The sequence below is a fragment of the Lactuca sativa genome, chromosome 3 (assembly GCF_002870075.4).
Source record: "Lactuca sativa cultivar Salinas chromosome 3, Lsat_Salinas_v11, whole genome shotgun sequence".
Classification (NCBI taxonomy): Eukaryota; Viridiplantae; Streptophyta; class Magnoliopsida; order Asterales; family Asteraceae; genus Lactuca; species Lactuca sativa.
Genome location: NC_056625.2, coordinates 199,484,762 through 199,628,940, shown reverse-complemented (window position 1 = coordinate 199,628,940; position 144,179 = coordinate 199,484,762). Strand labels below are relative to the sequence as shown.

Here is a 144,179-nt window from a genome sequence, read left to right as displayed (position 1 = left end):
TCTTGTAGTATAGGCCTCTACTACCTTTCACACCTACTCATACTCGTCCCAAGTATTGCCTCTCAGTTCACCAAGTCACAATACAAGAATTTCACATAGTCATTTAATACACCGGATAACATATTTAAGGTTTATATTATTTCTTGAAACGATTACATAGGTATTCAAGTTCACCCTACACTATGCCTCTTATATTAGGTTGCACCACATAATACTATATGTATGGCTACTTTATAGATCCTTACTCCTAATCCTTTGCATCGTCACCTGCTTCATCAAGTATCATCTGGAATGCTCTTGCCTTTGGCTTTGGCATATTCGGTCTTGTTGCTTCGTTTTTCTTTGGGCAATCTTTTGACATATGTCCCTTGTCTCCACATCCATTGCATACCTTATCATTAGACATAAAATCCTTGGAAAAGTGATCGATCCTCCCACACTTATAACAAGTCACTTCTCTGAAGCATCTCCCATAGTGCTTCTTTTTTTCACTTCTCAAACCATTTTTCTTTATTGTTATCCCCATACCTCTTTTTTTTGGGGTCATACTTCGAGAACCTATTTTTCTTATCGGATATTGAAGACCCATCAAACTTCCTCTTCTCCCCTACCTCAGCTCTTTCCAGACCTTTTTCCCTAAGTTGGGTCTCTACATTCTTGGCTACTCTAATGATTGTCTTCAAAGTATTTGTCATTTTTATCGTTACACCGAAGTCTGATGGCAATCCATTATCAAAACTATCTATTTTGGAGAGTTAAGTCGGCACCAAGTAGAGGAATAGCTTCATCTTCTTGGTAAATGCGGTGGCATATTCATCAACACTCATATTCCATTTCTTCAGGTTCTGAAACTTGTTGTTTAGGTCTATCAGATCTATCTCTAAGCAGTATTGCATTTTCAATTGCTCCAGGAATGCTTCCCAAGACATCCTCAGGGCTTCTTCCCGTGAGATTGTATTTGGCAACAACTTCCACGAACTTAAAACTCCGGTCTTTAGTTGTCTAACTACAAAGACGGTTTTTTGCTTGTTGCTGCAATTGCAACTTTCAAATACCATCTCCATCTTGGAGATCCAATCCATGATCTCTATTGGCTTCGGGATTCCAGAAAGACTTGGTGGCTTGGCACCTAGAAAGTTCTTATTCATACGCCCATCCCTATCAATCCCTATGTCTAGGTTGTTCCCCTTACCACTCGGGGTTCATCTTGACTCACCGTATGACTGTAATTTCCCTCATCCGACAATTCTTCATTCAGTTCGGGCTGCACAACATGCACAGTAGGTTCATCCCTATTATTAAGCAACATTTTTATCATTTCCTCCCTTTGTTCGGCTAACATAGCCTGAATCACTGCTTAGACTCATGTCATCGTGATTGGCTCGGGTGCAGCTGCTACCTCTGGTGCATGCTCAATAACTCGTGGTTTAGCTTGTTGGTTTCCATTAGCATTTCCTAATTCGCTGCGAGTTCTTACCATTTCGATCTATACACTCTAGTAGATGTTTAATGTACAACGACGATAATTAAGATAGGGAAAGCTTTATTTACGATAGTCGTATAAATCTCTTCATCACTACGAAAAGTTACATGCTAGTTCTAATACCATAATTAAACGTTTAGAAAATATGAAAACATAATATTTCCAGATTCGGCCAGTAATAGATCATACATCCGATCAAATCATAGCATCATAAAGCATATAAGGCATCTTATAGCATAATTCATTTAGCACATAAAAGCAATTTAGGCATCTCCCCTAAACAAGCTAGTGCTCGTGTCTATTCAGGCATACATCCTAAATATATAAGACACTCATCTCACAATCATTGCTTAGCATTCTAAGTTTAAGTCTAGAAATAAATCCATACACCAAATTATCTTAAACTAATGCTCTGATACCAACTGTGACATCCCCGTTTTTCACGGCCAGAAAAGACCAATTTGTTTATGCTTATTTAAAAATCAAAGTATCTTTTTGAAGAATAGTATTGCGGAATTTGTTCCCAGAAAACATGATAAAAATGTTATCAAATCATTTCCGAAGAAATGTATTTTATTTATATTAAAACATTGGGATATCATCGTCAATACAAAAACATAAGCATAACGAAATATTACAATCCTTACAGTAATTTAAACTGATGGCTTAATACTCCTTTAATCTCTCAACAAAATGTATCTTTAACATTGCTACATGTGATACAGTAAACTGAGTGGGTCAGGTTAAGAAACCTAGTGAGTACATAGGGTTTTCAACCCACAATAATATAATTATTATGTTTAATCATCAAACAATTGAATCAATTTCCCATCCCCATTATCTTCTCTATTCTTAAGGATCTACGATAACGATCATCTATGCTGAGAAGTATTGTTCAGGGATTCCTCCATGATACTTTTTAGTAGGTATTATTCTATATTTAATCCTAAGTATTTGTCCTAAGGAATGGGCATGAAGTCCATCGCTTCCGGGGTTTATCTAATAGGCACTAAGTCCATAGCTGCCAATGTTATCTATTAGACATTAATTCCATAACTGCCAATGTTCAGTTATAAGGCACTAAGTCCATAGCTGCCAAGGTTTTTACAGTACATCTGGTGAACACGTAGTTCAAAAACACCTACAGGTTGCGAGCCTATTAGCATTCCATTGGACTATCTAGAATAGTTTGTGGTCATCAGCTATACTCTGCTAGATGACTGGATCAACTTTAAAGTCAATACTTCTCATTATCTTACACCTCTCGTCATCTACATCATCTTTCATCTCTCATCATTCATCTACCCATCTTTACCCAATATATTTATAAATACATATACAGTTTAAATCACATAAAACCTGTATAAATCGTTCATCTAGCATATATATGATATATCAGGAACACGGATAATAAGCACATATATCATGTATTAATATTAAATACTTCAAATCTATGTGTGACACCCCTGAACCAGACGACGGAAACATCTGAGGGCTCACGTGACTTAAATTGAATATCATCACAATGAATATACATGAATCATAACATAAACATCACCATGCATCAATATCTTACAACTGAAATTGTTCACATCAAGTACATTGTTTTAGCATTACAAATCCATAACATAAAGAGTTTGATACTTTTCAAAAGCACAACACCCTAACATACTTGGTACTACTCCTCAGCTTACCTGTTACCTAAGAATACAAGTTATTTTGAAAAATGGTCAACATATGGAATGTTGGTGAGTTTATAAGCAGGTTTGATATGAAAAATGTTTTGTGTAGTTTAAAAGAAAACAACCTAGAAAACCCGATATTTTCTGAAAAGTCCATTGTTTATATAAAAGTGTAAAGATTCGTAAATATATGCATGATGATTTCCAGACGTGTATAGTTGAAAAGCTTCGTATTAAAAGTACCAATGAAAAATGTTGAACTTCCCCGGGAAACCCGATCTTTTCCGAAAATAATACATATATCATATAACGGTTCGAATTGTAATTCCATCACCTGAATGATTTTTGATTTGCCTTGATTACTTGATTATTATTGGATTTATTTATGTGAGTCATTATAACCATGCATGATAATGACTAACTCGTCTGTATTGGCACTCTGGTGAATGCCGGAATTGATCTTAAGATTTTGTCACCCTAGACTGGCCGAGTCTAACTGTAGCGAACAACTGAGGTGTGGGGGAGTCACCCCCGTATAGATCTATACACAAACTCTAGCTCTCCCTCCAGGAGACTTTGATTATAACTACAGACTACGACCGACACACGTTGGTGCCACCCGTTATTACTCACTAAATCCCAATTGACTTTGATTACTATTGATTATCAACCTGTACTTGTTTACTTGGATTGACGATAGGCTTAATAAACGAGGAGAAGAGGATTACAAAATCCTACTAATCCCACGTATTATTTATGTCTATTGGATATATGAAGGACACACTGGCTCATTTCACATTTGATTCACATGGACCTTACTAGCAATGCTAATGGGCCACTAAGGCCCAATAGCACATAAGAGCCATTGAGGGTCCCTTAAATATGAAATTGGGTCATAGAAGGCCTAATAACATTTATAATTATCCCTTGGGCCCAAAAATCATGTTAATGGGTCACAAAGGCCCAACAAGCATGTTTGGAACTTTCAAGCCCAAATAATTTAATGTTTACGTGTTTTAGGTATAGTTTAATTGTTGGAAAGTTTGATCGGGTAATTGTTAATTTTGCACCGGAACAAGGCCGGTCGGTTATTTTTAATGATGTTGGAATTATACTTATTTTCATCTTTCCATTTTCATGAATTGTAGTTTGGTATTTTTATTTTAACTCAAATATCTTAAAATTAAATAATTGACTTAAAATCTTGGTTTGAACCCCTTTCAGCCCTTCTTTGGTAAAATTGACAATTTTAGTCCTTTTATATATATAAAGATATTTTAAGCCCTTAAACCATTTTCTTGACACCTTTGACCCAAAGGCTTGTTCAAGTGATATTTTTAGCTCAAAACTTATTCTCCGGCAGTTTCAGCCCTTCCAAAAAAGTATTTTTCGGTTAAAGCCCAAACTTTTTGCAACTTTTACAATTTTGACCCAAAATCCAAAAAACTTTACAATTTTGATCCTTGTTTGGAAAATACATCATTTTAACCCCTGAATTAGTATTATTCACCATTTTACCCCCTTTTTTGAGAAGTTTATCGTTTCAACCCCTGGAAAGTTGAAAATTTCGCAAGTTTTGGCTCATTGGGCCGAAAAGCCCAAAATTTGGCCCATTAAGCCATAAATTTCATTTCTAACCTTTAAAACAATATGATATTCATAAAAACACTTATTTGTACTATTTTAACTCTTTTAATCCTTGAGAAAACCTTGAATAGAAATTTTTGAAGCCAACTTTCGTTTGTTTGACAATTTTAGCCCAAAAGTGAGTTTTATGTTGCAATATGTATACTTTAATCTTAGAGGGTAATTTTCTTAACTTGTTTAGTGTAAGATGTTCTAGATCATGTTTATCTTCCTCTTAGATGCATTGATCTCGAGATTTCCATTCTTTTTGTTACATATTTATCACATAAACACATGAAATCACACATAACATACACATACACAGTTTAAATCTCATAAAACTTGTATAAATCGTTCATCTAGCATATATATGATATATCAGGAACACGGATAATAAGCACATATATCATGTATTAATATTAAATACTTCATATCTATGTGTGACACCCCTGAACCAGACGGCGGAAACATCTGAGGGCTCACGTGACTTAAATTGAATATCATCACAATGAATATACATGAATCATAACATAAACATCACCATGCATCAATATCTTACAACTGAAATTGTTCACATCAAGTACATTGTTTTAACATTACAAATCCATAACATAAAGAGTTTGATACTTTTCAAAAGCACAACACCCTAACATACTTGGTACTACTCCTCAGCTTACCTGTTACCTAAGAATACAAGTTATTTTGAAAAATGGTCAACATATGGAATGTTGGGGAGTTTATAAGCAGGTTTGATATGAAAAATGTTTTGTGTAGTTTAAAAGAAAACAACCTAGAAAACCCGATATTTTCTGAAAAGTCCATTGTTTATATAAAAGTGTAAAGATCCGTAAATATATGCATGATGGTTTCCAGACGTGTATAGTTGAAAAGCTTCGTATTAAAAGTACCAATGAAAAATGTTGAACTTCCCCGGGAAACCCGATCTTTTCCGAAAATAATAAATATATCATATAACGGTTCGAATTGTAATTCCATCACCTGAATGATTTTTGATTTGCCTTGATTACTTGATTATTATTGGATTTATTTATGTGAGTCATTATAACCATGCATGATAATGACTAACTCGTCTGTATTGGCACTCTGGTGAATGCCGGAATTGATCTTAAGATTTTGTCACCCTAGACTGGCCGAGTCTAACTGTAGCGAACAACTGAGGTGTGGGGGAGTCACCCCCGTATAGATCTATACACAAACTCTAGCTCTCCCTCCAGGAGACTTTGATTATAACTACAGACTACGACCGACACACGTTGGTGCCACCCGTTATTACTCACTAAATCCCAATTGACTTTGATTACTATTGATTATCAACCTGTACTTGTTTACTTGGATTGACGATAGGCTTAATAAACGAGGAGAAGAGGATTACAAAATCCTACTAATCCCACGTATTATTTATGTCTATTGGGTATACGAAGGACACACTGGCTCATTTCACATTTGATTCACATGGACCTTACTAGCAATGCTAATGGGCCACTAAGGCCCAATAGCACATAAGAGCCATTGAGGGTCCCTTAAATATGAAATTGGGTCATAGAAGGCCTAATAACATTTATAATTATCCCTTGGGCCCAAAAATCATGTTAATGGGTCACAAAGGCCCAACAAGCATGTTTGGAACTTTCAAGCCCAAATAATTTAATGTTTACGTGTTTTAGGTATAGTTTAATTGTTGGAAAGTTTGATCGGGTAATTGTTAATTTTGCACCGGAACAAGGCCGGTCGGTTATTTTTAATGATGTTGGAATTATACGTATTTTCATCTTTCCATTTTCGTGAATTGTAGTTTGGTATTTTTATTTTAACTCAAATATCTTAAAATTAAATAATTGACTTAAAATCTTGGTTTGAACCCCTTTCAGCCCTTCTTTGGTAAAATTGACAATTTTAGTCCTTTTATATATATAAAGATATTTTAAGCCCTTAAACCATTTTCTTGACACCTTTGACCCAAAGGCTTGTTCAAGTGATATTTTTAGCTCAAAACTTATTCTTCGGCAGTTTCAGCCCTTCCAAAAAAGTATTTTTCGGTTAAAGCCCAAACTTTTTGCAACTTTTACAATTTTGACCCAAAATCCAAAAAACTTTACAATTTTGATCCTTGTTTGGAAAATACATCATTTTAACCCCTGAATTAGTATTATTCACCATTTTACCCCCTTTTTTGAGAAGTTTATCGTTTCAACCCCTTGAAAGTTGAAAATTTCGCAAGTTTTGGCTCATTGGGCCGAAAAGCCCAAAATTTGGCCCATTAAGCCATAAATTTCATTTCTAACCTTTAAAACAATATGATATTCATAAAAACACTTATTTGTACTATTTTAACTCTTTTAATCCTTGAGAAAACCTTGAATAGAAATTTTTGAAGCCAACTTTCGTTTGTTTGACAATTTTAGCCCAAAAGTGAGTTTTATGTTGCAATATGTATACTTTAATCTTAGAGGGTAATTTTCTTAACTTGTTTAGTGTAAGATGTTCTAGATCATGTTTATCTTCCTCTTAGATGCATTGATCTCGAGATTTCCATTCTTTTTGTTACATATTTATCACATAAACACATGAAATCACACATAACATACACATACACAGTTTAAATCTCATAAAACTTGTATAAATCGTTCATCTAGCATATATATGATATATCAGGAACACGGATAATAAGCACATATATCATGTATTAATATTAAATACTTCATATCTATGTGTGACACCCCTGAACCAGACGGCGGAAACATCTGAGGGCTCACGTGACTTAAATTGAATATCATCACAATGAATATACATGAATCATAACATAAACATCACCATGCATCAATATCTTACAACTGAAATTGTTCACATCAAGTACATTGTTTTAACATTACAAATCCATAACATAAAGAGTTTGATACTTTTCAAAAGCACAACACCCTAACATACTTGGTACTACTCCTCAGCTTACCTGTTACCTAAGAATACAAGTTATTTTGAAAAATGGTCAACATATGGAATGTTGGGGAGTTTATAAGCAGGTTTGATATGAAAAATGTTTTGTGTAGTTTAAAAGAAAACAACCTAGAAAACCCGATATTTTCTGAAAAGTCCATTGTTTATATAAAAGTGTAAAGATCCGTAAATATATGCATGATGATTTCCAGACGTGTATAGTTGAAAAGCTTCGTATTAAAAGTACCAATGAAAAATGTTGAACTTCCCCGGGAAACCCGATCTTTTCCGAAAATAATAAATATATCATATAACGGTTCGAATTGTAATTCCATCACCTGAATGATTTTTGATTTGCCTTGATTACTTGATTATTATTGGATTTATTTATGTGAGTCATTATAACCATGCATGATAATGACTAACTCGTCTGTATTGGCACTCTGGTGAATGCCGGAATTGATCTTAAGATTTTGTCACCCTAGACTGGCCGAGTCTAACTGTAGCGAACAACTGAGGTGTGGGGGAGTCACCCCCGTATAGATCTATACACAAACTCTAGCTCTCCCTCCAGGAGACTTTGATTATAACTACAGACTACGACCGACACACATTGGTGCCACCCGTTATTACTCACTAAATCCCAATTGACTTTGATTACTATTGATTATCAACCTGTACTTGTTTACTTGGATTGACGATAGGCTTAATAAACGAGGAGAAGAGGATTACAAAATCCTACTAATCCCACGTATTATTTATGTCTATTGGATATACGAAGGACACACTGGCTCATTTCACATTTGATTCACATGGACCTTACTAGCAATGCTAATGGGCCACTAAGGCCCAATAGCACATAAGAGCCATTGAGGGTCCCTTAAATATGAAATTGGGTCATAGAAGGCCTAATAACATTTATAATTATCCCTTGGGCCCAAAAATCATGTTAATGGGTCACAAAGGCCCAACAAGCATGTTTGGAACTTTCAAGCCCAAATAATTTAATGTTTACGTGTTTTAGGTATAGTTTAATTGTTGGAAAGTTTGATCGGGTAATTGTTAATTTTGCACCGGAACAAGGCCGGTCGGTTATTTTTAATGATGTTGGAATTATACGTATTTTCATCTTTCCATTTTCATGAATTGTAGTTTGGTATTTTTATTTTAACTCAAATATCTTAAAATTAAATAATTGACTTAAAATCTTGGTTTGAACCCCTTTCAGCCCTTCTTTGGTAAAATTGACAATTTTAGTCCTTTTATATATATAAAGATATTTTAAGCCCTTAAACCATTTTCTTGACACCTTTGACCCAAAGGCTTGTTCAAGTGATATTTTTAGCTCAAAACTTATTCTTCGGCAGTTTCAGCCCTTCCAAAAAAGTATTTTTCGGTTAAAGCCCAAACTTTTTGCAACTTTTACAATTTTGACCCAAAATCCAAAAAACTTTACAATTTTGATCCTTGTTTGGAAAATACATCATTTTAACCCCTGAATTAGTATTATTCACCATTTTACCCCCTTTTTTGAGAAGTTTATCGTTTCAACCCCTTGAAAGTTGAAAATTTCGCAAGTTTTGGCTCATTGGGCCGAAAAGCCCAAAATTTGGCCCATTAAGCCATAAATTTCATTTCTAACCTTTAAAACAATATGATATTCATAAAAACACTTATTTGTACTATTTTAACTCTTTTAATCCTTGAGAAAACCTTGAATAGAAATTTTTGAAGCCAACTTTCGTTTGTTTGACAATTTTAGCCCAAAAGTGAGTTTTATGTTGCAATATGTATACTTTAATCTTAGAGGGTAATTTTCTTAACTTGTTTAGTGTAAGATGTTCTAGATCATGTTTATCTTCCTCTTAGATGCATTGATCTCGAGATTTCCATTCTTTTTGTTACATATTTATCACATAAACACATGAAATCACACATAACATACACATACACAGTTTAAATCTCATAAAACTTGTATAAATCGTTCATCTAGCATATATATGATATATCAGGAACACGGATAATAAGCACATATATCATGTATTAATATTAAATACTTCATATCTATGTGTGACACCCCTGAACCAGACGGCGGAAACATCTGAGGGCTCACGTGACTTAAATTGAATATCATCACAATGAATATACATGAATCATAACATAAACATCACCATGCATCAATATCTTACAACTGAAATTGTTCACATCAAGTACATTGTTTTAACATTACAAATCCATAACATAAAGAGTTTGATACTTTTCAAAAGCACAACACCCTAACATACTTGGTACTACTCCTCAGCTTACATGTTACCTAAGAATACAAGTTATTTTGAAAAATGGTCAACATATGGAATGTTGGGGAGTTTATAAGCAGGTTTGATATGAAAAATGTTTTGTGTAGTTTAAAAGAAAACAACCTAGAAAACCCGATATTTTCTGAAAAGTCCATTGTTTATATAAAAGTGTAAAGATCCGTAAATATATGCATGATGATTTCCAGACGTGTATAGTTGAAAAGCTTCGTATTAAAAGTACCAATGAAAAATGTTGAACTTCCCCGGGAAACCCGATCTTTTCCGAAAATAATAAATATATCATATAACGGTTCGAATTGTAATTCCATCACCTGAATGATTTTTGATTTGCCTTGTTTACTTGATTATTGTTGGATTTATTTATGTGAGTCATTATAACCATGCATGATAATGACTAACTCGTCTGTATTGGCACTCTGGTGAATGCAGGAATTGATCTTAAGATTTTGTCACCCTAGACTGGCCGAGTCTAACTGTAGCGAACAACTGAGGTGTGGGGGAGTCACCCCCGTATAGATCTATACACAAACTCTAGCTCTCCCTCCAGGAGACTTTGATTATAACTACAGACTACGACCGACACACGTTGGTGCCACCCGTTATTACTCACTAAATCCCAATTGACTTTGATTACTATTGATTATCAACCTGTACTTGTTTACTTGGATTGACGATAGGCTTAATAAACGAGGAGAAGAGGATTACAAAATCCTACTAATCCCACGTATTATTTATGTCTATTGGATATACGAAGGACACACTGGCTCATTTCACATTTGATTCACATGGACCTTACTAGCAATGCTAATGGGCCACTAAGGCCCAATAGCACATAAGAGCCATTGAGGGTCCCTTAAATATGAAATTGGGTCATAGAAGGCCTAATAACATTTATAATTATCCCTTGGGCCCAAAAATCATGTTAATGGGTCACAAAGGCCCAACAAGCATGTTTGGAACTTTCAAGCCCAAATAATTTAATGTTTACGTGTTTTAGGTATAGTTTAATTGTTGGAAAGTTTGATCGGGTAATTGTTAATTTTGCACCGGAACAAGGCCGGTCGGTTATTTTTAATGATGTTGGAATTATACGTATTTTCATCTTTCCATTTTCATGAATTGTAGTTTGGTATTTTTATTTTAACTCAAATATCTTAAAATTAAATAATTGACTTAAAATCTTGGTTTGAACCCCTTTCAGCCCTTCTTTGGTAAAATTGACAATTTTAGTCCTTTTATATATATAAAGATATTTTAAGCCCTTAAACCATTTTCTTGACACCTTTGACCCAAAGGCTTGTTCAAGTGATATTTTTAGCTCAAAACTTATTCTTCGGCAGTTTCAGCCCTTCCAAAAAAGTATTTTTCGGTTAAAGCCCAAACTTTTTGCAACTTTTACAATTTTGACCCAAAATCCAAAAAACTTTACAATTTTGATCCTTGTTTGGAAAATACATCATTTTAACCCCTGAATTAGTATTATTCACCATTTTACCCCCTTTTTTGAGAAGTTTATCGTTTCAACCCCTTGAAAGTTGAAAATTTCGCAAGTTTTGGCTCATTGGGCCGAAAAGCCCAAAATTTGGCCCATTAAGCCATAAATTTCATTTCTAACCTTTAAAACAATATGATATTCATAAAAACACTTATTTGTACTATTTTAACTCTTTTAATCCTTGAGAAAACCTTGAATAGAAATTTTTGAAGCCAACTTTCGTTTGTTTGACAATTTTAGCCCAAAAGTGAGTTTTATGTTGCAATATGTATACTTTAATCTTAGAGGGTAATTTTCTTAACTTGTTTAGTGTAAGATGTTCTAGATCATGTTTATCTTCCTCTTAGATGCATTGATCTCGAGATTTCCATTCTTTTTGTTACATATTTATCACATAAACACATGAAATCACACATAACATACACATACACAGTTTAAATCTCATAAAACTTGTATAAATCGTTCATCTAGCATATATATGATATATCAGGAACACGGATAATAAGCACATATATCATGTATTAATATTAAATACTTCATATCTATGTGTGACACCCCTGAACCAGACGGCGGAAACATCTGAGGGCTCACGTGACTTAAATTGAATATCATCACAATGAATATACATGAATCATAACATAAACATCACCATGCATCAATATCTTACAACTGAAATTGTTCACATCAAGTACATTGTTTTAACATTACAAATCCATAACATAAAGAGTTTGATACTTTTCAAAAGCACAACACCCTAACATACTTGGTACTACTCCTCAGCTTACCTGTTACCTAAGAATACAAGTTATTTTGAAAAATGGTCAACATATGGAATGTTGGGGAGTTTATAAGCAGGTTTGATATGAAAAATGTTTTGTGTAGTTTAAAAGAAAACAACCTAGAAAACCCGATATTTTCTGAAAAGTCCATTGTTTATATAAAAGTGTAAAGATCCGTAAATATATGCATGATGATTTCCAGACGTGTATAGTTGAAAAGCTTCGTATTAAAAGTACCAATGAAAAATGTTGAACTTCCCCGGGAAACCTGATCTTTTCCGAAAATAATAAATATATCATATAACGGTTCGAATTGTAATTCCATCACCTGAATGATTTTTGATTTGCCTTGATTACTTGATTATTGTTGGATTTATTTATGTGAGTCATTATAACCATGCATGATAATGACTAACTCGTCTGTATTGGCACTCTGGTGAATGCCGGAATTGATCTTAAGATTTTGTCACCCTAGACTGGCCGAGTCTAACTGTAGCGAACAACTGAGGTGTGGGGGAGTCACCCCCGTATAGATCTATACACAAACTCTAGCTCTCCCTCCAGGAGACTTTGATTATAACTACAGACTACGACCGACACACGTTGGTGCCACCCGTTATTACTCACTAAATCCCAATTGACTTTGATTACTATTGATTATCAACCTGTACTTGTTTACTTGGATTGACGATAGGCTTAATAAACGAGGAGAAGAGGATTACAAAATCCTACTAATCCCACGTATTATTTATGTCTATTGGATATACGAAGGACACACTGGCTCATTTCACATTTGATTCACATGGACCTTACTAGCAATGCTAATGGGCCACTAAGGCCCAATAGCACATAAGAGCCATTGAGGGTCCCTTAAATATAAAATTGGGTCATAGAAGGCCTAATAACATTTATAATTATCCCTTGGGCCCAAAAATCATGTTAATGGGTCACAAAGGCCCAACAAGCATGTTTGGAACTTTCAAGCCCAAATAATTTAATGTTTACGTGTTTTAGGTATAGTTTAATTGTTGGAAAGTTTGATCGGGTAATTGTTAATTTTGCACCGGAACAAGGCCGGTCGGTTATTTTTAATGATGTTGGAATTATACGTATTTTCATCTTTCCATTTTCATGAATTGTAGTTTGGTATTTTTATTTTAACTCAAATATCTTAAAATTAAATAATTGACTTAAAATCTTGGTTTGAACCCCTTTCAGCCCTTCTTTGGTAAAATTGACAATTTTAGTCCTTTTATATATATAAAGATATTTTAAGCCCTTAAACCATTTTCTTGACACCTTTGACCCAAAGGCTTGTTCAAGTGATATTTTTAGCTCAAAACTTATTCTTCGGCAGTTTCAGCCCTTCCAAAAAAGTATTTTTCGGTTAAAGCCCAAACTTTTTGCAACTTTTACAATTTTGACCCAAAATCCAAAAAACTTTACAATTTTGATCCTTGTTTGGAAAATACATCATTTTAACCCCTGAATTAGTATTATTCACCATTTTACCCCCTTTTTTGAGAAGTTTATCGTTTCAACCCCTTGAAAGTTGAAAATTTCGCAAGTTTTGGCTCATTGGGCCGAAAAGCCCAAAATTTGGCCCATTAAGCCATAAATTTCATTTCTAACCTTTAAAACAATATGATATTCATAAAAACACTTATTTGTACTATTTTAACTCTTTTAATCCTTGAGAAAACCTTGAATAGAAATTTTTGAAGCCAACTTTCGTTTGTTTGACAATTTTAGCCCAAAAGTGAGTTTTATGTTGCAATATGTATACTTTAATCTTAGAGGGTAATTTTCTTAACTTGTTTAGTGTAAGATGTTCTAGATCATGTTTATCTTCCTCTTAGATGCATTGATCTCGAGATTTCCATTCTTTTTGTTACATATTTATCACATAAACACATGAAATCACACATAACATACACATACACAGTTTAAATCTCATAAAACTTGTATAAATCGTTCATCTAGCATATATATGATATATCAGGAACACGGATAATAAGCACATATATCATGTATTAATATTAAATACTTCATATCTATGTGTGACACCCCTGAACCAGACGGCGGAAACATCTGAGGGCTCACGTGACTTAAATTGAATATCATCACAATGAATATACATGAATCATAACATAAACATCACCATGCATCAATATCTTACAACTGAAATTGTTCACATCAAGTACATTGTTTTAACATTACAAATCCATAACATAAAGAGTTTGATACTTTTCAAAAGCACAACACCCTAACATACTTGGTACTACTCCTCAGCTTACCTGTTACCTAAGAATACAAGTTATTTTGAAAAATGGTCAACATATGGAATGTTGGGGAGTTTATAAGCAGGTTTGATATGAAAAATGTTTTGTGTAGTTTAAAAGAAAACAACCTAGAAAACCCGATATTTTCTGAAAAGTCCATTGTTTATATAAAAGTGTAAAGATCCGTAAATATATGCATGATGATTTCCAGACGTGTATAGTTGAAAAGCTTCGTATTAAAAGTACCAATGAAAAATGTTGAACTTCCCCGGGAAACCCGATCTTTTCCGAAAATAATAAATATATCATATAACGGTTCGAATTGTAATTCCATCACCTGAATGATTTTTGATTTGCCTTGATTACTTGATTATTGTTGGATTTATTTATGTGAGTCATTATAACCATGCATGATAATGACTAACTCGTCTGTATTGGCACTCTGGTGAATGCCGGAATTGATCTTAAGATTTTGTCACCCTAGACTGGCCGAGTCTAACTGTAGCGAACAACTGAGGTGTGGGGGAGTCACCCCCGTATAGATCTATACACAAACTCTAGCTCTCCCTCCAGGAGACTTTGATTATAACTACAGACTACGACCGACACACGTTGGTGCCACCCGTTATTACTCACTAAATCCCAATTGACTTTGATTACTATTGATTATCAACCTGTACTTGTTTACTTGGATTGACGATAGGCTTAATAAACGAGGAGAAGAGGATTACAAAATCCTACTAATCCCACGTATTATTTATGTCTATTGGATATACGAAGGACACACTGGCTCATTTCACATTTGATTCACATGGACCTTACTAGCAATGCTAATGGGCCACTAAGGCCCAATAGCACATAAGAGCCATTGAGGGTCCCTTAAATATAAAATTGGGTCATAGAAGGCCTAATAACATTTATAATTATCCCTTGGGCCCAAAAATCATGTTAATGGGTCACAAAGGCCCAACAAGCATGTTTGGAACTTTCAAGCCCAAATAATTTAATGTTTACGTGTTTTAGGTATAGTTTAATTGTTGGAAAGTTTGATCGGGTAATTGTTAATTTTGCACCGGAACAAGGCCGGTCGGTTATTTTTAATGATGTTGGAATTATACGTATTTTCATCTTTCCATTTTCATGAATTGTAGTTTGGTATTTTTATTTTAACTCAAATATCTTAAAATTAAATAATTGACTTAAAATCTTGGTTTGAACCCCTTTCAGCCCTTCTTTGGTAAAATTGACAATTTTAGTCCTTTTATATATATAAAGATATTTTAAGCCCTTAAACCATTTTCTTGACACCTTTGACCCAAAGGCTTGTTCAAGTGATATTTTTAGCTCAAAACTTATTCTTCGGCAGTTTCAGCCCTTCCAAAAAAGTATTTTTCGGTTAAAGCCCAAACTTTTTGCAACTTTTACAATTTTGACCCAAAATCCAAAAAACTTTACAATTTTGATCCTTGTTTGGAAAATACATCATTTTAACCCCTGAATTAGTATTATTCACCATTTTACCCCCTTTTTTGAGAAGTTTATCGTTTCAACCCCTTGAAAGTTGAAAATTTCGCAAGTTTTGGCTCATTGGGCCGAAAAGCCCAAAATTTGGCCCATTAAGCCATAAATTTCATTTCTAACCTTTAAAACAATATGATATTCATAAAAACACTTATTTGTACTATTTTAACTCTTTTAATCCTTGAGAAAACCTTGAATAGAAATTTTTGAAGCCAACTTTCGTTTGTTTGACAATTTTAGCCCAAAAGTGAGTTTTATGTTGCAATATGTATACTTTAATCTTAGAGGGTAATTTTCTTAACTTGTTTAGTGTAAGATGTTCTAGATCATGTTTATCTTCCTCTTAGATGCATTGATCTCGAGATTTCCATTCTTTTTGTTACATATTTATCACATAAACACATGAAATCACACATAACATACACATACACAGTTTAAATCTCATAAAACTTGTATAAATCGTTCATCTAGCATATATATGATATATCAGGAACACGGATAATAAGCACATATATCATGTATTAATATTAAATACTTCATATCTATGTGTGACACCCCTGAACCAGACGGCGGAAACATCTGAGGGCTCACGTGACTTAAATTGAATATCATCACAATGAATATACATGAATCATAACATAAACATCACCATGCATCAATATCTTACAACTGAAATTGTTCACATCAAGTACATTGTTTTAACATTACAAATCCATAACATAAAGAGTTTGATACTTTTCAAAAGCACAACACCCTAACATACTTGGTACTACTCCTCAGCTTACCTGTTACCTAAGAATACAAGTTATTTTGAAAAATGGTCAACATATGGAATGTTGGGGAGTTTATAAGCAGGTTTGATATGAAAAATGTTTTGTGTAGTTTAAAAGAAAACAACCTAGAAAACCCGATATTTTCTGAAAAGTCCATTGTTTATATAAAAGTGTAAAGATCCGTAAATATATGCATGATGATTTCCAGACGTGTATAGTTGAAAAGCTTCGTATTAAAAGTACCAATGAAAAATGTTGAACTTCCCCGGGAAACCCGATCTTTTCCGAAAATAATAAATATATCATATAACGGTTCGAATTGTAATTCCATCACCTGAATGATTTTTGATTTGCCTTGATTACTTGATTATTGTTGGATTTATTTATGTGAGTCATTATAACCATGCATGATAATGACTAACTCGTCTGTATTGGCACTCTGGTGAATGCAGGAATTTATCTTAAGATTTTGTCACCCTAGACTGGCCGAGTCTAACTGTAGCGAACAACTGAGGTGTGGGGGAGTCACCCCCGTATAGATCTATACACAAACTCTAGCTCTCCCTCCAGGAGACTTTGATTATAACTACAGACTACGACCGACACACGTTGGTGCCACCCGTTATTACTCACTAAATCCCAATTGACTTTGATTACTATTGATTATCAACCTGTACTTGTTTACTTGGATTGACGATAGGCTTAATAAACGAGGAGAAGAGGATTACAAAATCCTACTAATCCCACGTATTATTTATGTCTATTGGATATACGAAGGACACACTGGCTCATTTCACATTTGATTCACATGGACCTTACTAGCAATGCTAATGGGCCACTAAGGCCCAATAGCACATAAGAGCCATTGAGGGTCCCTTAAATATGAAATTGGGTCATAGAAGGCCTAATAACATTTATAATTATCCCTTGGGCCCAAAAATCATGTTAATGGGTCACAAAGGCCCAACAAGCATGTTTGGAACTTTCAAGCCCAAATAATTTAATGTTTACGTGTTTTAGGTATAGTTTAATTGTTGGAAAGTTTGATCGGGTAATTGTTAATTTTGCACCGGAACAAGGCCGGTCGGTTATTTTTAATGATGTTGGAATTATACGTATTTTCATCTTTCCATTTTCATGAATTGTAGTTTGGTATTTTTATTTTAACTCAAATATCTTAAAATTAAATAATTGACTTAAAATCTTGGTTTGAACCCCTTTCAGCCCTTCTTTGGTAAAATTGACAATTTTAGTCCTTTTATATATATAAAGATATTTTAAGCCCTTAAACCATTTTCTTGACACCTTTGACCCAAAGGCTTGTTCAAGTGATATTTTTAGCTCAAAACTTATTCTTCGGCAGTTTCAGCCCTTCCAAAAAAGTATTTTTCGGTTAAAGCCCAAACTTTTTGCAACTTTTACAATTTTGACCCAAAATCCAAAAAACTTTACAATTTTGATCCTTGTTTGGAAAATACATCATTTTAACCCCTGAATTAGTATTATTCACCATTTTACCCCCTTTTTTGAGAAGTTTATCGTTTCAACCCCTTGAAAGTTGAAAATTTCGCAAGTTTTGGCTCATTGGGCCGAAAAGCCCAAAATTTGGCCCATTAAGCCATAAATTTCATTTCTAACCTTTAAAACAATATGATATTCATAAAAACACTTATTTGTACTATTTTAACTCTTTTAATCCTTGAGAAAACCTTGAATAGAAATTTTTGAAGCCAACTTTCGTTTGTTTGACAATTTTAGCCCAAAAGTGAGTTTTATGTTGCAATATGTATACTTTAATCTTAGAGGGTAATTTTCTTAACTTGTTTAGTGTAAGATGTTCTAGATCATGTTTATCTTCCTCTTAGATGCATTGATCTCGAGATTTCCATTCTTTTTGTTACATATTTATCACATAAACACATGAAATCACACATAACATACACATACACAGTTTAAATCTCATAAAACTTGTATAAATCGTTCATCTAGCATATATATGATATATCAGGAACACGGATAATAAGCACATATATCATGTATTAATATTAAATACTTCATATCTATGTGTGACACCCCTGAACCAGACGGCGGAAACATCTGAGGGCTCACGTGACTTAAATTGAATATCATCACAATGAATATACATGAATCATAACATAAACATCACCATGCATCAATATCTTACAACTGAAATTGTTCACATCAAGTACATTGTTTTAACATTACAAATCCATAACATAAAGAGTTTGATACTTTTCAAAAGCACAACACCCTAACATACTTGGTACTACTCCTCAGCTTACCTGTTACCTAAGAATACAAGTTATTTTGAAAAATGGTCAACATATGGAATGTTGGGGAGTTTATAAGCAGGTTTGATATGAAAAATGTTTTGTGTAGTTTAAAAGAAAACAACCTAGAAAACCCGATATTTTCTGAAAAGTCCATTGTTTATATAAAAGTGTAAAGATCCGTAAATATATGCATGATGATTTCCAGACGTGTATAGTTGAAAAGCTTCGTATTAAAAGTACCAATGAAAAATGTTGAACTTCCCCGGGAAACCCGATCTTTTCCGAAAATAATAAATATATCATATAACGGTTCGAATTGTAATTCCATCACCTGAATGATTTTTGATTTGCCTTGTTTACTTGATTATTGTTGGATTTATTTATGTGAGTCATTATAACCATGCATGATAATGACTAACTCGTCTGTATTGGCACTCTGGTGAATGCAGGAATTGATCTTAAGATTTTGTCACCCTAGACTGGCCGAGTCTAACTGTAGCGAACAACTGAGGTGTGGGGGAGTCACCCCCGTATAGATCTATACACAAACTCTAGCTCTCCCTCCAGGAGACTTTGATTATAACTACAGACTACGACCGACACACGTTGGTGCCACCCGTTATTACTCACTAAATCCCAATTGACTTTGATTAGTATTGATTATCAACCTGTACTTGTTTACTTGGATTGACGATAGGCTTAATAAACGAGGAGAAGAGGATTACAAAATCCTACTAATCCCACGTATTATTTATGTCTATTGGATATACGAAGGACACACTGGCTCATTTCACATTTGATTCACATGGACCTTACTAGCAATGCTAATGGGCCACTAAGGCCCAATAGCACATAAGAGCCATTGAGGGTCCCTTAAATATGAAATTGGGTCATAGAAGGCCTAATAACATTTATAATTATCCCTTGGGCCCAAAAATCATGTTAATGGGTCACAAAGGCCCAACAAGCATGTTTGGAACTTTCAAGCCCAAATAATTTAATGTTTACGTGTTTTAGGTATAGTTTAATTGTTGGAAAGTTTGATCGGGTAATTGTTAATTTTGCACCGGAACAAGGCCGGTCGGTTATTTTTAATGATGTTGGAATTATACGTATTTTCATCTTTCCATTTTCATGAATTGTAGTTTGGTATTTTTATTTTAACTCAAATATCTTAAAATTAAATAATTGACTTAAAATCTTGGTTTGAACCCCTTTCAGCCCTTCTTTGGTAAAATTGACAATTTTAGTCCTTTTATATATATAAAGATATTTTAAGCCCTTAAACCATTTTCTTGACACCTTTGACCCAAAGGCTTGTTCAAGTGATATTTTTAGCTCAAAACTTATTCTTCGGCAGTTTCAGCCCTTCCAAAAAAGTATTTTTCGGTTAAAGCCCAAACTTTTTGCAACTTTTACAATTTTGACCCAAAATCCAAAAAACTTTACAATTTTGATCCTTGTTTGGAAAATACATCATTTTAACCCCTGAATTAGTATTATTCACCATTTTACCCCCTTTTTGAGAAGTTTATCGTTTCAACCCCTTGAAAGTTGAAAATTTCGCAAGTTTTGGCTCATTGGGCCGAAAAGCCCAAAATTTGGCCCATTAAGCCATAAATTTCATTTCTAACCTTTAAAACAATATGATATTCATAAAAACACTTATTTGTACTATTTTAACTCTTTTAATCCTTGAGAAAACCTTGAATAGAAATTTTTGAAGCCAACTTTCGTTTGTTTGACAATTTTAGCCCAAAAGTGAGTTTTATGTTGCAATATGTATACTTTAATCTTAGAGGGTAATTTTCTTAACTTGTTTAGTGTAAGATGTTCTAGATCATGTTTATCTTCCTCTTAGATGCATTGATCTCGAGATTTCCATTCTTTTTGTTACATATTTATCACATAAACACATGAAATCACACATAACATACACATACACAGTTTAAATCTCATAAAACTTGTATAAATCGTTCATCTAGCATATATATGATATATCAGGAACACGGATAATAAGCACATATATCATGTATTAATATTAAATACTTCATATCTATGTGTGACACCCCTGAACCAGACGGCGGAAACATCTGAGGGCTCACGTGACTTAAATTGAATATCATCACAATGAATATACATGAATCATAACATAAACATCACCATGCATCAATATCTTACAACTGAAATTGTTCACATCAAGTACATTGTTTTAACATTACAAATCCATAACATAAAGAGTTTGATACTTTTCAAAAGCACAACACCCTAACATACTTGGTACTACTCCTCAGCTTACCTGTTACCTAAGAATACAAGTTATTTTGAAAAATGGTCAACATATGGAATGTTGGGGAGTTTATAAGCAGGTTTGATATGAAAAATGTTTTGTGTAGTTTAAAAGAAAACAACCTAGAAAACCCGATATTTTCTGAAAAGTCCATTGTTTATATAAAAGTGTAAAGATCCGTAAATATATGCATGATGATTTCCAGACGTGTATAGTTGAAAAGCTTCGTATTAAAAGTACCAATGAAAAATGTTGAACTTCCCCGGGAAACCCGATCTTTTCCGAAAATAATAAATATATCATATAACGGTTCGAATTGTAATTCCATCACCTGAATGATTTTTGATTTGCCTTGATTACTTGATTATTGTTGGATTTATTTATGTGAGTCATTATAACCATGCATGATAATGACTAACTCGTCTGTATTGGCACTCTGGTGAATGCAGGAATTGATCTTAAGATTTTGTCACCCTAGACTGGCCGAGTCTAACTGTAGCGAACAACTGAGGTGTGGGGGAGTCACCCCCGTATAGATCTATACACAAACTCTAGCTCTCCCTCCAGGAGACTTTGATTATAACTACAGACTACGACCGACACACGTTGGTGCCACCCGTTATTACTCACTAAATCCCAATTGACTTTGATTACTATTGATTATCAACCTGTACTTGTTTACTTGGATTGACGATAGGCTTAATAAACGAGGAGAAGAGGATTACAAAATCCTACTAATCCCACGTATTATTTATGTCTATTGGATATACGAAGGACACACTGGCTCATTTCACATTTGATTCACATGGACCTTACTAGCAATGCTAATGGGCCACTAAGGCCCAATAGCACATAAGAGCCATTAAGGGTCCCTTAAATATGAAATTGTGTCATAGAAGGCCTAATAACATTTATAATTATCCCTTGGGCCCAAAAATCATGTTAATGGGTCACAAAGGCCCAACAAGCATGTTTGGAACTTTCAAGCCCAAATAATTTAATGTTTACGTGTTTTAGGTATAGTTTAATTGTTGGAAAGTTTGATCGGGTAATTGTTAATTTTGCACCGGAACAAGGCCGGTCGGTTATTTTTAATGATGTTGGAATTATACGTATTTTCATCTTTCCATTTTCATGAATTGTAGTTTGGTATTTTTATTTTAACTCAAATATCTTAAAATTAAATAATTGACTTAAAATCTTGGTTTGAACCCCTTTCAGCCCTTCTTTGGTAAAATTGACAATTTTAGTCCTTTTATATATATAAAGATATTTTAAGCCCTTAAACCATTTTCTTGACACCTTTGACCCAAAGGCTTGTTCAAGTGATATTTTTAGCTCAAAACTTATTCTTCGGCAGTTTCAGCCCTTCCAAAAAAGTGTTTTTCGGTTAAAGCCCAAACTTTTTGCAACTTTTACAATTTTGACCCAAAATCCAAAAAACTTTACAATTTTGATCCTTGTTTGGAAAATACATCATTTTAACCCCTGAATTAGTATTATTCACCATTTTACCCCCTTTTTTGAGAAGTTTATCGTTTCAACCCCTTGAAAGTTGAAAATTTCGCAAGTTTTGGCTCATTGGGCCGAAAAGCCCAAAATTTGGCCCATTAAGCCATAAATTTCATTTCTAACCTTTAAAACAATATGATATTCATAAAAACACTTATTTGTACTATTTTAACTCTTTTAATCCTTGAGAAAACCTTGAATAGAAATTTTTGAAGCCAACTTTCGTTTGTTTGACAATTTTAGCCCAAAAGTGAGTTTTATGTTGCAATATGTATACTTTAATCTTAGAGGGTAATTTTCTTAACTTGTTTAGTGTAAGATGTTCTAGATCATGTTTATCTTCCTCTTAGATGCATTGATCTCGAGATTTCCATTCTTTTTGTTACATATTTATCACATAAACACATGAAATCACACATAACATACACATACACAGTTTAAATCTCATAAAACTTGTATAAATCGTTCATCTAGCATATATATGATATATCAGGAACACGGATAATAAGCACATATATCATGTATTAATATTAAATACTTCATATCTATGTGTGACACCCCTGAACCAGACGGCGGAAACATCTGAGGGCTCACGTGACTTAAATTGAATATCATCACAATGAATATACATGAATCATAACATAAACATCACCATGCATCAATATCTTACAACTGAAATTGTTCACATCAAGTACATTGTTTTAACATTACAAATCCATAACATAAAGAGTTTGATACTTTTCAAAAGCACAACACCCTAACATACTTGGTACTACTCCTCAGCTTACCTGTTACCTAAGAATACAAGTTATTTTGAAAAATGGTCAACATATGGAATGTTGGGGAGTTTATAAGCAGGTTTGATATGAAAAATGTTTTGTGTAGTTTAAAAGAAAACAACCTAGAAAACCCGATATTTTCTGAAAAGTCCATTGTTTATATAAAAGTGTAAAGATTCGTAAATATATGCATGATGATTTCCAGACGTGTATAGTTGAAAAGCTTCGTATTAAAAGTACCAATGAAAAATGTTGAACTTCCCCGGGAAACCCGATCTTTTCCGAAAATAATAAATATATCATATAACGGTTCGAATTGTAATTCCATCACCTGAATGATTTTTGATTTGCCTTGTTTACTTGATTATTGTTGGATTTATTTATGTGAGTCATTATAACCATGCATGATAATGACTAACTCGTCTGTATTGGCACTCTGGTGAATGCAGGAATTGATCTTAAGATTTTGTCACCCTAGACTGGCCGAGTCTAACTGTAGCGAACAACTGAGGTGTGGGGGAGTCACCCCCGTATAGATCTATACACAAACTCTAGCTCTCCCTCCAGGAGACTTTGATTATAACTACAGACTACGACCGACACACGTTGGTGCCACCCGTTATTACTCACTAAATCCCAATTGACTTTGATTAGTATTGATTATCAACCTGTACTTGTTTACTTGGATTGACGATAGGCTTAATAAACGAGGAGAAGAGGATTACAAAATCCTACTAATCCCACGTATTATTTATGTCTATTGGATATACGAAGGACACACTGGCTCATTTCACATTTGATTCACATGGACCTTACTAGCAATGCTAATGGGCCACTAAGGCCCAATAGCACATAAGAGCCATTGAGGGTCCCTTAAATATGAAATTGGGTCATAGAAGGCCTAATAACATTTATAATTATCCCTTGGGCCCAAAAATCATGTTAATGGGTCACAAAGGCCCAACAAGCATGTTTGGAACTTTCAAGCCCAAATAATTTAATGTTTACGTGTTTTAGGTATAGTTTAATTGTTGGAAAGTTTGATCGGGTAATTGTTAATTTTGCACCGGAACAAGGCCGGTCGGTTATTTTTAATGATGTTGGAATTATACGTATTTTCATCTTTCCATTTTCATGAATTGTAGTTTGGTATTTTTATTTTAACTCAAATATCTTAAAATTAAATAATTGACTTAAAATCTTGGTTTGAACCCCTTTCAGCCCTTCTTTGGTAAAATTGACAATTTTAGTCCTTTTATATATATAAAGATATTTTAAGCCCTTAAACCATTTTCTTGACACCTTTGACCCAAAGGCTTGTTCAAGTGATATTTTTAGCTCAAAACTTATTCTTCGGCAGTTTCAGCCCTTCCAAAAAAGTATTTTTCGGTTAAAGCCCAAACTTTTTGCAACTTTTACAATTTTGACCCAAAATCCAAAAAACTTTACAATTTTGATCCTTGTTTGGAAAATACATCATTTTAACCCCTGAATTAGTATTATTCACCATTTTACCCCCTTTTTTGAGAAGTTTATCGTTTCAACCCCTTGAAAGTTGAAAATTTCGCAAGTTTTGGCTCATTGGGCCGAAAAGCCCAAAATTTGGCCCATTAAGCCATAAATTTCATTTCTAACCTTTAAAACAATATGATATTCATAAAAACACTTATTTGTACTATTTTAACTCTTTTAATCCTTGAGAAAACCTTGAATAGAAATTTTTGAAGCCAACTTTCGTTTGTTTGACAATTTTAGCCCAAAAGTGAGTTTTATGTTGCAATATGTATACTTTAATCTTAGAGGGTAATTTTCTTAACTTGTTTAGTGTAAGATGTTCTAGATCATGTTTATCTTCCTCTTAGATGCATTGATCTCGAGATTTCCATTCTTTTTGTTACATATTTATCACATAAACACATGAAATCACACATAACATACACATACACAGTTTAAATCTCATAAAACTTGTATAAATCGTTCATCTAGCATATATATGATATATCAGGAACACGGATAATAAGCACATATATCATGTATTAATATTAAATACTTCATATCTATGTGTGACACCCCTGAACCAGACGGCGGAAACATCTGAGGGCTCACGTGACTTAAATTGAATATCATCACAATGAATATACATGAATCATAACATAAACATCACCATGCATCAATATCTTACAGCTGAAATTGTTCACATCAAGTACATTGTTTTAACATTACAAATCCATAACATAAAGAGTTTGATACTTTTCAAAAGCACAACACCCTAACATACTTGGTACTACTCCTCAGCTTACCTGTTACCTAAGAATACAAGTTATTTTGAAAAATGGTCAACATATGGAATGTTGGGGAGTTTATAAGCAGGTTTGATATGAAAAATGTTTTGTGTAGTTTAAAAGAAAACAACCTAGAAAACCCGATATTTTCTGAAAAGTCCATTGTTTATATAAAAGTGTAAAGATCCGTAAATATATGCATGATGATTTCCAGACGTGTATAGTTGAAAAGCTTCGTATTAAAAGTACCAATGAAAAATGTTGAACTTCCCCGGGAAACCCGATCTTTTCCGAAAATAATAAATATATCATATAACGGTTCGAATTGTAATTCCATCACCTGAATGATTTTTGATTTGCCTTGATTACTTGATTATTGTTGGATTTATTTATGTGAGTCATTATAACCATGCATGATAATGACTAACTCGTCTGTATTGGCACTCTGGTGAATGCCGGAATTGATCTTAAGATTTTGTCACCCTAGACTGGCCGAGTCTAACTGTAGCGAACAACTGAGGTGTGGGGGAGTCACCCCCGTATAGATCTATACACAAACTCTAGCTCTCCCTCCAGGAGACTTTGATTATAACTACAGACTACGACCGACACACGTTGGTGCCACCCGTTATTACTCACTAAATCCCAATTGACTTTGATTACTATTGATTATCAACCTGTACTTGTTTACTTGGATTGACGATAGGCTTAATAAACGAGGAGAAGAGGATTACAAAATCCTACTAATCCCACGTATTATTTATGTCTATTGGATATACGAAGGACACACTGGCTCATTTCACATTTGATTCACATGGACCTTACTAGCAATGCTAATGGGCCACTAAGGCCCAATAGCACATAAGAGCCATTGAGGGTCCCTTAAATATAAAATTGGGTCATAGAAGGCCTAATAACATTTATAATTATCCCTTGGGCCCAAAAATCATGTTAATGGGTCACAAAGGCCCAACAAGCATGTTTGGAACTTTCAAGCCCAAATAATTTAATGTTTACGTGTTTTAGGTATAGTTTAATTGTTGGAAAGTTTGATCGGGTAATTGTTAATTTTGCACCGGAACAAGGCCGGTCGGTTATTTTTAATGATGTTGGAATTATACGTATTTTCATCTTTCCATTTTCATGAATTGTAGTTTGGTATTTTTATTTTAACTCAAATATCTTAAAATTAAATAATTGACTTAAAATCTTGGTTTGAACCCCTTTCAGCCCTTCTTTGGTAAAATTGACAATTTTAGTCCTTTTATATATATAAAGATATTTTAAGCCCTTAAACCATTTTCTTGACACCTTTGACCCAAAGGCTTGTTCAAGTGATATTTTTAGCTCAAAACTTATTCTTCGGCAGTTTCAGCCCTTCCAAAAAAGTATTTTTCGGTTAAAGCCCAAACTTTTTGCAACTTTTACAATTTTGACCCAAAATCCAAAAAACTTTACAATTTTGATCCTTGTTTGGAAAATACATCATTTTAACCCCTGAATTAGTATTATTCACCATTTTATCCCCTTTTTTGAGAAGTTTATCGTTTCAACCCCTTGAAAGTTGAAAATTTCGCAAGTTTTGGCTCATTGGACCGAAAAGCCCAAAATTTGGCCCATTAAGCCATAAATTTCATTTCTAACCTTTAAAACAATATGATATTCATAAAAACACTTATTTGTACTATTTTAACTCTTTTAATCCTTGAGAAAACCTTGAATAGAAATTTTTGAAGCCAACTTTCGTTTGTTTGACAATTTTAGCCCAAAAGTGAGTTTTATGTTGCAATATGTATACTTTAATCTTAGAGGGTAATTTTCTTAACTTGTTTAGTGTAAGATGTTCTAGATCATGTTTATCTTCCTCTTAGATGCATTGATCTCGAGATTTCCATTCTTTTTGTTACATATTTATCACATAAACACATGAAATCACACATAACATACACATACACAGTTTAAATCTCATAAAACTTGTATAAATCGTTCATCTAGCATATATATGATATATCAGGAACACGGATAATAAGCACATATATCATGTATTAATATTAAATACTTCATATCTATGTGTGACACCCCTGAACCAGACGGCGGAAACATCTGAGGGCTCACGTGACTTAAATTGAATATCATCACAATGAATATACATGAATCATAACATAAACATCACCATGCATCAATATCTTACAACTGAAATTGTTCACATCAAGTACATTGTTTTAACATTACAAATCCATAACATAAAGAGTTTGATACTTTTCAAAAGCACAACACCCTAACATACTTGGTACTACTCCTCAGCTTACCTGTTACCTAAGAATACAAGTTATTTTGAAAAATGGTCAACATATGGAATGTTGGGGAGTTTATAAGCAGGTTTGATATGAAAAATGTTTTGTGTAGTTTAAAAGAAAACAACCTAGAAAACCCGATATTTTCTGAAAAGTCCATTGTTTATATAAAAGTGTAAAGATCCGTAAATATATGCATGATGATTTCCAGACGTGTATAGTTGAAAAGCTTCGTATTAAAAGTACCAATGAAAAATGTTGAACTTCCCCGGGAAACCCGATCTTTTCCGAAAATAATAAATATATCATATAACGGTTCGAATTGTAATTCCATCACCTGAATGATTTTTGATTTGCCTTGATTACTTGATTATTGTTGGATTTATTTATGTGAGTCATTATAACCATGCATGATAATGACTAACTCGTCTGTATTGGCACTCTGGTGAATGCAGGAATTGATCTTAAGATTTTGTCACCCTAGACTGGCCGAGTCTAACTGTAGCGAACAACTGAGGTGTGGGGGAGTCACCCCCGTATAGATCTATACACAAACTCTAGCTCTCCCTCCAGGAGACTTTGATTATAACTACAGACTACGACCGACACACGTTGGTGCCACCCGTTATTACTCACTAAATCCCAATTGACTTTGATTACTATTGATTATCAACCTGTACTTGTTTACTTGGATTGACGATAGGCTTAATAAACGAGGAGAAGAGGATTACAAAATCCTACTAATCCCACGTATTATTTATGTCTATTGGATATACGAAGGACACACTGGCTCATTTCACATTTGATTCACATGGACCTTACTAGCAATGCTAATGGGCCACTAAGGCCCAATAGCACATAAGAGCCATTGAGGGTCCCTTAAATATGAAATTGGGTCATAGAAGGCCTAATAACATTTATAATTATCCCTTGGGCCCAAAAATCATGTTAATGGGTCACAAAGGCCCAACAAGCATGTTTGGAACTTTCAAGCCCAAATAATTTAATGTTTACGTGTTTTAGGTATAGTTTAATTGTTGGAAAGTTTGATCGGGTAATTGTTAATTTTGCACCGGAACAAGGCCGGTCGGTTATTTTTAATGATGTTGGAATTATACGTATTTTCATCTTTCCATTTTCATGAATTGTAGTTTGGTATTTTTATTTTAACTCAAATATCTTAAAATTAAATAATTGACTTAAAATCTTGGTTTGAACCCCTTTCAGCCCTTCTTTGGTAAAATTGACAATTTTAGTCCTTTTATATATATAAAGATATTTTAAGCCCTTAAACCATTTTCTTGACACCTTTGACCCAAAGGCTTGTTCAAGTGATATTTTTAGCTCAAAACTTATTCTTCGGCAGTTTCAGCCCTTCCAAAAAAGTATTTTTCGGTTAAAGCCCAAACTTTTTGCAACTTTTACAATTTTGACCCAAAATCCAAAAAACTTTACAATTTTGATCCTTGTTTGGAAAATACATCATTTTAACCCCTGAATTAGTATTATTCACCATTTTACCCCCTTTTTTGAGAAGTTTATCGTTTCAACCCCTTGAAAGTTGAAAATTTCGCAAGTTTTGGCTCATTGGACCGAAAAGCCCAAAATTTGGCCCATTAAGCCATAAATTTCATTTCTAACCTTTAAAACAATATGATATTCATAAAAACACTTATTTGTACTATTTTAACTCTTTTAATCCTTGAGAAAACCTTGAATAGAAATTTTTGAAGCCAACTTTCGTTTGTTTGACAATTTTAGCCCAAAAGTGAGTTTTATGTTGCAATATGTATACTTTAATCTTAGAGGGTAATTTTCTTAACTTGTTTAGTGTAAGATGTTCTAGATCATGTTTATCTTCCTCTTAGATGCATTGATCTCGAGATTTCCATTCTTTTTGTTACATATTTATCACATAAACACATGAAATCACACATAACATACACATACACAGTTTAAATCTCATAAAACTTGTATAAATCGTTCATCTAGCATATATATGATATATCAGGAACACGGATAATAAGCACATATATCATGTATTAATATTAAATACTTCATATCTATGTGTGACACCCCTGAACCAGACGGCGGAAACATCTGAGGGCTCACGTGACTTAAATTGAATATCATCACAATGAATATACATGAATCATAACATAAACATCACCATGCATCAATATCTTACAACTGAAATTGTTCACATCAAGTACATTGTTTTAACATTACAAATCCATAACATAAAGAGTTTGATACTTTTCAAAAGCACAACACCCTAACATACTTGGTACTACTCCTCAGCTTACCTGTTACCTAAGAATACAAGTTATTTTGAAAAATGGTCAACATATGGAATGTTGGGGAGTTTATAAGCAGGTTTGATATGAAAAATGTTTTGTGTAGTTTAAAAGAAAACAACCTAGAAAACCCGATATTTTCTGAAAAGTCCATTGTTTATATAAAAGTGTAAAGATCCGTAAATATATGCATGATGATTTCCAGACGTGTATAGTTGAAAAGCTTCGTATTAAAAGTACCAATGAAAAATGTTGAACTTCCCCGGGAAACCCGATCTTTTCCGAAAATAATAAATATATCATATAACGGTTCGAATTGTAATTCCATCACCTGAATGATTTTTGATTTGCCTTGATTACTTGATTATTGTTGGATTTATTTATGTGAGTCATTATAACCATGCATGATAATGACTAACTCGTCTGTATTGGCACTCTGGTGAATGCAGGAATTTATCTTAAGATTTTGTCACCCTAGACTGGCCGAGTCTAACTGTAGCGAACAACTGAGGTGTGGGGGAGTCACCCCCGTATAGATCTATACACAAACTCTAGCTCTCCCTCCAGGAGACTTTGATTATAACTACAGACTACGACCGACACACGTTGGTGCCACCCGTTATTACTCACTAAATCCCAATTGACTTTGATTACTATTGATTATCAACCTGTACTTGTTTACTTGGATTGACGATAGGCTTAATAAACGAGGAGAAGAGGATTACAAAATCCTACTAATCCCACGTATTATTTATGTCTATTGGATATACGAAGGACACACTGGCTCATTTCACATTTGATTCACATGGACCTTACTAGCAATGCTAATGGGCCACTAAGGCCCAATAGCACATAAGAGCCATTGAGGGTCCCTTAAATATGAAATTGGGTCATAGAAGGCCTAATAACATTTATAATTATCCCTTGGGCCCAAAAATCATGTTAATGGGTCACAAAGGCCCAACAAGCATGTTTGGAACTTTCAAGCCCAAATAATTTAATGTTTACGTGTTTTAGGTATAGTTTAATTGTTGGAAAGTTTGATCGGGTAATTGTTAATTTTGCACCGGAACAAGGCCGGTCGGTTATTTTTAATGATGTTGGAATTATACGTATTTTCATCTTTCCATTTTCATGAATTGTAGTTTGGTATTTTTATTTTAACTCAAATATCTTAAAATTAAATAATTGACTTAAAATCTTGGTTTGAACCCCTTTCAGCCCTTCTTTGGTAAAATTGACAATTTTAGTCCTTTTATATATATAAAGATATTTTAAGCCCTTAAACCATTTTCTTGACACCTTTGACCCAAAGGCTTGTTCAAGTGATATTTTTAGCTCAAAACTTATTCTTCGGCAGTTTCAGCCCTTCCAAAAAAGTATTTTTCGGTTAAAGCCCAAACTTTTTGCAACTTTTACAATTTTGACCCAAAATCCAAAAAACTTTACAATTTTGATCCTTGTTTGGAAAATACATCATTTTAACCCCTGAATTAGTATTATTCACCATTTTACCCCCTTTTTTGAGAAGTTTATCGTTTCAACCCCTTGAAAGTTGAAAATTTCGCAAGTTTTGGCTCATTGGGCCGAAAAGCCCAAAATTTGGCCCATTAAGCCATAAATTTCATTTCTAACCTTTAAAACAATATGATATTCATAAAAACACTTATTTGTACTATTTTAACTCTTTTAATCCTTGAGAAAACCTTGAATAGAAATTTTTGAAGCCAACTTTCGTTTGTTTGACAATTTTAGCCCAAAAGTGAGTTTTATGTTGCAATATGTATACTTTAATCTTAGAGGGTAATTTTCTTAACTTGTTTAGTGTAAGATGTTCTAGATCATGTTTATCTTCCTCTTAGATGCATTGATCTCGAGATTTCCATTCTTTTTGTTACATATTTATCACATAAACACATGAAATCACACATAACATACACATACACAGTTTAAATCTCATAAAACTTGTATAAATCGTTCATCTAGCATATATATGATATATCAGGAACACGGATAATAAGCACATATATCATGTATTAATATTAAATACTTCATATCTATGTGTGACACCCCTGAACCAGACGGCGGAAACATCTGAGGGCTCACGTGACTTAAATTGAATATCATCACAATGAATATACATGAATCATAACATAAACATCACCATGCATCAATATCTTACAACTGAAATTGTTCACATCAAGTACATTGTTTTAACATTACAAATCCATAACATAAAGAGTTTGATACTTTTCAAAAGCACAACACCCTAACATACTTGGTACTACTCCTCAGCTTACCTGTTACCTAAGAATACAAGTTATTTTGAAAAATGGTCAACATATGGAATGTTGGGGAGTTTATAAGCAGGTTTGATATGAAAAATGTTTTGTGTAGTTTAAAAGAAAACAACCTAGAAAACCCGATATTTTCTGAAAAGTCCATTGTTTATATAAAAGTGTAAAGATCCGTAAATATATGCATGATGATTTCCAGACGTGTATAGTTGAAAAGCTTCGTATTAAAAGTACCAATGAAAAATGTTGAACTTCCCCGGGAAACCCGATCTTTTCCGAAAATAATAAATATATCATATAACGGTTCGAATTGTAATTCCATCACCTGAATGATTTTTGATTTGCCTTGTTTACTTGATTATTGTTGGATTTATTTATGTGAGTCATTATAACCATGCATGATAATGACTAACTCGTCTGTATTGGCACTCTGGTGAATGCAGGAATTGATCTTAAGATTTTGTCACCCTAGACTGGCCGAGTCTAACTGTAGCGAACAACTGAGGTGTGGGGGAGTCACCCCCGTATAGATCTATACACAAACTCTAGCTCTCCCTCCAGGAGACTTTGATTATAACTACAGACTACGACCGACACACGTTGGTGCCACCCGTTATTACTCACTAAATCCCAATTGACTTTGATTAGTATTGATTATCAACCTGTACTTGTTTACTTGGATTGACGATAGGCTTAATAAACGAGGAGAAGAGGATTACAAAATCCTACTAATCCCACGTATTATTTATGTCTATTGGATATACGAAGGACACACTGGCTCATTTCACATTTGATTCACATGGACCTTACTAGCAATGCTAATGGGCCACTAAGGCCCAATAGCACATAAGAGCCATTGAGGGTCCCTTAAATATGAAATTGGGTCATAGAAGGCCTAATAACATTTATAATTATCCCTTGGGCCCAAAAATCATGTTAATGGGTCACAAAGGCCCAACAAGCATGTTTGGAACTTTCAAGCCCAAATAATTTAATGTTTACGTGTTTTAGGTATAGTTTAATTGTTGGAAAGTTTGATCGGGTAATTGTTAATTTTGCACCGGAACAAGGCCGGTCGGTTATTTTTAATGATGTTGGAATTATACGTATTTTCATCTTTCCATTTTCATGAATTGTAGTTTGGTATTTTTATTTTAACTCAAATATCTTAAAATTAAATAATTGACTTAAAATCTTGGTTTGAACCCCTTTCAGCCCTTCTTTGGTAAAATTGACAATTTTAGTCCTTTTATATATATAAAGATATTTTAAGCCCTTAAACCATTTTCTTGACACCTTTGACCCAAAGGCTTGTTCAAGTGATATTTTTAGCTCAAAACTTATTCTTCGGCAGTTTCAGCCCTTCCAAAAAAGTATTTTTCGGTTAAAGCCCAAACTTTTTGCAACTTTTACAATTTTGACCCAAAATCCAAAAAACTTTACAATTTTGATCCTTGTTTGGAAAATACATCATTTTAACCCCTGAATTAGTATTATTCACCATTTTACCCCCTTTTTGAGAAGTTTATCGTTTCAACCCCTTGAAAGTTGAAAATTTCGCAAGTTTTGGCTCATTGGGCCGAAAAGCCCAAAATTTGGCCCATTAAGCCATAAATTTCATTTCTAACCTTTAAAACAATATGATATTCATAAAAACACTTATTTGTACTATTTTAACTCTTTTAATCCTTGAGAAAACCTTGAATAGAAATTTTTGAAGCCAACTTTCGTTTGTTTGACAATTTTAGCCCAAAAGTGAGTTTTATGTTGCAATATGTATACTTTAATCTTAGAGGGTAATTTTCTTAACTTGTTTAGTGTAAGATGTTCTAGATCATGTTTATCTTCCTCTTAGATGCATTGATCTCGAGATTTCCATTCTTTTTGTTACATATTTATCACATAAACACATGAAATCACACATAACATACACATACACAGTTTAAATCTCATAAAACTTGTATAAATCGTTCATCTAGCATATATATGATATATCAGGAACACGGATAATAAGCACATATATCATGTATTAATATTAAATACTTCATATCTATGTGTGACACCCCTGAACCAGACGGCGGAAACATCTGAGGGCTCACGTGACTTAAATTGAATATCATCACAATGAATATACATGAATCATAACATAAACATCACCATGCATCAATATCTTACAACTGAAATTGTTCACATCAAGTACATTGTTTTAACATTACAAATCCATAACATAAAGAGTTTGATACTTTTCAAAAGCACAACACCCTAACATACTTGGTACTACTCCTCAGCTTACCTGTTACCTAAGAATACAAGTTATTTTGAAAAATGGTCAACATATGGAATGTTGGGGAGTTTATAAGCAGGTTTGATATGAAAAATGTTTTGTGTAGTTTAAAAGAAAACAACCTAGAAAACCCGATATTTTCTGAAAAGTCCATTGTTTATATAAAAGTGTAAAGATCCGTAAATATATGCATGATGATTTCCAGACGTGTATAGTTGAAAAGCTTCGTATTAAAAGTACCAATGAAAAATGTTGAACTTCCCCGGGAAACCCGATCTTTTCCGAAAATAATAAATATATCATATAACGGTTCGAATTGTAATTCCATCACCTGAATGATTTTTGATTTGCCTTGATTACTTGATTATTGTTGGATTTATTTATGTGAGTCATTATAACCATGCATGATAATGACTAACTCGTCTGTATTGGCACTCTGGTGAATGCCGGAATTGATCTTAAGATTTTGTCACCCTAGACTGGCCGAGTCTAACTGTAGCGAACAACTGAGGTGTGGGGGAGTCACCCCCGTATAGATCTATACACAAACTCTAGCTCTCCCTCCAGGAGACTTTGATTATAACTACAGACTACGACCGACACACGTTGGTGCCACCCGTTATTACTCACTAAATCCCAATTGACTTTGATTACTATTGATTATCAACCTGTACTTGTTTACTTGGATTGACGATAGGCTTAATAAACGAGGAGAAGAGGATTACAAAATCCTACTAATCCCACGTATTATTTATGTCTATTGGATATACGAAGGACACACTGGCTCATTTCACATTTGATTCACATGGACCTTACTAGCAATGCTAATGGGCCACTAAGGCCCAATAGCACATAAGAGCCATTGAGGGTCCCTTAAATATAAAATTGGGTCATAGAAGGCCTAATAACATTTATAATTATCCCTTGGGCCCAAAAATCATGTTAATGGGTCACAAAGGCCCAACAAGCATGTTTGGAACTTTCAAGCCCAAATAATTTAATGTTTACGTGTTTTAGGTATAGTTTAATTGTTGGAAAGTTTGATCGGGTAATTGTTAATTTTGCACCGGAACAAGGCCGGTCGGTTATTTTTAATGATGTTGGAATTATACGTATTTTCATCTTTCCATTTTCATGAATTGTAGTTTGGTATTTTTATTTTAACTCAAATATCTTAAAATTAAATAATTGACTTAAAATCTTGGTTTGAACCCCTTTCAGCCCTTCTTTGGTAAAATTGACAATTTTAGTCCTTTTATATATATAAAGATATTTTAAGCCCTTAAACCATTTTCTTGACACCTTTGACCCAAAGGCTTGTTCAAGTGATATTTTTAGCTCAAAACTTATTCTTCGGCAGTTTCAGCCCTTCCAAAAAAGTATTTTTCGGTTAAAGCCCAAACTTTTTGCAACTTTTACAATTTTGACCCAAAATCCAAAAAACTTTACAATTTTGATCCTTGTTTGGAAAATACATCATTTTAACCCCTGAATTAGTATTATTCACCATTTTACCCCCTTTTTTGAGAAGTTTATCGTTTCAACCCCTTGAAAGTTGAAAATTTCGCAAGTTTTGGCTCATTGGGCCGAAAAGCCCAAAATTTGGCCCATTAAGCCATAAATTTCATTTCTAACCTTTAAAACAATATGATATTCATAAAAACACTTATTTGTACTATTTTAACTCTTTTAATCCTTGAGAAAACCTTGAATAGAAATTTTTGAAGCCAACTTTCGTTTGTTTGACAATTTTAGCCCAAAAGTGAGTTTTATGTTGCAATATGTATACTTTAATCTTAGAGGGTAATTTTCTTAACTTGTTTAGTGTAAGATGTTCTAGATCATGTTTATCTTCCTCTTAGATGCATTGATCTCGAGATTTCCATTCTTTTTGTTACATATTTATCACATAAACACATGAAATCACACATAACATACACATACACAGTTTAAATCTCATAAAACTTGTATAAATCGTTCATCTAGCATATATATGATATATCAGGAACACGGATAATAAGCACATATATCATGTATTAATATTAAATACTTCATATCTATGTGTGACACCCCTGAACCAGACGGCGGAAACATCTGAGGGCTCACGTGACTTAAATTGAATATCATCACAATGAATATACATGAATCATAACATAAACATCACCATGCATCAATATCTTACAACTGAAATTGTTCACATCAAGTACATTGTTTTAACATTACAAATCCATAACATAAAGAGTTTGATACTTTTCAAAAGCACAACACCCTAACATACTTGGTACTACTCCTCAGCTTACCTGTTACCTAAGAATACAAGTTATTTTGAAAAATGGTCAACATATGGAATGTTGGGGAGTTTATAAGCAGGTTTGATATGAAAAATGTTTTGTGTAGTTTAAAAGAAAACAACCTAGAAAACCCGATATTTTCTGAAAAGTCCATTGTTTATATAAAAGTGTAAAGATCCGTAAATATATGCATGATGATTTCCAGACGTGTATAGTTGAAAAGCTTCGTATTAAAAGTACCAATGAAAAATGTTGAACTTCCCCGGGAAACCCGATCTTTTCCGAAAATAATAAATATATCATATAACGGTTCGAATTGTAATTCCATCACCTGAATGATTTTTGATTTGCCTTGATTACTTGATTATTGTTGGATTTATTTATGTGAGTCATTATAACCATGCATGATAATGACTAACTCGTCTGTATTGGCACTCTGGTGAATGCAGGAATTGATCTTAAGATTTTGTCACCCTAGACTGGCCGAGTCTAACTGTAGCGAACAACTGAGGTGTGGGGGAGTCACCCCCGTATAGATCTATACACAAACTCTAGCTCTCCCTCCAGGAGACTTTGATTATAACTACAGACTACGACCGACACACGTTGGTGCCACCCGTTATTACTCACTAAATCCCAATTGACTTTGATTACTATTGATTATCAACCTGTACTTGTTTACTTGGATTGACGATAGGCTTAATAAACGAGGAGAAGAGGATTACAAAATCCTACTAATCCCACGTATTATTTATGTCTATTGGATATACGAAGGACACACTGGCTCATTTCACATTTGATTCACATGGACCTTACTAGCAATGCTAATGGGCCACTAAGGCCCAATAGCACATAAGAGCCATTGAGGGTCCCTTAAATATGAAATTGGGTCATAGAAGGCCTAATAACATTTATAATTATCCCTTGGGCCCAAAAATCATGTTAATGGGTCACAAAGGCCCAACAAGCATGTTTGGAACTTTCAAGCCCAAATAATTTAATGTTTACGTGTTTTAGGTATAGTTTAATTGTTGGAAAGTTTGATCGGGTAATTGTTAATTTTGCACCGGAACAAGGCCGGTCGGTTATTTTTAATGATGTTGGAATTATACGTATTTTCATCTTTCCATTTTCATGAATTGTAGTTTGGTATTTTTATTTTAACTCAAATATCTTAAAATTAAATAATTGACTTAAAATCTTGGTTTGAACCCCTTTCAGCCCTTCTTTGGTAAAATTGACAATTTTAGTCCTTTTATATATATAAAGATATTTTAAGCCCTTAAACCATTTTCTTGACACCTTTGACCCAAAGGCTTGTTCAAGTGATATTTTTAGCTCAAAACTTATTCTTCGGCAGTTTCAGCCCTTCCAAAAAAGTATTTTTCGGTTAAAGCCCAAACTTTTTGCAACTTTTACAATTTTGACCCAAAATCCAAAAAACTTTACAATTTTGATCCTTGTTTGGAAAATACATCATTTTAACCCCTGAATTAGTATTATTCACATTTTACCCCCTTTTTTGAGAAGTTTATCGTTTCAACCCCTTGAAAGTTGAAAATTTCGCAAGTTTTGGCTCATTGGACCGAAAAGCCCAAAATTTGGCCCATTAAGCCATAAATTTCATTTCTAACCTTTAAAACAATATGATATTCATAAAAACACTTATTTGTACTATTTTAACTCTTTTAATCCTTGAGAAAACCTTGAATAGAAATTTTTGAAGCCAACTTTCGTTTGTTTGACAATTTTAGCCCAAAAGTGAGTTTTATGTTGCAATATGTATACTTTAATCTTAGAGGGTAATTTTCTTAACTTGTTTAGTGTAAGATGTTCTAGATCATGTTTATCTTCCTCTTAGATGCATTGATCTCGAGATTTCCATTCTTTTTGTTACATATTTATCACATAAACACATGAAATCACACATAACATACACATACACAGTTTAAATCTCATAAAACTTGTATAAATCGTTCATCTAGCATATATATGATATATCAGGAACACGGATAATAAGCACATATATCATGTATTAATATTAAATACTTCATATCTATGTGTGACACCCCTGAACCAGACGGCGGAAACATCTGAGGGCTCACGTGACTTAAATTGAATATCATCACAATGAATATACATGAATCATAACATAAACATCACCATGCATCAATATCTTACAACTGAAATTGTTCACATCAAGTACATTGTTTTAACATTACAAATCCATAACATAAAGAGTTTGATACTTTTCAAAAGCACAACACCCTAACATACTTGGTACTACTCCTCAGCTTACCTGTTACCTAAGAATACAAGTTATTTTGAAAAATGGTCAACATATGGAATGTTGGGGAGTTTATAAGCAGGTTTGATATGAAAAATGTTTTGTGTAGTTTAAAAGAAAACAACCTAGAAAACCCGATATTTTCTGAAAAGTCCATTGTTTATATAAAAGTGTAAAGATCCGTAAATATATGCATGATGATTTCCAGACGTGTATAGTTGAAAAGCTTCGTATTAAAAGTACCAATGAAAAATGTTGAACTTCCCCGGGAAACCCGATCTTTTCCGAAAATAATAAATATATCATATAACGGTTCGAATTGTAATTCCATCACCTGAATGATTTTTGATTTGCCTTGATTACTTGATTATTGTTGGATTTATTTATGTGAGTCATTATAACCATGCATGATAATGACTAACTCGTCTGTATTGGCACTCTGGTGAATGCAGGAATTGATCTTAAGATTTTGTCACCCTAGACTGGCCGAGTCTAACTGTAGCGAACAACTGAGGTGTGGGGGAGTCACCCCCGTATAGATCTATACACAAACTCTAGCTCTCCCTCCAGGAGACTTTGATTATAACTACAGACTACGACCGACACACGTTGGTGCCACCCGTTATTACTCACTAAATCCCAATTGACTTTGATTACTATTGATTATCAACCTGTACTTGTTTACTTGGATTGACGATAGGCTTAATAAACGAGGAGAAGAGGATTACAAAATCCTACTAATCCCACGTATTATTTATGTCTATTGGATATACGAAGGACACACTGGCTCATTTCACATTTGATTCACATGGACCTTACTAGCAATGCTAATGGGCCACTAAGGCCCAATAGCACATAAGAGCCATTGAGGGTCCCTTAAATATGAAATTGGGTCATAGAAGGCCTAATAACATTTATAATTATCCCTTGGGCCCAAAAATCATGTTAATGGGTCACAAAGGCCCAACAAGCATGTTTGGAACTTTCAAGCCCAAATAATTTAATGTTTACGTGTTTTAGGTATAGTTTAATTGTTGGAAAGTTTGATCGGGTAATTGTTAATTTTGCACCGGAACAAGGCCGGTCGGTTATTTTTAATGATGTTGGAATTATACGTATTTTCATCTTTCCATTTTCATGAATTGTAGTTTGGTATTTTTATTTTAACTCAAATATCTTAAAATTAAATAATTGACTTAAAATCTTGGTTTGAACCCCTTTCAGCCCTTCTTTGGTAAAATTGACAATTTTAGTCCTTTTATATATATAAAGATATTTTAAGCCCTTAAACCATTTTCTTGACACCTTTGACCCAAAGGCTTGTTCAAGTGATATTTTTAGCTCAAAACTTATTCTTCGGCAGTTTCAGCCCTTCCAAAAAAGTATTTTTCGGTTAAAGCCCAAACTTTTTGCAACTTTTACAATTTTGACCCAAAATCCAAAAAACTTTACAATTTTGATCCTTGTTTGGAAAATACATCATTTTAACCCCTGAATTAGTATTATTCACCATTTTACCCCCTTTTTTGAGAAGTTTATCGTTTCAACCCCTTGAAAGTTGAAAATTTCGCAAGTTTTGGCTCATTGGGCCGAAAAGCCCAAAATTTGGCCCATTAAGCCATAAATTTCATTTCTAACCTTTAAAACAATATGATATTCATAAAAACACTTATTTGTACTATTTTAACTCTTTTAATCCTTGAGAAAACCTTGAATAGAAATTTTTGAAGCCAACTTTCGTTTGTTTGACAATTTTAGCCCAAAAGTGAGTTTTATGTTGCAATATGTATACTTTAATCTTAGAGGGTAATTTTCTTAACTTGTTTAGTGTAAGATGTTCTAGATCATGTTTATCTTCCTCTTAGATGCATTGATCTCGAGATTTCCATTCTTTTTGTTACATATTTATCACATAAACACATGAAATCACACATAACATACACATACACAGTTTAAATCTCATAAAACTTGTATAAATCGTTCATCTAGCATATATATGATATATCAGGAACACGGATAATAAGCACATATATCATGTATTAATATTAAATACTTCATATCTATGTGTGACACCCCTGAACCAGACGGCGGAAACATCTGAGGGCTCACGTGACTTAAATTGAATATCATCACAATGAATATACATGAATCATAACATAAACATCACCATGCATCAATATCTTACAACTGAAATTGTTCACATCAAGTACATTGTTTTAACATTACAAATCCATAACATAAAGAGTTTGATACTTTTCAAAAGCACAACACCCTAACATACTTGGTACTACTCCTCAGCTTACCTGTTACCTAAGAATACAAGTTATTTTGAAAAATGGTCAACATATGGAATGTTGGGGAGTTTATAAGCAGGTTTGATATGAAAAATGTTTTGTGTAGTTTAAAAGAAAACAACCTAGAAAACCCGATATTTTCTGAAAAGTCCATTGTTTATATAAAAGTGTAAAGATCCGTAAATATATGCATGATGATTTCCAGACGTGTATAGTTGAAAAGCTTCGTATTAAAAGTACCAATGAAAAATGTTGAACTTCCCCGGGAAACCCGATCTTTTCCGAAAATAATAAATATATCATATAACGGTTCGAATTGTAATTCCATCACCTGAATGATTTTTGATTTGCCTTGATTACTTGATTATTGTTGGATTTATTTATGTGAGTCATTATAACCATGCATGATAATGACTAACTCGTCTGTATTGGCACTCTGGTGAATGCCGGAATTGATCTTAAGATTTTGTCACCCTAGACTGGCCGAGTCTAACTGTAGCGAACAACTGAGGTGTGGGGGAGTCACCCCCGTATAGATCTATACACAAACTCTAGCTCTCCCTCCAGGAGACTTTGATTATAACTACAGACTACGACCGACACACGTTGGTGCCACCCGTTATTACTCACTAAATCCCAATTGACTTTGATTACTATTGATTATCAACCTGTACTTGTTTACTTGGATTGACGATAGGCTTAATAAACGAGGAGAAGAGGATTACAAAATCCTACTAATCCCACGTATTATTTATGTCTATTGGATATACGAAGGACACACTGGCTCATTTCACATTTGATTCACATGGACCTTACTAGCAATGCTAATGGGCCACTAAGGCCCAATAGCACATAAGAGCCATTGAGGGTCCCTTAAATATGAAATTGGGTCATAGAAGGCCTAATAACATTTATAATTATCCCTTGGGCCCAAAAATCATGTTAATGGGTCACAAAGGCCCAACAAGCATGTTTGGAACTTTCAAGCCCAAATAATTTAATGTTTACGTGTTTTAGGTATAGTTTAATTGTTGGAAAGTTTGATCGGGTAATTGTTAATTTTGCACCGGAACAAGGCCGGTCGGTTATTTTTAATGATGTTGGAATTATACGTATTTTCATCTTTCCATTTTCATGAATTGTAGTTTGGTATTTTTATTTTAACTCAAATATCTTAAAATTAAATAATTGACTTAAAATCTTGGTTTGAACCCCTTTCAGCCCTTCTTTGGTAAAATTGACAATTTTAGTCCTTTTATATATATAAAGATATTTTAAGCCCTTAAACCATTTTCTTGACACCTTTGACCCAAAGGCTTGTTCAAGTGATATTTTTAGCTCAAAACTTATTCTTCGGCAGTTTCAGCCCTTCCAAAAAAGTATTTTTCGGTTAAAGCCCAAACTTTTTGCAACTTTTACAATTTTGACCCAAAATCCAAAAAACTTTACAATTTTGATCCTTGTTTGGAAAATACATCATTTTAACCCCTGAATTAGTATTATTCACCATTTTACCCCCTTTTTTGAGAAGTTTATCGTTTCAACCCCTTGAAAGTTGAAAATTTCGCAAGTTTTGGCTCATTGGGCCGAAAAGCCCAAAATTTGGCCCATTAAGCCATAAATTTCATTTCTAACCTTTAAAACAATATGATATTCATAAAAACACTTATTTGTACTATTTTAACTCTTTTAATCCTTGAGAAAACCTTGAATAGAAATTTTTGAAGCCAACTTTCGTTTGTTTGACAATTTTAGCCCAAAAGTGAGTTTTATGTTGCAATATGTATACTTTAATCTTAGAGGGTAATTTTCTTAACTTGTTTAGTGTAAGATGTTCTAGATCATGTTTATCTTCCTCTTAGATGCATTGATCTCGAGATTTCCATTCTTTTTGTTACATATTTATCACATAAACACATGAAATCACACATAACATACACATACACAGTTTAAATCTCATAAAACTTGTATAAATCGTTCATCTAGCATATATATGATATATCAGGAACACGGATAATAAGCACATATATCATGTATTAATATTAAATACTTCATATCTATGTGTGACACCCCTGAACCAGACGGCGGAAACATCTGAGGGCTCACGTGACTTAAATTGAATATCATCACAATGAATATACATGAATCATAACATAAACATCACCATGCATCAATATCTTACAACTAAAATTGTTCACATCAAGTACATTGTTTTAACATTACAAATCCATAACATAAAGAGTTTGATACTTTTCAAAAGCACAACACCCTAACATACTTGGTACTACTCCTCAGCTTACCTGTTACCTAAGAATACAAGTTATTTTGAAAAATGGTCAACATATGGAATGTTAGGGAGTTTATAAGCAGGTTTGATATGAAAAATGTTTTGTGTAGTTTAAAAGAAAACAACCTAGAAAACCCGATATTTTCTGAAAAGTCCATTGTTTATATAAAAGTGTAAAGATCCGTAAATATATGCATGATGATTTCCAGACGTGTATAGTTGAAAAGCTTCGTATTAAAAGTACCAATGAAAAATGTTGAACTTCCCCGGGAAACCCGATCTTTTCCGAAAATAATAAATATATCATATAACGGTTCGAATTGTAATTCCATCACCTGAATGATTTTTGATTTGCCTTGATTACTTGATTATTATTGGATTTATTTATGTGAGTCATTATAACCATGCATGATAATGACTAACTCGTCTGTATTGGCACTCTGGTGAATGCCGGAATTGATCTTAAGATTTTGTCACCCTAGACTGGCCGAGTCTAACTGTAGCGAACAACTGAGGTGTGGGGGAGTCACCCCCGTATAGATCTATACACAAACTCTAGCTCTCCCTCCAGGAGACTTTGATTATAACTACAGACTACGACCGACACACGTTGGTGCCACCCGTTATTACTCACTAAATCCCAATTGACTTTGATTACTATTGATTATCAACCTGTACTTGTTTACTTGGATTGACGATAGGCTTAATAAACGAGGAGAAGAGGATTACAAAATCCTACTAATCCCACGTATTATTTATGTCTATTGGATATACGAAGGACACACTGGCTCATTTCACATTTGATTCACATGGACCTTACTAGCAATGCTAATGGGCCACTAAGGCCCAATAGCACATAAGAGCCATTGAGGGTCCCTTAAATATGAAATTGGGTCATAGAAGGCCTAATAACATTTATAATTATCCCTTGGGCCCAAAAATCATGTTAATGGGTCACAAAGGCCCAACAAGCATGTTTGGAACTTTCAAGCCCAAATAATTTAATGTTTACGTGTTTTAGGTATAGTTTAATTGTTGGAAAGTTTGATCAGGTAATTGTTAATTTTGCACCGGAACAAGGCCGGTCGGTTATTTTTAATGATGTTGGAATTATACGTATTTTCATCTTTCCATTTTCATGAATTGTAGTTTGGTATTTTTATTTTAACTCAAATATCTTAAAATTAAATAATTGACTTAAAATCTTGGTTTGAACCCCTTTCAGCCCTTCTTTGGTAAAATTGACAATTTTAGTCCTTTTATATATATAAAGATATTTTAAGCCCTTAAACCATTTTCTTGACACCTTTGACCCAAAGGCTTGTTCAAGTGATATTTTTAGCTCAAAACTTATTCTTCGGCAGTTTCAGCCCTTCCAAAAAAGTATTTTTCGGTTAAAGCCCAAACTTTTTGCAACTTTTACAATTTTGACCCAAAATCCAAAAAACTTTACAATTTTGATCCTTGTTTGGAAAATACATCATTTTAACCCCTGAATTAGTATTATTCACCATTTTACCCCCTTTTTTGAGAAGTTTATCGTTTCAACCCCTTGAAAGTTGAAAATTTCGCAAGTTTTGGCTCATTGGGCCGAAAAGCCCAAAATTTGGCCCATTAAGCCATAAATTTCATTTCTAACCTTTAAAACAATATGATATTCATAAAAACACTTATTTGTACTATTTTAACTCTTTTAATCCTTGAGAAAACCTTGAATAGAAATTTTTGAAGCCAACTTTCGTTTGTTTGACAATTTTAGCCCAAAAGTGAGTTTTATGTTGCAATATGTATACTTTAATCTTAGAGGGTAATTTTCTTAACTTGTTTAGTGTAAGATGTTCTAGATCATGTTTATCTTCCTCTTAGATGCATTGATCTCGAGATTTCCATTCTTTTTGTTACATATTTATCACATAAACACATGAAATCACACATAACATACACATACACAGTTTAAATCTCATAAAACTTGTATAAATCGTTCATCTAGCATATATATGATATATCAGGAACACGGATAATAAGCACATATATCATGTATTAATATTAAATACTTCATATCTATGTGTGACACCCCTGAACCAGACGGCGGAAACATCTGAGGGCTCACGTGACTTAAATTGAATATCATCACAATGAATATACATGAATCATAACATAAACATCACCATGCATCAATATCTTACAACTAAAATTGTTCACATCAAGTACATTGTTTTAACATTACAAATCCATAACATAAAGAGTTTGATACTTTTCAAAAGCACAACACCCTAACATACTTGGTACTACTCCTCAGCTTACCTGTTACCTAAGAATACAAGTTATTTTGAAAAATGGTCAACATATGGAATGTTAGGGAGTTTATAAGCAGGTTTGATATGAAAAATGTTTTGTGTAGTTTAAAAGAAAACAACCTAGAAAACCCGATATTTTCTGAAAAGTCCATTGTTTATATAAAAGTGTAAAGATCCGTAAATATATGCATGATGATTTCCAGACGTGTATAGTTGAAAAGCTTCGTATTAAAAGTACCAATGAAAAATGTTGAACTTCCCCGGGAAACCCGATCTTTTCCGAAAATAATAAATATATCATATAACGGTTCGAATTGTAATTCCATCACCTGAATGATTTTTGATTTGCCTTGATTACTTGATTATTATTGGATTTATTTATGTGAGTCATTATAACCATGCATGATAATGACTAACTCGTCTGTATTGGCACTCTGGTGAATGCCGGAATTGATCTTAAGATTTTGTCACCCTAGACTGGCCGAGTCTAACTGTAGCGAACAACTGAGGTGTGGGGGAGTCACCCCCGTATAGATCTATACACAAACTCTAGCTCTCCCTCCAGGAGACTTTGATTATAACTACAGACTACGACCGACACACGTTGGTGCCACCCGTTATTACTCACTAAATCCCAATTGACTTTGATTACTATTGATTATCAACCTGTACTTGTTTACTTGGATTGACGATAGGCTTAATAAACGAGGAGAAGAGGATTACAAAATCCTACTAATCCCACGTATTATTTATGTCTATTGGATATACGAAGGACACACTGGCTCATTTCACATTTGATTCACATGGACCTTACTAGCAATGCTAATGGGCCACTAAGGCCCAATAGCACATAAGAGCCATTGAGGGTCCCTTAAATATGAAATTGGGTCATAGAAGGCCTAATAACATTTATAATTATCCCTTGGGCCCAAAAATCATGTTAATGGGTCACAAAGGCCCAACAAGCATGTTTGGAACTTTCAAGCCCAAATAATTTAATGTTTACGTGTTTTAGGTATAGTTTAATTGTTGGAAAGTTTGATCAGGTAATTGTTAATTTTGCACCGGAACAAGGCCGGTCGGTTATTTTTAATGATGTTGGAATTATACGTATTTTCATCTTTCCATTTTCATGAATTGTAGTTTGGTATTTTTATTTTAACTCAAATATCTTAAAATTAAATAATTGACTTAAAATCTTGGTTTGAACCCCTTTCAGCCCTTCTTTGGTAAAATTGACAATTTTAGTCCTTTTATATATATAAAGATATTTTAAGCCCTTAAACCATTTTCTTGACACCTTTGACCCAAAGGCTTGTTCAAGTGATATTTTTAGCTCAAAACTTATTCTTCGGCAGTTTCAGCCCTTCCAAAAAAGTATTTTTCGGTTAAAGCCCAAACTTTTTGCAACTTTTACAATTTTGACCCAAAATCCAAAAAACTTTACAATTTTGATCCTTGTTTGGAAAATACATCATTTTAACCCCTGAATTAGTATTATTCACCATTTTACCCCCTTTTTTGAGAAGTTTATCGTTTCAACCCCTTGAAAGTTGAAAATTTCGCAAGTTTTGGCTCATTGGGCCGAAAAGCCCAAAATTTGGCCCATTAAGCCATAAATTTCATTTCTAACCTTTAAAACAATATGATATTCATAAAAACACTTATTTGTACTATTTTAACTCTTTTAATCCTTGAGAAAACCTTGAATAGAAATTTTTGAAGCCAACTTTCGTTTGTTTGACAATTTTAGCCCAAAAGTGAGTTTTATGTTGCAATATGTATACTTTAATCTTAGAGGGTAATTTTCTTAACTTGTTTAGTGTAAGATGTTCTAGATCATGTTTATCTTCCTCTTAGATGCATTGATCTCGAGATTTCCATTCTTTTTGTTACATATTTATCACATAAACACATGAAATCACACATAACATACACATACACAGTTTAAATCTCATAAAACTTGTATAAATCGTTCATCTAGCATATATATGATATATCAGGAACACGGATAATAAGCACATATATCATGTATTAATATTAAATACTTCATATCTATGTGTGACACCCCTGAACCAGACGGCGGAAACATCTGAGGGCTCACGTGACTTAAATTGAATATCATCACAATGAATATACATGAATCATAACATAAACATCACCATGCATCAATATCTTACAACTGAAATTGTTCACATCAAGTACATTGTTTTAACATTACAAATCCATAACATAAAGAGTTTGATACTTTTCAAAAGCACAACACCCTAACATACTTGGTACTACTCCTCAGCTTACCTGTTACCTAAGAATACAAGTTATTTTGAAAAATGGTCAACATATGGAATGTTGGGGAGTTTATAAGCAGGTTTGATATGAAAAATGTTTTGTGTAGTTTAAAAGAAAACAACCTAGAAAACCCGATATTTTCTGAAAAGTCCATTGTTTATATAAAAGTGTAAAGATCCGTAAATATATGCATGATGATTTCCAGACGTGTATAGTTGAAAAGCTTCGTATTAAAAGTACCAATGAAAAATGTTGAACTTCCCCGGGAAACCCGATCTTTTCCGAAAATAATAAATATATCATATAACGGTTCGAATTGTAATTCCATCACCTGAATGATTTTTGATTTGCCTTGATTACTTGATTATTATTGGATTTATTTATGTGAGTCATTATAACCATGCATGATAATGACTAACTCGTCTGTATTGGCACTCTGGTGAATGCCGGAATTGATCTTAAGATTTTGTCACCCTAGACTGGCCGAGTCTAACTGTAGCGAACAACTGAGGTGTGGGGGAGTCACCCCCGTATAGATCTATACACAAACTCTAGCTCTCCCTCCAGGAGACTTTGATTATAACTACAGACTACGACCGACACACGTTGGTGCCACCCGTTATTACTCACTAAATCCCAATTGACTTTGATTACTATTGATTATCAACCTGTACTTGTTTACTTGGATTGACGATAGGCTTAATAAATGAGGAGAAGAGGATTACAAAATCCTACTAATCCCACGTATTATTTATGTCTATTGGATATACGAAGGACACACTGGCTCATTTCACATTTGATTCACATGGACCTTACTAGCAATGCTAATGGGCCACTAAGGCCCAATAGCACATAAGAGCCATTGAGGGTCCCTTAAATATGAAATTGGGTCATAGAAGGCCTAATAACATTTATAATTATCCCTTGGGCCCAAAAATCATGTTAATGGGTCACAAAGGCCCAACAAGCATGTTTGGAACTTTCAAGCCCAAATAATTTAATGTTTACGTGTTTTAGGTATAGTTTAATTGTTGGAAAGTTTGATCGGGTAATTGTTAATTTTGCACCGGAACAAGGCCGGTCGGTTATTTTTAATGATGTTGGAATTATACGTATTTTCATCTTTCCATTTTCATGAATTGTAGTTTGGTATTTTTATTTTAACTCAAATATCTTAAAATTAAATAATTGACTTAAAATCTTGGTTTGAACCCCTTTCAGCCCTTCTTTGGTAAAATTGACAATTTTAGTCCTTTTATATATATAAAGATATTTTAAGCCCTTAAACCATTTTCTTGACACCTTTGACCCAAAGGCTTGTTCAAGTGATATTTTTAGCTCAAAACTTATTCTTCGGCAGTTTCAGCCCTTCCAAAAAAGTATTTTTCGGTTAAAGCCCAAACTTTTTGCAACTTTTACAATTTTGACCCAAAATCCAAAAAACTTTACAATTTTGATCCTTGTTTGGAAAATACATCATTTTAACCCCTGAATTAGTATTATTCACCATTTTACCCCCTTTTTGAGAAGTTTATCGTTTCAACCCCTTGAAAGTTGAAAATTTCGCAAGTTTTGGCTCATTGGGCCGAAAAGCCCAAAATTTGGCCCATTAAGCCATAAATTTCATTTCTAACCTTTAAAACAATATGATATTCATAAAAACACTTATTTGTACTATTTTAACTCTTTTAATCCTTGAGAAAACCTTGAATAGAAATTTTTGAAGCCAACTTTCGTTTGTTTGACAATTTTAGCCCAAAAGTGAGTTTTATGTTGCAATATGTATACTTTAATCTTAGAGGGTAATTTTCTTAACTTGTTTAGTGTAAGATGTTCTAGATCATGTTTATCTTCCTCTTAGATGCATTGATCTCGAGATTTCCATTCTTTTTGTTACATATTTATCACATAAACACATGAAATCACACATAACATACACATACACAGTTTAAATCTCATAAAACTTGTATAAATCGTTCATCTAGCATATATATGATATATCAGGAACACGGATAATAAGCACATATATCATGTATTAATATTAAATACTTCATATCTATGTGTGACACCCCTGAACCAGACGGCGGAAACATCTGAGGGCTCACGTGACTTAAATTGAATATCATCACAATGAATATACATGAATCATAACATAAACATCACCATGCATCAATATCTTACAACTGAAATTGTTCACATCAAGTACATTGTTTTAACATTACAAATCCATAACATAAAGAGTTTGATACTTTTCAAAAGCACAACACCCTAACATACTTGGTACTACTCCTCAGCTTACCTGTTACCTAAGAATACAAGTTATTTTGAAAAATGGTCAACATATGGAATGTTGGGGAGTTTATAAGCAGGTTTGATATGAAAAATGTTTTGTGTAGTTTAAAAGAAAACAACCTAGAAAACCCGATATTTTCTAAAAAGTCCATTGTTTATATAAAAGTGTAAAGATCCGTAAATATATGCATGATGATTTCCAGACGTGTATAGTTGAAAAGCTTCGTATTAAAAGTACCAATGAAAAATGTTGAACTTCCCCGGGAAACCCGATCTTTTCCGAAAATAATAAATATATCATATAACGGTTCGAATTGTAATTCCATCACCTGAATGATTTTTGATTTGCCTTGATTACTTGATTATTATTGGATTTATTTATGTGAGTCATTATAACCATGCATGATAATGACTAACTCGTCTGTATTGGCACTCTGGTGAATGCCGGAATTGATCTTAAGATTTTGTCACCCTAGACTGGCCGAGTCTAACTGTAGCGAACAACTGAGGTGTGGGGGAGTCACCCCCGTATAGATCTATACACAAACTCTAGCTCTCCCTCCAGGAGACTTTGATTATAACTACAGACTACGACCGACACACGTTGGTGCCACCCGTTATTACTCACTAAATCCCAATTGACTTTGATTACTATTGATTATCAACCTGTACTTGTTTACTTGGATTGACGATAGGCTTAATAAACGAGGAGAAGAGGATTACAAAATCCTACTAATCCCACGTATTATTTATGTCTATTGGATATACGAAGGACACACTGGCTCATTTCACATTTGATTCACATGGACCTTACTAGCAATGCTAATGGGCCACTAAGGCCCAATAGCACATAAGAGCCATTGAGGGTCCCTTAAATATGAAATTGGGTCATAGAAGGCCTAATAACATTTATAATTATCCCTTGGGCCCAAAAATCATGTTAATGGGTCACAAAGGCCCAACAAGCATGTTTGGAACTTTCAAGCCCAAATAATTTAATGTTTACGTGTTTTAGGTATAGTTTAATTGTTGGAAAGTTTGATCGGGTAATTGTTAATTTTGCACCGGAACAAGGCCGGTCGGTTATTTTTAATGATGTTGGAATTATACGTATTTTCATCTTTCCATTTTCATGAATTGTAGTTTGGTATTTTTATTTTAACTCAAATATCTTAAAATTAAATAATTGACTTAAAATCTTGGTTTGAACCCCTTTCAGCCCTTCTTTGGTAAAATTGACAATTTTAGTCCTTTTATATATATAAAGATATTTTAAGCCCTTAAACCATTTTCTTGACACCTTTGACCCAAAGGCTTGTTCAAGTGATATTTTTAGCTCAAAACTTATTCTTTGGCAGTTTCAGCCCTTCCAAAAAAGTATTTTTCGGTTAAAGCCCAAACTTTTTGCAACTTTTACAATTTTGACCCAAAATCCAAAAAACTTTACAATTTTGATCCTTGTTTGGAAAATACATCATTTTAACCCCTGAATTAGTATTATTCACCATTTTACCCCCTTTTTTGAGAAGTTTATCGTTTCAACCCCTTGAAAGTTGAAAATTTCGCAAGTTTTGGCTCATTGGGCCGAAAAGCCCAAAATTTGGCCCATTAAGCCATAAATTTCATTTCTAACCTTTAAAACAATATGATATTCATAAAAACACTTATTTGTACTATTTTAACTCTTTTAATCCTTGAGAAAACCTTGAATAGAAATTTTTGAAGCCAACTTTCGTTTGTTTGACAATTTTAGCCCAAAAGTGAGTTTTATGTTGCAATATGTATACTTTAATCTTAGAGGGTAATTTTCTTAACTTGTTTAGTGTAAGATGTTCTAGATCATGTTTATCTTCCTCTTAGATGCATTGATCTCGAGATTTCCATTCTTTTTGTTACATATTTATCACATAAACACATGAAATCACACATAACATACACATACACAGTTTAAATCTCATAAAACTTGTATAAATCGTTCATCTAGCATATATATGATATATCAGGAACACGGATAATAAGCACATATATCATGTATTAATATTAAATACTTCATATCTATGTGTGACACCCCTGAACCAGACGGCGGAAACATCTGAGGGCTCACGTGACTTAAATTGAATATCATCACAATGAATATACATGAATCATAACATAAACATCACCATGCATCAATATCTTACAACTGAAATTGTTCACATCAAGTACATTGTTTTAACATTACAAATCCATAACATAAAGAGTTTGATACTTTTCAAAAGCACAACACCCTAACATACTTGGTACTACTCCTCAGCTTACCTGTTACCTAAGAATACAAGTTATTTTGAAAAATGGTCAACATATGGAATGTTGGGGAGTTTATAAGCAGGTTTGATATGAAAAATGTTTTGTGTAGTTTAAAAGAAAACAACCTAGAAAACCCGATATTTTCTGAAAAGTCCATTGTTTATATAAAAGTGTAAAGATCCGTAAATATATGCATGATGATTTCCAGACGTGTATAGTTGAAAAGCTTCGTATTAAAAGTACCAATGAAAAATGTTGAACTTCCCCGGGAAACCCGATCTTTTCCGAAAATAATAAATATATCATATAACGGTTCGAATTGTAATTCCATCACCTGAATGATTTTTGATTTGCCTTGATTACTTGATTATTATTGGATTTATTTATGTGAGTCATTATAACCATGCATGATAATGACTAACTCGTCTGTATTGGCACTCTGGTGAATGCCGGAATTGATCTTAAGATTTTGTCACCCTAGACTGGCCGAGTCTAACTGTAGCGAACAACTGAGGTGTGGGGGAGTCACCCCCGTATAGATCTATACACAAACTCTAGCTCTCCCTCCAGGAGACTTTGATTATAACTACAGACTACGACCGACACACGTTGGTGCCACCCGTTATTACTCACTAAATCCCAATTGACTTTGATTACTATTGATTATCAACCTGTACTTGTTTACTTGGATTGACGATAGGCTTAATAAACGAGGAGAAGAGGATTACAAAATCCTACTAATCCCACGTATTATTTATGTCTATTGGATATACGAAGGACACACTGGCTCATTTCACATTTGATTCACATGGACCTTACTAGCAATGCTAATGGGCCACTAAGGCCCAATAGCACATAAGAGCCATTGAGGGTCCCTTAAATATGAAATTGGGTCATAGAAGGCCTAATAACATTTATAATTATCCCTTGGGCCCAAAAATCATGTTAATGGGTCACAAAGGCCCAACAAGCATGTTTGGAACTTTCAAGCCCAAATAATTTAATGTTTACGTGTTTTAGGTATAGTTTAATTGTTGGAAAGTTTGATCGGGTAATTGTTAATTTTGCACCGGAACAAGGCCGGTCGGTTATTTTTAATGATGTTGGAATTATACGTATTTTCATCTTTCCATTTTCATGAATTGTAGTTTGGTATTTTTATTTTAACTCAAATATCTTAAAATTAAATAATTGACTTAAAATCTTGGTTTGAACCCCTTTCAGCCCTTCTTTGGTAAAATTGACAATTTTAGTCCTTTTATATATATAAAGATATTTTAAGCCCTTAAACCATTTTCTTGACACCTTTGACCCAAAGGCTTGTTCAAGTGATATTTTTAGCTCAAAACTTATTCTTCGGCAGTTTCAGCCCTTCCAAAAAAGTATTTTTCGGTTAAAGCCCAAACTTTTTGCAACTTTTACAATTTTGACCCAAAATCCAAAAAACTTTACAATTTTGATCCTTGTTTGGAAAATACATCATTTTAACCCCTGAATTAGTATTATTCACCATTTTACCCCCTTTTTTGAGAAGTTTATCGTTTCAACCCCTTGAAAGTTGAAAATTTCGCAAGTTTTGGCTCATCGGGCCGAAAAGCCCAAAATTTGGCCCATTAAGCCATAAATTTCATTTCTAACCTTTAAAACAATATGATATTCATAAAAACACTTATTTGTACTATTTTAACTCTTTTAATCCTTGAGAAAACCTTGAATAGAAATTTTTGAAGCCAACTTTCGTTTGTTTGACAATTTTAGCCCAAAAGTGAGTTTTATGTTGCAATATGTATACTTTAATCTTAGAGGGTAATTTTCTTAACTTGTTTAGTGTAAGATGTTCTAGATCATGTTTATCTTCCTCTTAGATGCATTGATCTCGAGATTTCCATTCTTTTTGTTACATATTTATCACATAAACACATGAAATCACACATAACATACACATACACATAGATCTACACATTTTACTTGTATTCTCCCCCATAAAACATATGAAAACCGAAAATAGAGGGATATGAACTCACCTTGAGTTTGTGGGTTCGGTTTTGAAAATAGAGGGATATGAAAACCGAAAGAAGATTTTGGTCCTAGCAACTCCCTTGAGTAGATCTCGAATTTAAGAAGATTCTAGCAGTAGATCATGAAAAACTTACTTAGAGTGAGTGATTTAACATGAAAATGAAGTTATAAAACTTAAGTGTGGTAAGACTTACCAAGAATTGATGATTTTTGATGATGAAACTCTTCTTGAAGATGTGCAAATTCTCTAAAATTAGAGAGGAAATGTAGAGTGTTCTTGTGAGTGTTTGAGAAAATTTAGAAGAGTGTGTGTCTTTGTGAGGTCTCGACCATGAGGAAGAAAAGAGAGAGGGAAAGAGAGAGGTGAGGTGACTTTCTTGGTTGCATGGTGGTTTAAAGACTTGATGCTTGTTAGATCTTATGGAGGTGGCACTCCAAAGTCATATCTTCTCCTTATTTCACTTATTTTTTTTTATTTTTTTTTTTGTTTTCTTCTTGAGTCGAGAAAAGGGAAGACAGAGAAAGAATTTTGGGCCTTTAATGCTTAATTCCATATTATGGGCCCATTTTTGATGATTTTTGGCCCATTGGGCTCCTATGATGGATTACGACCCAATTTGTCAAAATAATGGATTTCATAGCCCATTAAAGCTAATTAGGTTAGTTATGGTCCAATAAGGTCCATTAGGATATTTTATTTCATTCTAGGCCCATTATGGCCCAAAATGTTAAAATAAATGAGAGTGGGTCCAATTAGGGCCCATTTAAGAGTTCTAAGCCCAAAATAGTCAAATTGGAAGCTTATTGGTCCATTAGGCCCAACAAGAAAATCCTAGTCCAGAATGGACGTAAACTGGGATTTTTAGGGTTCCCAACTTTTGTTGACTATTTGAAATGCTTGTATAGAGTGTTTGATGGAAAATTTGTTGTTATTGAATAAGCATCATACATGATTTCACATTTTTGGTTCCCAAATGTTATCATTGTTGTTGTTACACGATATAGAATTCCTAGTTGTGACACTATGTGTAAGATGAAAGTAACTATGCACTCACTTGTTAACGTGATGATTCATAATTCGGACAACGCTTCATTTCTAGTAATTGTCTTTTCCGTCGACGTAACATTGTATTATTGTCACTAAGTTTTAGTCTAATATTTATTGCGATTAATTATTAGTCTTGATTTATCATTAACTCAAAGTCCACTTTCATGACCTATCAAGTAATGAACAACTAGGTAGGATCATATTGGAGGTAGGGTCCGTTTGGTATACGAAGTATACTATTTGGAAATTCCACTTTAAACACCTCACTAAATCACAGCCTAGACATCATCCCCGTAAGTAGATGAATCAATATAACGACCTGGAATTATAGATAATTCTTGTTTATAGGTTCATAATAACGATAATGAATTTAAACACAAGTTACACTCAAAGCATAATAGGTGTAGCTCAACTTACGGTCTTTCTAGCGAAAACTTAGAACTCCATGGTCAGAACTTTGTCACTGAATCTTTTTTTTTTCTAAAAAGATTTTTATAGTGCTTCAACGCTCACCTTACTATACTAAAACTGCAGATAGAGAAGTCCAATCACGAGGGACCGAAATGCTTGGGGATAAGAAGAGAAAGAATCTTGAATCAAGAGAATTGTGCAAGAAATTTGAAAGCCTAGAGCCTCTTATTTATAGTAACTGAATTTTCAAAAACCACCCTCTATAGTTACTTAAATGACATTATAGTTATTTAAATGACTAAACACCTATTTATAATACCATTTTAAATAGATTTAATGATATTTGTACTAAACTAATATCAAAAGTACTAAATATTAGTCTTATAACGACCGCATCGTCGATACCTTTCTAGTGATATATATATATATATATATATATATATATATATATATATATATATATATATATATATATATATATATATATATACACACACGATTTATACTTTATTTTTATACGTAAATATGGTATTATAAATTATAACTCGTTCATACAAACTCCGACGTTCTTTATATCCACGGGTAGCTATCGACGAGAACTACAACTTTTGTTTAAACTGTCTTGGGTAATTTTCACTTTATTTTTCATCCATATTTTTATATTAAATGAGTTTGCTAAAATCATAACTCTCTCGTACGGACTCTGTTTTGACATTCTTTTTCTCAAAATTCTTATTTTAAAGTGTACCACGATTTCTTTTTGGTGACTTTAGCTAAAAATCCATCATTCTCTTCGTAGCTTTTTACGTCACAAATTCATTGTGCGTAGCTGACTTTTATATCTCATAAAAATCATATCTATCTCTTACGGAGTCAAATTTCTACAAAATTTATATTTTTCAGGATCAGAAAGACGTGTATTTCCTATATATATACACTAGGGTGTACCCGTGTGATGAGGCGATGAAGATTACTTTCATTTTGAGGATTAATTTCTTTTCGTTGTTATCAAAAAATTCCCTTTTGATTATGTAACACTAACAAACACTCATATAGTTAGATCTTAAAATGTCATATGAGATTGATTTTCATTTTTATTGTAGGTACCTCACATAATGTTTATTACACTTGATCGTTTTTGGTTAATTTTATCAACCACTTATGCTTTAACAATTTTTTTTTTGTATTGCTTAAAAATTCAAAAACTTGAAATAAGTTGAAGTGATGTGTATATATATTGTCGGTAATAGATTAGATTGGTAGTTTATATGAAATACGATATATATATATATATATATATATATATATATATATATATATATATATATATATATATATATATATATATATATATATATATATATATATATATATATATATATATATATATATATATATATATATATAGGTAGGTTCAAATGAGAAAAAAAATAAAATAAGAACCATAAGAACTATATTTTTAACTTATAATTAATCATATGTTTATTATTTTTCAAAAATGGCGTGATGGTAAATAACAACAAATCTTAACCTGGTTTCACAAACAAATAATCATATATCAAAAACTAGATCTAAACTAAATCTGATTCATTCCTAATTCTCAAAATATCAACCTCTCTCTTGTTTGCCTCCTTCTACTACCGACATCTACCTTCAGTCGTGATTGTGGCCATGTCCGCCCACGACCGGCTCGTCAGAACCATGTCGGCACTGGCACCGACACCGCTATATAGATCTGTAATTTTTACTCTACATGCACCAGATCCACTATGTAGCACCTGGTTCCTGGTACGTATTCATTGTAATTAATATTATTTAAATGATGCATTTTTTCCTTGGACTCGGCGAGTTGAAGGATAAACTCGACGAGTAGAAGCGGGATAAGACACGGGGTCTAAGCTTTGGACTCGGGGAGTAGACCCTGTTTGGGCAAAAACCCTAACCCGGGTGTGTGCACCCTATTTAAACACTCTAACTCGGCCTCCCTTGCCCTAACACTTCCAAAGAAGCTGAGAGACGAACCCTAGCCCCCCTTATTGTTCTTGTGAGCGATTTTGGCCTTGCGAAGGTAGTTTGAAGCTTAAGAGAAGAAGAAGAAGGTGGAAGAATGCAAGGAAGGGAAGTAGATCCGACATGTACCCTGCAAGAGGCTTTCATTCAGGTAGAAAGGTTCCTACCTTGATCACTAGTTAATTAGATCCCCTTTTGTCCCTAATTGGTGGTTTTCAAGCTCTAAAACCCCAAAATTCCATGTGTTTGTACTTTATGATCGGAAGGGACTTCAAATCTGGACCTTAGGGGCGTCCTAGAAGCATAAAGTAATTGTGGTTGAAGTTATTGAGGTCCCTATTGAGTGTATGACCTCTTGAAGAGCTTGAACTTACCTTTTGGAGCTTATAGGGCCATTCATGCACGTAAATTTTGCAACTTTACGTGATAAGCATGCCCTAGGAACATAGATCTATGGTTTAGAAGCGTTGTATGTCTCAGATTTGGTCTGTATGGGAAAAGGGTTGAATGGACTCGGCAAGTCCCAAAGTGGAACTTGACGAGTTCTATGAAGATGGCCTTAGACTCGGCGAGTTGGATGAACAACTCGGTGGGTCCTATGAAGATTGCCTTGAACTCGACGAGTTGTTCTTCAAACTCGGTGAGTCATATGAACTGTTACTGAATAAGAGGGGTGTAAGTGTTGTAGGTCCAACCCTTTGTATCTACACGTGGAATTAGCAATTTAACGTGTAGCAATGGTTCCAGAAACCCAAATCCTCATAAAGGATGCTCTGGGGAGGATTTGGAAGCGAGTAGGAGATCTGCTCGTGGGGACTCGGCGAGTTGTTCTTGGACTCGGCGAGTCGGATCGTGAGTCGGTCCAATCGTCCAAAGTAGTGAGTTAAGGGTGACTCGGCGAGTGGAAGAGGGACTTGACGAGTAGGACCGGGTTAGTAGGAGAGGGACTCGGCGAGTCTGTGCCATGACTCGGTGAGTCCAGTCAACTAGAAGTTGACTTTGACCAAGGGGTTGACCGTGGACAAGGGGTGGATCAGTCATTGACCTAAGGGTATTTATGAGTGTCTAATCTATGTTCACGATTTATAGCCGGAGGATTACCGCATCAGCAGTCAGGTACTTAGCAAGCAGACTTTCAGCAACTACATTCTGGGTGAGTTACCTTCTAGTAGCGGTGGGTCTATGACCACAATGTCGGCCCACCAGTAGGAGTTGTATGATTAGATGATTGTCTCTGTGATATTCATCTAGGTTTGCTACTACCTGTGATATGTTTATGTGCTAGTATGATATGATGTTATGTGCTAGTGACACTAGGGGAGATAGTCCCCAGATTATCGGTCGATAGGGCCGAAGGGGAAGTCATGCCCAGCCATGTTAGATAGATCATGTGATATGTGTTATGTGGTAGTAATAGGGGGTGAAATAGTCCCCAATATCCGGTCGAGAGGACCGAATGGGAGACCAGCACCCAGATATGCTAGTCAGTATCCGGTCGAGTGGACCGAAGGGGAGACCAGCACCCAGATATGCTAGTCAGTATCCGGTCGAGAGGACCGAAGGGGAGACCAGCGCCCAGATATGCTAGTCAGTATCCGATCGAGAGGACCGAAGGGGTAGGTCGGGCACCCAGATATGGCTGACACTATATGTATGTTATGTGATTGTATGGTATGTGGTACAGTGGGGGAACTCACTAAGCTTCGTGCTTACGGTTTTCAGTTGTTGTTTTAGGTACCTCTTCAGCCAAGGGGAAGGAGCTGGCACGGTAGTGGCATATCACACACACGCTCTTTGTTTTCTGCACTACGAGACATTCTGGGATTTGTACTCTAACATTATCTTGTTTTACGTTTTGGTTTACAGACACGAGACATGTTTTTATTAAATGATATGGTCAAATGATATTTGTTACAAATGTTTTGCAAATCACTTAATTAAAAATGGAATTTTTGGCCTGTATTTTTGGGATGTTACAAGTTGGTATCAGAGCCCTGGTTTGAGGGATTCGGACACACCTTCGGGGGTGTCTGGACTCAAATCTACGGACTAAAAGATTTTGAAAAGGAAAAAGTTTTCTAAAAAGTTAAGTAAAGAGTTTTAAGAAGGAACAAAGTGTGTGATGTGCACGACCGGCCAAGCTCGAGTAAGTATTCCCCAAAGTACCCATACAAGTTTATGTTATGTTTAACAGTTTTAGTAGAACAGCATGCTAGAATAGGACTAAGGATCTAGGAGTGATGCCTTATGTGCCTGCTTTATGTGCTTCAGCTTATGAGAATTGCATGCTAGTAATGAGTAGACAGCAGTACGATAGCCTGTTAAGGTTATGCCTGACAGTATAAGTTTAGCATTGTATGCTAGTTCAATTTCTCTCTATGAGAGCGGATTTGCTTGAGATTGTTCCCTTTGGTCTGAATGTTGCTTGCTTTGTGCTTTGTGGGACTCTGAGTGATGGGAGTCACCCATTAGGTGAATACGTCACGTCACATGTGATCAGGGTTGAATAATCTTAGAGTGCTGGATTTGGCCCTATTGCGCAGCTCTCGTTTGAGTCTAACCGTTGAGGGACGAGTCTGTTACTCGAAGGATTATCTGAGCCTCATCACATGTGATGGTATTCAGGTAATGGCTAATTGACATTACAAGGAGGCCTTCAGCAGCTGAGGACTGGTTAGGGCAAAGTCAGAGATTTCCCTAGGGCAAGCCTAGGATGAGTATAGCAGTGACCAGCAGTAGTGAAAGGGATCTGGTGGAGTCGAGGATGTCCTTGAAGAAGGTATGGATAGATGTGGAAGGTAGTATGGGCACGTACTACTGAAAGAAGAGGATCTGTACCCAAACCAAGGAAGGTCGGGACAAGACCGGGGAACTTGTTGTGGGTGTGATCCCTCAAGAGGTATTAGTATCACTAACGGGTGTTATTTATGTATTGCAGAATGGTGGTACTACGATCGAGGCCGACAGTTGGCAATTCAGGTTCGGGATTAGGTTCCGAGCCAGTAGATGAGGGACTACGCGAGTTCATCGCGTCAGAGATCACTAGAGGCATCCTTGAATTAACCCCTATCATCTTCGGGTCGATCAAGGAAGGGATAGTTGAGCTGATGGAGGAACGCCTCGGGGCGTTCAGGAGAGACATGGCATCTGGCCAGTCAGGATCTCGCACACTGTCCTTTAGGGACTTCAGGGGCAGTGGTGCGCCGGATTTTCACCGGGCGAAGGACCCCATAGCTGCCAGTCGATGGATTGCAGACATTGAGTCTGCATAGCTAACTAGCTTCTGCCTTGAGGGGTCGAAGGTGAGATTTGCAGTAGGATGTTTGAGAGACCGAGCTAGAGATTGGTGGGAGTCCATCGGTGACTCATTGGGAGCCTCGACGGTTGAGATTATGACCTGGTCAGACTTTGTGACCAGGTTCAGGGCAAAGTTTGCGTCGGCTGTTGAGCTTCAGTAGTTGGCCAGGGAGTTCTCAGATATGAGGCAGACGACGGAGATTGTGGCGGAGATCACCGCCAAGTTCCGGGAGAGGGCGTTATTGGTGCCCCATTATGCAGGTGATGAGGATATGAGGAGGACCCGTTATCATGACATGCCACGAGCTGATATTTGGGAGCATGTCAGTTTTTCAGCTTGCCCTACCTTGGACTCTATGATTGCCAAGGCAAGGGAGAGGGAGATAGATATGGAGCACATCCGGAAGAGGAAGGCGGAGGAGGGGAATATTATGGGGGCTTCAAGGAAGAAGCCCAAGGGACCAAATGTGGGGCCGAAAGGCCAACAGGAGCGAGGCCGCTGCAGGAAATGCGGAAAGACGCACGATGGAGTGTGTAAGTTGGGATCGTCAGGATGCTATAAGTGCGACAAGTCAGGGCACTTCAGCAGGGATTGTACCGCCCCTGCACCTGTGATACAGATGTCTAAGTTGTTGTGTTTCCATTGCAACCAGAGGGGCCACAAGAAGGCCAACTACCCTCAGTTGATAGCAGTAGCGCCAGTGAAGGCGCCAGCCCCAGTGACCCTGCGGATGACTGATGGCCGGCAGGGCAAGGCAGAGGCTCCAATGGTGAGGAGTCGGGCTTTTCAGCTGACCACCGAGGAGGCACGCGCCGCACCCGATGTGGTGACGGGTATGATTCTTTCTCCCTAGCCTATTTTTATAATGTTATGATATTGATATGTACTCTGTGTATATGCATTAGGATCGTTCCATGTGAACGGTATCCCAGTTCAGGTGTTGTTTGACTCGGGTGCCACCCGATCTTTTGTTTCTCTTGCGCTTAGCAAGAGGTTTATTGAGTCTTCGGGCATGTTGGATTGCCATTTAAAGGTAGGGATTGCCGATGATCGATCAGTTCGAGCATCAACAGTGCTCAGAGATTGTGTTCTAAGGTTGTTTGAGGAGCGCTACTTGGTGGATTTGGTTCCCATTCCGTTGCGTGGGAACATGGTGATTATAGGCATGGATTGGTTGAGCCCTAATGGGGAGGTGATAGATTGCACACAGCAGCTGGTGCGGATCAGGACCCCAAGTGGGGGAGAGTTGGTGATCTACGGCGAGAGGCCCCAACATGGACCCACAGTATGTTCAGCAGCGAGAGCTAGGCGCTACCTTCAACAGGGTTGCGCGGGATATATCGCGTATGTTATGGACACTCGGGAGGCAGGTAAGGCGACGGTGAGCAACGTTCCGGTGGTATGAGACTACGCTAATGTGTTCCCAGACGATCTTCCTGGAATACCTCCGGAGCGACAGGTAGAGTTGAGGATCGACCTAGCCCCTAGTGCGGCTCCGATACCCAAGGCACCGTACCGGTTGGCTCCTCCCGAGATGTAGGAGTTTTCTACATAGCTGCAAGAGCTGTTAGACAAGGGATTCATTAGACCAAGCAGTTCACCCTGGGGAGCCCCGATTCTGTTTGTGAAGAAGAAGGACGGGTCGCATCATATGTGTATAGATTATCGGGAGCTGAACAAGGTAACGGTGAAGAACCGTTACCCACTCCCGAAGATTGATGACCTCTTTGACCAGTTACAGGGAGCATCTTGGTTCTCCAAGATCGATTTGTGTTCATGTTATCATCAGATGAGGGTCAGAGAGGAGTATGTGCAGAAGACCGTGTTTCGGACGCGTTATGGCCATTATGAGTTCGTGGTGATGCCGTTTAGGCTCACCAATTCTCCTGCCGCGTTCATGGACCTCATGAACCGCGTGTGCAGACCGATGCTGGATCGTTTTGTGATAGTTTTCATCGATGACATCTTGGTTTATTCCAAGATGCAGGAAGAGCACGAGGAGCATCTGAGAGTGGTTTTGGAGACCCTGAGGAGGGAGAGCTTGTACGCTAAGTTCTCCAAGTGCGAGTTTTGGTTGCACGAGGTGCAATTCCTTGGGCACCTTGTCAACCAGAACGGTATACTGGTCGACCCGAAGTCTCCATCCGAGATACGGAGTTTCTTAGGATTAGCAGGCTACTATCGGAGATTCATTCAGGACTTCTCCAAGATAGCCGTACCCCTGACATGGTTGACTAAGAAAGTCGTGGTCTTTTGATAGGGGCCTGAGCAGCAGGCAGCGTTTGAGGTTCTGAGACAGAGATTGTGCGAGGCGCCAATCTTCGCCCTGCCAGAGGGCGTAGAAGCTTTTGTGGTATACGGTGACGCGTCTATTTCAGGATTGGGCACGGTATTGATGCAGAGAGGGCATGTCATTGCTTACGCCTCGAGGCAGCTGAAGCCTCACGAGGAGAACTACCCGCCGCACGATTTAGAGTTGGGGGCGGTGGTCTTCGCCCTCAACATTTGGCGACACTACCTCTACGGGGTTCGATGTACCATTTACACGGACCACAAGAGTTTGAGGTACCTCATGGATCAGCTGAATCTGAACATGAGACAGCGCCGGTGGTTAGACGTGGTGAAGGATTACGATTGTGAAATCCTTTATCACCCAAGGAAGGCCAATGTGGTGGGCGATGCGCTTAGTCGCAAGGCAGCGCCGATCAGAGGCATGTGCATGAGGATGACGGTGGTGACTCTCCTATTAGAGCAGATTCGGGAAGCTCAGCAGGAGGCTATGAAGGAGGGACATCGGAAGAGCGAGCAAATAGTGGGTCAAGTTACCTCCTTCGATTATGATAGTCGAGGATTATTGACACTACATCATAGGGTGTGGGTGCCGTATCACGGAGGCGTGCACCAGGTCTTGATGGAGGAGGCGTACAAATCCCGTTTCTCCATTCATCCCGGGGAAACGAAGATGTATAGGGACCTTCGTCTAGACTATTGGTGGCCCTGCATGAAGCGGGATGTGGCCTGGTACGTTGAGCGGTGTTTGACCTGCAGGAAGGTCAAGGCCGAGCATCAGAGACCGCACGACAAGATGTAGCCGTTAGATATCCCGTTGTGGAAATGGGAAGATATTACGATGGATTTTATCACGAAGCTTCCTAGGACCACGCGAGGGGTGGATTCGATATGGGTCATCATGGATCGACTGACCAAGAGCGCCCATTTTATTCCGATCCAAGAGAGTATCTCGGCCGAGAAGTTGGCCGACATCTATATCAGGGAGATAGTGGCGTGGTACGGGGTGCCAGTATCAGTGATTTCAGACAGAGATGTACATTTTACTTCCAGGTTTTGGAAGAAGTTTCATGATGAGTTGGGCACTCGTCTGCATTTTAGCACCGACTTTCACCTGCAGACAGATGGTTAGAGTGAGCGGACTATCCAGACTCTTGAGGATATGTTGCGGGCATGCGTGCTAGACTTTGGTGGTAGCTGGGACACTTATCTTCCTCTAGCTGAATTCTCATACAACAACAGCTACCACACGAGTATTGATCGACCTCCCTTCAAAATGTTGTACGGAAGGAGGTGTCAGACCCCGATATGTTGGGGAGAGGTTAGCGAGAGGGTCACGGGGAGCACCGAAGTGGTGCTCAAGACGACCAAGAGGATTCAGCAGGTTTGGAGCAGGCTTCAGACTGCACAGTGTCGGTAGAAAAGTTATGCCGACAAGCGTCGTTCGGACTTGGAATTCCAAGTCGGGGATATGGTTCTTCTGAAGGTATCACCATGGAAAGGCATCATCCGATTCAGAAAGCGAGGCAAGTTGGGCCCAAGGTACATCGGGCCATTCAGGGTTGTCGCCCGGGTGGGCGGGTGGGCAAGGTGGCGTATAGGTTGGATCTGCCAGCTGAACTCAGCCATATCCACAACACTTTCCATGTCTCTTAGTTGCGGAAGTGTCTGGTGGACGACTCGGCCGTGGTGCCTTTGAGGATATTTAGGTCGACGATAGCTTGAATTACATCGAGAGGCCAGTAGCAATCCTCGACCGGAAGTCGAAGGATTTGAGGAACAAGATGGTGGAACTCGTGAGGTTGCAATGGCAGCATCGGAAGGGATCAGAGTGCACTTGGGAGCCAGCGGAAGAGATGATGGAGCACTACCCCGAGCTGTTTCAGGGTCGAGCAGCAAACTTAGAGGACGAAGTCTAAAATAAGTGGGGGAGATTTGTAGCACCTGGTTCCTGGTACGTATTCCTTGTATTTAATATTCTTTAAATGATGCATTTTTGCCTTGGACTCGGCAAGTTGAAGGACGAACTCGCCGAGTAGAAGCGAGATAAGACGCGGGGTCTATGCTTTGGACTAGGCGAGTCAGTTCCCGGACTCGGCGAGTAGACCCTTTTTGGGCAAAAACCCTAACTCGGTGTGTGCACCCTATTTAAACACTCTAACTCGGCCTCCCTTGCCCTAACACTTCCAAAGAAGCTGAGAGATGAACCCTAGCCCCCCTTATTGTTCTTGTGAGTGATTTTGGCATTGCGAAGGTAGTTTGAAGCTTAACAGAAGAAGAAGAAGGTGGAAGAGTGCAAGGAAAGGAAGTAGATTCGACATCTACCCTACAAGAGGCTTTCATTCAAGTAGAAAAGTTACTACTTTGATCACTAGTTCATTAGATCCCCTTTCTGTCCCTAATTGGTGGTTTTCAAGCCCTAAAACCCCAAAATTCCATGTGTTTGTACTTTATGATCCGAAGGGACTTCAAATATGGACCTTAGGGGCATCCTAGAAGTATAAAGTCTCTGTGGTTGAAGTTATTAAGGTCCCTATTGAGTGTATGACCTCTTGAAGAGCTTGTATTTGCCCTTTGGAGCATATAGGGCATTGCATGCATGTAAAGTTTGCAACTTTACGTGATAAGCATGCCCTAGGAACAAAGTTCTATGGTTTAGAAGTGTTGCATGTCTCAGATTTGGTCTGTATAGGAAAAGGGTCGAAGGGACTCAACGAGTACCAAAGTGGAACTCGGCGAGTTCTATGAAGATGACCTTAGACTCGGCGAGTTGGAGGAACAACTCGGCGAGTCCTATGAAGATTGCCTTGAACTCGACGAGTTGTTCTTCAAACTCGGCGAGTCATATGAACTGTTACTGAATAAGAGGGGTTTAAGCATTGAAGGTCCAACAATTCGTATCTGCACGCGGAATTAGCAATTTAACGTGTAGCAATGGTCCCAGAATCCCAAATCCTCATAAACGATGCTCTGGGGAAGATTTGGAAGCGAGTAGGAGATCTGCTCGTGGGGACTCGACGAGTTGTTCTTAGACTCGGTGAGTCGGATCGCGAGTCAGTCCAATCGTCCCAAGTAGTGAGTTAAGGGTGACTCAACGACTGGAAGAGGGACTTGACGAGTAGGACCGGGTTAGTAGGAGAGGGACTCAACGAGTCTGTGCCATGACTCGGCGAGTCCAGTCAACTGGAAGTTGACTTTGACCAAGGGGTTGACCTTGGACTAGGGGTGGGTCAGTAATCGACCTAAGGGTATTTATGAGTGTCTAGTCTATGTTCATGATTTATAGTCGGAGGATTACCAGATTAGCAGTCAGGCGCTTAGCAAGCAGACTTTCAGCAGCTACTTTCGAGGAGAGTTACCTTCCAGTAGCGGTGGGTCTATGGCCACAATGTCGGCCCACCAGTAGGAGTTGTATGATTAGATGATTGTCTTTGTGATATTCATCTAGGTTTGCTACTACCTGCGATATGTTTATGTGCTAGTATGATATGATGTTATGTGCTAGTGACACTAGGGGAGATAGTCCTCAGATTATCGGTCGATAGGGCCGAAGGGGCAGTCATGCCCAGCCATGCTAGATATATCATGTGATATGTGTTATGTGGTAGTAGTAGGGGTGAAATAGTCCCCAGTATCCGATCGAGAGGACCGAAGGGGAGACCAGCACCCAGATATGCTAGTCAGTATCCGGTCGAGAGGACCGAAGGGGAGACCAGCACCCAAATATGCTAGTCAGTATCCGGTCGAGAGGACCGAAGGGGAGACCAGCACCCAGATATGCTAGTCAGTATCCGGTCGAGAGGATCGAAGGGGTAGGTCGGGCACCCAGATATGCCTGACACTATATGTATGTTATGTGATTGTATGCTATGTGGTACAGTGGGGGAACTTACTAAGCTTCGTGCTTACAGTTTTCAGTTGTTGTTTCAGGTACCTCTTCAGCCAAGGGGAAGGAGTTGGCGCGGAGTGGCATATCACACACACGCTCTTTGTTTTCCGCACTACGAGACTTTCTGGGATTTGTACTCTGACATTATCATGTTTTACGTTTTGGTTTACAGACACGAGACATGTTTTTATTAAATGATATGGTCGAATGATATTTGTTACAAACGTTTCGCAAATCACTTAATTAAAAATGAAAATTTTCGCCTGTATTTTTGGGATGTTACACACTGATAATGTCGTCCTCCTACATCTTGACATCTAGAAATTATGTCGGTAACTGCCACCAACAACGACATACAAGGCTAGATCTAAGACTCCGGCGAGCGGTGACGGCAAATTCACAAGCTCCGGCGAGCGATGTGTCCAGATCTACCGTCTCTGGTGAGCATTGGCCATCTCTGGTGAGCATCGCCGTCTGGTGGCTTGCTACCGGAGTAGACTTTCCTCCTTTATTCACCGGTCGTTCGTGACTAACCGATCGATGAAGAAGATGTAACTTCAAAGCTTCTTTGTTGCAAGAGCGGGAGGATTTTCAATTTTGCTTACCAGTGTTTTCTTTTAACAAGATAACAAAGGAACGACTTCAATTTTTGGAGAAACGTAAAGGTAATATCCTATTGTGTAATAATGTCAGCTTTACTGTGCATCTCTAAAGAGCTTCATATATATTTTTTTCTTTCTATTTCTATAGCTAGGCCTAGTAGGTAGTACCTATCATATGAAAGTGTTGTTCATACTTTCTGATTATATAAATTTTATATGCGATTTTCCTGTGCATTTGCTTTGGCTTTTTATTTACTTTTTAAATTTTAGTTTTATATAAGTTTTATGAATTTGTTGCTTCATAAAAAATGTAGTTAAATCTTAAAATTTTGAATTAGTAGTTTTGAGTTTTGTTATTTAAGCCCTCTATTCTAAAAGTTTTACTTTGGTTTTGAGATTATTGATTAAAAAAAAAGTTTTCTTTTTATCGTTTTTTCTTTTGTTAAGATGAATTTATTGTTTTAATATCTTATTTTTTGTTTGTTATTGTTAATCTCAGTTTTAACTTTTAAGTGCTATTAAATTGTGAATTCATGTTTGTTTTTCTAATTTGTTATACTATTTGCATAAAAATATTATTCAAAGTTTATGTTTTATGGTTGTTATTCTGTGAATTTAATTTAGAATGTGTGTTATTATTTTAGTTTCTTCTCAAAAACTGTGATTTTTTTAAGTTGTTAAATTAGTTGTGAATGTGTAGTTGTTTGTTTATTAAAATGTGATTTATTGTATTAAGTTGTGATATTTGTGTTTTAAGTAGTTACATTTGTGTTTTATTGTAGTTCCACCTTAGATACGCTCCAACACCTTCACCTCCTCCATCTCTTTCTCTCTGACCTCTAATGAAACACATCAGGTATGTCAATTTTTTTTTTCTTCTGTTAAGTTGTGAATTTAATATTTTTGTTAATCATAGTTTGTTATGTTGTTAATTTGTGGATCCATGCTTTTTTTCTTATTTGTTATTACATATCCATCAAATTTTTATTCATACTTTATGTTTGATGGTTGTTATACTGTGAATAAAAAATAGAATATGTGTTCTTATGTTAATGTTTTCTCAAATAATATGAACTTTTTTAAGCTGTGAATTATGATTTGTAATGTTTCAACTATTGTTTAGTTATATTAAAGTTATTTTTAACTATGAATGAGTAAATTGATATGGTTTTAAGTAGTGAATACTATGAAAAAGAGTCCTAAACTGTTTTTTTAAACTATGAATGAGAGTCCTAAAATGCTCTATTAAACTATGAATTTGTTTGGTACACACAAGATATTTGATGAACTGCTTCAGCAAAATCGATTATATTCGAAGTTGTAAATATTGTGAATGAGAGACATAAACTACCTTATTAAATTGTGAATTAAAGTCTAGACATGTAGGTTTTAACATGAGAATATGATTGTGAAGTATAATTTTTCGTATTTAAAATTGAAATTATTATATTAAGCTGTGATTTTTTTATTAAACAATGATTTGATTGTATTAATTTGTAAATGAATTGTATTAAATAGTGAATTGACTTTATTAAGCTGTGAATTAACTTTATTAAGCTGTGAATTAATTGTATTAAGCTATGAATTTTTTATAATTCCTTGTAGCCTTCTAAAATATGAGATAAAAGTACTGTTATATATAGATCTCGTTTAATCTAATTTTTAATAAAGCATTTAAAATTGAAGTCATGTAAATTTTTGTAAATAAAAATATATGTAAGTTTTAAGTTGAGAACATGGTTATAAATTTATAATTTTTGTGCATTAAACTGTTAATTTTTTATACTTAGCTGTGAGTTTTATGTACTAAACTATGAATTGATTTTATTAAGCTGTAAATTTTTAATGAATTATGGGATAAAATATGACTAATTTATGTACAAATGTTTGTTTAAATTTGTTTGTAAATATATTTATTTTTTGTGTTATATAAATATGGAAGACTATATTAGTTTTTATAATTATTTTGCATTAAATTCAAGATGAGTGAATTAGTAGGTTTTATTAGACTGTGACTGTAGTATTTAAGTTGTTAATACATGACTTTATTTATAGATTCGATTTGGAAGAAATGATGGTTGCGATGTTGCTATATGTGTTTGGTGGCAGTGTGTGGTGGTGGTGGTGGTAGTAGAGTTTGTGTTTTTGACTTCTTTGAATTAATAAATTATTATAAAATAATTTGTATTAAGTTGTGAAGTTTTTGTACTAAACTGTAAATGGACTGTAAAAAGTTGTATTTTATATCAGTTTTGTGTTAAAATATAAGAGCATATATGAATGAAAATAGTAGACAGTGAAAATTACATTTTTGCCTTTTTGTACGAAAAGGATAAAAAAAAATAAGGAATTTTAACATGTTTTATAAGAGTATCATGTAAATATGTACTAATTAATGGGGGTTCTTAGGGTTCTTAATCTTTTGTGGTTTTCATTTGAACCACTCCCTATATATATATATATATATATATATATATATATATATATATATATATATATATATATATATATATATATATATATATATATATATATATATATATATATATATATATATATATATATATATGAGTTCTATGGAAAACAAATAACTAGGACAACATCTACCGGAACCAATAATCAAAAGACACGTGTCTATTTCTTTCTTCACAAGTAATGTATTGTGTAAGTTATTGTGGAAGTGATGTGTTGTCATGTTTTCATTGGTTCAAATATGTGTTGCCCTAATCATTCATTTTTCATATAACTCTTCCCTTATGAATAACAAACTTGTATGGTTTTTGTCCATTTTGCTCCTTATTTTTTAGTTATTTTGACACTTTTGGTTATTGGAATAAAAAATTTTACATTTTTTAGGAACCTTTTAATATTCAAAGTTTGGCCACAAAACTTTAAGGAATTGACAATTTTGGTCCCTTTTCTAAAACTTGCTAATTCCAACCCCTTTAATTATTTAGCTATTTTGACACTTTTGGTCCTTACAGTCATAACTTTTATATTTTTTTCATAAAAAACACAAAAAACGGCTCAGAGCAAAGCCCAGATTTATCCGCTAGTTTAGTACAATAAACAAAAAATAAAGTACCGTATTGTTGTTTATAAAAAAACAAAATTATTATATATTTTAAATTATGTAATTGTTATATGTGGTTAGTTTTATTTTAATTCATCAAAATACATAATAATATACTTAACATAGTGAAAAAAAAAAGTTATATTTTCATTTAATTAAACTAAGGAAACCAAGATAGAGTTAAATATAGTCATAGATTTTATTTCCTCGAATTAGTGAAAAAAGATATAATGTATTTTTACTTGTCATTTTGAAATAATAAATATAAATTTCATAAATTATCAAGTTTTTGCTTGTCATTTTGATGTAAACAAATTTCATAATTTATCAAAAAAAAAAAAAAAACGTTAATAATCACTTTTAATTGGTAAAATAAATAGACAAAAGCCAAACTTATATAATTAGATGATTTCTATTTTGGAGACTAAGAGGGTGTTTGGCTTAGCTTTTTAGAAGCCAAAAGTCTTTTTAGAAAAAAATAGAAAGCAAAAATGTTTGGCAAATGCATTTTAGAAGCTACTTTTGGATTTGGATACAAGTAAAAATGAACTTTTTGGAAAAGTCAAAAAAACCTGACTTTTTATGACTTTTCCAAAAGGAATTTTCCCCCTGAAAAGCCAAACCAAACACCCCCTAAGTAGTATTAAAGTAAAACAAACAAAAGAAAGTTAGATGGCATAAACTATATGGACTCGGTACGTTTGTAGTTAGGTTGAATAGAGTAGTTGGAAAGTCGTCAAAATTTATTTAAAAACACAGCTTATTAAGCTTATTTTGTTAATAAAAATAAAATTTTGCTTTAATAATATATTTTCCCACCAGCAAAACCAAACATATTTTTGTTCAACAGATTCGTAATTAGATTATAACCCGCGTTAAACGTGGGGAACGTATTAAAAAAATACCAAAACATTTATATATATATATATATATATATATATATATATATATATATATATATATATATATATAAAACATATTTTTGTTGAACAGATTCGTAATTAGATTATAACCCGCATTAAACGTGGGGGAACGTATTAAAAAAATACCAAAACATATATATATATATATATATATATATATATATATATATATATATATATATAGGGTTAGGTTATTTTGTTTTTACTAACTATTGTGTGCCAGAATGCACAGATCTGGACCATCGGATGGAATATAATCAAATGTCATGATTTGAGGGTCTATGGTAGTAGAATAGGATAGCATGTACCATATAATCACACAAATTTCAGCATAAGGACATTTTAGTCAATTAACCTATATTAAAAAATGAAATTTTCGGATTTTTAGGGATGATTAATTCCTTTATTTTTAAAAAATCTGAATATTTTAAATTAATTCGAATTTAAAAATCCGATTTTATTCTGTTAGAATGATAGAATGTCAACCATAAACTAGTAAATGTATTTTTCGATTTTATTCTGTCAGAATGACAGAATGTCAAACATAAACTAGTAAATACATTCTGAAAGAATACACAAAATCGATTCTTGAACTAATAATATATCAAAAAATTACATTGTATGATTGTGATTCATTGAATAATAACAAACATTCTGAAAGAATAAACAAGTATAATTCTTAAAAAATAACAACATTCTTAAAAAATGAGTGTGATCATTCTTTAATTCATTCTTCAACCCTTTCCCATCAGGTCTTCAAGCCATTCTTGAAGCCTTTTCTACCAGAAATTCATTGTCAAGTAATTTGTAGTGATACACTTGTAAAACCTGCACATTAAACATACAAATAATTAACTACAATTCTATCAGAATACAACAAATAATATTCTTACAAAATAAACTATTTTGCAAGAATATTATTTAAGAATTTGTATTATCAAGAATATATCCAACAAACAAAATAAGGAACTAGCATCAACCTATTCTGACAGAATAAGGAACTAACATTCTTCGGGTTCCATGTGTTTCTTCTCGATATGTTTAATGTATTTAACTACAAATTCTGACAGAATAAGGAACTAGCATCAACCTATTGTTATGAAAATGGCATCCAACCCAATCTAAATTAAGTTATATAGTTCTGAAAAGAATAAGGAACAAAGTGAAGTAAAAACGTTAATGATTTTTAACTATTTTTTCATTGATGCATTTTATCAAACACGTGGTGTGCTTCTTCAGTTTCTTCAAAAAAAAATTAGTGATAGTCTTACCAATTCAGTTTCTTGAATTCAAGAAACATCCCCAAACAACCATGAGTTATATCCCATCCATTATCATAAATTTTTTCAGGAAAACCCAAACATCCAGATTTACATGGATTCAAATCAAAATAAGATGAAGAAGAAGATCACCTGTTGGCCATGGAAACAATAAAGAAGATCAAAAACTGCAAACTTTATGAAATTAAATGTCCCATTCGAATGAAACAGCAACTTCGATTCATAACAAATTAACCTTTTTTTTTTATCAATTAATTGAAAGAAACAATAAAGAACATCAAAAAATACATACCTAACGATTATAAACAAGACTTCAAAGTTCAAACGATAAAGGATTTATACAAAATCTCGGATAGGTCCCGATGATGATGAAGGCCGATCAACAATTTGATAGTGGTGGAATAGCCACTTTCTGCGGATTTGGTCGACAATGAAGACCACCAAGGATAAAGAAGTTGGAACAATGGTGGTCGGCGGACTAGGAGGTGTTGGTGATGTACGTCTCTGGAAAAAATGGTGGTGTAGGGTTTTAATAGGTAAATAAAAATTGATCCCTTAAATAAAGAGATATCAGTTGTTAATTTTGTATATTCATTAATACATATATGTAATATTACTAATTGACCCTTATTTAATTAATTAATTATTTTCTAATTTCTGATTGGTGCATTTAGGCACACAATATTTGCTAAAAACATTTGAACCTATCTCTCTCTCTCTCTCTCTCTATATATATATATATATATATATATATATATATATATATATTGCATAATAATTATAAAAAAAAAGTTTATAGCTATTGTTATTATTGAAAGGTGAAGAAGAAACACTAAAATCGATAAATAACTATAAACGTTGCAAGACCTCTTTGTAGACAACATTTTTTGTTTTATTAGTTGAACCACCTTCCTCGTCACATATGAGTACCTTCAAACCTTTTTTGCTTGTTACACGAGAAACAACTACATATAACTGATCATGGGTGAAGACAGATCTACGCAAGTATAATCCAACATTTGATAATGACTATCCTTGACTTTTGTTAATGGTCATAGCGAAACAAACTGCTATTAGGAATTGCCTACTTTGAAAATGGAATGGAATTTTTTATCGTATGGGGTCAACTTCATGCGAGGTATATAAGTAGTCTCGTTGAAAAATCTACCAGATATGATTCGTGCTTGAATGACGTGTCTTCCAAGGCTTACGATTTGTAATCTAGTACCATTGTGTAGTCCTCTGGTTTGGTCGATATTACGAAGCAACATGACCGATACACCTTTTTTTAGTATAAGTTTATGGTTGGGAATTTCGGAGGCCTTAAAAGCGTTCAACACATCCGGAGAGTATACTGATTCCTCTAAAGAATCTTCTGTCTCGGTCTCACATAAGGAATCTAAACTCATATATGTTTTCCCTTCATTTTTCATCAATTCTAACATGTAGTCGTTGATAGCATCAACTTCTTCATTAGTAGGGACCAAAATAGCTTTATCTTGAAAATACGATGGATCATCATGATGGTTTTGAAAAGAAAGATACATTTGAATGAATATGGCCACCCATAGAGGGAACGATCACATCTTCTAGAAATTCATCTTCAACTTTACCATCATTAGGACCACCGATAGTATCTTCACCAATTTTAAGAATCCAATCAACAAATGAATTTGTCTCTTCGAAATCATTGTTTGGACAACCAAACTGAAGCCTCATGTTTACAGTCAAACGTAAAACTGTACATTCACGCCATAATCTTGATGAATGCAATGATGCCTGCATAATATCTTAACGATTTCCTCTTTGTATTACTGGAAGAATTTGTCGAAAGTCACCTCCAAATACAATGGTCTTACCTCCAAATGGTTTATCATTGTTCTTAGGAAGGATAATATTTCTAAGTGTCTTATCAACTGCTTCGAAACAATGACGATGCATCATTGGGGCTTCGTCCCAAATTATAAGGCTCGCTTTGTTCAACAGGGCAGCTACATCGTTACCTGGCGTAATAGAACAAAACGAATTCTCATTCAAGTTAATTGGTATATGAAATATTGAATGCGCTGTCCTACCACAAGAAAGCAAGAGTGCTACAATTCCACTTGAAGCAACAATAATAACTACTTCATCTTTAGATCTAATAGCAGCAGACAGTGTCTTCCAAAAAAAAATTCTTGTTCCTCCATAACTATAGATGAAAAAGACGCCACCTTTTTTGTTGTTAATTGCATTCATAATTATATCATAAACATTTTTTGCTCGACATTTAATTTTGAATATAGTTGTTGATGTTCAGATTCAAGACTGGACGGATCATAATTAAGCTCATCTTGAATTAACATATTGCAAGAATCTTGATTATATTTGTGATCAAGTAATGGCATATTGGGTATTTGCTTAAGACTCAACCCACAGCTAAATAAAGATTTCTCAATGTACGACAACATTAGGTGGTAAATTGCTTCTGGTTTTAGCTTTAAGCCTGAAAACATTAAAAGGTAATGAAATAATGTATTTATAATATCAATTAAAGTGGGAACGTTTTTTTTGTGTGAATGTACCTTTCACGCCTATTTGTTGTTCACGAACGTGAACGACATCATCAGAAAGACAATTATATGTCTCTTTAAAAACATGATGAGGTCGGGATAAACTATCTGATGTAATCAACATAATGAATAAAGACCTACAGAAAGAAGCGGTGTCCCAATGATGTGTTTCTTGTATAGAAGATATGTACTCTCTATTATCGTCTAATAGACCAAGAGCATAGCAAACATCTTTGTAAGAGTCATAAACGGTCCCGTTAACCATTCTAATATCTTCATAGAAAGCAGGACCCTATACTTTGTTGAGCAAAATGCGCAAGTAATAACCATCACCAGACTTGGGAGACACATGATGGAGACACATGATTAATTCTGCCAAGTGACTTTGTCTTTGTTTTTCTTCTTGTCCATACTTTATCTGATTTATTCCAAACATATTGAGTTGGGAATTCAACATAGGATAACTCCCTTGCCTTTTCGTCGTAGCTATTACATTCCATCCAGGCCAAAAATTGAGAAGCAACAATAGTTGGTTTAGAAACAACATTAGTAACGCATTGGGATGGTTTAAAGACAACATGTTGTTTGTCTTGTAGGTGAAACGACAACCTTTCAACAGGTGGTGTTCTATAATGAATGTCATACCTAAAAAGTCTCCAACTTGCCTCACAAGCAAAAATATAATGACAATTGTACTACTCAACAATTTCATCATGATTGGCGTCATAAAAAGACGCAGTGATCTTGTCTGGACCTTTGTTAATATACTTAAAAAGGTACTTTGTCTATCCAAGCTGATTACACCACTCAAGATTCATATGGGCTTGGTATTGCTTCAAAAGTGTCTTATTATATGGAACAATATATCTGAAAAAAGAAACAAAATGTCATAAAGAAAATTAAGATCATTTAACATATCTTTCCTATAAAAGATAACATTTATAAAGAAATAAATGTTTATATAAATAAAAATTTAATTTTTATACCTATTGTCCAAAGAAACTCCATTTTTCACGACACTGTTTCCGTTGTCGCATCTTCAGTAAATTGGATAACCATCATCATCAATATATGTGTCATTTGTAAAGTCTTTTGGAAATCCTTTAGAACATTTTCCATTTTTCATGCATGGCATAAATGGAAAATCATTGCCACAAGGTCCATGTATCATGTTGTCAGAAACAATTTAATACAGATCTGGTTCAAGTTCATTGTCTGGCAATTCAGCACATATAACGCGATCCATGTCTTCGGGATTTGGAAGTTTAGACTTTTTTTTTCTAAAAATAGGCATATGTGAGAATGTGGAAGACCCCTTTTTGGAAACTCGATCGTATATATAAATGTATAGTGCAAATAGGTACCCTCGTTAATGCATGATATTATAAAATCAAAATAAAATAAAATGAATAATGAGATTTAGATTTACACCTCCATCGACTTCACCCAAAAAAATTTCTTCCTTGAGTCTAGTGATTATTAAATCAAGTTTTATTTTGAATATTCTTGTCAAAATATCAGGCCTGTTTTCGGGTTTAAGATTTTCAGATTCAACGAATCTAATTACCTCTGGCCATTTAGGATTACATGTAACAGTTAAAAAAAGATCAGGATAACCAAACCACTTAACCAAAGTCATTGTGTCTAAGTAATTCTATTGCATGTAATGGCTGTCACCCGTAAAAGAAGAAGGAATAATAATACGGTTTCCCATTGCAAAAGCATCTTCAGTTCCTTCTTGAGCAGCCTCGGCCAAGTCTCCATAAGGAGCGACACGTAATGTTGGTTGGTTAACCCAAATATAATTTAGCCGGTCATTTTAAACCATTATATACGAATCAACCAAAAACTGTTGGAAGAGTTTTTTGGAATGTAATATTGAAGATATTTTCAACCATTCGTCCTTTGGAGTTTGGTTCTTCAACACCACGATGTAATATATCCAATCGAAATCCATCTTCGGCATAAGGGAACAATAAAGGATATTGAAGTGAAAGATATTGCGGATGCAACTCATTAATGCGTTGAAGTTGACAACTTTAAGTTTCCAAAACAATATCTCGTGAACCGGAACCATCAATGTTACCTACAATAAGTGCAACAACCTCACTTGTGGTAGGAAGATTATACTGTCTACCATCCTTTTCTCTTGTCCCAATTAATTTAAGCCTAATACGCTCTGTTGGATTCGATCCAAATCGATCACGTGCCATTCTAAATTGCTTAACTAATGGATTTATAAAATCCAATAAACCCATTAGCTCATGAACACTCAAGAACTCCAGTGAAAAAGGATTTCCCATTGAATTATGATATTTTGACTTTTTCTTTTTTGAACTACATTAATAAGAAAACAAAATCTTGGATATAAATATTATGAGACATAATAAAAAATTTAAATATATATATATATATATATATATATGTGTGTGTGTGTGTGTGTTTGTGTGTATTTAATGCTATTATATGATAGAATGTATTTACATACTCGTATGCATTGAATCTGTTGTCAACCTCGTGATATGTACCGTATATATACAATCGGCAAAATTTCGGTAATTCGTCTTCCTATGGTAGTAAGCTGCCTGAAATATGATAATTTTGTCTATGCATTTGATAAACATAAGGACCACCTCCAGAGATAATGGCATGATCAGTCTTACCAGCCATAGATGTACACGCAAACATCATATTGTATCTACGAATATTTTTTATAAAGTTCTGGCTTTTTTCAGTAACTCCGCTATATAAATCAAGCAATAATTGAGGTGGGTGAATCAAGTGTGGTAATTCTACTTTTCCATTATAACAACATATGGAATAAGAAGTTTTCCTTAAATCTTTATTTCCTCTTATAGCTTCTCCCTTCCAAACCCTAGCTTTACATACAGAGCAAACATATACTGCATCACTAGAATCCAAATAATCTATAAAGAAACAAAAAAGCCAATCAAATAATATATACTATAAGCGTAATAGAAAATTGGTGATAACATATTGAATGGATAATTTTCATTGGATAACCAAAATTTTAGATTTTAAATAGAAAGAAACAATACCTTTGCTTATGCCAATACATTTAGTCTGGGTGTCAATCCTTACATCATTTTGACCAACTGAATTATAAGGCACAAATGTGTGCTTCTTTTTTCTTGGTGGTGCAAAATAAACATATTTTAAATTATTAATAAGACAATGGATATTTATAAAATTAAGTGCAAAAATGTATAAGTAGACGTATTAACAAAATAGATGATAAGATACCTTGGTAATCAACCTTATCAGTATAACCGCACGAATGTTGAGAACAAATAGTAGTATTGCTTGAGTTCTCTACAAAATCTTCATTCAAATCAAAAAAAAGGAATATCCTTTGTATTGAACTATTTTCGTTTCCCTCTTGTCATTTTTGTTGTGTTATTTTCTTGAAATGGAACACATTTTTTTGAAAAAAATAATGATTAGATAAAATCAATGATTGTGTTGGTAATAATTGTGAAGTAACTTTTAAACGTGAAAAAAATGAATAAAGTGAAACATAGTGAATGTAATTATATGATAAAATAAAAAAATACTATGTATTAATTAATAATGACATAATTTCAAATATATGACCATAGTTTAGATAGGTCTTGCCTACGTTGAAAATTGTTACATTTTGAATTGTATGGTGATTTCAAATTGGCAACGTACTTGAACTCTTTACAACTGTTCGTTGGTAGTTTTTTATGTTAGTAAATATTGAATGTGTTAAAGTTTTTATATTATCTAAATTGTTTAGGTAAACATAATAAAAAATAATTATGAAAAACTTACCCTGACCGGTGATATGTGACAATGACGACCTTGAGGTAATTAATGAATGTTGCACATTTTGCCGTATACGATTATGAGAGGATGATGTTGAAAGTGATGGTGTAACTTCCCGAGTAACTTGAGAAATGGGCGTTACGAAGATACGATTTTCTGAAAAAAAAAATTGAATTATAAATGCCAATGAAAATATGAATATGTATATGTAATATTAAAGTGCATATATTGAAATTAAATTTATAATTAATTAAATACAAAAAATATAATAAGTAGTAATATAACAATAGGATAATTATTACTAGAGTTGTGATGCGTCCTTACATCCTTGAAAGTTGTTGCATTTTTGTTTGTTTGGACATTTGAAGTCGGCGACATTTATATACCGGTTATAATTGTTTATTAGTATCATAATAGTTATTAAATTTGGAAAAATTAATAGTCTTTATGTAGTTTTGACCGGCACTACGAGAATGATATAAAAGTAATTATTAATAATTTACCTTGATTGGTTATTTATGAAAGTGGCGACCTTGATGAAATTGTTGTAGTTTGCAAATTTGGTTGTAGGACGTTATGGGATGATGAGTTTGAATGTAATTCTGGGCATTTTCGAATAACTCGACAATTAGTGGGGATGTAAAAATTATTTTCTTCAAAAAAAAAAGTATGATAAAGGTGGATGAAATGAAAATATATTACACATTAAATATGAAATTTAACGGGAATATATATTACATAAAAAGAAAATCAATAAATTATATGTATTAAACATCTAATGATAATATTGAATTAAAAGTTTACCGTTTGTGATGTTCGATAATGGTGGGCATGGCGATGGTTTTGATTTGGTTCTTCTATTGTTGGTATTCATATATGTTGTATACTGTAAAATGTAAGATGAAGTACATAAAGTTGGAGAGAAGAGTAAATGCATAAATGGATATCATAACATATCATAAAAAATGATTATACAAAAAATATAATTAAAGGATATTGATGAAGAAAATAACGAATTAAAGTTGGTTAACAAATATAGATAGTTTACAATTTTTTTTTCAAGTATGACTTATGGACTTTGTTTAAGTATGTGGACTTGCATTATTTTTGTATTTTTGGTTTATAATGAACTTTTATATATTTGTTTTCTATTAGTTTTTTATATGCGTTTTGTTGACACAAATCTATTTAAATGAACACAATTACACTTTTGAATGTAAATAAAATAAACCTAATTAAAAATTATAAATCACACAAAAATAAATATAAACAATGAAATGCATACCTTTTTGCCTTTGATTAACCAAGTTAACAATTGTTTACTGCTATAGAAGGCTATAGAAAGGAAGAAGTATTGATTTAGTATCATGAATATCAATATAAACGAAGAGGTAAAAACATAGATAAAACACAATAAAAATTCACTTGTTGCAGGAGCGTGGAAGGAAAAATAAAAATGAGTTTTGGCAGAATATATCATATATATGTATTGAATCCAAGTTGGTTTTGGAGGGATAAGATAAAAGTCATTTTTATCTTATCCCTTAAATATTGAATTTTAAAATATAGTTAAGATAGATAATATAGAACATTTTAGGATTATTTTTTAAAATTTAAAATTAGGATAATGTTGATGGTTAGTTTGGAAACAAGAATAATTTTTATAACAGCCCAAGAATGTATTATTTACCAAATCGGCTCCATGACTTTATATTTAATACCAAACAACCCCTACTACATATTGTGCCCAAGAATATATTATTTACCAAATCGGATCCATGACTTTACATTTAACACCAAACAGACACTTACTACATATTGTTTATTATGTAAGCATTTTATTTTGAAAAGTGTACAAATTAAGACATTGTATTTTCATTTTCTTATTAAAGACACATTTCATTTGGAAAAGCCATGTACTTTATTCAATTATTTGTTTGTCTTTGCAGGTATGCTATTTTTTTTTATAGAATTGCATGTCAACATAGTTTGTTACGAACAATAAAAAAAATTATTGTTATAAAATCTTGTTTGTGGAATAACAAACTCAGTGGCTTAAGCCAAAGATTAAGGAGATTACCTTTAAACATAAAACAAATTGACAATAATAGACTTGGTGAACATAGTTTGTTACTTAAACTTAAAACAAATTGACAATAATAGACTTGGTCAACATAGTTTGTAACATAAGTTGAGACGAAAATATATCAAAATATGTAAAAGTTAAAATTCATCAAAAGAATTCAACATAATTATGAATTTGTCTCAAATAACACGACTACTATCGTGTATTAATTAAATGAAAACAAAAATAATCTTCAAAATGAAAACAACGTACTTGTCAAAGAAATTCTTAAGCAAATAATAAAAACTCAAATAAAAATCGTCAATGATAAATGTCAAATAATCATAACTGCTAAATTTATTCGAGTTTTTCTTTTTTTGGAATCTTAAGGGTATGAGGAGAAACAACATCTTTTGAGGAAGACCATTCAAACGATTCAGTGGTGGTAACAATCTCAATAGGGCGTTTCAGTGAAGTAGTTGTCGACGTCACCGCATCAAGATCTACAACATTAATATTGTCACCTTCAACAGAAAAACTCTTTTCATGTATCCAATTAATAAAACAATGTTAATTAACAACATTAATATTGTCACCGCATCAAGAATAAATGTTTATTAACAATGTTAAAATGCTAAATTATATAAATTTAATTTTACCTTAATATTTAATAGGAGTACCATCGGAATGAATACTGTTTTCTTCATATGCAGGTGAATGTTTGAAAACTGCACCAACTACAAACTTCATCATTAGTCATCTTACGAACGGTGTAGGCATGATAATTGTTTTCGAGATTAAACTTTGAAATCTGAACTTTAAAAACAAAATTCCTATTAAGCATCATATCGAACTTATCAGGGATCTTTTGGTGTCCTTGATCTTAAAGAATATTATAATAAAACATGTGAGTAGTTAATAAATCCCGATTAAAATAAAATGAAATAACAATATACAGTTAACTTGTCGTGTGTACAAATTAATAGAATAGTATAATATAACGCTACCTTTGATATCTTTTCCATCAACCAATGATTACCGTGGTGAATAAGATCTTTAACATGATGGTTAAACAATACAAAAGAAGCAGACCCAGTTTCATCTTGAACACGTATTACGACCCTTACCCTAAATATTATTGTATGACACGTTAATGGAAAGTGAAATAAAAATTGAAACATTGTAATAATGATTCATGAGACAAGATTTACAAATGTAAAATTACAACCTTACTTGCCGAATACATCAGAAACTCCTCCACAACCATTACAATTAAATGGTTCAACATCACTATCATCACCATTTTTAGTTACCTTTTTTGAACAGTCACGACAATAAAAAGAATACCATCATTCCTCCAAATCGAAACCGATTATAGTAGCAATGATAGACAAACCAATTTCCTGATTGGTAAAAATACATACATACATACATATATAAATATATATATATATATATATATATACATACATATATATATATATATATATATATATATATATATATATATATATATATTTATTGTAACATCCATCAAATTTATGCCAAATTTAAACTTCTAATATTAACAAAAGAAACAATAGTAAATTGTTTTTACAAAACATTTCCAAATCATTTATCATCAGAGTGTCCCAAAACAGATCATAAGGATGATGAGCGGTACTGTCACGTCGTCGCCTTCCCTCGATCTCTTGAAGTACCTGAAACAATAAACTGAAAACTGTAAACCCGAGGGCTTAGTGAGCTACCTCAAAATACCAATACCGTACAGACAAAAACCATATCAATAACAATCAATCAATCAACATGCATGCTGGGCCATCGGCCAGACTGGTCCGCCCTACTGGGCCTACAGTCCATCTGAATCTAATATTGGGCCACCGGCCTGACTGGTCTGCCCTAGTAGGCCTACAGTCCATCTGAATCTATCCCGAGCCTTCTGCATGACTGGTCCGCCATGTAGGCGTACAATCTCCCCGGACCGCTCATAGGGTATGTTGGCCTTCAGCACAAAGCAGGACCGCCTCAACCCAACCAACAAGCAAATAACCATGTATGCATACTATCAAATACTGGCATATACAAACAACAAACATATCTATCTCACTGGCCATCAATCATAGAATTCACTCGTAACTAGAGCATTGACCTAATAGGTCACTAACATACCAATCCCTAAGAATCATAAGAGCATATCATACTGTCTACCCTGATTCCAATCGAACAGATCATAATCACATGCAACATACCATAACAATAACAATCAAAGGGTCGGCCTTGGTGCCGTAGAACCTACTGAAATAGTGAGGATAACTAACCTCACAGATGTCTACTCGAAAGGTAAACTCCAACTATCGGATCACTTGACAGAGGCTCCACCACCTATAACCATAGCACGATATACTCATAAGTCCTTAACCTTAAAAGGCGCTCCATAACCCACTAGTCAAATCCTGATCAAGGTCAAAGTCCTTGGTCAAGGTTAATAGTCCATGTTGACCTCAACTCGCTGAGTACACTCGGCCACTCACCGAGTCATCGGGTTGACTCGTCGAGTTCCTTTGAATCTCGATCAAACCTTAAGGCCACCCGTCGAGTTTCCTCCTTGCAACTCGACGGGTATACACGCAACCATATCCTTGGCTAAAATTCATCCGACTCGCCGAGTTGTTCCTCAACTCATCGAGTTTCATGGCCATCTTCATCTAACTCGCCGAGTTGTTCAAACAACTCGTCGAATTCACGGCTTCCTTCATATGACGCGCCGAGTTGTTCATCCAACTCGTCGAGTTTAATGCACTTCTTCATATGACTCGCCGAGTCACCTTTGCGACTCGCCGAGTCCCTTCAGTCATTTTAACATGCAGACGTCTTTAAGCCATGGCAAGGCCCCAAATTGTAGATCCAACTTCCTTAGTCCTGCTTATCACGTAAAGTTGCAAACTTTACGTGCATGCATTGCTTTACAAGATCTTAATGCCAAAACCAAACTTTTAATGGGTGTTCATGGACCAAGGGTACCTTAAACTCGACTAAATCTGAAACTTTATGCTTGTATAATCCAAAGAGGGTCCAGATCTGAATTTACAACTTCAGATCTAGCCCATGGATTGCCATACCAACTTGATACCTTTTTTTAAAACCCTAAAACTTACTCAAATATGAGGTCTAAACTGAAATAACTGAGGGTAATGGTTCAAAACCTTCCCAAGAGATGTCCACAGAAGTAGAATTCGGATCTCCTCCCAGCTCCTTGCCTCAATCACTTGTTTCCCAAACTCCTTTACCAAAATCTTCTCACAAAGCTTCAACACACAATGGCACACACACACACACACACGAGTTAGAGATGCAAAGGGGGCTGCAAAGGAACTGAAGGAGGCTTGAGTTTCTTTAAATAGGGGTGCAAACCCCAGGAATTAGGGTTTCACTTTCGAGCTCCTACTCGCCGAGTCCCACAAAGGACTCGCCAAGTAGATCACTTCATTCGCGACCCAACCCGCTGCTACTCGACGAGTAGGGCAACTAACTCGTCGAGTAGGGCCAAAACCCAAAAAAATATTTTATTTGAAGTACTACCTGAGAGTCAGGGCGTTACAACGCTCCCCCACATGAACTAGACTTCGCCCTCGAAGTCCGTTGGGATAAACAATGTCGGGTAATGCTCGCGCATCTCCGCCTCCGGCTCCCACGTCCACTCGGATCCCTTCCGATGTTCCCATTGTACCTTTACCAAAGGTATTTCCTTGCTTTTCAGAATCTTATTCTTCCTCTCCAAAATTGCCACAGGCCTTTCGATATAGTTCAAGCGCTCGTCGACCTGAATATCATCCACCGACACTACTGCCTCCTGGTCCATAACGCAGTTTCGCAGTTGCGAAACATGAAATGTGTTGTGGATCCGGCTAAGCTCTTCCGGGAGCTCTAACCTATAAGCCACCTGCCCACCCTAGCAATAATCGTGAACGGCCCAATATAGCGGGGACCCAGCTTTCCCCTCTTCCTGAAACAAATCACACCCTTACAGGGTGAGACCTTTAGGAGGACCTTGTCACCCACCTGAAATTCCAGGTCAGATCGGCGCCGATTCGCATAACTCTTCTGCCGGAACTGAGCGGTCTGCAGTCGTTATCTAATCTGCTGTATCATCTCGGTAGTTTGCAGAACTACCTCTATCCGACCTATCACTCTGTGCCCAACCTCGCCCCAACAGACTGGGGTCCTACACTTTCGCCCATACAACAGCTCGAAAGGCAGGGCGCCAATACTAGAATGGTAGTTGTTGTTGTAGGTGAACTCCACAAGCGGCAGGTGGGAATCCCAACTCCCATCAAAATCAATGACACATGCCCTCAACATATCTTCGAGGGTCTAGATGGTTCGCTCACTTTGTTCGTCAGTCTGCGGATGGAACGCCGTATTGAAATGCAACCTCGTACCTAGTTCCTCGTGGAACTTCTGCCAAAATCGTGAAGTAAACCTGACATCCCAATCCGAAAGAATGGAAACCGGGACTCTGTGACGAGATAAAATCTCGTGGACATATAAGTCGGCCAACTTTTCTACCGACGAACTCTCCCGTATGGCTAGGAAGTGAGCACTTTTGGTCAATCGATCCACGATAACCCATATAGCGTCGAATCCCTTTGTCGTTCTTGGCAATTTCGTGATGAAATCCATCGCGATCCGTTCCCATTTCCACATGGGAATCTCTAGAGGCTGCAGCTTATCATGCAACCTGTAACATCCCGAAATATCAAGAGTAGAATTGAAGGGCTAAAAGAGTAAAGTGAAAAAGGGAACTCGGCGAGTCCATGGGTGGACTCGGCGAGTAGGGTCGCGATTTGGTCGCGTGTTAAGTGGTCGACTCGGCGAGTCCGAGGCTGGACTCGGCGAGTAGGCGCTGAGTGGAGAAAACCCTAATTCTCGGGGTTGAGCCCTATATAAAGAACATAACATCCATTCCCCCAGCCTCTTTACTCATCCTCAAGTCCAGAAACCCTAACCTTTGTGTGTGAGTGGATCTAGTTGCATTTGGAAGCTTGGAGAAGCAATTGTTGAGGAAATTTTGAGGAGTAGGAGGCTTGGAGCAAGGGGCTTTGCTTGGATTTGAGTTTCATTGCGGTTGGGGCGTTCTTTTGAGGTATTATCTCGTTCTTGGGTTGTTACTCATATAGATTCTTCATTTTGGGGTTTATGGGAGCTCATCTTGGTATGTTTTGGAGTTTGGAGGTTAGATCTGAGGTTGCTACCTCAGCTCTAGAATGGAGAAGGTCTAGAGTGCATTAAAGTCCCTGTGTTTGAGTGTTTAGTGAAGTCATCATGTCCCAAACCCTAGCCCTAAAGTGTAAAAGGCCAAGATCTCTATGGATTCACGTAAAGTTTGCCACTTTACGTGATGGATGGGTTGTAGGAGGCTAGATCTATGTTGTGGATCAATTGCATGGCCTGGAATGCTTCTGTATGGATTCAGACCGGTGGTACTCGGCGAGTCACATGGGCAGACTCGACGAGTTGCTTGAAGGCGAGCTGGAACTCGGCGAGTTGGAAGAACAACTCGGTGAGTTGGATGAAGATGGCCTGGAACTCGGCGAGTTGTAAGAACAACTCGGCGAGTAGGTTGAGGATAACCTTAGACTTGGCGAGTCTGTTCTTGGACTCGGCGATTCTTGTCGAAGAGTCCCAATATTTTCTGGTTCAGTCGAGAATCGGTGAGTCAAGGGATGACTCGGTGAGTTGTGTGCGAATGGGCTCGGAGTTATTGGAATCGGCGAGTCTCGGGGTGACTCGGCAAGTTAGGTCGCGGATTGAAGGAAATTCTAAGCTTGGGGACTCGGCGAGTCATCGGGTTGACTCGGCGAGTAGGGTCAGTCAGGGGTTGACTTTGACTTTGACCAAAGGTTGACCAGTGGTTTCCAGGGGCATTTTGGTAATTGTTGGATATTGTTTTGAGTTCAGTGCCTTGGTGGTTGTCCAGTGGTGGAGATCGTATCAGTGATCGGAGCAGCTTGGGTTATCTGTTCAGTCGGCAGTTTCGAGGTGAGTTATCCTCACTATATCAACAAGGTCTATGGCACCAAGGTCGGCCCTTTATCGGATTGAGATCCGGGTATTTGTTGTTATGCTACTGCTTGATATGTTTGCATCCTAGTAGTTAGGATGGTATATGTTAGAGACCTGGGTGAGGTCGGTATCCTGTTTTGTAGGGTGATGCTATGCTAGTGACCGGTTATGTCGGTATTCCTGGTTAGGAGGATGATATGTTATGTGATCTGCTTGATCGGCTTGTTGACTGTTATTTGTTATATGCCTGTATGTTTATGTGCACATGGTTGTTTGGACTGGTGTTGGGTTGAGGCGGGTCATGCTTTGTGCTGTAGGCCAAGATACCCAGGGCGAACCGGTTGTCCCGAAGGCCCAGCGAGCGGTCCGGATAGGCTGTAGGCCCCAAGAGGGCGGACCAGACGTGCCGAGGCTCGGAGAGTGGACCAGGCCGACTGAAGGCCCGGTGCGGGCGGACCAGTCATACTGCAGACTCAGAGAGTGGACCAGGTGGATTGAAGGCCCGATGCGGGCGGACCAATCACAGTGCAGACTCGATGTATGTGGCTAGACTCGTAGGGTGGACCAAGTGGACTGTTGGCCGGTGCGGCGGACCAGTCACATAGTAGACCCAAAGTGCATGGCTGTTCTGTGATCGGATATGTTATGGCATGTTATGTGTGTATGGTATATGTGGTTGGTATTTTGGGGATATCTCACTAAGCTTTCGGGCTTATAGTTGTGGTTTTATGTTTTTCAGGTTCTTCAGGAGACCGTGGCAAAGCGAAGGCGTGATCGTACCGCTCCTCGTGTTTATATTGTGATGAGATTCTGGGAATACTTAAAATAAATTGTATTGAAAACCTTTTTGTAATAACTTTAATGAAATCGAGTTGTTTTCGAAAATTTTAAATTCGTTGAAATTTTTGGTCGTTACAAGTTGGTATCAGAGCCTTGGTTTGAGTGAATTGGAGGCACACTCGTGTGACTCAAGTCTCAAATCGAGGAGAGTTTTCAAAAGAGAATTTAAAATGGTTTTCAAAATGAGTAAAGGAGGATGCGGAGGTACGATCAGCCGGAGCCAGTAAGTAACCCCAAAATACCATACATGATATTTGTTTTTGAGCTTGGATAGAACAGCATGCTAGTGTTAGGCTAGGGATCTTCAGGATTTCATGATAATGTTGCCTGATTTGTGATGCCTGTAGCCTAGGGTTTCCTTGTGGGAGATTTCCAGTGTTCCTCTAGTGGTGAGGGTTGAGCGTTTGTTTGTATGTTTTCACTAGGGTGTTGTGGTAGTACTTCATACAAATATGGGTAGGTGTGGAAGGTAGTATGGGCCCGTACTACTGAAAGCACAGGACCCATACGCGTATCAGGGAAACCATGACCTCTAGGGTTGGGTTGAGAGAGTTGGTTCCCGGGATAGTGGGAAGTGCGTGAGATTTTGTGGTGTTTTTCAGTATGGAGATTCCGAGGCATGCTGGGAGTGGATCCGGGTCAGGATCGGGAGCAGAAGAGGGAGTTCCGGGCGGGTCTGTGCCGCCTGAGGTTATTGGTCAGATGAGCACGTGCGAGTTGGATGTGAGGATTCGTGAGATCCTATGTGATGAGATTGTTGCGTTGTTCCAGGCTGAGTTGTCGGAGCTGTTTGGGTCGATCAAGACCACCATGGTTGAGTATTTTGATGAGCGCTATGCAGCTCTCACAGAGACGGCTGCCGCCGCGGCCACTGCGGCTGTAGCAGCGGCAGGGGGAGGAGCTGGTCGGGGCTTTCAGTATCGGACTTCGATAATACGAAGCCTCCCACCTTCGATGGAGTTCAGGACCCAATTGTTGCTATGAGATGGTTATCGGACGTAGAGGGGTGTTCTTCACGTGTTCATGCCCTGCTGATCAGAGGGTGAGGTGTGCTCTGAACCTGTTGAGGCTCGGGGCGAAGGATTGGTGGAGGTTGACCACGGGGTCATATTCAGATTCGCAGAGGGCTGCGGTTTCATGGGATCAGTTCAAGGAAATGTTCAGCACTCGTTATGTTCCACAAGTTGAGAGAGAGAGATTGGCTCAGGAGTTCCTTGAGCTGAAGCAGGATTCAGAGTCGGTGACTGAGATCACTAGGATGTTCACTGAGAGGGAGATGTTCTGCCCAGAGTTCACTTCGGAGCAGGCTTAGATGTCTTGATATCTGAGCATGCTCAAGAGAGATATCAGACAGTTTGTGTCTACGCAGAGGTGCGAGACCTTGTTGGAGTTGTAGGAGGCTGCCAGGCGGCGTGAGTTAGAGATTGAGTTGCAGTTGCATGAGCTGAGGTAGGCTCCGGTGCAGTCACAGCCAGCGCCGAAACGGTCCAAGACCGTTGATTCTAGGGTGGGAGATCAGAGCAGCCACACTTGTGGGAAGTGTGGGAGGGGTCACACCGGGGTTTGTAGGTCCGGTGGTGCATGCCGCAAGTGCGGAAAGGAGGGGAACTATGCGAGGGATTGTCGGCAGTCAGCACCGGTTCGGGATTTGAGGATTTGTTATCATTGTCATCAGGTTGGACATTTGAGGGTCAACTGTCCACAGCTTGCTGCAGGACCGGTGCAGGCTCCAGCACCGGCCACTTTGAGGATCACAGGAGGAGGTCAGGATGGAGCGGAGCCCCCAAGGGCTTAGGGTCATGCTTATCAGCTTGCGGCAGAGAAGGTCAGAGCAGTGTCGGATGCAGCTGTGTGTATGTTTCTTTCTTGATGTCTTGTTATCTTGTGATTGTTGTGGTGTATTGTTTATGTGCTAGTATCTTTGTGTGGTTTTCGATGCGGCATTCGTCGTTTTTGAGGGTTGTCGTTTGGTTATGGGTTATTGTATTGGGAATTTTGTTGGTTATCATTCATGAGGGTTATTAGTGGAAACCTGGCATTGGTTTGAAGGTCGGGTAGCATCTGCTTTCTGAGGAATGGTTAGATGCAGATTGAGTTTCTTTCGAGCGGGTTAATCAGTGTTGTTATGGAATCTTGTTAAGGTTGATTATGCTTGTGGGAATCAGTCCACGTGTAAGTGTTGGTTTTGTGCAGAGTTGTTCTGGGAGGTCGGTGATGGCGACCGGTGGTTGTTAGTCAGTACCCTAAGTGGGGGAGAATTGGAAAATTCTCCGGAAGATCTATGAGCATGTGAGGTTGCTTAGCTGTTTGGGATTCAGCAGTGTTCTGTCAGTCCAAAGTGTAGGCTGGTATGAGTAAGTGTCGGGCATGTGGGGCGGGATACAGACCTAGGGCATTTGATTGTGGAAGGCCTGGGATCGGGCCGGGATCGAGTATGTATGATGGAGATAGAGTTCAGAACCCCTAGAGAGCTAGAACAGTATGCATGGGAGGATTTACCAGAGAGATAGCTCGGAATGATGGATGTTAGTTGAGCGGTCCGGATAGAGTGAAGGCCGGTAGGCGTACCAGTCAGGCCGAAGGCTCGGAGAACTGTCCAGCTAGACTGAAGGCACTGGAGGGCGGTCCAGATTGGCTGAAGGTTCTGAGAGTGGTCCAGATTGGCTGAAGGCCTGTGAAGGCGGTCCAGTCATGCTGAAGACTCTGCAGGTATTGTTAGAGCGGTTCAAGGAAATGGATTGAGTATGTTGCGATGTATCAGCATTAGAAGGTCTGGCCCCGAGTATTGATCTTGATTGGTGGAGACGGTGCATGGACTAGAGAGTCCTTTCAAGTAGAGTCAGGGCATGTGTGTTGGGTGGATAGCAGATACGCTATGAAGGAGTGGTGTAGCATTGGTCGAGCGTCGTGGCACTTGTGGTAGTGTCAAGGCAGCCAAGTGGTTTTCCTTGGTAAGGAAAGCGAGAGGAGTGTAACTCCGAGAGGGAGTGCGAATTCACGGAAGTGAAATTGGCAGAGCAGAGTTATGATTAGAGTGATCCGAGTATGGTTATTGAGCAGCGTGTTGCGGCAATGGAATGGAAGCACATCCGGTTTGGGATGTCTGCTGAGGTCGCGGAAGGAATTCCGCGGGTGTAGAGCTAAGAGGCTCGGAAGGGATGCAGGGAGGGAGTCGTGGGCTCTCAGTGTGATTCTGATCAGGGAGTTGTGTATGTAGTGGTGGTTCCTCCTGGGGATGTTGGAGTTGTCGTCAGTGTGTCGGGTTTTCCTAACCCGAGAGTGCGAGGGCTGGTGCAGCATGTGCATGTGATTGCAAGAAGAGAACTTGTGGGAGTTGCTCTAAGATTTAAGAATGGGTCCTTCTGTCAGCATGGAGTGGATAGAGTGGGATTCGGATCGGGGATCCGGTGGTTCATGGTTTTCTAGCTCATACGGGTCGAGTGATTGTTGAGATTTGGAGCAGTGATACATCATGGGTAATTCTCAGTTGTTGAGTGTGATTATCAAAGGGTACAGCCGATGCCTGGCTTGAGACGGTGGTCAGGACACCGTAAGAAGGGAGAAAATGAGTTTCTGGTTCTATGGTTGTATTTTGAAGAACCTGGTTGGGTTAATGCCAGGTGGTGCATGGCAGGAGTAATTCTAAGAGTTGAGTTGTTGCAGGCTTCGAGGACGAAGCCTAATTTAAGTGGGGGAGAATTGTAACATCCCGAAATATCAAGAGTAGAATTGAAGGGCTAAAAGAGTAAAGTGAAAAAGGGAACTCGGCGAGTCCATGGGTGGACTCTGCGAGTAGGGTCGCGATTTGGTCGCGTGTTAAGTGGCCGACTTGGCGATTCCGAGGCTGGACTCGGCGAGTAGGCGCTGAGTGGAGAAAACCCTAATTCTCGGGGTTGAGCCCTATATAAAGAACATAATATCCATTCCCCCAGCCTCTTTACTCATCCTCAAGTCCAGATCTCTATGGATCTCTATGGAGAGTTTAGTGAAGTCATCATGTCCCATACCCTAGCCCTAAAGTGTAAACGGCCAAGATCTCTATGGATTCACGTAAAGTTTGCCACTTTACGTGATGGATGGGTTGTAGGAGGCTAGATCTATGTTGTGGATCAATTGCATGGCCTGGAATGCTTCTGTATGGATTCAGACCGGTGGTACTTGGCGAGTCACATGGGCAGACTCGACGAGTTGCTTGAAGGCGAGCTGGAACTCGGTGAGTTGGAAGAACAACTCGGCGAGTTGGATGAAGATGGCCTGGAACTCGGCGAGTTGTAAGAACAACTCGGCGAGTAGGTTGAGGATAGCCTTAGACTTGGCGAGTCTGTTCTTGGCCTCGGTGAGTCTTGTCGAAGAGTCCTAATATTTTCTGGTTGAGTCGAGAATCGGTGAGTCAAGGGATGACTCGGTGAGTTGTGTGCGAGTGGACTCGGTGTTATTGGACTCGGCGAGTCTCGGGGTGACTCGGCGAGTTAGGTCACGGATTGAAGGAAATTCTGAGCTTGGGGACTCGGCGAGTCATCGGGTTGACTCGGCGAGTAGGGTCAGTCAGGGGTTGACTTTGACTTTGACCAAAGGTTGACCAGTGGTTTCCAGGGGCAATTTGGTAATTGTTGGATATTGTTTTGAGTTCAGTGCCTTGGTGGTTGTCCAGTGGTGGAGATCGTATCAGTGATCGGAGCAGCTTGGGTTATCTGTTCAGTCGGCAGTTTTGAGGTGAGTTATCCTCACTATATCAACAAGGTCTATGGCACCAAGGCCGGCCCTTTATCGGATTGAGATCCGGCTATTTGTTGTTATGCTACTGCTTGATATGTTTGCATCCTGGTAGTTAGGATGGTATATGTTAGAGACCTGGGTGAGGTCGGTATCCTGTTTTGTAGGGTGATGCTATGCTAGTGACCGGTTATGTCGGTATTCCTGGTTAGGAGGATGATATGTTATGTGATCTGCTTGATCGGCTTGTTGACTGTTATTTGTTATATGCCTGTATGTTTATGTGCACATGGTTGTTTGGACTGGAGTTGGGTTGAGGCGGGTCCTGCTTTGTGCTGTAGGCCAAGATACCCAGGGCAGACCGGTTGTCCCAAAGGCCCAGCGAGCGGTCCGGATAGGCTGTAGGCCCCAAGAGGGCGGACCAGACGTGCCGAGGCTCGGAGAGTGGACGAAGCCGACTGAAGGCCCGGTGCGGGCCGACCAGTCATACTGCAGACTCAGAGAGTGGACCAGGTGGATTGAAGGCCCGGTGCGGGCGGACCAATCACACTGCAGACTCGATGTATGTGGCTAGACTCGGAGGGTGGACCAGGTGGACTGTTGGCCGGTGCGGTGGACCAGTCACACAGTAGACCCGAAGTGCATGGTTGTTCTGTGATCGGATATGTTATGGCATGTTATGCGTGTATGGTATATGTGGTTGGTATTTTGGGGATATCTCACTAAGCTTTCGGGCTTATAGTTGTGGTTTTATGTTTTTCAGGTTCTTCAGGAGACCGTGGCAAGGCGAAGGCGTGATCGTACCGCTTCTCGTGTTTATGCTGTGATGAGATTCTGGGAATACTTAAAATAAATTGTATTGAAAACCTTTTTGTAATAAATTTAATGAAATCGAGTTGTTTTCGAAAATTTTAAATTGGTTGAAATTTTTGGTCGTTACACAGCCTCTGGTGGTCGGCCTTGATCATCCTACAGGTCAAGAACCTCTCAACGTACGAAGCGATATCTCACTTCATGCTAGGCCACCAATAACTCAAACTCAAATCACGGTACATCTTGGTAGCCCCGGGGTGAATAGAAAAACGAGACTTATGAGCCTCCTCCATCACTGTCTGCCTAACTCCTCTGGTCATCAGAACCCAAACCCGACCATATCGGGTCAAAAGCCTGCGGCTATCCTGAACAAACCGGGCGCTTTCGCCCTTAATCCTTTCCAAATTCCGGTTCTTCGGTTTCATACCCTCGATCTGAGCATATCTGACCAAACCCACCAGTGGGGAATCCACCGCTATCGTCATACATCTGGCTGGGGTAGAAGACCCAACAGACTTGCGGCTCAAAGCATCCGCAACCATGTTCTCTTTACCAAGATGGTAAAGGATCCAACAATCATAGTCCTTGACCACATCCAGCCACCTGCGATGCCTCATGTTCAGGTTTGGTTGGTCCATGATGTGCCTCAAACTCTTGTGATCAGTGTATATCGTACAACGGACCCCGTACAGATAGTGCCTCCAAATCTTAAGAGCGAAAACCACCACTCCCAACTCAAGATCGTGCGTCGGATACCTTGTCTCATGCGGCTTCAGCTGCCGTGACGCATAGGCTACCACTCGTCTCCTCTGCATGAGGACTGCCCCCAAGCCCGTGATGGATGCATCATAAAATACTACAAATTCCTCTACTCCCTCGGGGAGTGTCAACACCGGCGCTTCGCATAATCACTGCCGCAGGGTCTCGAATGCCCTCTGCTGCTCTGGACCCCACCGAAAATCCACCCCCTTCCTTGTTAGACGAGTGATGGGTACGACGATCTTGGAGAAATCACGAATGAATCTCCGATAATACCCTGCTAAACCCAAGAAACTCTTAATGTCTGAGGGAGTTTTCGGAACCTCCCACCGCATAACTGCTTCTACCTTGGCCGGATCGACCAGAATCCCCTCCTGGTTAACGAGATGTCCAAGGAACTGGACCTCTCGTAACCAAAACTTGCATTTCGAGAACTTGGCATACAACCGTTCTCGCCTCAAAACCTCCAGCAGCTCCCTGAGATGCTCCTCATGCTGCTCCCGGGTCTTGGAATACACCAAGATGTCATCTATGAATACAATGACCGAGCGATCGAGCATCGGTCTGCAGACCCGGTTCATCAAATCCATGAACATTGCCGGTGCGTTGGTGAGCCCAAACGGCATCACCACGAACTCGTAATGACCATAACGAGTTCGAAACACGGTCTTGCCTACGTCTTCCTCCCTCACCTTGACCTTTTGACATCCTGATCTCCAATCAATCTTGGAAAACCAAGATGCACCCTGCAGCTGATCGAATAGATTGTCTATCCTCGGGAGTGGATAACGGTGCTTCACCGTTAACTTGTTTCGCTCCCTATAGTCAATGCACATCCTGTGCGAACCTTCCTTCTTTCTGACGAAAAGGATCGACGCTCCCCAGGGTGAACTACTCGGATGAATAAATTGGTTACCCAGCGGTTCCTGCAACTGAGATGACAGCTCCTGCATCTCAGGCGGTGCCAAACGGTACGGCGCCTTGGCGATAGGGGCCGCACCTGGCACTAGATCAATCCTGAACTCAACCTGCCTCTTCGGAGGCACCCCGGGTAACTCTTCCGGAAACACATCAACAAATTCTCTCACCACCGGGACCTCCGAATATGCCAAATAACCGGTACACCCGTGCTGAATATATTGTCAGGCCCTCACTGCCAAACAGAACCTTGATCCCAACCTGGTGCCCTCTCCATACACTACAAGTTCTGCCCCACTTGGGGTTCGAACTACCACCCGCTGCCTCTCATAGTCGATCATGGCGCCAAAACGGCTAAGCCAATCCATCCCTACGATCACGCATACATCCCTCATGGGAATAGGAATCAAATCTATTTGGAAGGGCACCCCGAAAATCTCCAACTCGCACCCTCGGTAAACCCAAGAAGCAGAAACCCTGTGCTCGTTGGCGATCGAAACCCACAACGGACACTCAAGATCATCCATCAGCACACTAAACCCTCTACTGAAAGTCCAAGATACGAACGACCGACTCGCCCCCGAGTCAAATAAAACCAAAGCAGGCAAAGAATTTACTAAAACATACCTAGTCATAGGTACAACCGATAAGCATAATACAAATACAATAACTGAGATAGAAAATAGAAACATACCAGCAACCACATCCAGTGCTGCCTTGGCCTCCTCGGCCGTGAGCTGGAAGGCACATCCCTGAGCCTTCGGAGGCTCCACCTTAACTGGCCTCCCATCACCAATCTTCCCAACAACTGGAGTAGATCCCTGCGCCGACTTAGCGGTGAGCTGCGGATAGTTGGTCTTCACATGACCTACTTGATGACAATGGTAACAAATCCTCATATATGGTGGACGGGCGGACTGATGCCAATCCCTGGCATAGTGACCCTCCTTGCCATATTTGTGGCATCCTCCTCCTACTCGACAAACCCCTGAATGAACCCTGCCGCACTTTCCACAAGTGCGGCTCTGCTGAACCCCAGATCGTGTATCAGCGGTCTTGGACCGCTTAGGCGCCGGCTGCGACTAGGTCGGTGCTTGACACTGCTCCTTCAGCTGCAGCTCTATCTCCAACTCATGCCGCCTCGCGGCTTCCTGAATATCCAGGAGGGTATCACAACGCTTTGTAGCCACAAACTGTCGTATATCCGTCTTGAGCATACTCAGATAACGGGTCATCTGAGATTGTTCCGACGCAAACTCCGGGCAAAACATAGCCCTCTCCGTGAACATCCGGGTACTTTCCATCACTGACTCTATATCCTGTCCCAAAGTCAAGAACTCATGAGCAAGTCGCTCCCGCTCAACACGAGGAACATAGCGGGTGCGAAACATATCCCTAAACTGCTCCTAGGTAATAGCAGTCCACTGATCATCCGAATATGAAATTATCGTCAATCTCCACCAGTCCTTCGCCCCAAGCCTCACCAGGTTCAGGGCACATCTGACCTTCTGGTCAGCAGGAGAAGAGCACGTGAAGAAACATCCCTCCACGTCAGATAACCATACCATAGCCCGAATAGCCTCCTGTGTACCATCAAATGTCGGGGGCTTCGTATTATCGAAGTCCCGGTACTGGAAGGCTCTGCCGGCTCCTCCTCCAACCCCTGCCGCAGTTACAGCCGAAGTGGCTGCAATGGAAGCTGTCTCTACTAGAGTGGCATATCGCTTGTCAAAATACTCGACCATCGTGGTCTTAAACTCTTAATCGACCCAAACATCTCTGGCAGCTACGCTCAGAACGCAACAGCAACCTCGTCGTGCATGATCTCCCGAATCCGGGCATCCAACTCCTCGGTCTCTATCTTAACAACGGGCTCAGGTGCTACCGGCACCTCCAATCCTCCGTCTCCTGACCCTGATCCTGATCCCGATCCCGAAGCAACACGTCTCGTCACCACCATACTGCAAACACACTCAATATATCATAATAACAATATAATTTTGGGAGTCCCATACCCTCAATCCCTAGGGGTTGTGACTTCCTTGCTACGCATATGGGTCTTGTGATTTCAGTAGTATGGGCCCCTACTACCTTCCACACCCACCCATATTTGTCTCAAGTATCACCACAACGTCTTGAAACTATACTCAACATAGCATGCGCTCAACCCCCACTAATAGGGGACATCGCCTAACTAGCAACTGATCCTACAGTTTCGTACCACTCCCACATCCATGAAACTTCCATCGACCCCTACAGTGCTAGTGTACACAGGCTGCACATAACGCTGGACCCGATAGACTTTCGAATATTTGATCCTACACTAAGGTCGAATCAGACATTCTCAGGCTATAAGATCTTGACTACGCATAGCCGTGGTGCATACACTAAACATCTACAATCATGATGTCAATTCCATATACAAGAACACTAGGCTAATAGGCGTCATATAATCAGGCAAATCTATCATGCGATTCCTGAAGATCCCTAGCCTAGCACTAGCATGTTGTTCTAACATATCAGAATATCAAATAACTGTATGGTATTTTGAGGCTTACTTATAGGCTCCGGTTGATCGTACTCTCGGCATCCTCCATCCTTATCTTGAAAATCATTTTAAAATTTTACTTTCCAAAAATCTCCTTGATTTCAGACTGGATTCACACAAGTGTTCATCCAAATCGCTCAAACCAAGGCTCTGATACCAACTTATAACATCCATCAAATTTACACCAAATTTAAACTATTAATATTAACAAAAGAAACAATAGTAATTGTTTTTATAAAACATTTCCAAATCATTTATCATCAGATTGTCGCAAAACATATCATAAGGATGACGAGCGGTACGGTCACGCCTTCGCCTTCCCTCGATCTCCTGAAGTACTTGAAACAATAAACTGAAAACTGTAAGCCCGAGGGCTTAGTGAGCTACCTCAAAATACCAATACCGTACATACAAAAACCATATCAATAACAATCAATCAATCAACATGCATACTGGGCCATCGGCCTGACTAGTCCGCCCTACTGGGCCTACAGTCCATCTGTATCTAATACTGGGCCATCGGCCTGACTGGTTCGCCCTACTGGCCTACAATCCATATTAATCTATCCTGAGCCTTCGGAATGACCGGTCCGCCGCGTGGGCCTACAGTCTCCCCGGACCGCTCATAGGGTATGTTGGCCTTCAGCACAAAGCAGGACCGCCTCAACCCAACCAACAAGAAAATAGCCATGTACGCATACTATCATATATTGGCATATACAAACAGCAAACATATCTACCTTACTGGCCATCAATCATAGAATTCACTCGTAACTAAAGCATTGACCTAACAGGTCACTAACATACCAATCCCTAAGGATCATAAGAGCATATCATACTGTCTACCCTGATTCCAATCGAACAAATCATAATCACATGCAACATACCATAACAATAACAATCAAAGGGTCGGCCATGGTGTCGTAGACCCTACCGATATAGTGAGGATAACTCACCTCACAGATGTCGAATCGAAAGGTAAACTCCAACTATCGGATCACTTGACACACGCTCCACCACCTATAACCATAGCACAATATACTTATAAGTCCTAAACCTTATAAGGCGCTCCATAACCCACTAGTCAAATCCTGATCAAGGTCAAGCTCCTTGGTCAAGGTCAACAGTCCATGTTGACCTCAAGTTGCCGAGTACACTCGACCACTCGCTGAGTCCTTGGAGCACATTCCAACTCGCCGAGTCATCGGCGTGACTCGTCGAGTTCCTTCGAATCTCGATCAAACCTTAAGGCTACCTGTCGAGTTTCCTCCTTGCAACTCGACGGGTATACACACAACCATATCCTTGGCTAAAATCATCCGACTCGCCGGGTTGTTCTTCAACTCGTCGAGTTGCATGGCCATCTTCATCTAACTCACCGAGTTGTTCAAACAACTCGTCAAGTTCACGGCTTCCCTCATCTGACTCGCCGAGTTGTTAATCCAACTCGTCGAGTTTATTGAACTTCTTCATATGACTCGCCGAGTCCCTTCAGTCATTTTAACATGCATATGTCTTTAAGCCATGGGAAGGCCCCAAATTGCAGATCCAACTTCCTTAGGCCTGCTTATCACGTAAAGTTGCAAACTTTACGTGCATGCATTGCTTTACAAGCTCTTACTGCCAAAACCAAAGTTTTAATGGGTGTTCATGGACCAAGGGAACCTTAAACTCGACTTAATCTGAAATTTATGCTTGTATAATCCAAAGAGAGTCCAGATCTAAAGTTACAAATTTAGATCTAGCCCATGGATTGCCATACCAACTTGATACCCTTTTTTTTAAAAACCCTAAAACTCACTCAAAGATGAGGTCTAAATTGAAATAACTGAGGGTAATGGTTAAATACCTTCCCAAGAGATGTCTACAGAAGTAGAATTCGGATCTCCTCCTAGCTCCTTGCCTCAATCACTTGTTTCCCCAAACTCCTTCACCAAAATCTTCTCACAAAGCTTCAACACACAATGGCACACACACACACACGAGTTAGAGATGCAAAGGGGGCTGCAAAGGAACTGAAGGAGACTTGAGCTTCTTTAAATAGGGGTGCAAACCCCGAGAATTAGGGTTTCACTTTCCAACTCCTACTCACCGAGTCCAACAAAGGACTCGCCGAGTAGATCACTTAATTCGCAACGCAACCCGCTGCTACTCGACGAGTAGGGCAACCAACTCGTCGAATAGGGCCAAAACCCAAAAAAAATATTTTATTTGAAGAAGTACTATCTGAGAATCGGGGCGTTACACACACACACACACACATATATATATATATATATATATATATATATATATATATATATATATATATATATATATATATATATATATATATATATATATATAGCTGTTCATTTTGATGATCACAGGAGCATTTTCATTTTGATGTTCAGATATGTAGCTGTTGAACTTCAATGCAAAACCATCCCACAAAGCAACTTACATTTTCCTACCACTATATTTGATTGTTTGGGTTATATGAATGAAATATTAAACATGATAAATTAATGAAAAATAAAGAAAAATAAGGTAGATACAACTTGACAAACAAAATCTACAAAAAGTAAATATGAATAAAATATTACCTCAGATCTTGTGCAACAATACTCATTAGCCTTAATTCCCTTGCGTTCTCCTTAATCACTCTGATGAGTTCAATAGATACAATTTGACCAAAAAAATCTACAAAAAGTAAATTTGAATCAATTATTATAATATAAATTGGTTAAAAAACTATATAATATAATAAATGCAAAATTGTTAAGGGAAAAAAATTCACCAAATGCAACACGAGTGTCAAAATATCTGGCTGTCAGATCATGAAAACTCACAAAATTAAAAGGATCGATCCTATAAAAAAAAGGAGGTGATACATGAATTGTGGTTGTTTTGTAGAAATCTATCTTATGCTTGTGAGCAACCAACATGTAATCTCCTTCATTTCTGGCCATACCAACGTTAGTGATTTGCCTTACAGCGTCTTCTTCTATGAGGGCTTGAAATGCATTTATGAGATTTTTTTTATTGTTGCATGTATTGTAGTGCCCTGTATGTGATAAAGAATATTATTATATGAACAAAAATAAAACATAAGTTTTTTTTTTCATATTATTTTAATCTGACCTCCTGGTCCATCAAAATCATGTCCAAGCTACTGACCATGGTTGGGTTATTTTTTTATGTCTGTTTCCAAATCATGACAACTTGAACACGAATATTCCATGATTCTTTAGAGGCATATAGGGCTGGAAATTCTCGATACGACCCGCGACACGACATGAAATAAATGGGTTTGAGTTGAGTTTTTCAACCCGCTAATCCGCTATCCCGCCAACCGTTTATTGAACGGGTCATATATGGGTTTCTCAAAAAATAAACGGGTTAACCCGCCAACCCGTTTATATTCTTAATAAAAAAATTATTTTATTTTTAAATATATTTATGTATCAAGTATTAATATTTAAGAAGTATTATAATATATATATATATATATATATATATATATATATATATATATATATATATATATATATATATATATATATATATATATATATATATATATATATATAAGTGATTCATAGACCATTTGACTATTTTGACATTTTGACTCGTGGTGGATGGTCTAAGGTCGTAAGACGTGACCTATAAGGCTAAGTCTGTAACATGTTTCTATGAATGTTTTTAATTTTCATTTGGATGTTTAAGACTTAAATGTCTAAAATTCGGACCCACGAACCCAAATCTAACCCACGAACTCGCCAACCTGTAAACCCGTATAAATAAATGGGTTTATGTTCTAAAACCGCCAACCCGTGACCTGTATATTTAAATGGGTTGTGTTTGGGTTGGCATATTTTGACCCGCCAACCCGCCAACCCACGACACGCCAACCCGAACACGACATGATTTCCAGGTGTAGAGTCTATTAGATTGCGTCATGGGTTCAGTCCATAGCCTAGTTTGAATGCCGGTATTGGGCCTGTCTAGCCGTGCATTATTTTGTCTTAGGGTTTAGTATATAAGCTGCATGCATGCAGACTTAGATAGCATCGCTTTTATTGTTTTCGTTTTATATCGCTTGTAAACCCTAGCTTGCCTCTACAGCGGAAGTTCTTCATCGAGCTCTGCTGAGGCGTGACTCAGTTTTGAATCATAAGCATAAGTTTGATTCTGTTTTTTGTTCATACTCGTATTAATCATATACTGTTTCATTACTTTTATCGTTCTTCTGAAAGATCTAATCGATCTAAGAGTTTTTGATCTCATCAATTGGTATCAGAGTAGGAGACTATGTAATCCATACACACCTCTTATGTCGAAGAAGTTCATAGGGTTTTAATTCCGCATTGATTGATATTTATTGAGCCGTCAATCTTTATTGGCGTATCTCATTAATTGTTAATCTAACCCTAAACGAAAAATTAAAAGTCTGGTCTTTTACAGGTTTTCGATCAAAAGTATTCACAATGTCTATGGACGATTCTCAAACCAATCCGATAAATATCTCCAACAGCATAGGGTCTACAACAAGAATACCGATCTTGTATACGCAAGACTGTGAAGTCTGGACACATCACTTTCAAGACTACGTGATTGGATCGGAGGACAATGGGTATCTAATTTGGGAAGCAATCACCTCAGGCCCTTTCGCTCACTCAAGCACATCAAAGATTGTTAAAACGCAGAAAGAATGCAATCAGCTTGTCAATGACGTCAAAGACATTCCTCAGGATGAAAAAGAGAAGTTTCAGTGCAACATCAAAGCTCTACGGATGATAAGGTTTGTGTTGCAATCGGATACGTTTTGTTTGGTAAGCTCTTGTGCTACAGCTAAGGAGATCTGGGATAAATTGAAGGAATTATATTCCACATATGAAGATCTGGAACACTCTATTCAAACTCTCCTGTTATCAGATTTTGGTGATTTTAAACAAAAGCCTGAAGAAAAACTTATCCAAACTTTCGATCGTTTCAATCATCTTTTGAGTAAGATGATAAAGCATGGAACTGAAAGAAAGGTGATTGAACAGAAGGTCACCTTCACGAATGGTCTCAGACCTGAATGGATGGCTGTTGTGTCAACTATCAAAGCTCATGAACAGTTCAAGTCATACTCTCTGACAAAACTTGTGGGTATTTTGAAATCCCATGAGAATGCCTTATCAAAGGAAACAAATGTAGTTTCGGATTTGGGTTCTTTAGCTCTTGTCTCCAAAGGAAAGAGTTCGGTTGAAGAAGAAGAGGAATTAGATCTTGTAGATTTTGATCTAATCGGCGAAGAATATGCAATGATGGTGTCAAATCCCAGAAAATTCATCAAGAAGAAATTCCCAGCCAACAAGAACCGAAACTGGCAGGGAAGTTATAGCACCGAAAGGATCAAGGAGGAACCGAAGATAGGGTCAAAGTCTGAAGAGTCAAAGAAGGAAGCTAAAATTGGAGGAGAATCAGATTTGACTGTCATTACTGTGGAGGCAAAAATCATTTTGCTAAAGACTGCATGTTGAGAAAGAAAGAAGAGAAGACAAGCGAAGATGATGAGGAAGCGAGCCTCCTGAGAAGATTGGAGGAGATAAAGAAAAGAAAGTATGTTGTTAATAACTCTACCATGAATGCTTTAATTGTGTAGGGTTCAAACAACATTGATGAGTTTGGAGGTGTGGAGGTCTGGTCCACAGATTCGGAGGATGATGAAGTTAGGAAGCCCACTCACGGAAAAGCTATGATGGGAAAAGCAGAACAGACAATGGGGAGATGCTTTGCAGTGACCGAGGGTGTGTCCCAAATGAGAGGATACACAACTGATGGGGGAGTTGAAGAAGAAAGAGAGCGAGAGGACAGATGTTTCGCTGCCAAGCCTGTTAGTACTCAGATCAACGAATGTGATGAGTTGATCATAAAGGTACAAAATATTCTTGCTGTTCTAAAATTACCTGCTAATAATTATGAAAAGGAGTTAAATAATTTAAAGTCAAAATTCTCTAGCATAAGTAGCAGCCTCACCCAAACCCGTGTCATGAATTCTAACCTAACTGATCAAATCAGCAGGATTTCTTCAAAGAGCGAGGAACAAAGAATGTGGATCGAGCAGAAGGAAAAGGAATTAATAAGATCTAAAGACGATTCTATTTATTTGCAGAGAGACAATCTTAAACTTCTTAAACAGAGAAATGTTTTCTGTTTAATTGCTAAGAGACTCTATTTTAACATAACTGAGTTGCATCTTGATTGTGAAATAGGGAAGAAAATACATCGTATGATTTTACCTTTCCTTGAATTAAAGGAGGATGAAATCAATGCAGAAGCATAAAACTGTGAAAGCGTTGTATCTTCTAACAAGGTGTCTCCAGCATATAAGATAGGTCTGGACAAAATTGAATCCTACATAAAGTCCAAGGACCACAAGGACATGTTCAAAAATCTGCTAGATGAAAATGATAGATTGAAACTGAGAGCCGAAACTATACAAAAATTTGACTCCTTGAACGCCAACTTAAGTTCAGAAAACAAAATTGATGCTGAAAATACATTTGAACTTAATGAGGATGATGATATGAGTGAAATTTTTGTAGAAGATTTGGTAGACTGTTCTGAATTAGCCAAAAACGAACCCAAGTCCAATAAGAACCTTATTTCTGAAAACTCTGTTGAGTGTGCTCGTTCCTATACCAACAAGTCCAAAGTTCTCAAAGCTAAAGTTGTTGTGTACCAAAAGGTTCAGACTACCCCAAATCAAGTCTACACTATGCCGGGAGTCACTCCACAACAAACTGCAGAGTTAACCGCGATGGTGGAAGAAGACAATGCTGGTGGATGTGATGAATTCTTTTGGTCGGCCCCAATCGAGAACGCAGACGAGACAAAGGGTCTTTCTCAGAAAACCTCATGGAGAGTGAAAGGTAGATATATACCTGAACCACTAAATGAGCCTACAAAATACGATGTGCCGAGCACAAGTGGAACTAAACCAGCTGTGGATGAACCGATGCAAACTACGAGTGATACTTCTTCAACAAAGAGTGAATGTTGTGCTCATGCTTCTAAAAGAAAGGCCAACATTCATAGAAATCCAGAACAGGTGGCTGATCGAAAGCATCAACAAAACATAAGATACAAGAAGAATCTCTCCGAAAGAAAGCGATTTTGCAACTCTCAGAATCCTGATTTTGTAAGGATTGAAAGGAAGTCTAAATTGGAAGAAAACTCAAGAAACCAGAAGCATAGTTACGATAGGAACCGAAAAGAGAGTTTCGGTCCTTCAACAGATAAGAAACGAAAGGGTAGTTTCGGTCCCTCGACTGAATACAATCGAAAGAGCGGTTTCGGTCCATCACCCATCAACAACCGAAAGAGCGGGTTCGGTCCATCACCCTTCAACAACAGAAAGGGTGGTTTTGGTTCATCTTCCAACAGCAACTGAAAGGAGAGTTTCGGTCCCTCATCCTTCAATAGCCGAAAGGAGGGTTTCGATCCCTCATTCCATGGCAAACGAAATAGCAATTTCGGTCCTCATGCCTACAAGTCTGATCATAAAAACCGAGAATCTAATGTCTCTCCTAATTCCAAATCTCTAAATTCCAGTCCTTCTGTCAAAAACCCCAGTCCTCCTAAGTCAACAAAAATCAAAGTTCTCACCATTAAAAGAAAAGATGAAACAACATTAATTAAACGCACATATATGGTTGATATTTCTCTTACTATCCCATGTCATGTAAAAGGCTCACAAGGACCCAAGAAACTTTGGGTTCCTAAATCTACTTAATTTTTTGCAGGTTATACATGACGAGCAGTTCGACGAAGAATGGTACATCAATAGTGGCTGCTCGCGTCACATCACAGGAAGGAAGGAAGAACTAAGAGAGATTCGTTCTCTCAAAGATGGTGGTATAGTAAAGTATGGCAACAACTCTTTTGGAACTATAAAAGGCTACATAATGATCACTAATGGCGAGTTTTCCATAAGGAAGGTTGCATATGTTGAAGGGCTTCAACACAACCTCATCAGTGTATCACAGCTGGTGGTTGGTACCGGGTTAAAAGTGTCATTCGACGATGAAGGCTCAGAAATTGTCGAGAAGAAGTCAAACAACATTCTGTTGAAATCAAAGTGAAAAGGGGAAATGTATCCCTTGAAACTCAATCCGATAAGAGGTAAACCAGCAGTCTGTTTACTCACAAAGGCTCACTCCAATGAAAGTGGGTTATGGCACAGAAGACTCTCTCATCTGAACTTCAAGGACATCAACAAATTGGTCTTAGGTGATCATGTTCGAGGGCTGCCAGTTCTGAAATACAATAAACAACATCTATGTGCAGCATGTGAAATGGGAAAGCAGAGACGGCAGAGTCATCCTTCTATTATCAACACTAAGGTAATAGAACCTTTAGAGTTACTGCATATTGATCTATGTGGTCCATCGTCCATCGAAAGCATTGGAGGAAACAAATATATCCTGGTTATAGTAGACAATTTTTCAAGGTTCACATGGACATTCTTTCTCAAGCAAAAGTCTAAAGCTACTCCAAAGCTCAAGCTCTTCATTAAACAGATAGAAACGCAACTAGGAAAGGTTGTTTGTAATATAAGGAGCGATAATGGCCAGGAATTCAAAAACAAAGATTTTGAATGTTTTCTTTTTGAAAAGGGAACGACTCACAATTTCTCAGCTCACTATACTCCACAACAAAATGGTATTGTTGAAAGGAGAAATCGATCCCTGTGTGAAGCTGCTCGCACCATGTTATGCTTTGCATCCTTGCAATTATACTTCTGGGTTGATGCTATTGCGGCTGTTTGTTATACTCAAAATCGTTCTTACTTGAATAAACGATTCTCCATTACTCCTTACAAGATCTTGAACAATCGAAAACCAAACGTGAAATTCTTTCATGTATTCGGTTCTAGATGCTTCATTTTTAACTCCAAAGAAAATCGAAACAAGTTCGATGCTAAGGTAGATGAAGTAATTTTCTTAGGCTACTCCCTGAACTCCAAGGCATATAGAGTTCTCAATAAACGCTCGAAGAAAATTTAAGAAACATACTATGTCTCTTTTGACGATAGTTATGTTAAGAAGTTAAAAGCAACCGAAGATGAATCACAAGACATATTTCCAAAGAATGGTCAGGTTACGATATCCATCTCGAATCTTTTCGACCAATTCATGCTCTTGTTTGATGAGCCTCGAAAGGCAATTGACTCTGAATTAACTGCAAAAGACAACAAAGTTGATAGTATGAAACAAGTTATAGATGATGCTGCTAGAAAAATGGCTGATGATCAATCCAAAGGAACCGAAAGTGCTGACGGAAGCGAACCTTCTGGTGACCGTCCTACTGTCGAGGGGGGGGGGGGGGGTTCTTCTCCTCATCATAATCAAGTTTCTTCTTTCCAGGGGGATAACTCATCGCCAAATACAACAAGCTCTACTGAAATTCCGACCAATGAAGGAGGTACAAATGCTGATCCTGAACAGGAATCATTCTTCGAGGGGGAGAAAACAGTTAGTAAAGATGACAATTTTTCTGAACTCAAAGAAGAAATCAATGCTGAATTGGATCCTATCTATGATCCAAAGTTTCCTCCGCTTGTCAAATGGACCAAAGATCATCCCCAAACTCAAATTATTGGGGAATCCTCATAACAGGTGTTGACTCGCTCTCAAATCAAAGCGAAACAGGCTGCTCTATTTTCGAAAGTCGAGTTTTGTATGTTCAATTCATTTGTGTCCAAAATTGAGCCAAAGACTGTTAATTCAGCTCCTGATCATTCAGATTGGGTTCAAGCCATGTAGGATGAGCTAAATGAGTTTGAACGAAACAAGGTATGGCGTCTTATTCCAACACCAAAGGATGTTTCGGTTATCGGTCTCAAATGGGTATTCAGAAACAAGATGGACAAAGAAGGAAATGTAATTCGTAATAAAGCAAGGCTGGTGGTCAAAGGATATTGTCAGGAAGAGGGAATTGATTATGAAGAAACCTTCGCTCCAGTGGCTAGATTGGAATCTGTTCGTACCTTTCTTGCGTAAGCTACTCACAAGAACTTTGAAGTCTATCAGATGGACGTCAAATGTGCCTTCCTCAATAGTGAACTTGAAGAAACCGAATATGTTGAGAAACCGCCAGGATTCGTGAACGAGAAGTATCCGGATCATTGCTATATCCTCGACAAAGTTGTCTATGGCCTGAAACAAGCTACCAGAGCATGTTATGAAACTCTCACTCGTTTCTTAAAATTGTCTAAATTTAAACAAGGTTCGGTTGACCCAACCTTCTTTCGTAAGCGAGAAGGTAACCACCTTATGATATTCCAAATTTATGTTGATGACATCATCTTTGGCTCCACGAATCCTAGCTTAATAGCTGAATTCTGAAAGTTGATGGAAACTAAGTTTGAGATGAGCTCAATGGGTCCAATTAATTTCTTTCTTGGATTGAACATTAGACAGGGACCCGAAGGCATTTTTATTAATCAGGAAGCATATACCAAGACTTTGCTCACCAAGTTTGGAATGACGGGAGACTCCAAAGTAAAAGTGCCGATGGCTTTTGGAACAAAACTCACACCATCATTAGAGAAACCAACTGCTGATACAACGCTTTATCGACAGATGATCGGGTCTCTGATGTATCTTACCGCCAGTAGACCTGATATCATGTGCCCGAAAGTCAGCGATCTCCTGAGGAGTTGCAGTGGTCTCATCAATCTCCTTAAGCTCCTTGTCAAGGACATATTCTTTGTCCTCGTAGCGGGTAATCATTCTGATGTTTCTGATCCACTCATTGAAGTTGGATCCATCAAAGGTGACTTTCCCACACAAGTTCATAAGGGTAAAGGAGCCATTAGGATTAGAGCCAGAAGCATTGTTGAAAGACATCTGAAGAGAAGAGGACAAGGTTAGTTTAGATATATAAGAGAGTCCTTAATAAAACACCCAAATGTAATATTAAGGCTAGGATCCAATCACAATATAATATAACTTAGAAGAGGTATGCCGTAATCTAAGCTATATCATATTTGAAAGGTAGGTGAATGACGATTCACCAATTTCCACCACGAAAACCGCAATATTTTAGTATTAGGTTTTTGAATGGTTCTTAGAAATTCCTAGATTCTTTGAGATTCAATGAACTTTTCAAAGGCATGTTTCAATCTCGAGTGTGCCCTCCAAGTTTTGTGACTGGGATACCGAGGATCACAAAACGAGGTGTGAAGTAACCATGCAAATCACTTGGTACCCTTAAAGTTTATCACTCAATCGATGTGCCGGTAAACCACACACGCTCCATCGATACTATAATAAACCCTAAGTCACCCTTTACCTACCTTGTTAAGTCCAAGTTAGTGTGCCGGTTAACCACACACGCTCCACCAACGACTTAATCAAAGTGTAAAGTGTAATTTCATGGAATAGCACCTTATTCACATTTTTCCTAAAGTAACTAAGATTGGGAATTTAATAAAACATTTAGTTACTTTATAATATTCATCATACTTTGAATGAGAATTTGTAAGTCCTTGTCTTACCCGTTCGGCTAACGACCCTCCACCGGTCAAGCAAGCGGTGGGTGAGAGTGGACACCCATTAAGTCACCATTTTATAGGCAACAACCTTATACCCACCTTATAGACCGGCTTCGTGAATGAGGCGTACTAGCGGTAAGACGACTTTGTTCTTATATATATATATATATATATATATATATATATATATGTATATATATATATATATATATATATATATATATATATATAATTATTAAATCATAATAATATAAGTATAAGGGTTGAATTTTAACTTTTAAAATTCTAGGGGTTGGAACTAAAGTTTTAACTTAACTTTACTTGTTCCAAAACTTGAGGGCAAGTTTTGCAAACTTTCAAAACTTTTCATTTCTTGTAACTTATGAGTTTAATAGAGTAATAAAATGAGGACTTTTCATTTTTCCTAACTCTTGTGTTCTTTTAATGGTTTTTAATCCAAGAGACTTTTGGTTTTCCATAACTTGAGGACAAGTTATGGACTCCATTAAAACACATTATGATCAAGAATTAAACTACCACATAGGTTACAAATAATTCCTATGATCATCTAAACATCATAAGAACAAGAATATGAATATGAACACCTTCAAGAATCAAAATCACATTTAATCTTTGTAATTTTGATAACTAGTTGTTGTAAATGAGTTAGAAAAGACATTACACCTTCTAAAACAAGTTTTCAAGTACCAAAACAATTTAGGGTAATGTTTCTAATCCATTTCCAGCAACTAAAGTCGAAAATCTGCACTCTGTCGACCCTACTCGCCGAGTGCATAAATCTACTCGTCGAGTAGGTTGAAGATACAAGTGAACTCGACGAGTTCTCCCCATGGACTCGCCGAGTCCATCAGTCAGACAGCAAGTTTTTCGACTTTCTTCAACTTTTAAGCACAAATAACAAACAAACAAACCTGGCTCTGATACCACTGATGGGTTTTGAGCATTCTAACACTTCCTAAGTGTACATGCAACCCTAATAACCTTGGATCTATGTTTGTCTAATTATCATGCAAAGTTGAATTCCAAGGTTATATTCCTATCTAGCATACATGGGGAACAATTTTAACTTGAATAATAGATAGAATAACTTACCTTGTTGTTGCTTGTGTTCCTTGAAACCTTGTGAGCCTAGCACCCCAAGTGTGATGCCTCAAATGCTTCACACAACACCAAATGCTCTTGGAAAAAACTTATGAGAGAACACACACTTCTTGAAATCGGCCAAGCCCTCTTGTTTCCTTAGTGTCTCCTTAGTGTAGCCGATTTTGGTGGAGAATATGATTCTTATATAGTGTTGACACATCTAGGGTTACACCATGTAAACCCTAATGTGTCATGACTCTTCATTTCCATGACCCATGGGTTTGTAACTCCCATGGAGCATCCTATGGGTAGAACCCAACTTGATAATCCATGGAGCCTCTTAGCCCACTATACAAGATATGGATGATTTACATAATCAACCCATATATTTAATTAGTTCTCTTTTGACCACTTAATTAATTCTAAATTAATTATTGATCAAACTAATCAAATATTATTATTAATATATTAGAACTTATAATATATTAATAATCTCCAAGTGTTATTTCTCTCATTTAGTCTATCCAATTGCATGGTGCCATGCAACCCAAATGGACCATGCCGGGTCGGGTCAAGTACATACCAGGAATAGTTATGGACTTAGACACCTTATCCAACAGTCTCCCACTTGGATAAGTCTAATAACTATTACTGCAAGTATGACTTCAAGAATCGATCGGCAATCGTAGCTCTTTTCAAGGTTTCTCGGAACTGAGAAGATGATGGTACGCCATTTAAGATAAGTGATCATATAATCCTCTGTTCTAGATATCAGCCGGACAAATACATGGAACACTGTCTTGCTTATTGTCCAGCATTTGTTTCCCGATTTCCGATTTGTTTGACATAGAACTTAATTGAACACATCAACTTAGTTCTGACCGGGCCCGATATATAGGTCAAAACAAAATCATCGAGGGGCCCAGATATCAGCTTCTAATCCAAGAAGGAACAGATAAACTTCGACTCATATGTTTGTTCTACCACTCATTGAATTACACACAAAAGCACATTTTATAACATCGAGTTACCAATGTGTTTTCGTACAATCAATGCATAACCAACTTGTAAGTAACAAATTATATCTCTAGGTTTGAAGACTTATACGATATTACCGTCTCACGATCACTCGAGATAGAATTCCATGAAGTGATTCCAGTGAGCGTGGGTTGAGTCCAATGCTCAGAACTTATGAGCACTCATGATTGTTGTAGCCTTGTCCAAGACCTCTACAACCAAACATGACAGTCTTGATTCATACCTACTTCCGACATATGACTGACTGTGGAGGTTTGAATAATATGTTATACCAAACAAAAATTATTCTGGAAGTCAAAACATGCAAATGAAATATAGTAAACGATCGACAAGAGATAGCAACACCTTACTCATAAATAAAACAATTTTTTATTCATCATCAAATGTCAATTACACTTTACAAATTTCAAGGTTATCTAACCACTAAAACTAATATCATCCTTCAGCCCTATGCTCCGAGCATGCTGAAGATGCTTAATCCGAGTCAGTCCCTTTGTGAGGGGATCTGCCGGATTCTCATCTAATGATATCCTCTTTGCCACGAGGAGTCCTTCTTCGATCCGATGTTTGATGAAATGGTATTTTCTGTCGATGTGTCTGGATCTCCCGTGATCCCTTGGTTCCTTGGCTAAGGCAACAACACTTTCAACATCACAGAAAATTTCCATTGGCTCTTTAATAGCTGGTACAACTCCAAGGTCTCCAATGAAGTTCTTCAGCCATATCCCTCCTTTGCTGCCTCGCTAGCTGCAATATACTCTGATTCACAAGTAGAATCTGCCACTGTCTCTTGCTTGGAACTCTTCCAAGAAATTGCTCCTCCGTTTAGGGTAAAGACCCAGCCTGACTGAGAGCGGAAATTATCCCTATCAGTCTGGAAGCTAGCATCACTATACCCTACTACTCTCAAGTCATTACTTCCACCAAGGGTAAGGACCCAGTCCTTAGTCCTCCGTAGGTACTTGAGGATATTCTTTACCGCAGTCCAGTGTGCCTTGCCAGGGTTCGCCTGATACCTGCTAACCATACTCAGGGCAAAGGCTACATCGGGTCGAGTACACGTCATAGCATACATGATCGATCCTACAGCCGAAGCATAAGGTGTTCGTCTCATTTCTGATATCTCAGCCTCAGTGCTAGGGCTTTGTGTCTTACTCAATCTGGTGTTACTCTGGATGGGTAACTCTCCTTTCTTGGAATCCTGCATGCGGAATCTCTTCAGCACCTTATCCAAGTAGGTACTCTGACTAAGTCCAATTAGTCTTTTACTCCGATCTCTCAAGATCCTTATCCCTAAAATATAGGCAGCTTCACTAAGGTCCCTCATAGCGAAACACTTCCCAAGCCAGGACTTTACTTCCTGTAGAGTTGGAATGTCGTTTCCTATGAGTAGTATGTCATCCACATACAATACCAAAAAGCTAACTTTACTCCCACTAGCCTTGACATACACACAAGATTCATCTTCACTCCTAGTAAAGCCAAATTCCTTGACCTTCTCATCAAAGCAAAGATTCCATCTGCGAGGTGCTTGCTTTAATCCATAGATGGATTTCTCAAGCTTACACACTCTATTAGGGTACTTGCTGCTGACAAAACCTTCTGGCTGACTCATGTAAACATCTTCAGCCAACTTTCCATTAAGGAAAGCGGTTTTGACATCCATCTGCCATATTTCATAGTCATGAAATGCAGCTATGGCTAACAGAACCCGAATAGACTTAATCTTGGCTACCGGAGAAAAGGTCTCATCATAATCCACTCCAGGAATTTGAGAGAAGCCCTTTGCAACCAGTCTAGCCTTATAAGTGTGTACTTTACCATCCATGTCGGTCTTCTTCTTGAAGACCCGTTTGCACCCTACTGTCTTACGACCTGGTACATTTTCAACCAAGTTCCAAACTTGATTGTCATACATGGATTGTATCTCGCTATCCATAGCCTCTTTCCACTTAGCAGACTCGGGGCCTTCCATGGCTTCCTCGTAGCTGTTAGGGTCATCTTGACTTACTAGTGTCCCATCACTAATAAGTGTCTTACCTTCTGCAGTAATATGGAATCCATAGTAATGCTCAGGTGCACTCCTAACTCTCGTGGAACGCCTCAGAGGTACAGGTTTGTCAATTGGCTCAATAGGATTTTCCTCCTCAAGTTGAGGGCTAGAGTTTGAAGTTCCTTCACCACTTGATTCTTGAATTTCTTCAAGATCAATTTGCCTCCCACAGTCTCCTTGGCTTATAAACTCTCTTTCTCGAAAGACTCCTCTTCTTGCTACAAAGACCACATTGTCACTAGGTCTGTAGAAGAGGTAACCAAAGGATTGTTGTGGGTAACCGATGAAAATACACCTCTCGCTTCGAGGTTCGAGCTTATCATGAGTCTCGCGTCTCACGAAAGCCTCGCAACCCCAAATCTTGATGTGGTCTAGTTTTGGTACTTTACCAGTCCACATCTCGTGAGGAGTTTTGGCAACTTTCTTTGTAGGGACTAGATTAAGAATATGGGCGGCAGTCTCTAAGGCATACCCCCAGAATGAGATTGGTAGCGTAGCTCGACTCATCATGGAACGAACCATATCTAACAAGGTTCGATTACGCCTCTTAGCTACACCATTCAACTGTGGTGTCCTGGGAGGTGTCAATTGTGAGACAATCCCACATTCCCTAAGATAATCGAGGAACTCTGAACTAAGATACTCACCTCCTCGATCGGATCGAAGCATCTTAATGTTCCTGCCCAATTGATTCTCGACTTCCTGTTTAAATTCCTTAAACCTTTCGAAAGTCTCTGACTTATGCTTGATCAAGTAGACATATCCATATCTACTGTAATCATCAGTAAAAGTCAAATAATAACGATTAGCATCCCTTGTGGCATTTTTGAATGGTCCACACACATCCGTGTGTATAAGGTCCAACAAACCTTCACCCCTTTCACACGAGCCTGTGAAGGGTGACTTTGTCATTTTTCCAAGTAAGCATGATTCGCAACTATCATCTGACTTAAGGTCAAACGACTCCAAGACTCCATCCTTTTGGAGTTGGCCTATGCGTTTCTTGCTTATATGTCCAAGACGACAATGCCATAATGATGCTTTATCCAAGTTATTATTAGTAGTAGAATCAATCCACAAAACATTATTTCCTAAATTATCTACAACAGATACAGCTTCATACACACCATCACAAGGTAATGCTTTAAAATAAAAAACATTATTAAAGAAAGCATCAATAGAACCAACTTCATTATTAAACGAAAAGGTAACCCTTGTTTGTACAAAGCATGAAAGGAAATAATATTTCTTGCCATTCCTGGCGAGTAACAACATTTATTCAGATCTAAACTAAACCCACTACTTAGCGATAAAGTATAAACTCCAATCTTGGTGACAGGTGAAGCTTTCCTATTCCCCATGATCAAGTTTATTCTTCCTTGCTCCACATCCTCACTTCTTCTTAGTCCCTGCAAGTCACAACAAATATGAATACCACAACCGGTATCAAGGACCCAAGAATTAGAATGGGGTGAGTTATTAGAAATGATAGTGTAAATACCTGCATGGTTGGGTTTAACTTTCCCATCCTTCACATCCTGCTGGTACTTTGGGCAGTTCCGCTTCCAATGAGCATTTTCATGGCAATAGAAGCATTCAGCCTCTTTTGGGTCAGAAGAAGGAGTAATGAAACCTTTCTTGGTTCCACTTGAAGAAGAGCCATCAAGGGTCCGAGCCTTGGTACCCTTCGAAGGTCTCTTTCTCTTCCTCCATCAACTTTTCCCGATTGCCAAAACCGGAGTTGAGTTTGGAGTAGGAGTGATAGCAACCGACTTCCCCTTAAGACCTGATTCTGCGGTCTTGAGAAGTCCCTGAAGTTTGCTGAGTGTGACTTCTTCCTTATTCATGTGATATGTCATGCGGAATTGATCATAGCACGATGGTAAGGAGTGCAAAATGATATCTATTGCAAGATCCTCCGGGAAGTTCACATTAAGCTTCAGCAAACGATCCACATACCTTTGCATTTTCTGCATGTGGCTCGTGACGGATTCCCCGTCCTTCATCATGGTTGTTATCATGGAGTAGATGATTTCATACCTCTCTTGTCTTGCACTTTGATGGTATCTTTCCATCAAATCTTGGTGCATTTCATAAGGGTAGAAATCCTCATAAGACTTTTGGAGTTCCGCTGTCATCGTGGCCATCATGATGCAATCCACTTTCGTAGCATCCCTTTCATGTGCCCGAAAGTCAGCGATCTCCTGAGGAGTTGCAGTGGTCTCATCAGTCTCCTTAAGCTCCTTGTCAAGGACATATTCTTTGTCCTCGTAGCGGGTAATCATTCTGATGTTTCTGATCCACTCATTGAAGTTGGATCATTCAAAGGTGACTTTCCCACACAAGTTCATAAGGGTAAAGGAGCCATTAGGATTAGAGCCAGAAGCATTGTTGAAAGACATCTGAAGAGAAGAGGACAAGGTTAGTTTAGATATATAAGAGAGTCCTTAATAAAACACCCAAATGTAATATTAAGGCTAGGATCCAATCACAATATAATATAACTTAGAAGAGGTATGCCGTAATCTAAGCTATATCATATTTCATCAGGTCTGAGTGCTCAAGCCAAAGCTAAACAATTTGCTGACGACAGTGATGAGAGTGATGATCAAGAGCCAATTGTCAGCTTGGTCAGGAAGCAGTCCAGAGAGAGAGAGCTGGATGAAAATACTCGAATAATCAGGGAAGCCGAGGCCAAGGAGAGGAAGATGAGGGAGGCTCATGATCTCCTTGAAAGCAAGAAAACTCTGTATTCTCCTTGGACCCTCGAGGTGCTCATCAAAGAAGCCATTGAGTCTCCTTGCACTCTTTGGCTAGAACCGGTCATCTCACTAGACCGTGTCAACTCCATCGATTCCCAGTTCGACATGCCCCTGACCCGAAAGGCCTTCATCTTCCATGCGTTCGCTCATATAGCTGAAGTTCCCCATCCTCACCCGAAGGTGGATAGGGAGCTTATAGACTATTACCTGAGGACTGCTCAACCTCAGTACCAAACTTGGAGCGCACAGAAGATAACCAACGTTCGAGTACTCAATCCTGTTCGTGAAGGTAACTTTGTTAATGTCAGATTCAAGGTCTTAAGGGGATCTGAAAAATCTAAGCACTCTATCTCTCTGGCTGATCTTCCCAACCTCAACCCTCACGATTGGATCGTTCTGCACAACATTCTTCTTGTCAATGAAGCTGAATATGGTCCGGTCATAGACCATTTCAAGAGAATGTTGGTTTGCTATATTTTGGAGGTGGCTAAGCTTGATCAAGAGATTGCTAATATCCTAAGGAAGAAGCCCATCATCACTCCAGTGGGTTCTGCTAGCGACATCAACTGAATGAAGATGGGAAAGATTGACCCGAAACAGAACTCAGTCATGTTCACTAGAGCAGAAGGCCAGAAATGCCTGTTTGCTTTGGCTGACAAACATCTTTACACGACCACTTGTCTAGGGCATGTTCTGGGTATAATCAATCGTTGCAAGCAGAACACAGATAGTGACAAAAAGTACTTCAATGATATGATAAACTGGTACATTCACTTCCGTCAAACACTTCTTTCCATCATCCCCAGCCTGTTCAAGACAGTCAAGAAAGCCAGTGCTGCGGGGGCAAGCAAGCTGGAGTGAAGTCTCACCTCAATTGACGCAAAGGGGGAGATTGTTGGGTTATTGGTGTTGTGTCTTGGGCTCGCTTCCTAGTCCATTCTTTGTGCGGGATGGGCTTGTCCATCCGTATCTTATTTTCTAGGGTTTATGTATTTATAGATGCTTGCATGCATCTTTTACGTAACCGATTGATTAGGGTTTTACGGTGTAATTATAGAAGTAATCTTTTTGTAACCCCAGAATCCTCTACAGCGGAAGTTCTTCATCGAGCTCTGCTGAGGATTGAAAGTTTAATCATTCGACAAATTCAAATCCATTCTTGAGTATTGCTTTACATTCTTTATATACTTGTTTCAAAGATCTATTCGATCTTAAAGGTTTTTATCTCATCAATATATATATATATATATATATATATATATATATATATATATATATATAAGATTAATGAAATGTATTTTTGTAACCATTTTTCATATCTTTACGTTTTTATCCAAAACGTTGTGTGTATATATATATATATATATATATATATATATATATATATATATATATATATATATATATATATATATATATAGGTTGGTAGTAAAACCGTTTCGCGTATTTAACACTTTTCGTATAAATAGTAAAGTAACATATTTAAATGGTTACGTTATGACGAAAATATCATTGTGTGTTACTTGTATCCCCCCCCCCCCCCCCCCCCCCGTAAAACATAGAAAAAGTCTTAAAAAATATAGGGGTATGAACTCACCTTATGGTTGTTTGCGGTTTGATAATGAGACGACGGTGACGATCTTTAAGTTAGAATACTTGAATGTAGGCGAGATCTTAATAGTTTGTAACATATAATAATGAAACATCCCAAAAATAAAGTCAAAAAATTTCCTTTTTAATTTGACAATAAAACCATAAGTTTTCAAATCATTCCATCCAAACATGAGTCATAGTATTCCAAAACATTATTATTAGAGTTTCATATTAAAATATCAGAGTAAAACATCCCAGGCTAAAACATCTTGGTGTGTGCAATGCAGTCATCTCGAGCTCTTCTCTTTGCAACTGGAAGTACCTAAAACCAAAAATGGAAACCGTAAGCATGAGGCTTAGTGAGTTCCCCAAACTACTACATATCATACACATAACCACATATTGGGCCTCCTACCTCGGGCCCCGCCCGACATCAGACAGTGTCCGGCATCTGGCCCCCCTGGCATCAGGTCCTACCTGGCATCGAGCCCCGCTCGGTATACATATTTGTTTCTCTTAGGCCCCACCTATCTTTGGGCCCCACCCGCCACACACATATAATCACATAAACATACTAATACATAAAGCAAACAAACTCTAGTGCATTTCCTATCCTAAGGCCTTGCCTGTCATGGGCCCCACCCCTGTCCTGCTACTAATGAGTCATGGAACCCCATACACACTCCTGCTGATAGTGAGATACAGGCTCCCGCCCACACTCGCTTTCCTCCTATCACGGGCCCTGCCCCTGCTCTACTAATGATGAGATTTGGAACCCCGTCCATACTCAGCTAGTGATGAGATATGGTACCTCGCCCATAATCACCTACCTACCAGGCACATACAAGTATCACATAGATAACAAGTATAATCTAACATGCAAACATTCCTAGGGCGCCGTCCGGCATCGGACCTTGGTCTGGAATAACATACATATAAATCTTCCTAGGGCACCGCCCGACATCGGACCTTGATCTGAAATGACATATTATCATACAATGCCTAGGGCTAACCCCCGGGTCTTCCTACCATACATAAACTAATTGGGTCGGCATTGTGGCCTTAGACCCATACACACAGTGAGGAGACTCACCTCGCACTGTTGAAGTCCTACATATTATCTTTGTTAGATTAGGTGTCTAAGCCCATAACTATTATTGGTATGTACTTGACCCGAGAGTAGCATGGTCCATTTGGGTTGCATAGCATCGGAACAATCTGAAGGATGGATAATTGAGAAGAGGTAATTTATGATTTATTAATATATTATAAGTTCTAATATATTAATATGAAATAATAATATTTAATTAGTATTGATCAAGAATTAATATGGAATTAATTTTGTGATCAAAAGAGACTAATTAAATACATGGGGATTTATTATGTCAATCGTTCATTCTTATAATGTGGCCTTATGATCCATAGTTCTTCATGTTGGGCTAAACCGATGTGGTGACCCATGGATACTCCATGGAGGTTTTATCCCATGGAGCATGAGGGATATGGAAAGTCACTAGGGTTTACATGGTGTAACCCTAGTTTGCGACAATATATAAGAACCCATCTAGCTCATAAAATGGAGACTAAGGAGTGACTAGTGGAAACACATGAAGGCAAGCCAATTTTATGAGTACAAGCGACCTCTTCTCAAGTTCCTCCATTTGTTGGTGGTGTTGTGTGATTCCATTTGAGGTGCAACACTTGGGGCACTAAGTTCTTAAAGGTCCAAGGGTTCCAACTACACTAAAAGGTATGTTATCTAACTTGTATTTCATGTTGTTTATACTTCATTGTAGGCTAGTTAGGATGATGCTTTAGAACATTGAATGTAGGCATGTACAATATAGAAAACATAGATCAAAAGCATCTAGGGTTGGATGTACACCATAAGATTGTTAGAATGCTCAAAACCCAATAGTGGTATCTGAGCCTAGGGTTGTTTTCAATTATACTTGATGGTACTTGATTGAAAATGCTTTAAAAATCAATTTTCTGTTGTTCTGGACAGTGGACTCGCCGAGTCCACTGGGGGACTCGCCAAGTCCAAGCACAAATTCATCCAACTCGCCGAGTTTTTTCATGTACTCGATGAGTTGGTGCCCCAAAATGCAGATTTTCGAGTTTTTAAGCTGGAATTGGACTAGGATCATTACCCTAAACTGTTTTTGAACTTATAAACCTGTTTTTTGATATGGTAATGATCATGCTAATCTAATTTCAAAGATAATTGTCAAAGTTTCAAGTTTTATATTAATTTATATAATTCTTGAAAATTGTTGATTTGAATTATCCATGCTTATGAGTTTTTTGGTAGATCACATTATTTGACTTGTTTGTTAGTTTATTTGATGATCTTTATGGCCTTTAATGTACTCCATAACTTGTCCTCAAGTTATGGAAAATGAAAAGATTTTTTTAAAGGACTTCATTAAAATTATAGATTATTGTATTGAAGAGTCTTTTTACATTAATGTCTTTTTATGAACTCCATAACTTGTCCTCAAGTTATGAATTTTAAAGAGTCTTTTCATTAAAGCCTACATAAACTCATATTTTATGGATTCCAAAAGTTTTGTAATAGTTCAAAACTTGCCCTCTAGTTTTGGAATTTGTAAATATAGAGTCTTCTTTTGACACATTTAGTTCCAAACCCTAGAATTTTAAAAGTTTAAAATTCAACCCTTATACTATTATAATATTATAGGTTTAATATATATATATATATATATGTGTGTGTGTGTGCGTGTGTTTGTGTGTGTGTGTGTTTGTGTGTGTGTGTATAAGAGTAAAGTCAATCTTACCATTAGTAGGCCTCATTCCCGAAGTCGGTCAATAAGGGGGGTATAACGTTACTGCCTATAAAATGACAGTTTAATGGGTGTCCACTCTCACCCACCGCTTCCTTGACTGGTGGAGGGTCGTTAGCCGAACAGGTTTGACTGGACATTAATTATCCCTCATTAAAAATATAATGAATATACAAAAGTAACTAAACTTTTATCAAATTCCCAATCTTAGTTACTTTAGGAAAATGTGAATATGGTGTTAATCCAAGAAATTGCACTTTGCACCTTGTTAAGTCGTTAGTGGAGCGTGTGTGGTTAACCGGCACACTAATCTGGGACTGACAGTGCGTGGCAAAGGGTAGCTTGATGTTAATCATAGATCACTGGAGCATGTGTGGTTAACCGGCACATTGTTTAGGTGGTTGTAACATTGGGTGTACCAAGCAAATTTTCATGGTTATTCACACCTTGTTTGTGATCCTCTGCATCCCAGTCACAAACTTGATGGGCACAATCGAGATTTAAACATGCCATTGAAAAGTTCAATGAATCTCAAATGATCTAGTAATTTCAATCCATTTAAGACCTAATGTTCAATTTCGTTTTTCATGGTGGAAATTGGTGAATCATCATTTACCTACCTTCAAATATTTTGCGATTTGGATTACGGCATCCCTTTTCCAAATTCTAAAAATATTGTGTTGGGTGTAAGCCTTAATATTTCATTTGGGTGTTATATTAAGGATTTATATAAACTAAACATGAATTTCTACAATGTAGATGTATTGTTCAGACAACCATGGTCTTCCCAAATCTCTTGGAAATAGCTTTCCACATGAAGATGATATTCCATAATATCATGCTTCACTTCCTCCACCTCTTCCAATTATTCTCCCTAACCCACAAGTTCGAAGACTTGAAAAGTTTAAGTTCACTCTATCCCTATTGGATAGCAAACACCAACATGTCTTGAAGATGAAGTCACATATCGACAGGCTGAGAATGTTGGGTGTCGTTTTTCCAAGGAAGTTGGATATTGACCGGGTTTTCAGTCACTTCCCGAGTCATATAGTAAGTTTGTTAAAGACTACTATGTGACAAATCATGACATGACCCTTATTGATATTACATATTTACTTATTGTTGCTGAATCAGCAAATGGTCAAGCAAATTTGACTGGAAGATCTACTTCTCAAACTTCCATGGGCATTGGCAATGGTAACATTGGAAGTCTAGAAAACTTTTCTCTTCCCAATGGAAAGGGATCGGCCATAGTCAACCCCATTGACCAAATGGTTAAGAGAAAGGCTAAGTCTGAGATAGTCCTGTGTACAATTCCCAAAGAGTCCATGTGTTTCTATTGCCAAAAAAAGGGTCATTGGAATCGAAGCTACCCCGACTACCTGAGAGCTTTAGTCATATTGTATGGTTCATCTTTAGGTGTGACTACTCTCTACTCCATTAGGTTCCTAATTGTTGATTCTTAATACATGATGTAACAAGGTTACATTTTGATATTTTGTAGGATCATGCAAAGGGAAGGAAGCTTAAAGGAAGAGTATACTGAATCTAATCGCGAAGATGGATTTCAATCGCATGGTTCGAAGATCGGATTCACCCGTGTAAAAGGCTAAGTCTGAGATAGTCATGTGTACCATTCCCAAAGAGTACATGTGTTTCTATTTCCAAAGAAAGGGACGTTGGAAACGGAGCTGCCCCAACTACCTGAGAGCTTTAGTCAGATTGTATGGTTCTGCTTCAGGTATGTCTACTGTCTAACTCCATTAAGTTCCTAATTGTTGATTCTTAATACATGATGTAACAAGGTTGCATTTTGATATTTTGTAGGATCATGCAATGGGAAGAAAGCTTAAAGGAAGAATATGTTGAATCTGATTAGGTGGTTGTAACATTGGGTGTACCAAGTTAATCTGCATGGTTATTCACACCTTGTTTGTGATCCTCGACATCCCAATCACAAACTTGAAGGGAACAATCGAGATTTAAACATGCCATTGAAAAGTTCAATGAATCTCAAAGTATCTAGGAATTTCAATCCATTTAAGACCTAATATTTAATTTCGTCTTTCATGGTGGAAATTGATAAATCGTCATTTACCTACCTTCAAATATTTTGCAATTTGGATTACGGCATCCCTCTTCCAAATTATAAAATATTGTGTTGTGCCCTAGCCTTAATATTTCATTTTGGTGTTATATTAAGGATTTATATCAACTATTCTTGAATTTCTCCAATGTAGATGTCTATTTCAGACAACCATGGTCTTCCCAAATCTCTTGGAACTAGCTTTCCACATGAAGATGATATTCCACAATATCATGCTTCACTTCCTCCACCTCCTCCAATTATTCTCCCTAACCCACAAGTTCTAAGACTTGAATAGTTTAAGGTCACTCATTCCCTATTGGATAGCAAACACCAAGATTGAAGGTCTGTGTGTGCACATGTCTTGAAAATGAAGTCACACATTGACAGGCTGAGAATGTTGGCTGTCCTTTTTCCAAGGAAGTTGGCTATTGACTGGGTTTTCAGTCACTTCCCGAGTCATATAGTGAGTTTGTTAAAGACTACTATGTGAGAGATCACGACATGAACCTTATAGATCTTACATATTTTTTTATTGTTGTTGCATCAGCAATGATTTGGCGAAATGATCAAGCAAATTTGAATGGAAGATCTACTTCTAAGACTTCCATGGGCATTGGCAATGGTAACATTGGAAGTCCATAAAAATTTTCTCTTCCCAATGGAAAGGGATCGACCATAGTCAACCCGGTTGACCAAATGGTTAAGAGAAAGGATAAGTCTGAGATAGTCCTGTGTACCATTCCCAAAGAATCCATGTAGTTTCGTTGCCAAAGAAGGGACATTGGAATCGGAGCTGCCCCGACTACCTGAGAGCTTTAGTCAGATTATATGGTTCTGCTTTAGGTGTGACTGTTGTCTAACTCCATTAAGTTCCTAATTGTTGATTCTTAATACATGATGTAACAAGGTTGCATTTTGATATTTTGTAGGATCATGAAAAGGGAAGGAAGCTTAAAGGAAGAGTATGTTGAATCTGATCGCGAAGATGGATTTCAATCGCATGGTTCAAAGATTGGATTTTTGAGCTGCTACTTAGGAGTTATGATAGATTGCTAGGAAATATGTAATAACATAGTTTTCATTTGTAATTGCATTGCAATGAAGAATTTTTCCGCATTTTATAAATAAATAAAATTTTGTTATTATTTTATTGCAATGGCATTTGTGAAAATTGATGTTTGTATGTTTCTATGTTAGTAATATAAATTTGATTCTTTCATTTGTGGTAGTGTCGAGTATTTGCCAAATAAGGAAAGACTCTCATCACCCAAGTTTCGATTGGACAGAAACTTGGAATCATGCAAGTTGTATTTTATGATGAATGAGAATTTTTCATTTTTGGTAAATTAAGACTAATTCCTTGTTCGCATGTATATGTGAGTCAAGTGAAGGACTAGGGGATTGGGTACACTGGGTGTGCGCTGATCAAGATCCATTACAAAGATTGATAAGACTTCGTCATGATTTACTAAAGTTTAGTAAACATGGTTATGCTTACAAGTTTAAGTATAATTCTAAAACTTTGGAAAAGGTTCAATGTATGGCAGAACGAATGAGAAAAATCAAATTAGGCAGAAAGATAAACGTTTCTCTAATCTGAAAAGATGGGAGAGTAATTTAGTATCGTGTTTTAAGATCATCTTAATGTTTATGGAAAAAACACATCACAATTGATCCTCTAAAGAAATCTTAGTGCATTTGTATGGCCAAGAAGAGGAATCGTGAATTGTTGAAATAGTTTAAATCAAGAAGATGAGTCATACTTCGTTCCCAAAACAAGTCTTAGAGTCATACTCCAAGATTGAAACCTTGAGTGACATAATCTTAAGAAGGTTTATAACACTTATCAAATGTAGAGTAAAAGTTTTCTACTCTTGTACATTTGAAATTGGTAAGTTGTGATGTTTTGGATAAAACAAAGACCAACAAAGGCCAATTGTGTGAAGTGTTTGTCTTGATTAAAATCCACACTAAGTCTTGAATATTTGATTGTCAAGGAATGGTTCTTGAAAAGAGATTCTTATATGTCAAGAGGTCAATGGGAGTCTTAAAGATCTTGACAAGTTTCAAGAACTAATCAAGAATAAAACCTATTGTATATTGCTAGCACATGACTTTTGTTTTGTTACCTATCGTGTTGACATGTTCTTGTTTATGTGCCCATTCCAGTTAAGTTGACTATCCATGTGAGTGCTATGAGTTCTTAGTAGTTTGCATAACAACTTGGAAGCAATGGTAGGCCCTTGTGCTGCCAGGTGGCAAGAAATTCAGATTGAACTAGTTTAGTCCATATGAGTTTGGATTTGTCACTAACCTTGTCTTGTGATAATGGTTATGAAAAATTCACATGGATAGGAACACATATACCATAAAATCGAAGTGTCATAAGGTTTCTCTCCAATTCATGAAAATGATTGTGAGGAAACGCTTTCACTAAGTAGATTTTAAGGAGATAGCAATTATGATATTTGCATTCTCAAATTCGATTATGATTAAGACATCCCTCTTCATAATTCGAATTGTGAGAAATGGAAAAAGGTCTAAATATTTGAGACTTATTGTTGTAAGTTATTAAACTGTTTAGACAAACATATGTGCTATCTAAGGAAAGGTGTATGACTTTGAGAAGCCTAGATAATGTCTTATTAGAGCATCTCATGTTAGAAATCTGAACTTTGGTAACAAACTCAATGAAGTATTGATTTCTAGAAGTCCAGCTGATTTTTGAATACATGTCAACCTAGTGGGAGCATAAGTGCTATGCTAGTAAGTTAATAATTATTATGCTAATGGGAGCATAATATTATGGTAAGTGTTGCAAGTTAACAATGTTAATTATAGAAAACAAATGTTTCAATTCGCGAAGTTGCAGGGGTTGAAAAGTTGTTTTGCTATAATTAAGGGAGAGGAAATTATACTTCATCTCAAATCTAAAAGCTTAGATTGTGAGATTTTAATCAATTTAGTCGAATATATATATATATATATATATATATATATATATATATATATATATATACATGAATGTTTTATTGGAATGGTTCAACATAAGGAAATTCTATATATATATATATATATATATATATATATATATATATATATATATATATATATATATATAAATGTTAATTGCGTTCTCAAAAATCGATTATGATTACGTCATCCCTTTTCATAGTTTGAATTGTGAGAACATGGCAAACAAAAATTTATAGCAAAAGACTGGTCAACTATCATGTCTTTATGTTAGACATCATGATATGTGTTCACTATGCTTCGGGTATTGGATCGATTACATGTGCTATAATACTCATCCGCTCTAAATTTTCTAGATGCCTAGGGAATTAAGAGGGAAAAAGGACCAGAACCGGATATGACTAAATTTGTTAAACGACTATTAAGGGACAATCTAAGGTTCACCAAGGATTGGTCGCTTAAAGACAGTTGGAAGTATAGTAATGGATGGACTTTATCGACATTATTATAAATAAAAGGGATTCTATTAATAACTTATCATATGGAAAATATGGAATGTTTCCATAATGGGAGTTGGATATTAAGAATCTGTGTGTAGAAACTTTTGTGAAAGAAGGATGTTCAAAGGAACATACTTTGAATTTGAGACTTCGCTTCCATGGAATTGTCATGTAATAATCTCCAAAGGAATACTTTATAATATCGTTGGTCAAGTCTCCATGACTTTTGGTACCTAGTCATTACAAAGGAATCATTACATGATAGTTTAGGATCTAACACATTTTAGGAGTGACAAGAATTTGGAATTCTTACACTTGCAGTAAACATTTGGAATTGTGAAATGAGCTTCATTGGAATGTTTTTCAATTGAACTATTTCACAAAGTAAGGACCATAGACAAACATAGTGTGCATGCTTAGAGCATGGCATAACTATTGTTTAGAAAAACATAGTGTGCATGCTTGGAGCATGGGATGACTATTGTTTTAGTTCAAGTATTAAGTTGATAAATCGAAACATTATACAGTGAATACTAAGTAATCAATATGGGACTCAAAAGTTTTTGGGCCATATAGGATTAGTATTATTCTTGTGTTTCACTTTGCATGTTTTGACTTCTAGAATAACTAGGTTTTTCTTTCCGAATGACTAAGTTATTCAAACCATCCACAGTCGATCATACTTTGAAAGTAGGTATGGGGCAAGATTGTCATGAATGGATGTGTAGTTTGTCTTGGATATAACTGCAGTGTTCATGAGTGCTCCTGGAATAAGATTCGAGTATTGGATTCAACCCACGCTCATTTAAATCACTTCATGGATTTTATCACGAGTGACCATGAGACGATAATATCTTATATTCTTCAAACTGAGAGATAAGAGTTTCGGTCTACAAGTCGATTGCACATTGATAATATGAAAATGCACCGGTAACTCGGTGTTATAAAACATATTGTTGTGTGTGATTTGATGAGTAGACAGAGCAAGCATATGAGTTGAAGTTTATCCATTCCTTTTACCCTTAGAGGGATAAAAGCGATATTTGTTGGCCCATCGATGATTTACTAAAGACATCAGGCCTGGACTGATTTGATTTGTTCAATTAGTCAGTCGTCATAAATCAAAAATCGAGAAACAACAGATGGGCAGAAAGAATTATTGTAATCCATGTCTCAGTCCATATGATATCTAGAATGGAGGAATATATAATCCGTTATCTAATGGACGCGTCATTGACTAGGTCAGAGTTCGACAACGGATTTTAAGAGCTATGATTGCTAGTCGGGTTGTAGTCATGCTTGCAATAATAGTTATTAGACTTATCCAAGTGGGAGATTGTTGGATTAGGTGTCTAAGCCTGTAACTATTATTGGTATGTACTTGACCCGAGAGTAGCATAGTCCATTTGGGTTGCATGGCACCGGAACAATCTGAAGGATGGACAATTGAGAAGAGGTTATTTATGATTTATTAATATATTATAAGTTCTAATATATTAATATGAAATCATATTATTTAATTAGTATTGATCAAGAATTAATTTGGAATTAATTTTGTGATCAAAAGGTACTAATTAAATATATGGGGATTGATTATGTAAATCATTCATTCTTATAATGTGGGCTTATGATCCATAGTTCTTCATGTTGGGCTAAACCCATGTGGTGACCCACAGATACTCCATGGAGGTTTTAACAGATGGAGCATGAGGTATATGGAAAGTCATTAGGGGTTACATGGTGTAACCCTAGTTTGCTACACCATATAAGAACCCCTCTAGCTCATGAAATCAAGACTAAGGAGTGACTAGTGGAAACACATGCGGGCAAGCCAATTTATGAGTGCAAGTGACCTCTTCTCAAGTTCCTCCATTTGTTGGTGGTGTTGTGCGATTCCATTTGAGGTGCAACACCTAGGGCACTAAGTTATTAAAGGTCCAAGGGTTCAAACTACACTAAAAGGTATGTCATCTAACGTGTATTTCATGTTGTTTATACTCCATTTGTAACATCCAAAAACTTAAGCCAAATTTAAACTTTTCCAATCATAAATTAAACCAGATAATATTTGTTTACAAAATGTTTTCAATCATTATTCATCAGAGTTTCCCAATAACCAGATCATAAGGATGAGGAGCGGTACGGTCACGCCTTCGCTTTGCCATGATCTCCTGAAGTACCTGAAACAATAAACTGAAAACTGTAAGCCCGAGGGATTAGTGAACTACCCCCAAAATATTAATACGACAGCGATAATACCATATCAGTAACAGAGAATCAACAACATGCATACTGGGACATCGGCTTGACTGGACCGCCCTGCATGGCCTATAGTCTATCTAAATCTGTCCCGAGACTTCGGCATAACTGGATCGCCACGTGGGCCTACAGTCTCCCCGGACCGCTCATAGGGTGTGTAGGCCTTCATCACAAAGCAGGACCGCCTCAACCCAAGAAACAACCAAATAACCATGTGCGCATAACTAACATATACTGGCATATACAAATATCTAACATATCTATCTCACTGATCACCAATCATAGCAATCTCTCATAACTAGCAGTGACCTAGCACGTCACTAACATATCAATCCCTATGGATCATAAGAGCATAACATGCTTTCTATTCTGATTCCGATCTAACAGGTCATAACCACATCTAGCATACCATAACAATAACAACTAAAGGGCCAACCTTGGTGCCTTAGACCCTATTGATATAGTGAGGATAACTCACCTTGCAGATGTCGATTCAGTAGATAAACTTCAACCCTCGGGTCACTGCCACAAACACCACCACCTATTACCATAGCATAACCATACTGTAAGTTCTCGACCTCTCAAGGTACCCCATCAGTCAACTAGTCAACCTCTGGTCAAAGTCAAAGTCATCAGTCAAGGTCAACAATCCATGTTCACCCTAACTCGCCGAGTACCCCTGGCTACTCGCCGAGTTCCTTGAAATACCTGACCACTCACCGAGTCACCAGAGTGACACGTCGAGTACCCCTAGGAACTCTAAGGCTACTCGTCAAGTTTTCCTTCTTGCGACTCGACAAGTTCATGCGTATCCGACAACTGGGGAACTTTAATCGACTCACCGAGTTGTTCATACAACTCATCGAGTCTACATCATTCTTCATCGGACTCGCCGAGTTTCTCATCCAACTCGTCAGGGGCAGGCCGATCTTCATATGACTCGTCGAGTCATGCATGCGACTCGCCGAGTCCCTTCAGTCGTTTAGTCATACAGACACTTTTAGCACATGCCGAAGCTCTAAATTATAGATACAGGCTTCCCAGTCATGATTGTCACGTAAAGTTGCAAACTTTACGTGCATGCATGGATAAAAAGGCTCTTAAAGACAAATCCAAGCTTCTAATGAAGTTTCACACCCAAGGAAGTCTTCCTTCACAACCAAGCTCAAAGCTTTATGAACTTAGACCCCAAGAAGGGTTCATATCTGAAGTTTCAACTTCAGATCTAGCTCATCCCCCACAAAATCATCATAACCAAGCCTTGAAACACTAAGTCTCACCCAAAAGAGGTCTAGGAGGAAATGAGTTAAAGGTGACAATTTGGTACCTCCAAATAATGCTATCTGAGTTAGATTTATGATTCCCACACTTCCTTGCCCCTAGCCTTTTGTCCTCCAAGCTCTTCTTCTTAAAAGATCTCCTCTCCAAAGCTTTAGACACACAAGAATCGATCACCAAATGACTTAGGGTTTCCTGAGCTCTCAATGGATTGCAAAGAGGCCAAAGGAGGCTTATGCTTCTTTAAATAGGGTGCAAAACCCCGGGATTTAGGGTTTTATCTGCCAGTTCCTAATCGTCGAGTCTCTTCGTGGACTCGGCGAGTAGGCCACTAAATACCTGTCCTAACCCACTGCTACTCGACGAGTAGAACAACCAACTCGTCGAGTAGACCTTGAAATCAATTAAATTCTTATTTTAACAATACCTGAGAATCGGGGCGTTACAATTCTCACCCAATTGAACTAGAATTTGCCCTCGAAGTCTGCTGGAATAAACAATGTCGGATAATGCTCTCGCATTTCCACCTCCAGCTCCCATCTCCACTCGGATCCCCACCGATGTTCCTGCTGCACTTTCACCAAAGGTATTTCTTTGTTCCGCAAAATCTTCTTCTTCCTTTACAAGATGGCCATAGGCCTCTCTACGTAATTGAGGCGCTCATCGACCTGAATATCATCCAGCGATACTACTGCCTCCTGATCCATAATAAACTTTTGCAATTGCGAAACATGGAGCGTGCTATGAATTCGGCTGAGCTCCTCCTGTAACTCTAGCCTATAAGCTACTTTGCCAACCCTGGCAATGATCCTAAATGGCCCAATATAACGGGGACCCAATTTTCCCCTCTTCCTGAAGCGGATCACACCCTTCCAGGGCGAGACCTTCAGAAGTACGATGTCGCCAACCTAAAACTCTAAATCCAATCAGCGTCTATCAGCGTAACTCTTTTGCCGACTATGAGCGGTCTGCAGCCGCTGTCTGATCTGCTGGATCTTTTCGGTAGTCTACAAGACTACCTCCGTCCGATCTATCACTATGTGTCCAACCTCACCCCAACAGACTGGGGTTCTACATCTCCGACCATACAACATCTCAAAAGTCGGGGCGCCAATACTGGAATGATAGCTATTGTTGTAGGCGAACTCTACAAGCGGTAGGTGGGAATACCAACTCCCACCATAGTCAATGTCGCACGCCCTCAACATATCTTTGAGGGTCTGAATGGTGCGCTCACTCTGTCCATCGATCTGCGGATGGAACGTTGTACTAAAGTGCAGCCACGTACCAAGTTCCTCATGGAACTTCTGCCAAAAACGGGAAGTAAACCTGACATCCCGATCAGAAACGATGGAGACTGGAACCCCATGGCGAGAGACAATCTCGTTGACGTACATGTCGACCAATTTCTCAGCCAACGAACTCTCCCGTATGGCCAAGAAATGGGCACTCTTGGTCTACCAATCCACGATGACCCATATAGCATCGAACCCCTTCATCGTCCTTTGCAACTTCGTAATGAAGTCCATCGTGATCTGGTCCCATTTCCACATGGGAATCTCCAGAGGCTGCAGTTTACCATGCGGCCTGTGATGCTCGGCCTTGACCATCCGGCAGGTCAGGCACCTCTCAACATACCAAGCGATTTCTTGCTTCATACCGGGCCACCAGTAACTCAAACTCAGATCGCGGTACATCTTGGTGGCCCCCGGGTGTATAAAAAAGTGAGACTTATGAGCCTCCTCCATCACTGTCTGTCGGACTCCTCTGGACATCGGAACCCAAAACCGACCGTGTCGGGTCAATAATTCACGGCTATCCTATACAAACCAGGTGCTCTTTCCCTTAATCTGCTCCAACTTCCAGTTCTCTAGTCTCATGTCCTCAACCTGAGCATCCCTAATCAAGCTCACAAGCGGGGTATCCACCGCTATCCTCATACACCTTGCTGGGGTAGAAGACCCAACTGACTTGTGGCTCAAAGCGTCCGCAACCACATTCGCTTTACCAGGATGGTAAAGGATATCACAATCATAGTCCTTGACTACATCCAGCCACCTGCGCTTCCTCATATTCAGGTTCGGTTGATTCATGATGTGGCTCAAACTCTTGTGATCCGTGTATGTAGTACATCGGACCCCGTACAGATAATGCCTCCAAATGTTGAGAGCGAATACCACCGCTCCCAACTCAATATCGTGCGTAGGGTATCTCGTCTCATGTGGCTTCAGTTGCCGCGATGCATAGGTTATCACTCGTTCCCTCTGCATGAGGATTTCCCCCGGTCCTGTGATGGATGCATCACAAAATACTACAAAATTCTTGACTCCCTCGAGGAGCGTTAACACTAGCGTCTCACATAAACACCGTCGGAGGGTCTCAAATGCCATTTACTGCTCAGGGCCCCACCGGAAATCCACCCCTTTCCTCGTTAGACGAGTGAGGGGTACTGCAATCTTGGAGAAATCTCGGATGAATCTCTGGTAGTACCCTGCTAATCCCAAGAAACTCCTGATGTCCGAGGGAGATTTCGGAATCTCCCACAGCATAACCGCCTCGACTTTCACCGGGTCAACCAAAATCCCCTCCTGGTTAACGAGATGTCCGAGGAACTGGACCTCTCGTAACCAAAACTCACACTTCGAGAACTTAGCATACAACTTTTCTTGTCGTAGAACCTACAACAGCTACCTAAGGTGCTCCTCGTGCTACTCTTGGGTCTTCAAATACACCAAGATATCATCTATAAACACAATGACCGAGCGATCAAGCATCGGTCTTCAAACCCGATTCATCAAATCCATAAACACTGCCGGCGCGTTGGTGCGCCCAAAAGGCATCACCACGAACTCGTAATGACCATAACGAGTCCGAAACACGGTCTTCTCCACGTCTTCCTCCCTCACCATGAACTGGAGATACCTGGATCTCAAATCTATTTTGTAAAACCAAGATGCACCCTATAGCTGATCGAAAAGATCATCTATCCTTGGGAGTGGATAACGGTTCTACACCGTTAACTTGTTCACCTCCCTATAGTCAATTCACATCATGTGCAAACCGTCCTTCTTCCTGAAAAAGAGGATCGGTGCTCCCCAGGGCGAACTACTTGGGCGAATAAACTGCTTACCCAGCAGCTCGCATCCCCGGTAGACCAAAGAAGCAGAAACCTCATGCTCATTGGCAATCGAAAACTCACAACGGATACTCAAGCTCATCTACCGACACACTGAACTCTCTACTGAAAGTTTGATAGACAAACGACCGACTCGCTCCCGAGTCGAATAAAACGAAAGCAGGAAAAGAGTTTACTAAAAACGTACCTAAACACAGGTACCACCGATAAGAATAACATATATACAATAACTAAAATAGAAAATAGAAACATACCGGCAACCATATTCGGTGCTGCCTTGGCCTCCTCGGCCGTGAGCTAGAAGGCGCGCCCCTGAGCCTTTGGAGGCTCCACCTTGACTGGCCTCCCATCTCCCATCCTCAAAGTAGTCGGTGCGGATCCCTGCGTCTCACTTGGCAGCGAGCTGCGGGTAGTTTGTCTTCACGTGACCAACCTAATGACAATGGTAACAAATCCTCATATCTTTTGGAGGGGCGGACTGGCGACAGTCCCTGGCATAGTGCCCCTCCTTGCCACATTTGTGGAAACCACCTCCTACTCGAAAAACCCCAGAATGACCCCTACCACACTTTCCACAAGTGCGACTCTGCTGACCCCCTGTCCGAGTATCAGCAATCTTGGACTGCTTAGGTGCCGGATGAGATTGTGCCAGAACCTGACGCTGCTCCTTCAACTGTAGCTCTAACTCTAACTCATGCCGCCTCGTAGATTCCTGAAGATCCAAAAGAGTCTCACAACGTTGCGTAGCAACAAACTGTTGAATATCAGTCTTGAGCGTACTCAGATAATGAGTCATCTGAGACTGCTCTGAAGCAAACTCCAGGCAAAACATAGCCCTGAATATACGATTGATCTCCATCACTGACTCCCCATCCTGCCTCAATGTCAAAAACTCCTGAGCAAGCCGCTCCCGCTCAACGCGTGGAACGTAGTGGGTGTGGAAAATATCCCGAAACTACTCCCAAGTCAATCTCCACCAATCCTTTGCCCCAAGCCTCAGCAGGTTCAGGGCACACCTGACCTTCTGGTCAGCAGGACATGAACACGTGAAGAAACAGCCCTCCATGTCAGATAACCACCTCATAGCCCTGATCGCATCCTGTGTACCATCAAACGTCGGGGGCTTCGTGTTATTGAAGTCCCGGTACTAGAATGCCCTGCCGAGTCCTCCTCCAACCTCTTCTGCAGTTACAGCTGATGTGGCTGCAGCGGCAACTATCTCTGCTAGAGCTGCATATCGCTCATCAAAGTACTCAACCATCGCGGTCTTAATCGATCCAAACATCTCTGGCAGCTGTGCTTGGAACACTGCAACAATCTCGTCATGTAGAATCTCTCGGATCCTGTCATCCAACTCCTCTATCCCTATCTGTACCACAGGCTCAGGTGCTACTGGCACCTTCGACCCTCCGTCTCCCGATCTTGATCCTGATCCGGATCTTGTAGTAAAACGTCTCGTCACCACCATACTGAAAATATAACCAAGACGTCAGATAAGCAACATATATCAGGAGACCAATTCCCACCACCCTAGGGGTTGTGACTTCCTTGCTATGCATATGGGTCCTGTGCTTTCAATAGTACGGGCCCATACTACCTTCCGCACCTACCCATATTTGTCTCAAGTATCACCAAAATGCCTTAATACTATCATTAACATAATATGCGCTCAACCCTCACTCCTAGGGGAATATCGACTATCTCGCCACTGGTCTCATAGCTTCCACAAGTCACACATCCATGAAACATTCACCAACCCTGCAACATTAGTGTATGCTAGCCACACATAACGTTGGACCCGATAGACTTTCGAATATCCAATCCTACACTAAGGTCAAATCAGACATTCTCAGGCTATAAGATCTTCATTATACACAGTCGTGATGTATACACTAAACACCTACAGTTATGATGTCAATTCCATATACAAGAAACCCTAGGCTAGTAGGTATCATATAATCAGGCAAGTCTATCATGCAATTCCTGAAGATTCCTAGCCTAACACTAGCATGTTGTTCTGTCATATCATAATATCAAATAAATGTATGGTATTTTGGGGGTTACTTACAGGCTCCGGCCGATCATACCCTCTGCATCCCCCATCCTTTACTTTGAAAACCATTTTAGAATTTATTCCGAAAATTCCCTTTATTTTGAGACTGGGTTCACATGAGTGTTCCCCCAATTCACTCAAACCAAGGCTCTGATACCAACTTGTAACACCCAAAAATTTAAGCCAAATTTAAACTTTTCCAATCATAAATAAAACCAGATAGTATTTGTTTACAAAATGTTTTCAATCATTATTCATCAGAGTGTCCCAATAACCAGATCACCAGGATGAGGAGCGGTACGGTCACGCCTTCGCCTTGCCATGATCTCCTAAAGTACCTGAAACAATAAACTGAAAATTGTAAGCCTGAGGGCTTAGTGAGCTACCCCCAAAAAACCAATACCACACCGATAATACCATATCAGTAACAGACAATCAACAACATGCATACTGGGCCATCCGCCTGACTGGACCGCCCTGCAGGGCCTACAGTCTATCTGAATTTGTCCCGAGCCTTCGGCATAACTGGACCGCCACGCGGGCCTACAGTCTCTCTGGACCGCTCATAGGGTGTGCTGGCCTTCAACACAAAGCAGGACCGCCTCAACCCAAGCAACAACCAAATAACAATGTGCGCATAACTAACATATACTGGCATATACAAACATCTAACATATCTATCTCATTAATCACCAATCATAGAAATCTCTCATAACTAGAGCACTGACCTAGCACGTCACTAACATATCAATCCCAATGGATCATAAGAGCATAACATACTTTCTATTCTGATTCCGATCTAATAGGTCATAACCACATGTAGCATACCATAACAATAAGAACTAAAGGGCCGACCTTTGTGCCTTAGACCCTATTGATATAGTGAGGATAACTCACCTTGCAGATGTCGACTCGGTAGATAAACTTCAACCCTCGGATCACTGCCACAAACTCCACCACCTATTACCATAGCATAACCATACTGTAAGTTCTCAACCTCTCAAGGTACCCCATCAGTAAACTAGTCAACCTCTGGTAAAAGTCAAAGTCATTAGTCAAGGTCAACAGTCCATGTTGACCCTAACTCGCCGAATACCCCTAGCTACTCGCCGAGTTCCTTGAAATACCTGACCACACGCCGAGTCACCGGAGTGACTCATCGATTTCTAAGGCTCGCGATTACTCTAAAGCCACTCATTGAGTTTTCCTTCTTGCGACTCGACAAGTTCATGCGCATCCGACAACTGGGGAACTTTAATCGACTCACCAAGTTGTTCATACAACTCCTCGAGTCTACATCATCCTTCATCGGACTCGCCGAGTTTTTCATCCAACTCGTCGGGTCCAGGCCTATCTTCATCTGACTCGCCGAATCATCCATGCGACTCACCGAGTCCCTTCAGTCCTTTAGTCATACATACACTTTTAAGCCATGCAAAAGCTCCAAATTACAGATCCAGGCTTCCAAGGCATGATTGTCACGTAAAGTTGTAAACTTTACGTGCATGCATGGATAAAGAGGCTCTTAAAGACAAATCCAAGATTCTAATGAAGTTTCACACCCAAGGAAGGCTTCCTTCACAACCAAGCTCAAAGCTTTATGAACCTAGACCCCAAGAAGGGTTCAGATCTGAAGTTGCAACTTCAGATCTAGCTCATCCCCCACAAAATCATCAAAACCAATGATGTACAGGTGACGATTTAATACCTCCAAATGATGCTATATGAGGTAGATTTCTGATTCCTACACTTCCTTTCCCCTAGCCTTTTGTCCTCTAAGCTCTTCTTTTCAAAAGATCTCCTCTCCAAAGCTTTAGACACACAAGAATGGATCACCACATGAATTAGGGTTTTCTGAGCTCTCAGTGGACTGCAAAGAGGCCAAAGGAGGCTTATTTTGCTTTAAATAGGGTGCAAAACCCCAGGATTTAGGTTTTCATCTGCCAGCTCCTACTCGTCGAGTCCCTTTGTGGACTCAGCGAGTAGGCCACTAAATACGCGTCCTAACCCGCTGCTACTCGATGAGTAGGATAACCAACTCGTCGAGTAGACCTTGAAATCAATTAAATTCTTATTTAAACAATACCTGAGAATCGGGGAGTTACACCATTGTATGCTAGTTAGGATGATGCTTTGGAATATTGAATGTATGCATGTATAATATAGAAAACATAGATCCAAAGAATCTAGGGTTGCATGTATACCATAGGAGTGTTAGAATGCTCAAAACCCAACAATCTTCTGGCTGCTAACTAGAAATTACCTAAACTGTTGATCCTTCGACTCCCCAAGCTATCAGTACCGAAGTAACACTTCGTCCTAAAATGTCCTCAAAAGTTGAACTACGTCAACCTTGGCCATAGTCAAAGTCAACGGTCAAAGTCAACACTCCGAGCTGACTCAACTTGCCGAGCTGTGCCACCAACTCACCGAGTTCTATAAATCAGAATCCTGAAATCGCGATCCAACTCGTCGATTCAACCCCCTGACTCGCCGAGTTCCCTGGCTACTCAATGGTCGCGATTTGGTGAATCAACTAGTCGAGTCATCCTCAAACTCGTTGAGTTCTACCATAATCTGAATCAGGACAGCTCACCTCAACTCGTCGAGTCCCTCCCTGGACTGGCCGAGTCCCTCAGTCTGTTTGGGCCATCTTAACATATTAAGCCCCTACACTTCAGATCTAAGCCCCAAACTTCGTATGCACTTTGGAAATACTACTAGAGGAGTAAAGTTTCCAACTTTACGCATTAATACCTTTCCTAAAATGATTAAGCTCAAACCCTAACTCCTTAAGACATAGATTCTTATCCAAAAGCCATAGTATTCCAAACTAAAGCATACTAACATAGATATAGGCCTTAGATATTGTTTTGACACATAAGTTCCTTCCTTTTCTTCAAAGCATGGCCCTTTGGGCTCAAAAGGGCCAAGATGACATCTTAGAGCTTGCTTGGGACGTCCATGTCCCATAGATCAAGCTTCTTGGACAAAAACCCTCATAAAGATGAAATAAATAGATCTAAGAAACCATTGGTCAAGTTATAGACTTGATTACCAGAAAATGAAGAGAATGAAATGTTGTTTCTGGATCTACCAACCTCATTCTGTGTAAATTTGGAGTTAAGGTCACTTATTCGAAGGCCTATCCTGTTTCGATTACATATAACTGGTATGCACTTCACAAAGAGCGATGTAACTAATGAAGATTTTCTAAGTAATTATCTAGATAGTTTGTCTACTAATTATTTTCTTACCCCAATTCTCGCGGAGATAACATGGCTGGACTCCATCCCAACGGCAACCAGTATCTCCCGAACAAAGTCATTGCTGGTTGGTTTGGAGAAGAACCAGTTAATGATCATCCTATCCCTGTGAATGATCACCATGATGAAGACCTTTCGGATGATGATAACTCCAAACCTGAGGTTGAGAACCTACCCAGGCATCTCCCGTTCCAATTCCTAACCCTCATCCGGCTTTTCATGGCCCGACGCCTCCATGCGTGGAATGCTTGGAAACATGGAGCCAAGGACAAGATCAACCCATTCCATTTAATGGTGACCGAAGCTTTTATGACCTGAGCAATGGGGGCTCAGTAGACAGAATCTTGCCAATCTTGGTCCGCAGAGTGGCCCAAAATGAGATTCAAGGCAGGACAGCCCTACATCAGATCACAGAAATTGTCGCCGATGCGAGAATGCATACCCTCCATACCATTCGTCTAGAAGATGCTCGTGAGAGATTTGACAGAAACCATGAAGCCCTGCTTCAAGCACTGGCCAAATCACGAGTCGAAGTCATAGAACTTCGTGTACGCTAGAGGGTGTACGAAAGATACCTACTTGATGTGGAACATCAACTGGCTGAACTGAGAGTTCACCAGAGGGATGACCGTCACCAGTAGTAGATGCTTTACTTTATTTTCCTTGTTATGAAGAAATCGTTTTTTTTTCTGTCTTTGCCTGATGTGGCATTTTCTATGAAACTATCATGTACTGTAAGTACTTTTGGTTAGGTCTTTATGTTGTCAAGAACTATCTTCTCTGGATATGATGTAAGACCTTTTACAAGGTCATTTTTCCTGAATTTTACGTCATGAATATCAAAGATATTGACAGTTGGCTTACTTCTATGTCATTCTTTATTCAAGTACTCTTATCATACTTTCATTGGAGTCTATCTAAAACAGGATTTAGTCAAGTCATTGGACTATATTAATTTAACTCCGGAGACATTTCCAAGTCTCTTTCAGTGGTTGGATCCTGTTATTCACCAACCATCGATACCTCGGCTTGAACGATAAACGTCTTGTGACCATTCTACGAACTTACTTCCACTCATTACTAGGACTGCATCATAGGGATGTAGGTCAAACCTTTGCAATCCTACCTCCAATCCGTACTAGGACTGCATCATAGGGATGTAGGTCAAACTTTCGAGAACATGCTCTTACTTGTTACTTGAACAAATCGAAGTACATCTAGGGTCAACCAGAATCGCTCACAAAATCCTTATCTTTCGTGTTACAGAAGCATGTCGTCATCAGGAATAAATCAGTCAAACAACGAAACCTCTGCCTTTCCTATGGACGCCTCTACCTTTCAAACCGCAGTTACAACTGCTGTGATGGCTGCCGTGACAGCTGTCCTTGCGCATCGAAGCGCTATCAACGCAAGCAATACCGATGATGGGGTTGGAAATCCCGATCGTAGTATCAATCCAGTAAGCCAACAAACGATAACAGTCGCAGGCTCACAAAGCCATAACTCAGAATTCAAGAAACGAAAGCGTCAAGCCCAGAAAGAACGCAAGAAATCCCAAAAACTTACCATGCAACAACAAGTGGAAACCCCTGCCATCCCCGTACCGAGCAGGCCATACGAGGGAAAACTCCCAAAGTGTGATAAGTGTAGTTTCCATCATCATGGGGCTTGCCATGAGATGCAATGTTTCAATTGCCTAAACATAGGGCACCATGCTCGTAACTGTGGAGCACCAGCACGACCCATCACTCAAGTCCCTGTCATCGGGACCAACCCTACACACAAAAGTAGTGATAAAGCCGAACGCTGTAGGAAGCAATTTCCAAGGTGGAGTAATGAGGAAGGCACTCGTGTCCACATTGATGGGTTTTAGCCATAAGAACTTTCCTATGTGCGCATGCAAAACCCTAATGCTCGGATCTAGGCTTTCTAATTAAACATGCTTTGAATCCAAGACTTCTAATGGCTAATTAGGTTAAATAACAACATTGAAACAGATCTAGAATCATACCTTTGGATTCCTTGTTGATCTTGTTGTCTTGGAGCTTCTAGAGCCACAAATGTCACTCCTCTAATGGCTTACAAACACCAATAGCAAGAAGGATGATTTAGGAGAGAGGAGAGGGGAGGAATTCGACCAGAGTATCTCTACTTTAGATGGTGTGTCGAATTCCCTCACCCCTAGGGTCTATTTATACTTGTAGACTCCTTAAGGATTACAGCTTTAACCCTAATTGGATAACTTAGACTTTAAGTTGATCCATATCCTTTCCTTGATAACCCTATGGATGATTTTAGCTTATCCAAGCCCTCGAAATCGTCCATCCTATCTAGGATAAGGATTTATAGTCTAAAGTGTAACTATCAAACAATTGACAGTTTATACCTTCTTATTTAATTAATCTCTTTAAGTCACCAAATTAATTCCAAATAATCTATGACTTATATTAATCAAATAACCATATATTATACCTTATAATATTTACTCTCTTTTAACAAATCATCCATCAAGTTGCTATGGTGAAGGCAACCCAAAAGGACCATGCACAACCGGATCAAATACTTGCCTAATATAGTTGCAGCCTTAGACACTATTCCAACAGTCTCCCACTTGGATAAGTCTAGCAACTATACAAGTACAATTCGGTTTGCAATCGTAGCTCTCAAAGACGCTATCAAACTCTAATCTAATCAATCTTGTCCTTTAGATAAGGGATCGTATAGTCCTCTGTTAGATATGATGCTGACAATCCTATGGAATGGTTAGTCTAGCATTTAATTTCTCGATCTCCGATTTATTCGACATAGAACTTAATCAAACACATCAATTCAGTTCTGACCGGGCCCGGCACATAAGTCAAATCAAATCATCGAGTGGCCAAGATATCTCTTCTACCCTCTTAGGATAAAATTTACAGATAAACCTCGACTTATATGCATTTACTTATTCATTAACCAACTATACACAACAATGCGTTTAATAACACCAAGTTACTTATGCGTTTTCGCGTTATCAATGTACAATCAATTAACAAATAATAAACCATATATCTAGGTTTTAAGACTATATGATATTATCGTCTTGCGATCACCTTTTATATCATATTCCATAAAGTGATTCCAGCAAGCGCGGGTTTATTCCAATGCTCAAAACCAGTTCATAAGCACTCATGAACGTTGCAGCAACCCTTGCTATGTCTAATACCATTTAGACAATCTACACACCAATTCATGACAATCTTCATTCATATCTACTCCCAACATATGAATGATTGTGGACAATTTGAATAATTTGATTATTCCTAATAACTCAATTATTCTGGAAGTCAAAACATGCAAAGTGAAACAATAGTTAAACAATTAACATATGACAGTAACTTTACTTATAAATAAAACTCCTTTTATTTAATCATCAAATGTTAATTACATTTATCTATTATACGTTTCTAATACTATCTAATCTATACTAATATCATCCTTCAGCCCAATACTCCTAGCATGCTGCAAGCTCTTAACCCTACTCAGTCCCTTCGTAAGCGGATCTGCTGGGTTATCTTCTGATGATATCCTCTTAACCAAGAGTTGTCCTTCTTCTACACGATGTCTAATGAAGTGATATTTTCTGTCGATATGTCGAGATCTACCATGATCCCTCGGTTCCTTGGTCAAGGCAACCGCACCTTCGTTATCACAGAAAATCTCCATGGGCTCCTTTATGGCAGGCACAACTCCAAGATCACCAATGAAGTTCTTTAGCCATATTGCCTCCTTCGACGCTTTGCTCGCTGCGATGTACTCTGATTCACACGTTGAATCAGCTACGGTTTCTTGCTTGGAACTCTTCCAAGTTACTGCTCCTCCGTTTAGGGTAAAGACCCAGCCCGACTGCGAACGGTAGTTGTCCCTATCGGTTTGAAAACTGGCATCACTGTACCCTCGCACCTTCAAGTCATCACTCCCTCCAAGGACTAAGAACCATTCTTTCGTCCTCCGAAGGTATTTAAGGATGTTCATCACCGCAATCCAATGTGCTTTGCCAGGGTTCCCTTGATATCTGCTAACCATGCTCAAAGCGAAGGCTACATCAGGGCGGGTACAAGTCATAGCGTACATGATTGAGCCAACTGCGGAAGCATATGGTATTCGGCTCATTTCTGCTATTTCAGCTTCAGTACTCGGACTTTGAGTCTTACTCAATTTGGCATTTCCTTGTATCGGTAGTTCTCCCTTCTTTGAGTTTTCCATACTAAAA

General features: G+C 37.6%; 1 protein-coding gene across 1 annotated transcript; it reads right to left on the bottom strand.

Moving 5' to 3' along the window:
* Positions 1–75,478: 75,478 nt before the first annotated feature.
* LOC111892140 (uncharacterized) lies at positions 75,479–76,643 on the bottom strand. The gene is made up of 3 exons (XM_023888208.1): positions 76,265–76,643; positions 76,019–76,144; positions 75,479–75,903 (listed from the first exon to the last, which is right to left on the bottom strand). Exons 1-3 carry the CDS (start codon positions 76,641–76,643, stop codon positions 75,479–75,481), a joined length of 930 nt encoding a protein of 309 aa, XP_023743976.1.
* Between the last annotated feature and the right edge of the window lie 67,536 nt (positions 76,644–144,179).

Bases quoted from the DNA above. Each gene is read 5' to 3' on its own strand.
- LOC111892140 (XM_023888208.1), bottom strand. From the start codon at position 76,643: ATGAATGCAATTAACAACAAAAAAGGTGGCGTCTTTTTCATCTATAGT. The intron at 76,145-76,264 runs GTAAGACCATTG...GTGAATGTACAG, and splicing joins CAATGATAAACCATTTGGAG to TTTTACGTTTGACTGTAAAC. The intron at 75,904-76,018 runs GTAAAGTTGAAG...CGTATTTTCAAG, and splicing joins TATCGGTGGTCCTAATGATG to ATAAAGCTATTTTGGTCCCT.